General features: G+C 46.0%; 5 protein-coding genes across 9 annotated transcripts; 2 read left to right on the top strand and 3 right to left on the bottom strand.

The window, feature by feature from the left end:
* Window positions 1-3,476: 3,476 nt before the first annotated feature.
* Window positions 3,477-45,832, top strand: PPP2CB (protein phosphatase 2 catalytic subunit beta). Its single transcript, XM_051963752.1, has 7 exons — window positions 3,477-3,605; window positions 22,634-22,843; window positions 36,506-36,679; window positions 38,578-38,667; window positions 39,837-39,998; window positions 43,298-43,416; window positions 45,138-45,832. The coding sequence occupies exons 1-7, from the start codon at window positions 3,504-3,506 to the stop codon at window positions 45,208-45,210; spliced, it is 930 nt and encodes a 309-aa protein (XP_051819712.1). The 5' UTR covers window positions 3,477-3,503; the 3' UTR covers window positions 45,211-45,832.
* A 10,505-nt stretch (window positions 45,833-56,337) lies between these two features.
* On the bottom strand, window positions 56,338-85,979 carry UBXN8 (UBX domain protein 8). Its single transcript, XM_051965135.1, has 8 exons — window positions 85,838-85,979; window positions 80,554-80,676; window positions 75,061-75,131; window positions 73,950-74,072; window positions 72,011-72,148; window positions 58,910-58,951; window positions 57,620-57,694; window positions 56,338-56,662 (listed from the first exon to the last, which is right to left on the bottom strand). Exons 1-8 carry the CDS (start codon window positions 85,923-85,925, stop codon window positions 56,489-56,491), a joined length of 834 nt encoding a protein of 277 aa, XP_051821095.1. The 5' UTR covers window positions 85,926-85,979; the 3' UTR covers window positions 56,338-56,488.
* Window positions 59,468-65,231, bottom strand: LOC127540437 (uncharacterized). 4 transcript variants are annotated; one of them, XM_051965132.1, is made up of 2 exons: window positions 64,434-64,911; window positions 59,468-60,183 (listed from the first exon to the last, which is right to left on the bottom strand). In XM_051965132.1, the coding sequence occupies exons 1-2, from the start codon at window positions 64,678-64,680 to the stop codon at window positions 59,468-59,470; spliced, it is 963 nt and encodes a 320-aa protein (XP_051821092.1). In that variant the 5' UTR covers window positions 64,681-64,911. The 4 variants fall into 4 exon arrangements, 1 of the variants encoding a protein (XP_051821092.1); XR_007948145.1 differs by lacking the exon at window positions 64,434-64,911 and adding an exon at window positions 65,086-65,231 and having other exon boundaries at window positions 59,757-60,183; XR_007948144.1 differs by lacking the exons at window positions 59,468-60,183; window positions 64,434-64,911 and adding exons at window positions 63,719-63,817; window positions 65,086-65,231.
* Window positions 60,731-62,476, bottom strand: LOC127540441 (uncharacterized). Of its 2 annotated transcripts, none has more exons than XR_007948146.1 (2): window positions 62,326-62,476; window positions 60,731-60,851 (listed from the first exon to the last, which is right to left on the bottom strand). XR_007948146.1 is itself a non-coding variant. In XM_051965136.1 (2 exons), the coding sequence occupies exons 1-2, from the start codon at window positions 61,886-61,888 to the stop codon at window positions 60,751-60,753; spliced, it is 660 nt and encodes a 219-aa protein (XP_051821096.1). In that variant the 5' UTR covers window positions 61,889-62,237. The 2 variants fall into 2 exon arrangements, 1 of the variants encoding a protein (XP_051821096.1); XM_051965136.1 differs by lacking the exon at window positions 62,326-62,476 and adding an exon at window positions 61,330-62,237 and having other exon boundaries at window positions 60,751-60,851.
* Window positions 85,980-89,512: 3,533 nt separating the features above from the next.
* Window positions 89,513-118,609, top strand: GSR (glutathione-disulfide reductase). The gene is made up of 13 exons (XM_051965131.1): window positions 89,513-89,901; window positions 96,033-96,059; window positions 98,242-98,330; window positions 99,162-99,231; window positions 102,045-102,192; window positions 104,521-104,575; window positions 107,830-107,929; window positions 109,308-109,394; window positions 112,352-112,510; window positions 113,791-113,902; window positions 116,516-116,647; window positions 116,862-116,995; window positions 118,323-118,609. Exons 1-13 carry the CDS (start codon window positions 89,743-89,745, stop codon window positions 118,470-118,472), a joined length of 1,422 nt encoding a protein of 473 aa, XP_051821091.1. The 5' UTR covers window positions 89,513-89,742; the 3' UTR covers window positions 118,473-118,609.
* Window positions 118,610-118,909: the final 300 nt, after the last annotated feature.

A 118,909-nucleotide genomic window follows, 5' to 3' on the forward strand; every position in this document is an offset into this window, starting at 1 on the left:
GTATACGTATATATATATATATTTATATTTATATATAAATTTTTATTATTTTAGTATTTATATATATATATAAATAAAGAGTAACTTTGGGATGAGACACTAACACCTGTTCTCAAAAGTACAAGGAAGGATTCCTATGGTAGCCCCTGAGATGTGCTTTGAAATAGACTCAAAATTCTATATGAGAAATGTCAGAATAATTAGAATAATCGCTGTGTAAAGACATGGAGGGAAGACATTGGATGGTGTGTAGAGGAAACAAAAAACATCACAATTTGACTTGAGCAGAGTTTGTATGATAGAATAATAGATGATCAGTCTAGAAAGAAAGCATATACAGTTTTCAGAAAAAAAGAAATTCAAGTTATCTATACCCATGTGAAAAAAAGGTCTAAATTGCTAATAACTAATGAAATACAAATTAAAACAACTCTTAAGGTCCTACCTTAGGTAAGAACTTTTCAGATTGACAAAAATTGATCCAAAAAGGGAAAATAGATGCTGGAGGAACTGTAGAAAAATAGGTATATTGATGCATTTCTGGTGGAGCTGTCCTACTATGGAGAAATCATTTCTGGAAAATCATTTGGAATTATAGTTCCCAAATTACTAAACTATGTTTACTACTCTAAGAAGAACCAACACTATTAGGATTGTACGCCAAAGAGATTGTAGAAATAGGAAAAGGACTCATAGTATACATAAATTTATAGCACCTCTTTTTTTGGTGACAAAGAACTGGATACTTAAGACACTCCCTATCAATTGGGGAATGATTGAACAAATTATGATATATGTAAATATAATGGAATATCTTTTTTTGCTCTAAGAAATAATGAAAGACCTATTCAGAGGCACATGGGAAATCTTATGGTCTTAACTGAACAGATATATAGAGAAATGAGTAGAACAAGGAGAAAAAGGTACATAACTTGGAAAACCTCTGTTGAACATAGTGACTAACTCTCACTCCAAAGGCTCATGGGTGGCAGGATTAGTTGCCAACTCAGATCTATTTTAGCCCCCTTATTTCTTTTCCTTCTTTGTGGAGATAAGTAACTGGAGGGAGGGGCAGGCAAGGTCCAGGACTGTTGAGGCTGAGCCATAGGGGTCCACTGACGATGTTGGGGCAATGTTTCCTCCAGATTCCTTGAAGGAGACTGGGCTAGGCTTATTTAAAATATCTACTGCCACTCTTCAAATATTTCTGACTTAAGAGTACGATAAGGTCAAAATGAAAACTGCTTCCTGATTACTCTCCAGAGAAAAGTAGCCCCTAACTTTCCTTCACCCCTTAGTTTTCCCTGTAACCAACTCCTGGTTACACAAAAGATTGTCATGAATAATGAATAGTAGCTACATCAATAAGCCCATATATTTAAGCAAAACAGTTAACCTAGGATTCTTAAACTTTTTTGTGCATCCAGTATCCCTCTGTCAGTTTGGTTAAACTTGGAGGCTGCTAGGTGGGGTAGTGACAGTCTGGATCTTGGAATCAGGAAAAGCTAGTTCAAATCTAGCCATAGACACTAAACAGACACTCTACCCTGAAAAATAATCTCTTTCTGCCTCAGTTTCCTCATTGGTAAAATGGGGATAACAGCTTGTATCTGCAGGGTTGTTGTAAGGATCAAGCGAGATAATCTACATTTAATGTGATTTGTAGATTTCAAAGTGCTATATAAAGTTAGGTATTAGTTTTTATTCAGCACAAATTTGGTGTTTTAAAATCACTAAACATTCTGAGTGTAGGTGTATGCAAATGTAAGCACTTGGTCATATCACTATTGCACCACTTGAAAGGTGTTTTTGAGTGCTAAATTGCTATATTGCTGACTTCTCTGGAACTTATTTTAAGAAACTTTTCATTTTTACTTCATGTTTTGAATTGTCCAGCAGAAAATACACCAGTTCTTCTTAATTACTACTAATTCATCAGTTATGACAAATTCTCTTGATGTTTTTATTTTTCGTTTGTTTTTTTCTAAAAGCACTAAGCAGGAACATTTGCTAGGATGAGGAAAAACTGACCTATTAACTCATTTCACTGACATCTAGCTGCAATTAAACGTTTTCTTTTATTGCGAGTATGAACAACATGCAGAATTCTGAGATGTTCCCAATCTGGGCAGGGGACATAAGAAACGTCAGAGTATATAACGAGCACTGATTGACTGGTTTACTTTGTGTAAGAAGAAAGGGAGAGCTTGCCCTCCGGGAGCTTCCACCCTAAAGAGGCGGCGGGGGAAAGACGAGGGAGGTTTTGGGAGAGGGTTCTTGAGCAACTTGGACGTAGCTAAGAGCGTCTCAGGTCCCGCAAGGGCCGGGTTTGGCGGGGGATGGTGGCTGTCTGTGCAGCCCCCCCTCTCGGCTCCCACGGGCCTGGTGCGCCGCGAAACGGCCGCATGCAATTACGAGTTCGCCCAGAGCTCATCCCGCGGGCCAAATGGTCAGCCTTCCCACCTCCAGCAGCAGATAGCTGTGACCTATGTTTATTGGGAGAGAGGCACAGAGAGAAGGATGGGGTGCTTGGGCCTTTGGATAAAACCATAAGCGGCTGACTCCATTCTTTTTCACGAGACAAAGAGGATCACCTACACAACTGAAGAGAGGGGCTCGGGCAAAGCCAGCACCTCCTCCGGGGTAGATGGCGGCGTTGTGATGCCCGGGTCGGGGGTGGGGGGCGGGGGAAACGGCTCTTCCCACCGAGCGTTACTCGCAAGGACATGTGAGGGCATCGTTGCGGAGAAAGGGGAGGGTCACACAGTGACGTAAAGGGTCAGAACTGCGGAGCCAGGGAGGGGCGGGGCTCTACCACCGCCACTGCCGCCATCTCCTACCCCACCTCCCCCCCATCACTCCCGCCCCGACCTCCACGGCCGCGCGGTGATACTGTGGCACGGCGGCGCGCCTCGTGCCCTTCCTCCTCCTCCCCTGGTCCGCGCGCCGGCCTCCCCCCGCTCCTTCCGGCGGAAGTGCCCCGCGGTGACGGGCCCCGACGGGCAGAGAGCGTGAGGAGGGCTACGGGCGAGGGCGGAGTCGGCCTGGGCGGGCAGCAGAGAGACAGGCAGGCAGGCCGGCGGCGCGGCAGCCCCACTCCATCTCGGCCGCCGCCGCCGCCCTCAGCCCCGCCCAAAGGCCCCTGGGAGCGGCTGTGCGCGCCGCGGAGGGGGCGGGGCGACGCGCGCGCGCAGGAGGGGTTGGCGGCCAGCGGGCGCGTCCCCGCAGGCCCGAGCGCGGCCCCGTCGCCGCATCTCCCTCCCGGGCACGTCTGTGCGCCCGCGCAGTCCCGGCTCGCGCCCCGCTGAGGGCGGGGCGGGGGCGGGGCTTGCGTGGCGTGGCGGGGCTCGACGGCGGGCGGGACCGGCGCCGGGGCGGGGCGGGGGCGGGGCCAGGGCCCGGGCCCGGCGGGTCCAGCACGAGCCCCCTCGGCCGCCGCCGCCGCCGCCGCCGCTGCCGCCGCCGCCGCTGCTGCTGCTGCAGCTGCTGCCGCCGCCGCCATCATGGAGGACAAGATGTTCACGAAGGAGCTGGACCAGTGGGTGGAGCAGCTAAACGAGTGCAAGCAGCTGAACGAAAATCAAGTGCGCACGCTCTGCGAGAAGGTGCGGCCCGGGGCAGGGAGAGGGTGGGGGAGGGGGCACGCTCTGCGGGAAAGTGCGGCCGGGAGGAAACTGAGGCACGGGCGCTTCTCCCCTCCCCCGCGGCCCAGTGTGGGTGGGACAAGCCCGTCCTCCTGTTCCGGATCCCCCAGGCCCAGAGAGTGACCGTCACGGGGACGGGACTATACATTTCGCCCCCGCTTGAAACCCCCTTTCCTGATCTCCAGCCGTGTAGCCCATCCCCCGACTCCCGAACCTGTGGTTCACAAACTGCCCTCCTTAGCGGCCTGGGCCCTCCCAGGGTTCTTTTCCCCGACTGAATGGAAGCTCCTTGAGGGCAGGCGCTGTTTTGCTTAGCACCTACCTCATACCCCAGCATCGAGCATACCAGCTGCTTCATAAATACTTTTTAAACCGAGCCACATACATAGAAGCCCAAGACTTTACCTATGTCTGCTTCAGTTTGCTTATCAAGGGGGGGGGGAGGGCGAGAGGTCGTAACAGCCCCTCCCACCCAAGGCCTTCCTGAGCATGGAATGAGAAGATCTTAATTTACAAAGGTTGATTTACAAATCACTTTGCAAATCTTCAACTCTCTAGAAATACTTGCTTTTATTGTTGCCTGAGTCTTTCCAACTTGCTTCACTTCTGAGTAGGAGTTATATTCTCCTTTGTATTTTTATCTCTGGTGCCTTGTCCCAGTAGTTGCTTAACAAATGCTTATCGATTGACTAAAGGGACATTTACTCCTATCCCCACTCCACTTCTCCCCTCCCCCAGTTCTGACACAAACCCATGAGATCTGTTGGCATTCGGGAACACAAGACTGACTGGATTTGTGATTTCATTAGGATAGAAACTCCCCCAGTGGGTTGAGTAGGCAAAGGAGTGGGGCACCTTTTCTGCAGTAGTAATGGCCTGAAAGAATTGTCTGTGAGTACTGAGGACTGCTCAGGGTCACACTGAAACCAGTCATCCTGAGGTCAAAAGCAACTTTTTTTGGATGTCAATCAACAGTCTCTTTAGGCACTGATTTTTATTTTTTACTTATTTTTGTACCAGTCCAAAGAAAAACACTTAAGAAACATCAGAAGCATTGAACAGGAGAGTACCAATGAAATGATAATTCTTGATCTTTGAGGTACCACATCCTGTCAGGATTCTGATCCAAGACCAGAGTAGGTTTTGTATTAACCAGCTTTTAAAGCTAGTTCATGAGCTTCTCCTAACCTCCTCCTTGTACTTAGCACAGTCAGTAGTCAGCCAGATGATTTCTCTAGTGCACAGGTGTGACTGTCATCTTTTATTCCCCTTCAGTAGCTCCCAACAAAGTCTTGTGTTTAGCATTCTTTAAAACCCATGGTACTTTTCTAGTCTTCTGTTTCTTTCTATTCAGTTCTAAAATTTAACTGCACAGATCTATTTGCTGTTCTTTGAAGACTTATATCGATGTACTAGATATGGTAATGAAGAGAGTTTTGGGTCTGGAGTCAGAAAGACCCAAGTGCAGACACTCCGATACTTACTTACTAGCTGTGTGACCCTGGTGGGCCATTTAACCTGTCAGCCTCATCTGTAAAATGGTATTGATCTTAATATCTACCTCACAGAGTTGTTGTGAAGAAAAAATAAGATAACATTTTTAAAGTGCTTAGCAGACCTTAAAGTGCTCTCTAAATGCTGTGTGGTGGTGGTGATGACAAGGACAGTGGTTTTGCCTGTCTGGATCCATGCTCTGGATGCTCTTTCTTCCCACCTCCGACTCAGAAGCCCATTGTCTTTGGAGCTCAACTCAAGTACTACGTTCTGTAGGTTTTTCCTCTCAGTTTACTCTCCATCTTCTCTCTATGTGTCTATGTCTCTCTATGTGTCAATAGGATCTCCCTATTATTGACATGTTTTCTTCCCCAATAGAATGTCAGCTCCTTGAGGGCAAGGACTGGTGGTACCCTTCATAACCCCACATTTTAGCGCAGGGCCTGACTCACAGGAAAAGCTTGGTAAGTTCTTGACAATTGTTTGGTTCCAGTAGAACAAATCAGAGTGAGTTTTAAGGCAAAGTGATCATTTTGTTTTTTAATATGTTTTTGTTGATGTCTTCTTTAAACATTAAACATTACCAAAGTTTCCACTAGCATCTCTCTCCTTCACAGAAAGACAAGAAAAAAGAAGAGAAAAAAAAATCAGCTATACAGATCAATCCATACAGATCAATCGATGAAAAGAATGGGGTGGGGGTGACTTCTCATAATTTCTTCTTTGGGGGTAGGCAATTTGTAATTGTGTAGCATTCACTTTTGATTCTTTTTGGTGGTATATAGCCCAAGAAAAATCTGATTCCTTAAAACATTCCTCCAAGTACCAACTTCTGCTGTTGAAGAATGAGTATTCAGTCACTTGAATGTGTCTGAACAATTCTTATGCAGACTGCAACCGGTGGTACTGTTTCCAGGAGCTAGAGTTGAACACAGTTCTGCTCTTGTGGCTTCTGTTCTCCTGGAGGGGGTGGCCCCAAATACATGTGTGCAAATGGCTGAAGAAAGGAAGATGAAACAGGTATAAGGAGAGGTTCTTTTCCAAGGTGCCCAGTACAAATAAGGAAGTTTGAAGCAGAAGGAAGCTTCCCAGAACAGCTTCTGCTTAAAATTAGGCCATGAAAAGAAGGACTTTAACAGGTATAGAAGCGACTGGTGGGAGGCCATTCTGGGTATGGGCTAAAATAGGAGCAAAGGTCAGGTGTAGTAAGGGTCTTTGAGAAGATAAATGAAAGTCTAGCTTGGCTAGAACAAGGAACGTATGAAAGGAAATAATTTGATATCAGGCTGGAAAGGTTTGTTGGAGCTTCCTAGAATGCTCTCCCTCTTCCTTTCTGACGACTGACCTCCCTGGCTTTTTGTAAATCCCAGCTAATATCCCACCTTTCCCAGCCCCTTTTCATTCCAGTGCTTCTTCTCTGTTCATTATTTCCTATTTACCCTGTATATAGCTTGTTTTGTATCTGTTGTTTGTATGTTGTCTATCTCCATTAGCCACATGTTCCTTGAGGGCAGACAAGAAGTTGTCTTTCTTCTCTTTTTGTATCCCCAGGACTTAGCACAGTACTTGGCACCTAGTAGGCATTTAATAAATGTTTATTGAATGAAAGAATGAAGTATCTTCAATACTGCAATCAGGTGTTTACATACTTGGAGAACCTCTGAAGGTTTTGATTAACCTGAGGACACAATTAAAGAGCTATTTGAGAAAGATTTCTTTTGTAGCCCCTATCAGCATTTGGTGTCTCTGGAGAATGGTGGGGTTATTCATTAATCTTGGGAAGCCCCAATGTTGGAGGAGGCACCTGACCCAGGGGATCATACTCATGGTAAGGAAAGGGCACAGATCTTAGATGAGAACCGGGAGATGAAAATGAGTTTGATTTTGGACATGTTGATGACATGCCAGGCTTGCTCTGCTCTCCAGTGGCAAACTTTAAGAAAAAAGTGATTATCTGGCTAATTATGTTTTTGCCACTGGTTAGTGGCCAGAGAAACTGCCCAGGAATTTGGACAGGCTGGGGTCATTTCTCATTTTTGCTTCTTGCTGACTCAGGGATCTTCACCTCTCTTGGCCTCAGGGAACTCTCTTTATAATAAGTTAGGAACAGGGGCTGACCTGTATTAACTGAGCTAGTTTTTCCTCTATACCACTAAAATGCCAGGTCTCATTCTACTGCCATACACATTTAATTATCAGTCCTCGATTATGTGTTGGGAAAGGGTGGGACCTTTGATTTTGTGGGGAGAGGAAACTTCAGGTAGAGAAAGTGAATACTAGACTTTGTGACTCCCAACCCCTTTGTTTTTCCTGGAGGAAATTGTAGCTTTCAGAAAAAGGTACTTGTAATGGTAGACTAGCAGGTGTACTTTTAGGCTCTCAGGGAGTCATCTTCACTTGGAGCTTACTTTGTTGGCACCTTTAATCAGAACCTGTTTGAAGGATGTTTGTTGAAAGGCAGATATATCTGTAATAGATCAGCATTTTGGGTCAGAGGCAAATACTACATTATTGGCTCAGTCAGACCTCACCTGAAATTCAGGGAAAGATTTTATAATATGATCAACTGGTAACTGCCCACCTCACACTACTTCTTTATGTTTTTTTTTTCCCCCTCCTCTAAATTTTATAATTAGATTGAGCCTAGCATTTTATTGTTTTTTTAATAATAGTTTTTATTTTCAAAATACATGCAAAAATAGTTTTCAACATTCATCTTTGCAAAATCTTGTGTTCTCAATTTTTCTCCCTCCATTCCCCATCCCCCTTCATTAGACTACAAGCAATCCAATATGTATTAAACATGTGCGATTCTTCTATACATATTTTCACATTTATCATGATGCACAAGAAAAGTCATATCAAAAAGGGGAAAAAATAAGCAAACAACAACTACAATATATGGTAGACTGAATACCCCCATAGTTCTCTCTCTAAATGCACATGGCTCTCCATTCCAAGTCTATTGGATTTGGCCTGAATCACCTCATTGTATAAAAGAGCCACATTTATCAGAGTTGATCATCACGCAATTTTGTTGCTGTGTACGATGGTTTTTTTTTTTGCTTCTACTCATTTCAGTTAGCATCAGTTTTTCCAGAACTTTCTGAAATCATCCCGTTGTTTCTTAATAGAAAAACAATATTCCATAACATTCATATACCATAACTTATTTAGCCATTCTCCAACTGATGGGCATCCACTCAGTTTCCAGTTTCTTGCCACTACAAAAAGGGCTACTACAAACATTTTTGTACATGTAAGTTCTTTTCCCTTCCTTAAGATCTCTTTGGGATACAGGCCCAATGGATACACTGCTGGGTCAAAGGGTATGCAGTTTGATAGCCATAACTATCATATAGCTCATTGATAGGCATAGTTCCAAACTATTGGGAACTCCACTAACAATGTATCAGTGTCCCAGTTTTCCCACCTCCCCTCCAACATTTATCATTATTTTTTCCTGTCATCTTAGCCAATCTGAGAGGTGTGTAGTGGTATCTTAGAGTATCTTAATTAAGAAATTAAAATCTTAATTTGCATTTTTCTAATAAAGAGAAATCTATAAATTATAATGATTTAGAACATTTTGCCATTTGACTAGAAATAGTTTTAATTTCTTCATCTAAAAATTGTTCATATCCTTTGACCATTTATCATTTGGAGAGTCAGCCTAGCATTTTAACTATTTTAGATCTTTTTGTATTCTGTTATTAAGACATCATGTTGATGTTCTCTCTCTCAGCTTTGATACCAGATTTTGATATGGTATGATAACTTTTCCTTCTGTGCTTTCACTCATATTAGTGATGTTAAATGTTGAGAGTTTGGGGTTTTGTTTTCTTTTTCATTGAATCATATTTTAATGATTTCAAAATTCTGTGACCAATTTTTGGAAGTTTTTGCCATTTGAAATTACTTATATAAAAACCAAGACCATCATATAAAAGTTTGTGTGCACAAGATTTTCTTCCTCCTAAAGCTTTTACAAAATACTGTAATGATTAACCAGTTTTTTTTACCCTTAAGTATAAACAGTCAATTGAGACAAACAGCTCTGAAACCATTCGGCCACTGATTGAGATTTGAAGGGTGGCAGGCAGTACAGAATATTTGTTGAGCTTTTTGGGTAGTGTGACATTGACTTCTCTAGTAGCCTTCTAAGTCCTCTTCCTTGATGATGCCAGCAGCAGGCGGGCTCTCATACCAGGGACAGCACAGTCACCCAGAGGACTATAATCCGAGAAGCTCTCCGCTCCACGGCTTGCCTGGGACCATGCCAACAGTGGTAGCATCACCAGCTCTCAGGAGGTTAGGGCTGGGCCAGGTTCCAGCTACTCACCAGAATAAAAGTTATTCTGCCCTTCAGGCCAGCAAACCTGGGAGCAGTGAGGCCATCCTGAACAGATGGGCAGCCAGGTAGTCAACCCCCATTTGGCCTGGATGGTTCCAGATGATGACTTGTGGGTGAACTAGAGGTGGCCCATTCATTGACATGTCACTCATTCTTTCTGTCACCAGCCACATTACCATGGGGTGGACATCCTTGACAAGATGATCTGACATCTCTAATTTGACAGAATTATTTTGAGGCCTGCTTGCTCTGAACTTCTAGTGCATTTCCCCAGGCTTTGTTCAGCTGTGATAGAACCTGGAGCAGACATCATTTTTCCCACCAGCCCTTCTAGTTTTAGAACACTAGTAGTATATTACTATTTGGCAGTGTGCCACTTCCACCAATCTTGTGTCAGACATCTTGGAGAAGTCAACCAGGTGTTTGTATAATGGATAAGCTGATGTCAAAATGAAGTCCAAAAGCAGAGACAGTCCTCTAGCATCGCTTTCCTTCAGGATGACATCTCCTTTGAATTAGGCTATTTGAGCTTGAGTCAAGCTTCTTGTCCCTGTTCCAAACTGAAAAACTTCTAGGCCTGGATGGTGACCAATCACTTAAGTACCAACTTCCTTGACAATTTCTTCCTGTAGATTCTCATCCATTTTGTTGACAGCAGTAGTCTCTTGTTCATCCAAGATATAGACCAGAAAGGCGTGCTCAGGAGTCTGCCTCTTCTTTGAGACAAAACTTAAGATCCACTAATACCCGTAGCACAGTCAGGATATCACAGTCAGCAGACATGGGCTGTTATCATGGTCTTGATAATTATAGCATTATAGGGCATTGATGGGAGTCTTCTTGCCAATTTTGTTTAATTTTAGTGATGGTTTTCACTCTGTATTTTGTCCACAAATCCATTGTTAAATGTCAAGTAGAAGTTGCTAAATTGCATGCCCTTTGACTTATCAATAAGACTTCTGGGCCCATCTATAACAAAAAAAAAAAAAAAAAAAAAAATCAAAGCAGAAAAAGGGCCACATGTACACAATGTATATGTATCTATGTCCTTCTACTGTATGTGTAGATAGAAAGATAGAAAGCAAGCCTTCTTGCTATAGCAAAGAACTGGAAACCAAGGGGATGATCATCAACTGGGAATACATGAGTGGAAAAGAAATTTGTATTATAGGGAATGATGCAAAAGACTGCTCAGAAAAACTTGGGAAGACTTGGAAGGCTCATTCAAATTGAAGTGAGCAAAAACAGGAGAGCATTTTATATAATAGCACCTACCTTGTGAAAATAGACCACTGTAGAAAGATTTAAGAATTTAAGAATTTCTATGTATGCAGTGACTAATTCCAGAGAAGTGATGACAAAGCATGTGACTTACCACCTGATGGAGGTGATGGTCTCATGATTCACAGTAAGATGTACAATTTTGGACATAGGTGTTGTGGGAATTTCTGCTTTTGACCCCTTTCCCCCTTTTTAAAAATAAAATTTATTTTTTTCAATCAGCAAAAATTCATTCTCCTTCCCACCAAGAACAAAAGAAAAATAAAACCTCTGTTATAAATGTGTGAAGTCAAGCAAAGCAAATTTCCATATTGGCCATGTTTTTTAAAAATGTGTGTCATTCTGCACTCTAATAGTCTTTACCTTTCTACTGGGACATGGTGACCTACATCATTATTAACCCTCTGGAATTGTGGTTGAACATTATAGTGATAAGTCTTTTACACTTATATTTACCATATTGTTTTTGTATAAATTATTTTCTCCTGATTCTGTTCATATGTTTTCCTAGATCTCTCTGAAATTGTTCACTTCATTTTTTTAAAGCATGATAGTATTCCAAAACAATTTTATACCACACCCTATTGAAAAATTCCATAGTTGATGGGCATCTCAGATTCCCAATCATAAAGAGCTGCCATAAATATTTTTGTACCTCTTCAGTTAGAATTTATTTTGTTTGGGACTAATCATTTTCTTTATCTGGCCTCCCTTTAATTCCCCTTTTCTTTTCCCATTTGTTTACCTTTTGAATGGCATGCATTTCTGTACTAAATTGTGTGTAGAAGGCAGGGTATCCTTTTATACCCTCTGATTAGTTATGAGTGGGGGATTGTTGTCAGCTGTTCCTCCTATCCCCTCCTTAACTTGTACAATACAATTATGTAAGATAATTTTCTCCAACCTTCCTTTTCCTTTCCCCCATTTTATATTCCCCTCTTTCCATTCTATTTTTAAGATCATCAAGACATAACTGAGCTATGTTCAGGTGTCTAATCTAATTAAATGGCCTCTGACAATGATAGGGCTCAGAGGGAACCCATGTTTCATCTCATGCTCAGTTTTAAGCAGTTTATCCTTATTTATCCCTCAGAATTGTTTGTGTTTACCATTTTATGTTTCTCTTCACTCCTATTTTAACTTCAGAGCTTCAGTGCACTGTCTTTTTTTATCAGTAATGCTTACAAGATCTTTCATTTAAGGTTCATTTTTCCCCTTGTAGGATTATAATCGGTTTTCTTATTCTGTAAGTTATTCTTAGTTGAGAGCCTATATTCCTTTCTTTCTGGGATGTCATATCCCATGCTCCCTGCTCCTTTATTGTGGTAGTTGCTAAGTTGTATGTCATTGATTATGACTCCTTAGTACTTAAAAATTAATTTTTTTTTTTAGTTACTTAAGAGTATTTTAAAATTTTAAAAAATTATTTCAAATTAAATACAAAATAAGAAAAAACAAATAGAAAAAGAAAGACAGAAAAGGGGGAGGGGGGAAATTATCATTTTCCCAGCAGAACATCAGAGAGGATTCAAAATACATAGCAATAAATTTCAATTTTAAGAAAACATGTATAATAATAGAAGACATTATATTCTTGACTGTCCTTTTTTTTTTTTTTTAAAGTTTAAAGTTTAAGTTATTCTTTTGTTTAGAGTAATTTTATTTGATGTAGAATCTCTGGATTCTGGCTGTAAAGTTCCTGGAATTTTTCTTTTTGTGGTTTTTTTCAGAAGGTGACATTTTTCCTTTTTTTCATTGTGGAAAGAGAGATCTGGGCAGTTTTCTTTTTTTCCCCCCTTTAAATATATATTTTTAAACAGCAAAAATTAACCTTTTCTCTCTCTTCCCATGGAGAATGAAACAAAACCAAAACTTGTGTAAAGACTTTGCAATTTTATCTCTACCATATTATTTTGTTAGAATGACCATACCCCATCATCTGTGCCCACAGACCTCCCTCTCCCTCTCTTCCCCCTCTCCCTTTTCCCTTCTCCCTCTCTTTCTCCCTTTCTCCCTTGACCAGTTTGGGCTGAAAAAATGATTGATTCATTGTGACTTATTTTTCGCATTTCTGCAATAGGATTCAATCCAGTATGGTTTTTAGATGTGTTTGGAGTGACCAAATTTTAGGTGTGTGTTGGAATTAATGAGGAGAGTTTGATATGTACTTCCTGCCACTTCACTATCTCTGGGCTCTGCTGAATATCCAGACTTTTTTTTTTTTTTTTCCCAAGGATTTTCTTTTTTTCTTAAATGAGGGAGAGGAGATGGTGGGAGTGTTAGGACTGTATGGAAGAGGATGCCCCTCCCTCCCTCAAAAAAAAAAAAAAAAGAAAGGATCACTGAAGAATTTTTAAAATGAATAGAAGATAACACAAGTCATATGCTACAATGAGAACTCTAATAATCAAGATGTCTATGAAAGATACCTGTGTAATTTATTATATATTTTAAAAGAGAATTAAGTTATGCTTTGTAGAGAGTCATAGTTTCAAGTAGTCCTCTTTATGTGTATATACTACTTTTAAACTGCCCATTTTATTTAGTGTTTGTTACATTCAGAATTTTACAAAACATACACATTTTTAAAAACAAGTCAAATAGTCTTGGACAAAGGACAAGTCGATAGGACATTTTACTAAGGTCCTTTGAAATTGACATTGATCTTTAATGGCTCCTTTGGGGATTTGATCATTATAACATAACTATTGTCACCTAGCCCACATCGCTTCATCACCTTATCTTCAAAATTAGTTTGAAAGAATTTTATTAAATGCTCTACAGGAACCCAAGTGAGCTTCATTTGAACTGATCATTTATTTATCTGTCAAATAATAGGGATAGGTTAAGTTTGGTATAACCTACTTATGCTTCCTCTTAGTCATCATTCTTTATTTTTCTAGGTGTTCAGAAATTATTCCTTTAAAAACACATGCTTAAATTTTTCCAGAAATGGTACACAGTAACAAAATTATACAATTGTATAATTGTGTTCAGTAGTCATGAGCATAGAGAACAAATGATTGGATAATATGTTAGGTGACTACTGGATCTGGATGTCCAGCCCAGACTTTTCATTGAAAACCTGAAGCTATACTTTTTAATTATATAAAAACTAAGGTGGACGGCAAGTCTGTAAAGATTAGGGTGCCATACTGAAACAAACTGACTGAGCCCAAGAGGACTCAATCTGACTGGCAAGTAGCATAGGAGTGTCTAAGAGCCCCTTGTCTTTCCCCTCTTTTGGTCAGAATTGTGCCTAATGATTAATTAATCTTTGACCTTTGTTAAGCCAGTTGTCTCAATTCTAAGGACTAATTTCTGATGGCAGCACTGTCATGGAAGAACACTTTCAGCAAACCCTATTGAAATTAAACTAATGGTTAACCTCATCTTTACGGAATGGGGAGTTCTTTTCTGAAATTTTAGATGAAGTTGGGGTGGAAGTAGTGTTGTTTTGATTAATACTTTGATTAATACTGGTGCCACTCTGAAAGAGAATTAAAGTTTTCCAATGCTGCTTCTGAAACAAATATAGAAACTACTTATTAATGAGCCAGTGACTCACCCCGTGTACCTATTGTCAGATCTTGTCATTTTCTGCCTTCATAACATGCCATGTATGCTTCCTTCTCTCCATTTACAACATAGCCACCTCCTTACTATTATTCCTTACAGCTTTTCCCCTTGATTGCTACTCTATTCTTCTCCTGGACCTGCCCATCTCACATCCCTCCTCACTTCAATGTTGACATTCCAGTTTAGCTCCAGAGTGATTTTCCAAAGCACAGGTGTCTCCCTGTGTCACTGTGGTTCCCTCTTACCACCAGGAACAAATGAAAATCTTGTTTTGACTTTTTAAATTTTTTTTTCTGAGGTTAAGTGACTTGTCCCAGATCACAGAGCTAGGAAATGTTAAGTGTCTGAGAGCAGATTTGAACTCAGGTACTCCTACATTCAGGGCTGGTGCTGTATCTACTGCACCATGCAGCTGCCCCACTCTGTTTGACTTATAAAGCCCTTCATTTTGCCTGCTACTTCCTTCAATGGGCTTTGTGACCAGCTTTGATTACCAGAGTGCTATTTATTCTTAACATACAACATTCTCTCTCCTGATCCAGAGCCTGAAATGGTCTTTCTTCCTCCTCCCCAGTTTCCCTGATTTTCTTCAAGAATCAGCTCATGCCTTCTTTTTATTGAAAGATCTTGCTATAGCCTTCCCTGCTCAAATCGCTTCCCATTTGTATTGTCTTATATGTACATAATTATTTGTTTGTATCATCCATTCGAATGTGAGCTCCTTTCTTGGGCACAGCACCGAGTAAGTGCCTAATAGATGTTTATTCACTGACTGACTAGATTTGTTACTGAGCTTTCTTTTGTATGTCTTTCATTCCCTTTCCCTTTCCTCATTTCTTGGAGTTATTGGTGAAGATTAGCAGAAACAACTGCTCTTGGAGAAGGATTGGGAATCCATATCAGATTTGATTTATTTTGGTGGTAATTGTTTCTAATCATTTTTGTGGGAAATGCACCACAAAAATGATCAGAAATGAGCAAAACAAATGTAAGGTAGGTAGTGTAGTAGTGGTAGATATTTGTGTTTCTGTTGCTTAAACAGGAAATATGAAGATCACCAACATTTTTAAGTTTTTTTAATTGGGGGAAAAAAGCCTATTATGTGGTAGCTGCTGAGGATACAAAGTTTTAAAAAACAAAACAAAACCCAAAATTAGTTTCTGCCTTCATGGATCCTCTATTCTAGTGTGGAATGGGAAAATTGGAGAGAGAAAGCACACTACTAGAGTTGGAGGGTGGAGAAGGGGAGGGGGATTGGAGGAGCTGGAACTTGAACTGATTTCTGGAGAAAAGCTGGGATGCTGAGAGGAAGAGGGAAGAAACTCTCATTCTATGAGGATATACACAGTGACCAATGAGAATATACACAGGGCACCAAGAACAACTCAGCCCCATTGGACTGGAAGGTCAAGTCTGTGAAAGGGAAGAGAATAAAATAAGATTTGACTTGTAGATGGGAAGTAGCCAGATCATGGAGGCTCTAGAATGCCTGGCTAAAGAGTTTGTGCTATCTTCTGGAGGCATTGGTGAGCCAGTGCAGATAGTTGAGCAAAGGATTGTCATGTTTTGCTGCCTTAGACTGTTTTTGCATCTATGGACTAAAGATTGAAGAAGAGAGAGATGATCAGCAGGCCCAGGTTAGTATGATGGAGAATAGAGGTGAGGGCAATCTGAGTTTGGGTAGCTGGAGGTCTGTGAGAGGAGGAGGAGGATCTGGAGGTGAGTAATATGGTAGGGGTGTAATCAAGAGGATTCGGGGTCTCTGTGTCAGCAAGGATTACATGTTTTTAATGGAATTTGGCAAGTCTTTCCAGTGCTGGAATTCTCATTTTCAGGAATAATTAGAAAGGATTTATTATCATTACATAGTCAGACATTACATAAAGTAATATTCATTACATAGAAGAAAAATCATGCTAAAAGCAAAAATCTGCAGGCTGCTCTTTGTTGTGATCCATTCATAAGCATTTAGTAAGCACTTACTATGCCAAAATAATATGGTATCAGTGGTTGATTAAGTGAAATAAAATACATTAGTATTTACTGAAAATATTTATTGGATGCCACTGTGTTGACTCGGGTCAATCTTTTTCTCCACACAAAATAAAATTGTCGTTTTGCTATAGGATCAGAGTCTGGTTGGTAGCATATCAGCTGATCTTTGATTTTAGTAATATCTTTTTATGTTAACTCGAGTGAGTGTTTTGAAAACATTTCAGTTTGGGAGGAAAGTAATATTTTTTAAAGAATTACCCATGTGTAAAAGTTGAAAATTTCCTGTTTTTGTGTTGTAAAATAATGAAACTTTTAAAACTGCAAAGGGAGCCATGAAATCTTATATTCATTCTTCCCACTACAATCACCATTTTACAGAAGAAGAAACTGGCACTCAGAGAAAAGGAGTGATCTGTCAGGCCCCTCAGATCTAGAATTCTGTATTTAGTCATCTTCCCATAGCCACAGTGGTGGAATCCAGGTTGCTTGACCCCCTTTTCCCTATGCTACCACCACTCTCCCTTTTCCATTTGTCTTTACAGTAATGCTTTTGGGGAAGACCTTTTGTTCATACTCACCCAAGCTATGTGATAGAGGGGAAAGAAGAATGGTGTCACAATGTCAGGGCATTCTCTTCCAATGGCTTAGGATAGATTTATAATTCATCTTTCCCCAAAAGGGTGAGGATGAAGAAGAAGCACCTGGCCACTTTTTTGGGAGCCAAGGGACTTTCTCCACCACTTTCCTTTTCTCCTAGAAAGGTGGCCTTGGACTTGAAGTTGTTGAAGTTGTTCCATGATGAGTCTAGCTACAGGTTTGCTTATGGCACAGTCTTCACTGAGGTCAGCAGCCCTGCAGGCTGGCTTCCTGGAATGTCCTCCTTGATTTGAACTTCTTGCTTTAAGCTTTCAATCTCCATTCTGCAAAATAGCTATTGAAAACTTATTTCCAAGTTTCTCTTAAATAGCCTTCCTTTGGGGAAGTTGATAGGCAGCTTCCTTTAGGGACAGGGAAAAATGTGCTGGATTCAGAATCCCAGGATCTAATTTCCTTTCTGCCCTCATTTCACTTCTGGGCTGAAGAATGAGGGTATTGAACTAGATGACTGACCAAGTCTTTTCCACTTTTAAGTCATTGATTCTGGGATTCTTGGGATAAGGCCTCTTCTCACTCTGAATCTCTTCTCTAAGATCAGGGCTCCCCTCAAGAGAAACCCTTAGCTGGCATTCAGATTATATTCAGCATAGAATAAACCAAGATAGTGACTGAAATAATGACAGCAAAGAACTTGGAACTGGCCCTATAGATGTGTGGGTTAATCCCAACAATTCCCATGGTCACCACCTTTGTCTTGTTTATTACTTGTAGAAGAGTCCCTGGCTTCCATGCTTTCAGTCTCCCTTCTTCTCTGTCCCAGTCCAAAGACTTGAGTAAATACTGTGACTTTCAAGGCCTGTAGTTTCTTCATTTTTAAAAGAAGGATGAAACTTGATTTTGAAGACCCCTTCCAACTCAAACTCTATAGTAATGTACTGCATCTTCTGTGTGCTTCAGCAAGTGTAGATCAAAGATCCTGTTGAGAGAAATGTGTGGTTTGGAGCTGGAAAGAGTCAGTCCCCTCATTTCCTAAATGAGAAAGCTGAGATTCAGAAGCAAGTTGATTCCCCAGTATCTCACAGCTAGTAGATGCAAAGGTGGAAACTAGTGTTCTGCCTTTCACCTTATCCCAGCCTGCTTCTCTGGATAAAGCACAGGGCATTGCTAGATCTGTTCATGAAAGAAGGAGCTGGCAGATTACAGAGAAGTAAGAAAATTTCAACAGTTTAATATTGGACCTTCATGAGAATAACTTTAGCACTCACATGCCCATCATTGTCCTCAAGAAGCTTCCATTTTTTCAAGGGAAAGAGGTTTAATAAACACACAAATCACTACATACAAAATAGATACAATATATGTTTAAAATCATTTCTGAATGAGAACATGAATAATCAGGAGAACCAGGAAAGACCTTGTGCTGAGAGGGAGTTGGAAGAATTTCTGTGGAGCCCAGATTGGGTCTTATATTAAATCTAGATCCTGATGTTTCTTAGGGTAATTTTTGTTTACATCAATACATCTTGTTCTCTTGATAAGCTGCTTTCTGCATCCTAAGATTGTGTTTTAAAAGAAAAATAAGGAAAAGAAAAAAACAGTCCAGGCTGTTAGGTTCTCTGGTGACTTTAGGTTGAGTTCCCTAACCTTTTCAGCCTCAGTTTTCTCTTCAGCAAAATGGGCTGGGAGAAGGAGAAGGGTTAATTAGATTTTCGATTTGTCCTAGACCTAGGGTTTCACTGTGTATGATTGTCCCCGGTGAGGAAACAAAATTGTTTTGCAATTTTTAGACTCTGGGTGAGGCCTGGGGTATTGAGACAAGTAAACTCAAACACCTAAGAACGTTAGAATTAGAAGGAACCTCAGCAGACTTATCTTGGGAAAAGAATCCCAGCTATAACACACCTGACCTAGATAGTCATTTAGCTTGGATATCTCCCATAAAGAAGTCAGCCTCTTTCATTCTGGGACAGCTCTGTCCTATCCAGCCTGTATTCACCTCTTTCCAGCCCTTCTGATACTTGAATGCAGCTGTCTTGTTCCCTGCACTTCTCCAGGCTAAATATATTTAGTTTCTTCAGCTGACCCTCATGGCATTGGCTCCAAGCCCTTGGCTTTCTCTCTAATTAATCAGTGCCTTTTCCAGGACACTCCTCCCTTCTCAGAGTGTGACCATGACAGAGGCCACGGATTCTTCCCATTCTCTTCTGGTCTCTTTTCTTCCACTCTGAACTAGCGGTGAGCAAGGTACTCTTGTTTTATCCTGCTCATCCACTCCATCTTGTACTGACCAAGTCTAAAAAAAAACCTGTATATTTATCCCTACTGAATTTCATCTGACCAGATTCAACCCAATTTTTCATTTCATATGGCTTCATGATAACTTTCAGGTTGTTTCAGCTTGTCATCTATTCCTTGGTCCCCACAGCCATTGTTGAATGGTACATGGGACAGCCTAAGAGCAGGTCTCTGGGACCCACCACTGGTGGCTTCTTGACCAGCCGACATTGGCCTTGAGTCCATTCTAAGGTTACAAAGCCAGTATGTGGTAAGACCTAAACCCAGGTTTTCCTGGTTCTAGGCTCATCTTGCTCTTCATCAGGCCACTCTGGCTAAATGTTCAAGTTTGCAGAACACTTGTTAAGACATTATTTCATTTGTTCCTCAGAAACAACCATTGTATAAACTCAGTTGTATTGGAGTTATTAACTACATGGTACAGGCATGAGACAAGTGGGTGGAAAGCCTGTTTGCTGCTGAGCTAATTTAGAGATTATCTGGAGAAACTGGCTGACACTCCATGGAAAAAGTGTTTTTGATGCTGTTTGTTTTTGCTATTGCTGTGTCCTCTCCTCCCCAATAGAGCCCTTTCTTGTTACAAGAAAATCAATTAAATGAAGCAAAAGGAATTGCCAGTATCTGCAACCTTTTGTACCTGACGCTTACCACCTACCTGTCTACCAAGACAGGAGCATCTTTCTCCTTCCTGCATTTTATGAAATGCCTGCTGGGAGAAAGGTATTGGGGCTAAAGGGGAAAGGGGTGGTAGTGGAAACAAATCCTTTGTCCTCAGGAAGTTTACTTTCTTTCAGGAGAAGGAGGTTAAATAAACACACAAAACCCTACATACAAAATAGATACAATGTAAGTATAAAATCATTTCTGAGTAGGAACATGGATAACCAGGACAACCAGGAAAGACCCTGTGCTTAGAGGAGCCTAGATTGGATCTTACATTAAATCTGAATCCTGATGTTTCTTAAGATAGTTGTATTTGCATCGATGCATCTTGTTCTTTGGGTAAGCTTCCTTCCACATTCTGAGATTACTTTTTAAAAGAAAAATAAGGGGGAAAAAAAAAAGCTTCCCTGGCAACATTCTGTGTAGCTTTCCTGAATGTTATCGAGATCATGTGATAGTTACATTGGCAGATTTCCTGAGTTCAGGAAATAAGAGAAATACATTTTAATTTCTCCAGACATATTGTTTTATTTTTGGTTTGTAAGTGATGTGGGTTGACTTAGTTTGAAATAGAAATGCAAATGTATAGAGTTGCTTATTTGTCAATTTTGTGTGTTAGAAACTAGATCTTAAAATGAATAAAAATAAGTTGTAGAAAAGTATTTTTAATGAACTTGTCTGAGTTTTATAAACAAAAACCTTAGATATATAGAACTTTTGAGGTCAACTAGTCCTGAAGGTTCTTACTGGAAGACCTAAAAACTTTATTTTTAAAAAAAGATTTGGATGCATTTAGCATATATTGGATTACTTGCTGTCTAGTGGAGAGGGTGGGGGGAAGGAAGGGAGAAAAATTTGGAACACAAGGTCTGCAAGGATGAATGTTGTATATATTTTGAAAATAAGCTATTTTAAAAAGTTGAAAACTGAATTTTAGTTTCCTTTGTAATCCTTTGTATTTCATTTTTCTGCTTTTAAACATTCTGAGAAGAGGTTCATAGGCTTCATAACATTTCTAGAACTCCATGACACAGAAACTGGTTAAAAACCCCTGATCTAATCCAAGCCCCTCAATTTTTAGAGAGGGCAATGAGCACCTCTATTCATTGACTTTTCTCGGTAGCAAGTGATAGAGCTAGAATTAAATCCCAGGTCCTCTCATTCCAAATTTAGTTCATAATCTTTTCATTATTCAAAACAGGGAGTGAGGTTTTTCTGGATAATTCAGAGCTTTTTCATAGAAATTAGGCTTTTTCATAAAAAATTTATTCAATGAGTTTTTGATAGAAATCTTCAAAATTCTGTTACATTAATTGTGTATTTGTGTGTGTGTGTGTGTGTTCTGTTGTTTCAGTTGTTGACCCTTTGTGACCCCATTTGGGATTTTCTTGTCAAAAGATGCTGGAGTGTTTTGTTATTTTCTTCTCTAGCTCATTTTATAGATGAGGAAACTGATGCCAATAGGGTTAAAGACTTATCCAGTGTCACACAACTGTCAAGTGCCTGAGGCCAGATATTACTCAAAAAGATGACTCTTCCTGACTTCAGGAAGGGCATTACATTGGCTGTACCACTTGGCTACTCCTTATATAAATAAGTGTTAATTAAATAAAACTATTTAAAGTAAACAATTATCACGTGTATATCTTTAATAAAAAAACCTTATTGGATAGTATTTTTTAAATTAACTCAGGGTCATTGTCATGAACATTAATCGTTGAAAGATGACAGAAAATGCAGAATGAAATATAAAATTTTGGATTTGACCAATGTGATCATTTTTTGCTTGATTATTTCTGTTGCAAGAGTTTTTTCTTTTTTTTTCAGTGGGGAGGCAAGGGAACATAGGGAGGAAAGAGGAAGAATTCTATTGTATTATCTGACGTTTTGAGTTGGGGTTTCCTTATATGGTGTTTCTTTCAGCAACTTTTTCAAGTGAGATTGTGAGGGTAAAAAGAATACCGGACTTCAGATTTGGGAACTTGAGTTCCCAAGGAACTGGCCTCAGTTCCTTCATTTTTTAAATATAGGAGTTGGATAAGTTACCTCCTCTATCAGATTCTATGTTGTAACTGACTGTTATTTTGTCCTCCCCTTAGTAGGGCTGCCAGCTTCTTATCTCACTTCACTTTTTCCAGTTTTTGGTCTTGGTCTTTTGTTATTGAAACCTGATAAATTCTTGTGACCTTCTGCATAAAAGTAGACCTATAGAGTTCTAGGTTATGGGCCTGCTGAGGGGCTATGGCTTTTGTTGGCTTGGGGGGCTATATTATTTCACTAGGGATATGTTAACTAATTAGACAAGACTTTGAATTTGTGAAACAGTTACAAAAATTCTTTGGGTCAAAAATGAAAGCCAAGTTAAGACAGGAAATAAAATGGTAACTGGAATGACGGGGTGCAAAATGGCTTCTTTGAAGAAATTTGCAAATGTGTGTATGTGGGAAAGTGACAAAGCTGGAATTAGCAAGCATTTAAGTGCTTACTCAGTGCCTTGTACTGTACTGAGTACCTGGGGTGCAAAGAAAAGCAACCTCTTTTCTGCCCAGTTTTGCTGTGTTTTTGGTATACTCTTTTCCCATTGCCCTTCCCTCCCTTCTCTATACTATACAGTATTTAGAAAATCCCCAAATTGCATTTTGATGGGAGCAGGTCCCTACTCTTTAAATGAGCTTGCCACTTCTTGCTCTGAAGATTTTCTCTTGAATGATGTTTTGCATTTTTCTAACAGGCTAAGGAAATACTCACAAAAGAATCCAACGTTCAAGAGGTTCGTTGTCCTGTCACTGTCTGCGGTGATGTCCATGGCCAATTTCATGATCTGATGGAACTCTTTAGAATTGGAGGAAAATCGCCGGACACAAACTATCTTTTTATGGGTGATTATGTGGACAGAGGCTATTACTCAGTGGAGACTGTGACTCTTCTTGTATCATTAAAGGTATAGTTTTTTTTTTTTTACTCTAACTAATGAAAAGGCATTGCATTTTAATTGTTAAATCAAGGAAAATGTTGAGTGTTCATTGTTAAGTTCAGGATGGTGTTATATTTTATGGTCCTCTTAGGCAAACCTGAATTCTTGGTGTTAGTTTGACCTGTCCGTTTTATTTATAACCCTGCTTTCCCCAAATTCTTCTCTGCTTTTTTTGAAATGTCTTAGAGTCCAGGTCCTCCTGATGGCCCCTGAATTACTTCTCTGTCTCCTTAGTGAATTTCCTTTCTTGTCGATTACTTCCCTTCTCTGATCCTTCTTTCCCACAGTTCCCATGGTTCATCATGGGATCCTCCATGGTTCATCATGGGATCTCCCATGATCCCTTCTTACTGTAGTGATTCTAAAGTGGACATTGTACATTTTGTATTGAGGGTTTCAGGAAAGCTCTGCCTTTGGCCTGAAATAATTGTAGCCAAAGAGAGTACTTCCTATTCCTTATCCAGCTCAACAAATTTTATCATGTTCCCTTAGAACAAATTACTGAAGAATGACAAAAACTGGCTATGATATTGGCCTGTTGACTGACAGTGCTGGCTGCTTGGTGGGCTCCTTTCCCGAAGGACCTGCATTGCTTCTCCTCTCCTTTGGTTTCTGGAGCTTGCATCTTTGCAGTGAAGCTGTTCAACCAGCTTTCTTTCTAAATATGCTCATCATCTCACCCTCTTCGGGGCACACTAACATTACTGTATTTCTCTGTTCTCCTCATACTGCCTGTGGCTCAAGGCAGTTAGTTTTGGTCTCTCCTTTTCCCACATATTCTGTATTTCTTGCTCATTCATTATTATTTTTTGTTCATTCAACTGATGGTATGTCATATCTACATATATAGCCCATGGGTTCCAAATATGGTTGCTTCTTTGCAAGATCCCACATGGCTGGTATTGAATACCAATGTCTCTGCTTCATTGCCTTGCTTTGCTACAGAGTCAGCAGAGGTGACACTGTCTTAATTTCCAGGCACAGCTTCCCTTTTTGCCACATAAGTCATTGTCCCAATTTGACTTCTTGCTCAAGAACCTGTGATTTCCCAGGGCCTTCTCATCTTCCTTTCTTTTAGATGTTCAGATATGACAGCTGGAACTAACCGTACTCTGGCAGTTTGTTAAACATATAAATTCAGTGCCATGATTCAGACTGAGTCATGTGGGCAAACAAAATCTCCTCCCCCCCCCAAAAAAAAAAATTTAAAAAGAACTATTTATTGCCTTTACCCCAAGATCCTTTCTCAAGAAAACGTCTTTTTCTAAGACATTTCCTTAGTTTTCCAGAGTTAAATGGGGAAAACAACAGAGAGTAAAAGAGGATAAAAAAGGTAAATTGGACAGGTGCCCTTGGCCTCTCTGTTCTTGGAAGCTGCTCTGATTTCCAAACTTTATCTCTTCTAAGCAGCAGCCAAACAACTTTGAAAAACTCTGAGTGAAGATCAGCTTTGTTAGCTGGTGGATTGGAATGAACTGATAGTTTTAACATCTTCCAATGAGAATTCATGCCCTAAACTTAGTTTTGCAACACAGATAAGACAAGGCAATAAAATAACCTTGTTCTTGGGCTGAGTCCACAGAAGAGGGAGACCCACTGAAGACACACATATGTGAATGAGTTCCTATTACAAAGGAGCCAATGGAAGTTAGTATGGAATTTGAAGGAATTCCTGCACCCCCCTCTATATTCAATCCAGGGATTTAATCATTTTACATTATCATTTTAACAACCTATAGTGATATATATCCAGAGAAACTGGACCCTGAAAGTCCAGGCTTAATGGTGCTCCTATTACCAAGTAAATTGTTGCTGGTGGTAGTGGTTTTTTGTTTGTTTTGAGAAAGTCTTTTTTCTGCTGCTTTTGTCTTTTTGTTCTTGTTTTACATTTTTTCCAATTACATGTAAATATAGTTTTCAGCATTTACTTTTGTAAGATTTTGAGTTCCAAATTTTTTTTCTTTTACCTCCCCAAGACAGCAAGCAATCTGATATAGTTATACATACACAGTCATTGAAAACCTATTTCTATATTAGCCATGTTGTGAAAGAAAAAAACAAAAGGGAAAAAGCATGATAAAGAATCTGCATTCAGATTCTATAGTTCTTACTCTGGATGGGGTTGTCTGTTGGACATGTGTTTTGGATTACCACATTGCTAAGAAGAGCTAAGTCTGTCATTGTTGATCATCACACCATCTTGCTGTTACTGTGTACAGTGTTCTCCTGGTTCTGCTTACTTCATTCAGCATTGATTCATGTATTTCCAGAATTTTCTCAAACAGCCCTACTTATCGTTTCTTATAAGAACAATAGTACTCCATTACATTCAAATACCACAACTTATTAGCCATTTTCTAATTGGTGTGCATCCATTCAAATTCCAATTCTTTGCTACCACAAAAAGAGTTGCTACAAATATTTTTGCACATATGGGTCCTCTTCCCTCTTTTATGATCTCTTTGGAATGCAGACCTAGTGTAGCACTGATGGATCAAAGGGTACACACAGTTTGATAATCCTTTGGACATATTTCCAAATTGTTCTCCAGAATGGCTGAATTAGTTCTGTTGTTCTTTTTGCCACCTGGGTGACATGACAGAAAGGAAAAGGGGGTAAGGAGAAATGGAAGGGGAGGAAAGAATTTATGAAGTGCCCTTAAATACAAAAACTTGGATGTGCCTGGTGTTTTGGTAGAAAAGTCAGATGTCTTTCTCTCTCCAGGAGCTTGCTTTTTTTGAGTTATTAATTTATTTTTTCCAATTACATGTAAAGATAATTTTTAGCATTCATTTAAAAAAAACTTTTTGAGTTCCAAATTTCCTCCCTCCCTCCCTCCCTCTCCAAAATAGTAAGAATTTTAAATAGGGTATATAAATACAGTCATGTAAAACATATTCAGGGACTCACTTTCTAATGGGGGAAGCAAGAAAGAAGAAAAAATTTCAGCTGCAGATCAGCTTCCCGAAGGTAATTTGGGGAAGTTACTTTATTGAAACAAACAAAACAAAATCCTGTTTCTTTATAAACTTCTCATAATCTTGTCAGGGGCTATTCTTCCCTTCTCACTGAACAAATCTAATACCACAGAAGTAGATTAGCACAAAAGAGATCAAAAAGAAAGAATACCCAAGCCAATGTGTTGGCTCCTCCTCATAGTCAGAACCAGACCACCTATAGTAACTCTGTCCTTTGTAACAAAGAAAACTCCAGCTTGAGACCAAAGATTTCTTCTCCTAGAGGGAAGAACCACTAATGGGATCACAGAATCCTAGTCAAGACTCAGAATGGACCTTAGATTCCAGCCAGAATTCAGAGGAAAAAAGGCGGTTCAGCCAGTGGCAAAGGATTATTTCAAGATCACACAGATGGTAAACCTAAGAGCTAGGATTTGAACTCACATTTTCTGACATCAGAGCTGTTGTGTCATGTCGCCTCCCCTACAGTTAGAATTTTTCTTATGTTGTAATATTTTGGATTTTTTATTCACTTAGTTTACAAACATTTATTAAGTACCTACTATGTCTGCCAGACACTGTGTTAAGTGAAGAAGCCACAAAAAGAGGCAAAAGATAATCCTTGTTCTCTTTGAGTTTACATTCCGCATGCAAACAAATATGTACATATAGGTTATGTATAGGATATCTGTGATTAGAGGAAATGATTGGAAAGGGGATCCAACAAAAGAGATAAAGAAGGAACTGTTTGATAGGTAAAAGGAGAGGGGGAGAGAGAAGGGACTATCTTAAGAGGAGTGATTAAAAATGTTGATGGCTGCAGAGAGGTCAAACAGAATAGAGTGAGAAAAAAATCACTGGATTTAGTAACCAAAAGATCATTGGCAAATTTGAAAAGAATGGATTCAGTGGAATGATAAGGTCAGAAGCCAGATTATCAGGGATTAAAAAGAGAGTGGAAACACCAATTGTAGAAGGCCTTTTTGAGGAATTTAGTGACAAAGAGCAGGAGAGATAGATGATAGTGGAGATGGAAGGGTCAACTGAAGGTTTTTTCAGATTAAGAGAAATGAGGGTATGTTTATAGGGATTAGGGAAGGAGCAGTAGACAGGGAGAGATTGAAAATAAGGGAGGGATAGAGATGACAGAGGGGATGATGTGTTGGGGGAGACTACTGAACAGACCAGGCTCACTTGTACTTGTAGAGGGATTGGCCTTGGCACGAAGAGCCATGTCTTCATAAAAGACAAAGTGAAACATGGACCTCCTGCAGCGTCAGTCCTTTCTAGGACTAATTGTACTTGAACATAAAACAAGTTCATATACAGTAACAAACCACCAACAACATTGGGTGATGGAGAATATCAGGTTTGTTACTGAGGAGCCCTGGACAGAGGCCACATGACCCATGGAATTCTTTTGAAGAACTATTTGTTACTGTTTGGGACCACTAGTCTCATGCCTGATCGGCACCCCGTAGCATGGACATATGCAAAGTTTTTAAATTCCATTATTGGGTCATCTCTCCAGAGGGTTCATGGATAGCCTGAGGCAGCTAAAAGTAACTTAGTCCTAGACTAAATTGACTTTTTAAAAAAGTCTGAGAAAATTTATTTATTATGGTGGCTTGGTACCCAGAGAAGAACTCAAACCCTTGGAGGTTTCAGTGTCCCACACATGGATGAATCCAGGCAAGTTCACACATATCCATACCTGCACCAGAAGAACCCCTTCACTTTGTCTGACAGACCTGCTTTTATGTGGTCACTTAGAAGGAGCCCCAACAGCCAACCCTCTCTAGAGATTCCAAAGATTTCTTGCCTTTGGCTGGTCCTTATAATCAGCAACACCTCCCATAAAATGAATTTCCAGTGTTACTGTCTGTATGGATTTATATGTTTCTACTTATAGTCATGTTCCCCCTCTCCTTTTTCTCTCCCAAATGTAGCTTCTGAGGGCACCATTGCTTTTTTGATTTCTATAGATAATCTCAAGTCTACCTTTTTTCTCATGGGCTGCCTCCTTTTAAAGTGATCTAGGTCTCTTTCCAATTCTAATCATATACTGAAAGGATACTGTATATTATGGGCCATTTTGGGGATTTTTAGGAGTAATTTTAGCTTGAGAGATTTGTCTCCCAATAGGTTTAAATAGAGCTCTTTAAACAGTTGGAAAGAAATCTTTAAGAGCTACTGAGGTCCAAAATTTCCATGTTCTGCTTGTTGCCCAGCATTCCTAATTGGAGCTTGGTTGATTCCTGATTTCCATCTCAAAGCTGGAAAAGTTGCTATTTAGTAATGCTTGCTAGAGTCTGGCCTCTGCTGGGCACAGCATTTTACATGCAAACCCTATAACATCACCAGGAATAGAGGTCATTGGAGGCAGAAAGATCATTGCACACAGTCCCTGCCCTGGATGACTTATATTCTCCTTGTCAGGGAAGAGCTGTACAGATTGCTCAGTTGTATCGGACAACATTCAGAAGAAGTGAATCCTTGAGGAAGCAGTTTTCCTCCTTTGTTTTGTGCCTGCACACATATGCAACAATTGAGGGTAGCTTTTGTATGTGTATTTATTTTAAAAAGTGCCTCTTTTGGACTGGCACCCTTTCCAAATGTGGTGTGCTTAGAAACTGCCTTTCTGTAGAACTGCTCAAGGATGTCCTTTGGGAAGTTTTTCATAACTGATTCTGCCCATATTCAGACATGCATCTCTCCCTGTGCCATTCACTGGCTTTAGGTACTGTCTCAGTTGTAATATAACACTATACAAAGTCTAGGCTAATTCAGTGGACATTCTTAGCTGCCTAGAATAAATGCAGTATAAATACTGCTCTCCAAGAACTCATTCTCACTCAGGCATGGGGAAAAGGGCATGAACAAACTCTAGAAAGGAGAATACTGAGGCTAGCCAGAACCTCAAGGAAAACTCTTCTTGAAAGTAGAAGAAGCTGGAAGAACAGCACAGGACACTGAGAAGTCATGTGAGTCAAAGGAAACCAGAACATTGTTGTCACAGAAGCCAAGGAGATGTGGCTTTCCAGAAGGACACAGAGCCCTCCAGTCAGATTCCTCAATGTGATTGGGGGAAGGAGGCCAAGAAACAAGATATTGGGGTTAGCCAGAAGGAGCCTTGGGAACCTTGAGAGTCTAGAGCTGTTTTATTAGAGTGTGAGAACCAAAAGAAGCTTGGGATTCGAGAATGAAAATGAGTGGAGGCTACATTTTGTAGATGTGACTCTTGCAGAAGACACAAGAATAAAATGACGACGTAGGCTAGGGGGACAACAGCAACAAAGTTGTATTCTTTTAGAATGATATGACTGAACATACTTTTAGGCTGGGCAAAAAAGAGTCAGTAGAGATGGAGGGAAAACATTAGTGTCAGAAAACTGGTGGGAACAGGAAAATTAGCAAGTAGACAAAAGGAGAGCCAGGGTCCAGAGGGTGAAGAATTCCCCTGGAGAGAAGAGTAAGAGCCAGATTTATGCTGGCTGGTATCACTGTTAACAAAGTAGGAAATAAGGTCATCTAAGAAGGATGATGGACAGGTGCCATCAACCTGACAATCAGTGTGTCCCTCAGGTTGTCATTTTTTCTTAACTTCTTTGTTTATTAGGGTGGAAAGGACATGATTGGAAAAGTACAGAAATTTGTAAAGCATCAATTTAATTTGCTTAAAGAAGAAATTTAGAACTGCTACTGAGGATGGGAGGGAATCCACAACTGAGGATTAAAAAGGTGGTTGATAGTCATAAAGGCATAATATGGGATTGTTGTCCTTTCAATCAGGTCAACTTGTGATTAACTTGAGCAAAGGAGGAGGAGAGCAGGGTGCTTACCTATCTCATACGGTTTATCCCAATTGCCAGTACATAATGAGAGCTCAGAGATATGGGTTGAATTGGACTGAAATGCACATTTGCCAATTGATGCTATTTGTTTGTGTTTGGTTTTTTGTTTCTTTAGGCTAAATATGTGCAATCCTTTTAAACACATTTCCATATTTGTCATGTTGTGCAAGAAAAATCAGACCAAAAGAGAAAAAAAACACAAGAAACAAACAAAAAAGGGGGAAAATATTATTCTTTGATCCATATTCAGTTTCTATAGTTCTCTCTCTGGATGGGGATGGCATTTTCCATCCCAAGTCTATTGGAATTGTTTTGAATCGTTGCATTATTGAGAAGAGCCAAGTCTATCACAGTTGATCATCACATAATCTTTTGTTACTGTGTAGTGTTCTCTTGGTTCTGCTCACTTCACTTAGCATCAGTTCATGTAAGTCTTTCCAGACTTTTCTGAAATCAGCCTGCTCACCATTTCTTATAGGACAATAATATTCCATGGCGTTCATATACCGTAACTTATTTAGCCATTCCCCAATTTATGGGCCTCCACTAAATTTTCAGTTCCTTGCCACTACAAAAAGGCACAAACATTGTGGCACATATGAATCCATTTCCCTCTTTTATGATCTCTTTGGTAGTGGTAACTGCTGGATCAAAAGATATGTGCAGTGGTGGTGTTGGTTGTTTTGATTAAAGCTTTTTATTTTCAGAACACATGCATAGATAATTTTCAACATTCACCTTTGCAAAACCTTGTGTTCCAAATTTTTTTCCTTCCCTTCCCCCCATCCTCTCCCCTAGACAGCAATTGATCCAATATGTTAAGCATGTTCAATTCTTCTATACATATTTCCACAATTATCATGCTGCATAAGAAAAATCAGATCAAAAAGGAAAAAAATAAGAAAGAAAGCAAAATGCAAGCAAACAACAATAAAAAAGGTGAAAATGCTATGTTGTGATTCACACTCAGTCCCCACAGTCCTCTCTGATATCCTCTCTGATCATCATATCCATCAGAATTGATCATCATATAATCTTATTGTTGCTATGTACAAGGTGCTCCTGATTTTACTCACTTTACTTAGCATCATCAGTTCATGTAAGTCTCTCCAGACCTCTCTAAAATCTGCTGAAACTTTTAGAATAATAACATTCTTATAGAACAATAGAACATTCATATAACATAACTTATTCAGCCATTCTTCAACTGATGGGCATCCACTCAGTTTCTAATTTCTTCCCACTACAAAAAGGCCTGCCACAAACATTTTTACACACATAAGTCCTTTTCCCTTTTTTATCATCTCTTTGGGATCCAGGCCCAGTAAAGACACTGCTGGATCAAAGGTACATATAGTTTTATAGCCATTTGGACATAGTTCCAATTGTTCTCCAGAATGGTTGGATCAGTTCACAGCTCTACCAACAATGTATTAATGTCCCAGTTTTCCCACATCTCCTCCAATGTTCATCATTTTTTTCTTCTAAAATCTTAGTCAATCTGAGAAGTGTGTCATGGTACCTCAGAATTGTCTTAATTTGCATTTCCCTGATAATCAATAATGATTTAAAGCACTTTTTTTTTAAAAAAATAACTTTTTATTGATAGAATTCATGCCAGGGTAATTTTTTACATTAACCCTTGCATTCACTTCTGTTCCGATTTTTCCCCTCCCTCCCTCCACCCCCTCCCCCAGATGGCAAGCAGTCCTTTACATGTTGAATAGGTTACAGTATATCCTGGATACAATATATGTGTGCAGAACCAAACAGTTTTCTTGTTGCACAGGGAGAATCGAATTCAGAAGGTATAAATAACCTGGGAAGAAAAACAAAAATACAAGCAGTTTATATTCATCTCCCAGTGTTCTTTCTTTGGGTGTAGCTGCTTCTGCTCATCTTTGATCAACTGAAACTGAATTAGCTCTCTTTCTCAAAGAGATCCACTTCCATCAGAATACATCCTCAAACAGTATCATTGTTGAGGTATATAATGATCTCCTGGTTCTGCTCATTTCACTTAGCATCAGTTCATGTAAGTCTCGCCAAGCCTCTCTGTATTCATCCTGCTGGTCATTCCTTACAGAACAATAATATTCCATAACGTTCATATACCACATTTTACTCAACCATTCTCCAATTGATGGGCATCCATTCATTTTCCAGCTTCTAGCCACCACAAACAGGGCTGCCACAAACATTTTGGCACATACAGGTCCCTTTCCCTTCTTTAGTATCTCTTTGGGGTATAAGCCCAGTAGAAACACTGCTGGATCAAAGGGTATGCACAGTTTGATATCTTTTTGAGCATAATTCCAAATTGCTCTCCAGAATGGCTGGCTGTGTTCACAATTCCACCAACAATGTATCAGTGTTCCTGTTTTCCCACATCCCCTCCAACATTCCACATTATTAAAGCACTTTTTCATATGACTAAGAATGGTTTTAGTTTCTTCATCAGAACATTGTTCATATCCTTTGACCATTTCTCAGTTGGAGAATGACTTGTATTCTCATAAATTTGATACAATTCTTTATATATATGTTAGAAATGAGGTCTTTGTCGGAAGTACTGGCAATAAAAATTGTTTTCTAGCTTTCTGCTTCCATTCTAATCTTGGCTGTATTGGTATTGTTTGTACAAAACCTTGTTAATTTAATGTAATAAAAATTATCCATTTTACATTTCATAATGTTTCAAGTTCTTTTTTGGCCATAAATTCTTTCCTTCTCCAAAGGTTTGACAAGTAGACTGTCTCTTATTCTCCTAATTTGCTTTTAGTATCACCCTTTGTGTCTAAATCATGAACCCATTTTGACTATATCTTAGTATTGCATGTTAGATATTGTTATCGCAGTAATTTTTGTCAAATAGTGAGTTCTTATCCTAGAAGCTGGAGTCTTTGGGTTTATCAAACACTAAATTACTAGTCATTGATTATTGTGTCTTATGAACCTATGAACCTAACCTATTCCAATGATCCATTACTCTCTTAGCCAATACCAAATGGTTTTGATGACCAGTGCTTTATAATAGTTTTAGGTGTGGTACAGCTAGGCCATCTTCCTCTGCATTTTTTTTTCATTATTTCCCTTGAAATTCTAGACCTTTTCTTCTTTACTTTTTCTAGTCAAATTAACCAAAGGATTATCTATTTTGTTGGTTTTTTCATAACATCATAACCTAAACTTATTTTCAGTTTTATTAATCTCTCCTTTGATTTTCAGAATGTCTAATCTGGTATTTAATTGGGGGGGGTTAATTTGTTGTTTTTCTGATTTTTTAGTTGCATGCCCAATTCATTAATCTTCCCTTTCTCTATTTTATTCATTTAAGAATCTAGAGATATAAAAGTTATCTCCTAAGAACTGCCTTGGCTCCACACCTGAAGTTTTGCTTTCTTGTCTCATTATTGTCATTTTCTTGGATGAAATTATTGTTTCTGTGATTTATTGTTTGACTCATTTGTTATTTAGGATGAGATTATTTACTTTCCAATTAATTTTTAATTTCTCATTCATTGCTCTTTATTACATGTAATTTTTATTGCATCATGATCTGAAAAAGATGCACTTAATAATATTTCTGTCTTTCTATATTTGATTATGAGATTTTTATGCCCTAATATATGGTTAGTTTTTGTGTAGGTGCCATGTACCATTGAGAAAAAGGTGTATTCTTTTCTGTCTTTCTCCAGATTGATTCAGTTTTCTCCAGAACTCTTTATCATACCTAATTTTTCTAAAATTCTATTTACTGCCTTAATTTCTTTCTTGTTTATTTTGTGGTTAGATATATCTAATTCTAAGAGAAGGCTGTTGAGATCTCCAACTAGTATAGTTTTGCTTTATATTTCTTCTTGTAATTCAACTTCTCTAAGAATTTGGATGCTATACCACTTGATGCATGTATATATATTTAGTGCTGTTATTTATATATTTAGTGTTGTTATTACTTTATTATCTAGGGTACAAGATGTAGTTTCCTTCCTTATCTCTTTTAACTAGATCTATTTTTGCTTTTGCTTGGTTGGAGATCAGGATTACTATCCCTACTTTTTACTTCAGCTGAAGCATAATCGATTCTGTTCCAACCTTTTACCTTTACTCTGTATGTGTCTCTCTTCTTCAGATGTGTTTCTTGCAAACAATATATTGTAAGATTCTGACTTTTAATCTATTTTGCGCTCCACTTCCATTTTATGGAAGAGTTCATTCCATTCACATTTACAGTTAAGATTACTAAATCTATATTTCCCACCCTCCTATTTTTCACATTTTATAATTTTCTCTCTCCTTTCATCCTTTCCTGCCTCACTACTATTTTGCTTCTGATCTTCACCTTCCTCAATCTGTCCTCTTTTTTATTAGCCTCCCCATTTCTTATTCCTTTCCCCTTCCACTTTTATTAGCCTCTCCTTTCTCTTTGCCCTTTCCCCTCCTATTTCCCTAGAGAGTGACTCAAATTTCTGTATTAAACTAAGAGTGTGTGTGTTATAATTCCCTCTCTGAACCAAATCTGATGAGATTAAGATTCAAACAATGCTTACCTCTCCTTCTTTCTCTCTATTGTAATAGGTTATTTCCCTAATAGGTTATTTGGTTATTTCCTATTTCCTCTTCTCCCAGTGTAATACTTTTTTCCACCCTTCAGTTTCTTTTTTATATCATTACATTGAAGTCAGTTTATGCCCATTCCCTCTAAGTTTATCCCTTCCAACTGCTCTGATAAAGATATTCTCAGGAGTTACAAGTATCGTCTTTCATATAGGAATGTAAACATTTTAATCTTTAAAAATCAGTGTTGTTTTTTTTTTTTTTCCCTATTTACCCTTTTATATTTCTCTTGTGTTTTGTACTTGAAGATTAAATTTTCTGCATAGTTCTGGCTTTTTTATCAGAAAAATTGAAAATCCCCTATTTCATTGAATGTCCATCTTCTGAAAGTTAATGCTCAGTTTTGCTGAGTAGTTGATTCTTGGTTGTAGTCCAAATTCTTTTACCTTCCAGAATATCATATTCCAGGCCCTCCATTCCTTTATTGTGGAATACCTCATTATATTTTCTTCTATTCTTTCACATTTAAAAAATACTGTTTGACTGATTCTTGATATCCCATTGAGTTATTTACTTCCATTTATTCAATTCCATTTTTTAAGAATGATTTTCTTTGATTAGCTTTTTTTTTAACTTTGTTTTGCATTTTGTATTTTTAAAGGAGTTGTTTAGTTCAGTGTATTTTTTTTCTCCATTTCATCAATTCTGTTTTTTAAGGAATTGTTTAATTCAGTATATTTTTTCCATTTTGCCAAATTTATTTTTTTAAGGAGTTGTTTTCTTCAATCAGTTTATATGCTTTCTTTTCTAAGCTGTTGGCTCCTCCCCCCAAAAAAAAGTTCATAATTTTCCTTCATAGTTTTCATTTTTCTCCATTTTTTCTTTTAAGATCCTTTTTTAGCTCTTCCAAGAGAGCCTTTTGAACTCCTTTTCAACTCCTTTGAGGCTTCACCTGTAGGCATTTTGTCATTGCTGTTCTCTTCTGTGTTTGGTCTCTGCTCTTCCCTGTCATCATACTAGCTTTCTGTGGACAGGGGTCTTTTTGCTTTTTTGTTCATTTTTAAAAGTTGGGCCCTGCTCCTAAGGCACAGAGGAGGTAGTTCCAACTTTTTTTTTTTTAAATTTTTATTTTTTTAGTGGGATAAGGACCTCTTAGTGATTTTCTGTTGTATTGGAGCCAGTGGTGCTGTAGGCTTTTCCACTGCTCTGACTTGGCTTGGCCAATTACTGTCTGTTATGTGGGATCCCAGTGCTTATAATTTACATTCTGTGGTTGTGTTGGCCCGCTGGCCTGCTGATCCACTCACTTCTGAACCAGGCCAGAGTATCCATTGCTGCTGTACTTTGACTAAGAGCCTCCCATTAGATTCCCCCCTGCTGTGTCTGCACTCAGACACATTCTCCCCTGCACAAATGAGACAGACCTTTCCTGAATTCCTTCCAAGATATCTTAAGCTGGAAAATTATTATGCCCTGAATGTTTGTGAGTTCACTTCAAAATCTGTGAAGAGGTTTGATCTAAATGTTCTCTACCATCTTGGTTCCGCCTTCTGTTTTTGTTTTTAAATCAAATCATAGATTTGATCCGTTTCTTTGTGTTTCTGTTCTTATATCTTAGATTCATTAAACGGTAAAGTGCTTCCCAATTATGAGTATTTCTCATAAGAAACATAAAAATGATAGTATCATCTAGGTTTTCCACTGATCAATCCACTGCCCTTTGTCAAGTTGGTGTTCTGATGGTTATAAGTCTTCAACAAGTATTTATTGAATACTTACTACTTGCCCATATCTTGTTGGGGAGCAAGAAAGAGAATTCACGACAAAGTGGAATTTTGAATAAGAAGATTAAAAACTGGGACCTTGATCCTTTTGGGTTTGGGGGGCAAAATGACTGAAGTGGTGTTTTAGAAAGATGGAGGAGACTAGTGGCTTTATGCACAGTAGATTGGTTGGAGACAAGATCTAGAAATGGTCTTTTTGTAGCCATTGAGTAATGGGGTGAATAGAACTATGAACCAGGGCTATAGTAGTGCTATGGGAAGAGAAAACCCAAACCCAAGAGATATTTGGAAGTTAGAATTGACTAGGATTTTAAAAAGAAAAAAAATTGTATATAGGAAATGAGAGGTTTTCTTGATTCTTATAAAATAATTTGCTGTCATTTCATCTGAAGAGAAAAATTAATTAAAGAATTGGGCTAAAAGTTAATCTGTGTAATAATTTTCAACAGGCTGCTATATTCATTTTCCCTTTTCTAGGTGCGATATCCAGAGCGGATCACAATACTGAGGGGAAACCATGAGAGCCGACAAATTACACAAGTGTATGGCTTTTATGATGAATGCCTGAGGAAGTATGGCAATGCCAATGTTTGGAAATACTTTACTGATCTGTTTGATTATCTCCCACTCACAGCTTTAGTAGATGGACAGGTATGTATTTACTGTAATTAAAGTAGCGTCTATGTGTTTGTTAATGGAGTTCTGTCAGATCTATCATTCTGCAAAGTTGGTACCTGTAACAATAAGGGAGAGACTGAGCATTTCTATAGGACTTACTATGTGCCTAGCACTGTACTAATAGCTTTCCAAATAATACCTCATTTGATGTTTACCACAACCCTGGGAGGCAGATGTTATTATCCCTATTTTGCAAAAGAGGAAACTTGGGCCCAGAGTTCAGTGACTTGTCACTTAGCTATGAAGTGTCTGAGACTGGTTTTCCCGGCTCCAAGGCACTCAGTTCACTGTACCATCTAGCTGCCTCAGGAGCTATAAAGCACTTATTATTCACTTTTATAATAGTAACTGGTAATTAAAGGGAAAGGATAAGGGAAAAGTGACTGGCTCAGGGTCATTGGCAGGATTTGAACCTTGATCTCTCCTAGTCTCGAGGTCAGCTCTCTATCTGCTGCTCTTTGCCACCTCTCTCCTTTTTTTAATTTAATATTTAATTTCTGGACATGACAAGATACTCTGCATGTATCATCCACCATCTTGGGATAGTCCTGCAAGTTAGGGAGCATCATCCCCATTTCAGAGATTAGGAAACTGAAGCTCATGATTTGATTTGCTCAGGATCTTACAACTAGTAAGGGTCAGACAAGATTAAGGTACCAACACTGTGGTAGCCGTGAACATGTACTTCATAAGCACTTGCTTGTGAGCAAGCGCTTTGTGATTGATGCTTTGCCCGAAGATAGAGCAGAATTGGCCCCTGCCTTCAGGCATCTTCTGTCTTTTGGTTCCAGAAAGAGGAAGGCAAATTGATGAGAAGTACCCAGCTGTCCCCATGTGTGCATATCTGCCTTTGCTAGGTCCTTCACTACTCTGGGAGCCCTGAGCTCCCAAAATGGCTGGGGGAGGGAGAAGCTAAAGGAGGAGCTCATCATTTGGCAGAAAAGCATCGTCATATTGGAGGGGAAAGATGGGATGTCTCTCCAGGGGTCACTTTCTCACCCCTTACCTGCCTTCTGTAGACATGGATCATTAACAGAGGGAGAAGCCTGAAGGCAGTACTGACCTGCCCTATTTTTTAATTATTGGGATTATGGGTAGAGTCATGTGAATTCTTTACCACCATGGATGTGTTCTTTGCAAGCAGTTCTCTGGAGAGCCCACATTCTAGATGTCTTACAAAAAGTAATTTGGTTTTTTATTTCTCCCATGGTTTTTCCCTTTTGCTTTGAATGTTCTCTCCCAACATGATAATAAAGTAATGTGTATTAAAAGTAAATACATTTATTAGGGGGAAAAAAAGTAGTCTGATAAAGCAATAGAAATAATAGCCAGCATATCTATAGTAGAGTGCTTCTCATAGATCAAGAACCTATGAGGTAGGTGCTTCATTTCCATTTTGAGATAAAGTAACTGAGACACAGAGAGATTGAGAATTCTAGAGTCACATTGCTAGGGGCTGTTTTAGGCAAGATTTGAAGTCAGTTCATCCTGATTCCCAAGTTCTGATTCAATATATTTTGCTACCTGGCTGCATAGTGATTGAAGGTTTGTTAGCCTTTATGTAAATGGGAATTTTAAAAGTTAGTGATACAAGTTTACCACAGAACTATAAGAAAATTATATTTGGACAAAAATAATCCCTGGAATGAAGTAATTTAATTGTACTTACTTATTAGAAAATTTATTTTCTTATAGGTAAGATTTTTGGAAATCATAAAATTTTGGATTTAAATTTAAAAGGTGAAAAATTATGATAAGATATGCATGATGTAAATTATTTTAGGTACTTTTCATGAGATTTGGGCAAGAAGTGAGCTAAAAAAAATTGTGCGCCCACTCCCCACCCCACCCCCCCCTTTTTTTTTTTAAAGATATTTTGCCTCCATGGTGGCCTTTCTCCATCCATCGATACACTGGATCATATCCGAGCCCTAGATCGTCTGCAAGAAGTTCCACATGAGGTAAAGTTAAGAGGTTTTTGGGGGGTGTCATTCTACCCATGTTAGGTACTGTGCCATAAAAAGAGGTAAGTTCTCTTTCTCTAGACCAATATGTATTCCATTAACCCCAAGAACCGAATTTGTTAGGGAACTGGCCTATCCTATCTGAAGGCTCTGCTATGAGATGGGAATTTCTTGGGCCTCACTTTTCAAGGTCGTCAGGAACAAAGTCCTTTGTTAGCCTCAAAATACTGAAAATACTTCTCTTTCCTCTTTACCTCTATCTTGGACTTCAGTCCAGACAAAATCTCTAAAGGGGATTGAGCTTAGCAGGCTGATGGCAAAAGAGCCAAGGACTGACCTGAAGATATTGTCTTTGTGGAGGTGTATTTAGGAGAGAAACCCTGTTAAATTGTTTTCCTTGTACATGAGGGAGTGGGCCAGAGGAACAGTGTGAAATTAAGTCAGAAAGCTTGCAGTTACTTTCAAGTAATCTCACACATTGACAGAAACCACCAAGGGAGGTTAGTAACAGCTCTCCATTTCAGAAACCCCTAAGAAGAGAACATGGATTGTGAAGATCAGAAAGCAGGTGGCCACAGTCAGTCTCAGGAGGCCCCTTCCTCTATTGCTTCCACCATCATCTATCATTAACCACTGGTGGAGTGGTCAGATTTAGTTGTTCTTGGCTGCCCTGATTGGTTACAAGGGGGGCACTTTGGGGGAGATGGAAAACCTTGGAAGTGACAGAGACTTTTAAAAAAGGAACAGAAAAGTTGACACTAAACAGGTTAGTAATAGAATAAAAGTTTTGTCTTGGGAGAGAAGGATTGTAGGAGAGCTCTGCAGCTCCAAGGAAAGGGCTGAGTGCTCCCCACCAGCTCCCATCCAGACTCCTGGAATCCTCAAGGATAACTGCAGAAGAACTTGGAACACTCAGTGAGTATTTCTGGTAGCTGAATAGAGTAATTTGTAATAGTAATTTGTTAATTTACTATATCGTCAGAAAGAGCCAAATGGTGTTCTGGGGAAATGTTTCAGGTGAGGGAAATTCTAGTACTATGACTTCCTTCACTGCTAGACTCTTCACTCTTTGCTGACACCTGTGTAATGCAAGGCTTGCCCTTTCAGCTACATCAGTGGTAGTCTGATCCCCTCATGCATTTTGACATCGTTGTTTTTCTCGGTAGGGCCCAATGTGTGACCTGTTATGGTCTGATCCCGATGATCGTGGTGGATGGGGCATTTCTCCACGAGGGGCTGGCTACACATTTGGACAGGACATTTCTGAAACATTTAACCATGCCAATGGCCTCACACTGGTTTCCCGTGCTCACCAACTTGTGATGGAGGTAGGCCTATTTGTGTGCAGGACGTTTTCTTCCACCGTCGGTGGGTATTAGATTCTGGTCCTCTGTGTTAACTGAAGGGGGAAAATTATCGTTCCTCATTTTAGGGAGCTACTAATATGCCTTGGTAAAGTGGATTACATTGAAAGAGGTGTTCCTTCAAAATGCTTTATTCCAATATATTTATTGGAATTAATAAAAGATTTGATATATCTGCTAATAAGTAAGAAAGAAACAGCAGCTTATAAAACCATGTATCTGATTCAACTCTCCCTTGGGTGAAGGAAAAACTTGCTGGTTCTGAGAGGTAAATATGTCAAAGTTTGCAGAACTATTACTCTCTTTTATTAGAACTTCCTTTTAATTTATTTTTTGCTTTTTTTTTAAAGTGAAATGTCATTGATGTCTTTCTTTTTTTTTTTTAATATCCTGTCTTTCCCCCTGTAACCCTCCCAGAAACCATCCCATGCCACAAACAGTATTTTTTAAACTCAAAAAAAAAAAAAAGAAAGAAAGAAAGAAAAAGAGGGTGAAAAATCAGCACAACTGACTCATATGTTGTGAAAACCTCATACCTTGGGCATGTGTCTCCCCCTCCTCCAGTTGGAGGAATAGGGGAGAGGGAGATATGGAGGATTAGACTGTTCATTTCTCTTCATTTGAGTCCTAATGAATGAATCCTACCTTACCACTTTGTTACAGTACCTTTGGATCTTTGGGTTGTGGCCCTGCTTTCCATTTTCATTGTAATTGCTGTGTATTGTTTTCTTAGCTCTGTTGACGGTACTTTTAAATTTTCTTCTATTTTTCAATCTTTTGATTCTTTTAATCTTTTAATATTTCTTATTGCTTCATGGAGTCACTGGCTTCTATTTGGTCCACTTTAATTTCCAGGTAGTTTGATGCTTGGACAGCTTTTGTACTCCTTTTGTTGAGTTCTCAGTTTCTTTTTTTTCTAGTCAGTGTTGTTCTGGACCTAAAAGCTTCCCTTTTCAGAAATCTCTGCCTGTCCCAGCATCCTTGTTTTGTTCAAGAATTAGCCCCAGGGAAACTTCCTTGACCCACCTCCTCCCCCTCTCATGTTACTTTGTGTGAACAAGAAGCAGGTATCGTTACAGACTGTGCTGGACTTTTGTGTCAAAATTACTTGGGTCTGACTTCTGTCTGTAACACTGGGCACAGCTGTTTGCATGTGACTTAGCTTCAGTTTCTCCATCTATAAAAAAGACATGATAGTTGCCCTCGTAGTAGTTCCTATGGCCCTTGTAAGACTCAAGATCACATATATGACACTACTCACAGGCCTTAAAGGGTCATTGACACTATTGTTGTTGTATACTTGTCCAGTAGAATGTCAGCCCCTTGAGGTCACAGTAACCAGTAAATGTCATCTGCAGGAATTGATATCTTACTGAGCATGGGACCTGTATCATGTGACGAGTCTCGTCTCTTTCCCCTGTCAGTCCAGGATGCCATTGCATCCTTCTGGCTATCATGTCATCTCTGTCTGACCAATCCATTGATTCCCTCCATGCTGCCTGTTTTGTTCTTAGGAGTTCCTCATTGGTTGCCACATCCTTTCCCTTGTAGTCAGTGCCTAGAACAGCCCACGTGGAGCTTATGGAAGTTTAAGATGCCTGTGGGCATCTTTCAGGGGCTACCCACTTGGAGCTCCTGTTCCTGTTGAATTTGGGTCCTGCTCATTTTCTGTCTGCATCATGTGTCCATAGACACAGGTATGGACAAACACTAAGGGAGTTCCGTGTCCTCAGATTTTATAATAATGGATGTTCACCATCCCCTCAGGCTTGTCAGTGTTGGAGTTGAGTTTGGAGGGTCAGGCCTCTCATAGTGAGCTGGCTTCTGAGCTTGGCTTTGTGCCATTGCTGATTTTTTTTTTTTTTGTGAAAGTCTGTTTCCACAAGGATTCTTGGTTTACAGCCATAACTCTTAAGACTTTTGTAGATAGGAAAGTAGCTTTGTATTTAATTGTTGATTTTTTTTTTTCCTCTCACTTTTTGCATTAAAAAAACCAAAAAAACAAAAACCAGGGATTTTTTTCCACACCTTTGATATCTTCCCCTCCTTCAGGTAGGCCAGGCCTTCCAACACCTCCTGAGTTGCTTATCACTGAGCATGGAGCTCTAGGTAGACTGCATCCAATCTAGGTGCTTCTCCCGTCTTTGGTAATATTTGAGTGTGAATTCTGCTCCTCCTATAAGCATGTCCAGAATTTCTGGCTATGGTTGATTAGAATGGATCATCTGTGGTAGAAGCAAGTTGTAAGAGTCTTTGTGGATTGATTCTGTTTTCTCTTCTGTTTGTTGTCCTTCCAGCTTTGTTTGTTGTTAAATGAACTTAGGATGATTTGGCTTCATGGAGTCTTTGTGGGGTTTTTTAAAGGCTGGTTTTACCTCTGCCTTATAAGACAGCTGCCTTCCTTCTCTTCCTCTTCATCCTGCTCCTCCTCCTCTTTCTCTTCATACGTCATCCTTCCCAACAGTTAACAAATGACTTCATAGATTAAACAATTGCATTATCCTTGTCACCTTTTCTCTGTGCCTCATAAATATAGCAAGTATTAGCTGATTGCTGCATTTTGGAAACTTCTGTAGTCTTCCTATGGCAGTTGACTTTGATTATATGGTACCACTTCTGACAAGTCTTCCTATGGCAGTTGACCTTGGTTATATGATACCACTTCTGACATCCATTTCTCATTTTTTATTATTAATTATTTGATTAAGTAATTCAGCATTTAATTGTTCCCTTTTTATGCTATAGCTTTTACATTATACTTTCTGCTAGCTTTTTACTCATTCTGACCTTATTCTGACAAATAGTCAGCTAAGTTGTAATAACTTGTACATTGACAGTGAGCCTTTTCTTGAATGTTAAAATATAACTATTTGCCTTCGCCATGGATATGTTAAGTATGTTCGTTCCAGAAAACTGCCTGGTATATCCATAGAGCACTATTTTTTTTATGAATTAAAAGTAGATATCTTATTAAAGACTTAGACAAGTTAATTTGGTTTTGCATACGATTTCAACAATTTGTAGATCTTTACACTTTGAAATAGAGCTGCCTCATTTAGAACTTTTTCTGTGAGCCTTCTTTCATTAATTGTGGACTTTGGTCTAGCTCGTTCAGGCTCCATGCTGAGGGTTATATTTGTAGGTGTCATTAGTGGCTCCCAGCACCACTATTCTGATTCTGCTCCCCTGCTCATTTTTCCTTTGTGATGTTCAGCCTTTAAAAAAACAACAATAATTCATATGCTGTTTTTTGAATGTTTCAGGGATACAATTGGTGTCATGATCGGAACGTGGTTACTATTTTCAGTGCACCCAATTACTGCTACCGTTGTGGGAACCAGGCTGCTATTATGGAACTAGATGACACTTTAAAATATTCTTTGTAAGTATCACATGTTTTAGAAAGAAAATAGAGATAGAAATAGTAGAATTAAGAGTCATACATTAAAAGTTAACATTTTCACATTTTTTCATATGTGAAAGGAAAATTAAAAATAAGGGGGGGGAGAAAATTGCAATTATTTTTAAAATCAGTTTGATAAACATTTATTGAATTGATGCAATTGAATATAATTTTTGACCAATATAGTTGCTTTGTAAGATTCCAGAGAATATAATAAGTGACCAGACTTTTTGCTGAGGCAATAGGGTTAAGTGATTTGCCCAGGATCACACAGCTAGGAAGTGTAAGTGTCTGAGGCTGGATTTGAACTCAAGTCTTCTTGACTTCAGGACTAGTGCTCTATCCACTATGCCACTGAGCTGCCCTGACCAGGTGTTAATCTTGATTTTCAAAAGAGGAAAAAGAATAGAAACTACAGGTCAATGAGCTTAATTTACTTCCAGGAAAATCCTAGATTCCCTCCTTAAACAAATGTTTTGTTATCTAACAAATGGAACTGTGATTTCAAAGAGCTAGTCTAATCTCATCCAGATTAGGGCATATAAAATTAACCTATCGTTAGTGGAATCTCTGATTGTTCACTTAAGGAAGTGCTATAGAAAGATTTCAGCTATAAGTTATCTGGGGTTACTAAACCATACTTTTGTTTCATTTGCAAAAATGTTTTAGTTTTAGTGCCCTAGAAGAGCTCACAGTGAGTCAGTGCTAATGTAGTCCTAGGCTTTATTAAGTAAGAAAAGACTTTCTTGAACAAAGAGGTGTAGTTCTGTGTCTCTATCCCCCTTGCTAGATCCACATTTTGGGAAGGACATTGTTAATTTAGAGACCCACCAGATCAGGGTTGCCACCATGAGGAAGGGCTTCAAGCTCGTGAGTTCTGTGGGATGTACAAAAGAGAAAACTTGGTGGGAGATGCTCTTTATTTGGTGGGCTATCATGTGAAAGAGGTCCCAGAGGATAGAAGGAGGAGCAATGGGGAAAGGTTACAGAGGAGCTAATTTAAGCAAACTTCCTCACTATTAGAGATGTCCAATTAAGTTAAAATAAATAGTTGAAAATATGATGCAAGGACCCTTCTGGATCTTGGAGAAATGGTGAAAAGGATCAAGCACAATGTAGCTGTGGGATGTCCCTGAGACTCTCCTTCATAAGTCCTTATAGGCTAGAGTAAGCCCAGAGATCCCATGTTACATGTCTAAGTAGACTAATAATATTGCCTATCAATGAAAAGATTGTAGTGTACGCACTCTGTACTGTTCAGACCAAAGGGAAACTTCCAGCATGCCCAGATGAGAACATGCAAGAAGAGGCCCTATTAGTTAGTGGTGCTCCTTAATTAATTCTTGCCTCCTTTGTAGTCAAGGGATTGTAAAGTTGTGAAAACATACTTAAATATTCTTCCCAATCTCCATCAAAGCCCAAGAATGTATCCAAAGAAACCAGGAAAGTACCCAACCTGACCTTGGGACCTGTTGTTTCACATTGAGGCTCAGAGACCCATTGGCCTGGCTGGTGGCTGTTGACTTGTCCCCGTGTCTTTGTCATCTTGTCCACTCCTTCGGTCTATAAGGAGCTGGGGGCAAGGAGACTCAATTAGTCCTTTGTTTTCTTTAGATTGGGTTTCTTATAGTAATAGTGATAGTTGAAAGAAGCCTTAAAGGACCATCTCCTGAATTATTTTTGTATTTTTCTTTGTATAGCCTGCAGTTTGATCCTGCACCCCGTCGTGGAGAGCCCCATGTAACACGACGCACCCCAGACTACTTCCTATAAACAGCTTTGGGGAAAACCTATGAAAAATACCTGGAAGTATACCTGGCATCTTTTTTACAAAGCGATGAGAATAGACATGTTTATGTAACAAATTGGGATCTGTATCTGCATCAGTGCCCATCATGGACCAAACTGTGCCGTAGTGCGCTCAGCACTGAGCAAGCCCACTGAGGCTGAAACCCACCCCCCCAACCCTGTCTTAGGTCGGTCAGTCAGTCAGCCTGCCTGCTGTATTTGGAGTCCCTGTTTTCTTCTGGACTGTTCAAACAGAAAAGGTAACTAATACCTCCATCTCCTTTTGCGCTTATTAATATGTAAATTTTAGTTTTAGTGTTTAACTGGCATGGATTATAGAATTTGGAGTTTATTTTTAAAGAAAATGCACAAACTAACTTTAACATAAGTCATCACCCTTTATTTTATTAAAATGTATGATTAACTTAACTGGAGAAAGGCGAAGATTCCCCTTGGGAGTACGTTGTCATAACATTTAGAGAGATTTCCCTTCATTTAAGCTAAATGACTGTTCTGTGTTGGTCTCCCTTTTTTTCTGTATATTTGTCACAGAAGTACTTGCATCTTCTTGGGTGTATTGGAACAATAAACTTTGAGTTGTAAACCAGACTGTCCTGAATTGCCGTGGTGTGCATGGGTAGGAAATTTCTTGTGGGGAATACCTGCTGCTGGGTCAGTATTTTTCCCAGACTGAAGATGGAAATGAACTCATTTAAAATGATGACTTCTTTTATTCGATCTATTATGTAGCAAATATAAGAAGAGGCACTTGCTAACAGTCAGCAAGAATGTAGCCATTCATGGTTTTGATTTCCATAGGTGATCTGTGTTAATAATATAATAGAGAATACTTGCATTTAATGTGCAATTTTTAAAAGTTAGGTAGGTTGTAAGCCAATATAGAGGGTGAATAAATGAATTCTGAAGAACTGCAATAATGTGTAGTGAAGACACAATTTTTAAAAAAAAAAATACATCCAGGAATGGATATATAATGTCCATCTCAGCTTTAGAAAGAGGTCTGAGTAAAGAGACTGGGTTTATTTGATTTTTCTAGTCCCGTAATTACATAGCATTCATGGGAGAATGTTGAACTAATAATTCCTTCATGGAAGTGTGACTCAGACATTTGGAATGGAGAAGACAACACTGTTGAATTAATGTGGCAGATAAACCATAAGTATGTTTTTGAACTGCTACCTACATAAAATGGAATCAAGGTCAGTTTGAAGCCCTCACTTGCTCAGGCTTCTGCTTCCCCTGACTCTTCTGCCATCCTCCAGAAGCAGTTGCTCCCTCTTGGAAATCCTGAAGCCAGAGCTTCATCTCTCATCCTTTCAACTCCTGCAGCCTCTCCTCCATCCAAGCTTGTTTTCATCGTGTCTCCAGTCTCTCCCTATTCCTCCAGTCCTCTCTTGCCTTTCTCTTCCTTCTTCCAAGACTTCATTCTATGGCAGCCCCTTCTCCAGTGTCCTCTTACCTCATCTTTGGGTAATTTGCCCCACTTTGTTCTCTGCTTCTTTTCGTTCATCTTCAACTTTTGTCTTTCTCTGTATCCCCAGGCCTTAGCACAAGCTCAGGCATATGGTAGGTGCTTAGTAAAAGGTTATTGCTTGACTGCTCCCTCCATCCCCACCATACTACAGTGGGGTGCAAATAAGCTGAGAAATGGACTGCCTTATCTAATAAAGATTCCAGCTTTTCACTTTTAAAAATGGTCTTTGTTGCAGTAACTTGTCCTCCTTGATTTACCACTAAAATCACAAGATTTTAACTCTTTTTAACTCTTCTTTGCAACCACTCCCATGTCCTATTGGATGGTAAGCATGCCTTTGATGATCAATCCATTTTTCCAAGTCTGTCCTTGATTATAGCAAGTCTTGCATTAAAGCATATTTATCTCCTATCTTGTGGAACAACATCTTAATGTTTCAGGAGATGTGGGATGGTGCAAGATTATATTGCAATATTTTACCTTCATTTGGAAACGTGTGTCCTTCCAGAACAATTGTGCTCCTCGGGATATCAGTACATTGATCAGAGTTCATCGTTCCCTCAATGGGGACAAAGCTTCCAGGTTCACTGGAAGTGAAAAGGAATCTCCAAAATATCTTTGCCTAAACCTTCCCCTTCTCTTGCCTTCTGTGTTATTGTTGAGGGCAGCCCCACCCCAATACCATAGGCTCCCACTCTAGGAGTCATCCCTGTTCCTCACATCCAAGATGGTGCCTTGGTTTCAGTAACCTCCAGTCTCTCCTCCAGCCTTGCCCCCAGCCTGGTGCAGACCCATAAGTTGGCCTGCCTCAAGTCTCCCTCCCCTCCAGTCAGCCACCAAATCATCTCCCTATTTAATAAACCTCCCTGTCACCTTTAGGATCAAATACAAAATGCTTTGTTTGGCATTCATACCTCTCCAGCACCCCTTTCCAGTCTCCTTAGCCCACACTCCCTGATATGTCTTCTTCAACCCAGTGACACCGGCCTGCTGGCTATTCCTCCCACAGACCCTCCCATCTTTAAGCTCTGGCTATCCCCCGTGCCTGGATTGCTCTCCTTTCTCTGCTCTGACTCCTGACCTCCCTGGCTTTCCCCCTGCTACAGGAAGCTTCCCAACCCCTCCTAATTCTAGTACCTTCTCTCATTTTGTCCTTTCTGTAACCTGTTTTGTGCATACTTGTTTACCTGTTCTCCTATTAGACTGAGCACCTTGAGGACAGGGATTGTGTTCTACAACTCTCTTTGTGTCCCCAATACTTCACTTAGTGCCAGCCACATAAGAGGATCTTAATAAATGTTTTCTGACTAAATGTTTTAGTCTGATGAGGATGCCCAGATTTTACAGGCTCACTTGGGTTTGACAGTGGTTTTTGATAATAGCTTTGAATATAAAAATTTCATTAGTAAAAACTATTTCCCCCGCAATCTTTAGTATTCCAGTCTTTGTGTTGTCTTGCCCACGACAAATATTTTTCCTTCATATAGCAATTGGTGAGTGTCCTGTTTAATGGTCATAGAAGAATCAAGGTGCCAAGGCCGCCTGAAACTCTTTGTTTTTGGAGGATTAATTAGGCTCTTTTGCAGCAATAGGTTGTTAATTTTTGTATTTTTTTGTTTGTTTCCATCTTTCTTTCCTTTACACTTGGTATGACTGAGCCTGTCTCATTGTGAGCTTGAATGATGCCTTAACATGCTTGATTTTCCACCCAGCAGCTCCTTCAAGGACTGACAGGTTATCCAAGGCAGGCGTGCCCCGAAAGCTACAACCCGGGTTTCCTTAGAGCAGAGCTTCTTTATTTGTTTTGTTCCAGTCAGTCTGGTAAAACCAGTGAACCTTTTCTCAGAATGATGTTTTTAGATGCAAAAAAATAAAAGGCACTGAATTTCAAAGTACGCCAAAGGTTAGTGAAAGTAAAGAGATAGTTTTTCGTCCAGTCCAAGTTCACAGAGTTCTTGAATGCCTGTAGACCCCAGGTTGAAAACCCTTTATTGCTGATATTCATTTTTAAAAACCACAGAATTAATGAGAGAATCGGGTATGGCATACAAGGGGAGGCTCCATCCCTGGGTTCTCTGAATCAGCTACATTGGAGTCACATGGGGCATAGATGCCTGACTATTGCATGCTCTCACAGAATGAGACCATATTCCAATATCATTTGTCTAAAGTCACCACTACTTTATGTCCCGCTCTGCAGGGGAAATTCAAGCTGTCCTCTGGGATCATTCAACTCTCTGTCTCTGTCTCTTGTCTGTCTGTCTCTCTGTCTTTGTCTGTCTGTCTCTCTTCCTCTCCACTAGCACTGCCTGTACTTTCTCTTCCTGTTAGTCTCCAAAGGAGATGTGCATGGAGCATCTGCTTTCTCTGATCCTCCGCCATCCTTCCCACTCTTCTCCACGGCCTTCCTTTGCCATACCCCCATTCCTCCCATAGAGATTCCTCAAAAACAGAAACTGACTCAGTGTTGATCCCGCCAGCCTTGCAGCTGACTTCTCTTCCCTCCCTTTCATGGCCAGGCTTCTAGAAATAGCAGCTTCAGCCCCTCCCCCTGCACCCCCCCTCACCCCCCAGCTCAGCCAAGACATTGCACTCAGTGTTAAGCATCTCTCTGCGGTGCTTGTGTCTCTCATCTTTAAAGGCAAGCAGGCCCCTCCTCCCCCTGCTCTCCCTGAGGTTCTCTTCTGAGCCCGCTTCTCTGCCCTCTGGTGATCATGGCCAGCCTGGTGTTTTCTACCCTCGCCTTTCTGCAGATGATTTCAGGCCCCTGTGTTCTCCAGCCTTGATTCAATTTGCCCCCAAAGAATCCCTCTTTCCCCTCAAACCTGCCCTTCCTCCGAATTTTCACTGCTTTTGGTGGCAGTATTACCATTCTTTCTGTTTCTAGATTTTTCTAACTGTAAGCCTTACTTTTGCCCTTAGTCCTTCACCTCAGTATTAGATCAGGTATCCCAGGCCCAGCTGAGTCTCTGTCAGCATTAGCTCTTCCATCTTGCCCCTGTCTGCCAGGCTCTGATACGGGGCTGAATGTGGCGTCAGAAAGGACTCAGGTTCACATCCTGCCTCACACCCTTATTAGCTACCAAGTTTTCCTTGGCAAGTCAGTGGGCCACTCTGTGCCTCAGTTTCTTCATCATTAAAATGAGGGACCTGGACTCAGTCTTCTGCCTTCAGACTATTTCCCTCTCTTTTTCCTGCCGTTGCCTGCACCCCTTTTCTCTTGTCACTCCTCTCGGAACTCTCTAGAGGTTCCCTGCCCTGGCTTTCAAGGCCTTCTCCATGGTGTCTGCAATCTGTCTTTCCAGAGTTGTCTTCCCCCTTTTTGTTCTAGCCTCATTCTCCAACCCATTCCTGTCCTGTATGTTTCTGTAACCATGCCTTTGCTCATCATTTCATTTCCCTCCACAAACACCCTCCCCCACCCTCATGATCCCCTGCTGACTCTGACTGTGAGCAACAGTTGTGATCCAGGAGGGTGATAGGGAGTCTGGGATTATCACAAACTTGCCCAGTTTGTGCTGGGGCATCTTCTGTTAATCACTCTTCCTAGACCCCATTTCCTCATCTTCCCAATAAGGGGCTGATCTGTTCTCTAAGGACCCAAGGGATTGTCTCCTCTCTAAGGCAGCTTGAATCACATCTTCCACAGAAGGAGAAAACGATCCCCCTCTATGTTTCTCATTGCTTTTTGCCTGGACTTCTCCTTTGCACAAGTGGAAGTTTCTTTTGCATCTCTAGTACTAGTGTGAGCGGTTGTCTTTCTCTCCTCACCACTCTGTCCCTGAATTAGGTTTTAAACTCTTTGAGGGTGGGACCTTGTTGTATCCAGCTTTGTCTCAATATCCTCTGATTGCATTGAATCAAATGGACCAGAGCCCTGAGGGGACTGGATTAATTTACTTTGATGTTGTGCCTTTAGATTGTGCAAAGAATGAGGCCTAAATTTTCATCTTTTCAAAATGTGCCAGGTGGACTAAAAGTGCTCCTTAGGTGTTTATCAGGCACCCATTTTACTTTTTAAAAACTAATTGAATGCCATCCATATAATTGCCTTTTGTAGCAGTCACTTTCTAATCTTACTCTTCCACCACCTGTCCACTGAAACTTTTTGATACATCCACTCCAAGTCACTGCCCATCCTCACCCGATCTCCCTCCCCCAAGCTTAGGCACATTAGGTACATTAGTACCTTTCCACCCCTTCTCTATCAAGAGGAATGAAATGTTTCAGCAGTAGTCTTTTGGAACCAAGAATCTTTTTAATGGAAAGGATTAAAATTACTCCTCAAATCTCCAAGTACATGAAGGTTTATTGTTCTCCCTCCATTAGGTAAAGTCAGGCTCTTGGGACTCTCAGGCCATTACAACACAACTAGATAATCCATTCACTGGCCAAATTGCTTAAAATAATTGCATTCTTCTGCTGGGCTAGCCTTATTTCTGTCATCTACAATTATAAATTATTTCCTCAACTTTCTCCTTCATTATAATTAAACTTCTTTGTTCAATTGTGTAGACAGGGAATCTAAAGGGAAAAAAGAAATCCCCTTGGCCTACCTGCAGTTTGTAGGTGTAAGGTTTATCCAGCATAAATTAATTATATTGTGTCATTGACAGCCACCTAAAGGTACAGGATTTAATTAAAATTTTTTAACTTAAACAGTATTATAATAAATAAAGTACCAGAACTTTGGTCACCTGAGGTAGAAAGCATGATGAGCAGTTAAGAACAAAAGCAAATGGATCGAGGTGTTTTTAAAGGTGTTGTGATACTTCTGGCTGTTTATACAAACCCTATTTCCCAGACCTCCCTTCCTTCATGGAGCCTGCCACATAGCACTCAAGAGGATGTATTCTTCTGCTCATTGACTCTGTGGTTGTCATCGTTTGCACTGGTGCCTCTCAGGGGCACAAGCTGATATGTCCTCCCAGTAGTAGTCAACAATATTCATGCCAGTATGGTCAAATATCAGTTGGTTGATGGGCACAGAACAACAGGACTAAGCTACAGCTCTTCCAATGGTGTATTTATTAGTGTTCCTGTCTTCCAGTGGCCCCTTCAACACTTTGAAAATTTTGATCCTAATCTCTTTGATTATTTCTCTTAGAAATAACCTCAGATCCTTTCATAGCCATCAGGAAATGGCTCATCTTAAATATTTGTGCCAGTTTTCTATATATCTTAGATGTTTTACCAGAAATGGGGATGAAAATATTTTTCCCATTCTGCAATTTCTCTTCATATCCTAGCGTCATTGATTTTGATTGGGCACAAGCTTTGTCTTTGATTAGTATTTTGTTTTTTTGCTAGTGAGGGCACTAGAATGTAATGGGTAGAAAACGGTACTTGGAGACAGGCGGGTAGCCACCTGTTTGCAAAATGTAAAGCCAGGGTAACATGCCTCATAGTATTGATGCACAGGAAGCACAGCGTAGACCTTTCTGGGCTAGAGCCTTCATTTCTTAGGTTGCTGGAATCTTCCTTTACGGACTAGAGCTGGTTTTGCCCTTCCTTCCCCTTACTCTGTTCTCCTACTGAGGAGAGAGGCAAGGGAGGTGCTCAGGCCCGGACTCCTTGCCAGGGCCCTTCCTCTGCTGCCGACCTTCTGGTGACCTGAACAGGCCTGAAGGCAGATGCCTTGTAGGGCCAGTGACCATCAAGAAGTTTTCAGAGGCAGCTACTCCCAAAGCTCCTATCACAGCCTCTAGAGAATGGTGGTGGTCTGGCCATTGCCATTTCAAATGGGATGAATTCTCCGCAGGCTGAAGGTCTCAGCTCTCCTGCTCTGTCACTGTGGCCTCAGGAGCACGCCGTGCCAGGAAAGGGGGATACGGGATGTCTGTGAGCAGACCCCGCAAAGAACGAGATCAGTGTTGTGAAGAGCTCAGAGCTGTGGAGGGGAATCAGCACCAAGAGGATGGAATTCAGGGAGACAAAATTCCAGACTTGGTGGGTCAAGGATACACGGTTGAGAGAAGAGAGGGTACCTCGTTGGCAGTCAGTACCAAGCAGAGTTTACCCACGAGGGAGCAGGCAGGGAGCAAAGGGACTGAGCCACAGGATCTCACCTGCTGTTGGGAATCAGGCATGGGGGGGGGGGGGGCAGACAAAAAGGGCAGGGAAAAACCCAGCAATAAATCCACCAGTAACTCACAAATAACTTGGAAAGAGGTGGACTTGAGAAGGTGGATGAGCTGTTTGGGGCAAGTCCAAGACACACTTCATTGGAAATGTCTAGGAGGCCCTTGGTGCTGGAGTGGAGTCTGCCGGCGATCTGGTCTGCGGGGCCTTCTCAGGAAGTCATGCAGCTTGTATTTAAGTACGTAGCAGGCACTGTCCTGGGCCTGGGGGGCTGTCCCCAAGGAGCTGCCTTCTCACAGGGAGACAGCACTTGTAAAAATAAGAATAAAGGAAGGAGGGCCTCCTAGTAGGAACAGCTTTTCGGGGGAGAACCTCGTGGTCCCCATCTGAGAGTTGGGGGAAGGGAGGCAGACAAGCGAAGTGACAGGCTGAGGCTCATGTGGCTATTAAATGTGCGAGGCTGGGTTTGAACTGAGCCTCCAGCTGCCTTGAGGTAATTTGGGGAGACACTGGGCATGGGGGGGTGTAGTCAGCTGCGGGCTTCATGGTAGAAGGCAAAAGAAACTCCTGATGGAGGAGCAGCTTGAGAAGGCAAGCATGGGGTGGGAGAAGCCAGCCAGGAAGGTGAGGGGTGGGCCCCAGCTGCCCACTCTTGTGGCTGGAGCAGGCTGGGGAGGGCTTCCTGTCCCTGAGAGAGGGAGCAGCTCTATCTGCACCTGAGGCACTCGAGTTTTCTGGAGGACAAGAGGGTTGTGGTCAAATGGGCCCTTTAGGGAAATCGTTTTTGTAGCAGGGTAGAGGTTGTGGCAGCCATGAGGACCAGTGGGAGTGTGTGGGGTGGTGATGAGGGGAACGGCCAGGCGGGACAGGGTAACAGGTGAGCAAGCGGAGGCCACGTGAGTTGTCAGCTTTTTCAAGGTGTCGGGAGTCCCGTGATTAGATGGCCGAACCTGTGGTTCGAGCCCAGAGTCACAGGGTGGGAACCTATTCTGAGCCAACAGAGATGAGAGGAAAAGCAGGAGAGAGCAGCGAGTAAACATTTTGTGCCGATTCTGTAATGATCTGAGGAGGTTACACCCTACGGTAATCTGAGAAAAATACAGGATAGGCTCAGGGCTCCCTTAGAAAAAACCCATGGGACTGCCAGGGAACAGCACTATGTTCCCCTCCAAGGTCCCTCACCTGAGAGGCTGCAACATCCGGGCCAGTCTGTCATTTACTCTGAAAAGCTAACCTATAAGCAGAAATAGCCCCCGGGGTGTGTTAGCTTCAGTCCATAAATAACTCAAGATTTTGAGGGTTTCAGCTGTAAAATTTAAAAGAATGGGGGCTGTGAAAGCTCCACGTGGGGTAAGAACCAGAGACCAAGGAGAATTTGTCTTTAAACACAGGTGGCACTCGCCTCATCAGGACCCTCTGCCCCTTGGATTAGAGAGAGCAAGCCCGGGACTCCCAAACCTTCCCTGAAGGGAGCTGGGCCATCTCCTTACCCAGCCCGTGGCACTCCCTTTGCCTGCTTTGACTCCTCCATCGCATGCCCCCAGGGGGATGAGAGCTCCCCCTCCCACCCATTTCTAGCTAGCTTTCTTTTCTTTGTTTTGTGTTGTCTTCCCTCCTCAGTGGATCCTGGTAAGATCCAGGAGAACATATTTGTATCCCCAGCACAATTAAGGATGTAATAGAATTTTACTGACCTACTTTATACAACCTAGTGCTTTCACTTATGATAAGCTTGCTTTAAAGTTTGCAACTTGACCATCTTATTTGATCCCTTCATGGGAAATTGGTGCTATTATTATTATTGTTATTATTATTCCCACTCAGATAAGGGAACCTAAACAGAAAGATTAATGGATATCACGGTCTAGAAAGTGTTGGAGGTTGGATTTGACTCTAGGTACGACCTCTATCGCTGAGCCACTTAGTTGATAACAAGCTATTATTATAAGAGCTAAGAATTGGTAATGGTCTAGAGGCCCACCAGTTGGGGAGCGGCCTAAGAAACTGGGGCGCGTGAACGTGATAGTCCCACAGTGTTGGGAGAAGTGGGACAAGTGCCGAGCGGGGTGGGAAGATCCGCGGGAACTGAGGCAGTGAAGTCACAGAGTGAAAACAAGGGGCGCAGTCACAGTGGCAGTGATGGGAGGGGCGGGGCAGCCGCTGTAACAGTTACAGACGTCCCGCAGTGCCCGCCTGGGGGACATGAGAAGGCGCCGCGCTGTGCCCCTTTGTGCAGGCGTGGGGTACGGGGAGTTCACCTGGCACCTTTTCAGAAGTAGATGTGCCAATCAGTGGGTGTTTTTTTTTTTTTCTTGCTCTCTAAAAACTACTGTTTGTCAAGTGGGATGGCTCTTGGGGAGGGGAATATGGAAGAATCTGAGATACCTTGGTGACATGAAACAAAGTATCAATAAGAATGTATTATAAAATACCAGATTGGAAAAGTAGGAGCCCCCCAAGGATGAGCAGTTTTAACAAATGTTGGAGTCCAGCCCCATATTTCTCCACCACCGCAGAGCTCTTCGATGTCCCCTCTGTCAGCATCCTGACGGTTGTCCGACCTCTGCCAGAGACCTCCAGCTCACCCCCTCTCTGGGCCTCTGGCTGCCCTTTGGGTCGCTCTCTCACACACACCGCCTGAATTTGCCTCAGAAAGCTCCCTGAGCTGGCCCCCTCCTCAGAAAAGGCCTTAAAAGTCCCAACACGGCTGGTGCGTCCTGCCCTCCTCCTCCCTCCCCCCCCACACACACACCCCATGCTCCCTCACTAGCCATGTTCCCTCACTGACCATCCCCAGCTCCTTCTGTCCCCATCCAACAGCCAGAGCCCTTCCACATCCCAGAGGGGTCTTCAGGAGGTCCTCCAGCTTATCAGCACTCCCTCCCTTGGACAATATCTTAGATCTTCCACATTGGCCCCCAACAGGGGACTGAAATAGGAGCTGAAGCTTGAAGTGGGAGGGGCAGATATTACTGTGAATACCCCTACAATTAGAGCTGCCTTGGACAGCGGTGTTCCCTGGGTTTATAGGGGCGCCTTAATGAGCTTTCTTGGGGAAAAGAGGATGTGGCCTCCCTCAGCAAGGCCATCACTGGCGCCCTGACGGGGAGCTAGTGACCCCACAACTCTGGGCTGCTTGGCAGTTCCACAAGCACCAACGAGCGAGATTCCCCAAATGGCACTGGGGGTTACCCCAAGAAGGGAGACGCAGCAGGCAGCCCAGAGGTGTCCCGCACTGCCTGCAGTCCATAAGCCATCTCGCATGTACTAGGCTCCCCACCCACCATTTAGAATGAGCCCCCGGGGGGGGGGGGGAGGGCTGCATCTGTAGCTGGCTCTGTTACCACAGAACGTGGCCGAGACGAGCGGGCACTGGCCTGCGGAGGAGGTAGGTCCCTGCAGGTGCCAGGTTTGGGCCCCTGGCTTTGGCGCCCAAGGAGCAGGCCCTTGGGGGAGGGGAGATGGGCTCTGTGAGCACAGGATCTGTCTCCTGGATGACCACCGATCACCAGAAGTAGTAATTCCAGAGGTCCCACTTTGCCAGCATATCCGTTTATTACCAGAGGACATCGCCCCAGGTGGGGGTGTTTGCCTGCAAAGGGCCCGTTTCCTGCTCAGCTTGGTCACTGCAGGAAGCCCCTCTTGGGGCTCGCAGCCAGGGCCGGGGTGGCCATCCCCGGGCCCCATTCACAGGGAGGGACAGGGCTCTCTCTCCTCCACGTTCAGCACCGTGTCCATCATCAGGCCAGCATCTTCTAGGGTTTGGTCTTCTCCCACTTCCAGAGGTCTTCGTGGGTAGGAAGTGGAGAGGGTGTAGATGGACTTGTGATAGCCCACCTTCATCATCCAGTCCAGCAACACCTAAAAGACAGAGACTGGTGACCCAGGTATTAACGCAGCCCTCCGGGTCTCTGGGGCTGGTCCCGAGTCCTCGGCAAAACCTGGTGGGCTTCCAGAAGGGGAAATGGCAGAGACGGGGCGGGCCAGAGGCAACTGAGAGAACCCCTAGGCTGGGAACTCAACCTGGGGCCCACACTCCAGTAACTTTCAATAGAAGGATTTTCTCTGTAACCCTAAGTATTTTGTCTGAATACACCATAAATCTAAAAAGGGGTCCTTAGGCTTCTTCACCAGACTGCTTACAGGGACCGTGGCACAAAATGGTGTGCACAGAAGCCCTGATGATGTCCCCGTCCCTCCTGCAGAGGAGAAAGGGGAAGGGCTAAAGCCTATCTGAATCCATCCTGTAAGCCACCATGCAAGCTGAGAGCAAAGAAACGATTTTAAACTGACAGTTTTTATTTTGGGGCTGACTTGGGGATCAATGGTTCCTAATATGATGGAAATTTATGAAAGCCCCTTAAAGACAAGTTAAAGATGAAACACGGCCCACCCATTAGGGGGTGGGGGTGGGAGAGAGGGGGACAGGGCTCGCTGGCCCTTAGGAGCCCTTAAATCTTCACGACCAAACGGTGATGGAGAGAAAGGATGGAAAGACCACAGCAAGGCAGGCAGAAGCAACGGTTCCACGACTAGAGAGGGACAAGTTAATTCTCTGAGACCCCGTCTCCTCGTCTTTAACATGCAAACAGTGATGTTGCTTGTGCTCACTTCACAAAACGATCTGTAGGGAGAGCTTTGCGCTCGTCTGGGTCTCACAGATGTCGATTGGGGGGCTGCGCTTCCCAGACTGGGCAGAGCTAGGTGGGGACAGGGCGTAGGGGGCTCAGCCGGGCGGAAAACCCCCACTGCGGTCAAAGCACATGCACAGGACCTGGGTCCTCGCCCACCTGCCCCGAAAAGCCTGCTTTAACTCACCTGTGAACTCCACGTCTTGCAGAACCTCCGTCGGATCACTCGTCCATCAGGACAGCGGAGAGCGATTGCAACCACCTGAAACCAGAAGAGGGTCACTCAGCAGCCGGGCCAGCCGGGCCTTTTGGCCCTTTCTCCGCAACTCCCGGCCTGCAGGACCCCCCTTCTCTCCTCCACCTCTTAGCCCGGCTTTGCCTCCTAGAGCAAGCTTTTCCCAATCTCCCCAGTGCCCAGAACTTCTGCTGAGCGACGGGCTCCCCAGTCCCAAATAGAAGGAATGGGAAGCTCCCTGAGGGCAAAGAAGGGGCTATTTTTGCTCGGCCTCCAGCGCCCAGCAAATGCTTGGCCAGCAGAGGCCGGGCTCAGTAAGAGCTGAAGAGTTTCTGGCAGTAAGAACTAAGAGGGCCGTGGGCTTGTGGGGCAGGCAGGGATGCTGGGGTTCCCGGACACTCCTCCGTGGCCCCCCATTCTGTCATTCTCACAGTCCCTCTTTTCTCCTATTGGGCCCTGGCTCCCCCAGCCGGAGCATCTTCTCTCCTGTTCCCCACACACTCATCTTGGGGGAGAGGAAGTACATGGCTGGGAGGGGTTCCCCCATTCCCGCCAGCCTTCCTCTGGCCCCATCACTCAGCCACCTCCGGTCCTCAGCAGGGGTCCCTCGCAGGCCCACCCTGCCGACTCTGGGAGCAGGGAGCCCAAGCCCAAGGTCACCCTCCTTTCCTGGGGTCAGGGCGGGCCCCACTGGGGCTACAGAGAAACGGCCCTTGCGCCCAGAGCTCCGTGTGCAGGGACGCCTGCAAGGATGGGAGGCCGGCCAGTGAGAGGGGAGGGGGCTCGGGGGGGAGACAGACGTGGCTAACTATACAAATACACAGTGACGTGGGAGGAAGGAGGAAAGGGGCGAAATGCTCCAGGAGCCACGGAGCTCCCCCTGCTTCCTGGCTTGACCACCGTCTCCCCTCAGATCCAGAGGCCTGGATCCAAGCGCCACAAGAACAGCCGGGCTTCCCGCCCGGTGTCCGGGGCCGCCTCCTGGGGAGAGGCAGCCCGGCCCTGGCCCTCGGGGGGCGGCGGCCACTGCTCCTGGAGAGCTGGGGCCGCCCGAGGCCCCCCGGCACCCGCGGAGAACGGGCAGTAAGAGGCGGGCACGGCCGCTGGTCTCGGAAGGGGCCTCGCCATCTGGCTTCCAAGCAAAACGGGCTCTCCTGTGGCCTCCCCCCATTAAGAGGGGCTCGCGGGGAGCTCGGACTTTGGAACACTGAGCAGTGCTCCTTCTGCAGGGAGAAAGCTTACTTCTTCAGCCGTCTCGGGAGGCTCTTCGGGGATCACAAGGCCCTGAGGGAGAGGAAAAGGCAACGGTTACAAGGAGAACAGGGTGGGCTCGGGCCCTCATCCTCAGTCACGGGGCCCAGGCAGGGCCCCCACTCGGGTGCGGAGGAAAGGAGTCGTCACGGGAGGAGCCGCAGCTGTCCCGGGACCAAGTCACCCAGCCGATGGCCCTGCGGAGGCTGGGGACATCCCAGGCACCCACACCTTTAATCCTGGGGCTCAGCACCCTTGAAGGAAGAGGAAGCAGCAGGTGGGAGGCACAGAACCACTGCGGGGTCCACAAGCGGCTCGGAACGGTTCCTGCCCTCTTCCCCTCTGTGACCATAGCAAGAGCTGGCCATCTCTGAGTGGTCCCTGCACCAAAGGGGGTCCACCACCAAACAAAGGGGGTCCCGCACCATACAAGGGGGGGTCCCTGCATGAAACAATGCGGGTCCCGCACCAAACAGGGGGGTCCCTACACCAAACAAAGGGGGTCCCACACCAAACAAAGGGGGGTCCCCCACCAAACAAGGGGGGGTCCTACACCAAAGGGGGTCCTGCACCAAACAAGGGTGGTCCCTGCACCAAAGAGGGTCCCGCACCAAACAAGGGTGGTCCCTGCACCAAACAAGGGGGTCCCTGCACCAAAGGGGGTCCTGCACCACACAAGGGGGGGTCTCTGCACCAAACAAGGGGGGTCCCGCACCAAAGAGGGTCCCGCACCAAACAAGGGTGGTCCCTGCACCAAACAAGGGGGTCCCTGCACCAAAGGGGGTCCTGCACCACACAAGGGGGGGTCTCTGCACCAAACAAGGGGGGTCCCGCACCAAAGAGGGAGGTCCCTACACCAAAGGGGGTCCTGCACCAAACAAGGGGGGTCCTACACCAAACAAGGGGGGTTCTGCACCAAATGGGGGTCCCGCACCACACAAGGGTGGTCCCGCACCAAAGGGGGTCCTGCACCAAACAAGGGTGGTCCCTGCACCAAAGGGGGTCCTGCACCAAACAAGGGTGGTCCCTGCACCAAACAAGGGGGTCCCTGCACCAAAGGGGGTCCTGCACCACACAAGGGGGGGTCTCTGCACCAAACAAGGGGGGTCCCGCACCAAAGAGGGAGGTCCCTACACCAAAGGGGGTCCTGCACCAAACAAGGGGGGTCCTACACCAAACAAGGGGGGTTCTGCACCAAATGGGGGTCCCGCACCACACAAGGGTGGTCCCGCACCAAAGGGGGTCCTGCACCAAACAGGGGATCCCTACCTACACCAAAGGGGGTCCTGCACCAAACAATGGGGGTCCCGCACCAAACAAGGGTGGTCCCTGCACCAAAGAGGGTCCTGCACCAAACAAGGGGGTCCTGCACCAAAGGGGGTCCCGCACCACACAAGGGGGGGTCTCTGCACCAGACAAGGGGGGTCCCGCACCAAACAGGGAGGTCCCTACACCAAAGGGGGTCCTGCACCAAACAAAGGGGGTCCCGCACCATACAAGGGGGGTCCCTGCATGAAACAATGCGGGTCCCGCACCAAACAGGGGGTCCCTACACCAAACAAGGGGGTCCCGCACCAAACAAGGGGGGTCCCCCACCAAACAAGGGGGGGTCCTACACCAAAGGGGGTCCTGCACCAAACAAGGGTGGTCCCTGCACCAAAGAGGGTCCCGCACCAAACAAGGGTGGTCCCTGCACCAAACAAGGGGGTCCTGCACCAAAGGGGGTCCCGCACCACACAAGGGGGGGTCTCTGCACCAAACAAGGGGGGGTCCCGCACCAAAGAGGGAGGTCCCTACACCAAAGGGGGTCCTGCACCAAACAAGGGGGGGTCCTACACCAAACAAGGGGGGTTCTGCACCAAATGGGGGTCCCGCACCACACAAGGGTGGTCCCGCACCAAAGGGGGTCCTGCACCAAACAGGGGATCCCTACCTACACCAAAGGGGGTCCTGCACCAAACAATGGGGGTCCCGCACCAAACAAGGGTGGTCCCTGCACCAAAGAGGGTCCTGCACCAAACAAGGGGGGTCCTGCACCAAAGGGGGTCCCGCACCACACAAGGGGGGGTCTCTGCACCAAACAAGGGGGGGTCCCGCACCAAACAGGGAGGTCCCTACACCAAAGGGGGTCCTGCACCAAACAAGGGGGGGTCCTACACCAAACAAGGGGGTCCCTGCACCAAAGAGGGTCCTGCACCAAACAAGGAGGTCCCTGCACCAAAGGGGGTCCCGCACCACACAAGGGGGGGTCTCTGCATGAAACAAGGGGGGTTCTGCACCAAACGGGGGTCCCTACACCAAAGGGGGTCCTGCACCAAACAAGGGTGGTCCCTGCACCAAATGGGGGTCCCGCACCACACAAGGGTGGTCCTGCACCAAAGGGGGTCCTGCACCAAACAGGGGATCCCTACACCAAAGGGGGTCCTGCACCAAACAATGGGGGTCCCGCACCAAACAAGGGTGGTCCTGCACCAAAGAGGGTCCTGCACCAAACAAGGAGGTCCCTGCACCAAAGGGGGTCCCGCACCACACAAGGGGGGGTCTCTGCATGAAACAAGGGGGGTTCTGCACCAAACGGGGGTCCCTACACCAAAGGGGGTCCTGCACCAAACAAGGGTGGTCCCTGCACCAAAGGGGGTCCCGCACCACACAAGGGGGGGTCCTGCACCAAAGGGGGTCCTGCACCAAACAAGGGGGGGTCCCTGCATGAAACAAGGGGGGGCTTGCACCAAACAGGGGGTCCCTACACCAAAGGGGGTCCTGCACCAAACAAGGGTGGTCCCGCACCAAACAATGGGGGGTCCCTGCACCAAAGGGGGTCCTGCACCAAACAATGGGGGGTCCCTGCATGAAACAATGGGGGGCTTGCACCAAACAGGGGGTCCCTACACCAAAGGGGGTCCCACACCACACAAGGGTGGTCCCTGCACCAAAGGGGGTCCTGCACCAAACAAGGGGGGGTCCCTGCATGAAACAAGGGGGGTCCCGTACCAAACAGGGAGGTCCCTACACCAAAGGGGATTCTGCACCAAACAAGGGTGGTCCCTGCACCAAAGGGGGTCCTGCACCAAACAAGGGTGGTCCCGCACCAAACAATGGGGGGTCCCTGCACCAAACAAAGGGGGTCCCGCACCAAACAAAGGGGGGTCCCCCACCAAACAAGGGGGGGTCCTACACCAAAGGGGGTCCTGCACCAAACAAGGGGGGTCCCGCACCAAAGAGGGTCCCGCACCAAACAAGGGTGGTCCCTGCACCAAACAAGGGGGTCCCTGCACCAAAGGGGGTCCTGCACCAAACAAGGGGGGTCCTACACCAAACAAGGGGGGTTCTGCACCAAATGGGGGTCCCGCACCACACAAGGGTGGTCCTGCACCAAGGGGGTCCTGCACCAAACAGGGGATCCCTACACCAAAGGGGGTCCTGCACCAAACAATGGGGGTCCCGCACCAAACAAGGGTGGTCCCTGCACCAAAGAGGGTCCTGCACCAAACAAGGAGGTCCCTGCACCAAAGGGGGTCCCGCACCACACAAGGGGGGGTCTCTGCATGAAACAAGGGGGGTTCTGCACCAAACGGGGGTCCCTACACCAAAGGGGGGTCCTGCACCAAACAAGGGTGGTCCCTGCACCAAAGGGGGTCCCGCACCACACAAGGGGGGGTCCTGCACCAAAGGGGGGTCCTGCACCAAACAAGGGGGGGTCCCTGCATGAAACAAGGGGGGGCTTGCACCAAACAGGGGGTCCCTACACCAAAGGGAGTCCTGCACCAAACAAGGGTGGTCCCGCACCAAACAATGGGGGGTCCTGCACCAAAGGGGGGTCCTGCACCAAACAATGGGGGTCCCTGCATGAAACAATGGGGGGCTTGCACCAAACAGGGGGTCCCTACACCAAAGGGGGGTCCACCACCAAACAAAGGGGGGTCCTGCACCAAAGGGGGGTCCTGCACCAAACAAGGGGGGGTCCCTGCATGAAACAAGGGGGGGTCCCGTACCAAACAGGGAGGTCCCTACACCAAAGGGGATTCTGCACCAAACAAGGGTGGTCCCTGCACCAAAGGGGGGTCCTGCACCAAACAAGGGTGGTCCCGCACCAAACAATGGGGGGTCCTGCACCAAACAAAGGGGGTCCCGCACCAAACAAAGGGGGGTCCCCCACCAAACAAGGGGGGGTCCTACACCAAAGGGGGGTCCTGCACCAAACAAGGGTGGTCCCTGCACCAAGGGGGTCCTGCACCAAACAAGGGTGGTCCCTGCACCAAACAAGGGGGGTCCTGCACCAAAGGGGGGTCCTGCACCACACAAGGGGGGGTCTCTGCACCAAACAAGGGGGGGTCCCGCACCAAAGAGGGTCCCGCACCAAACAAGGGTGGTCCCTGCACCAAACAAGGGGGGTCCTGCACCAAAGGGGGGTCCTGCACCACACAAGGGGGGGTCTCTGCACCAAACAAGGGGGGGTCCCGCACCAAAGAGGGAGGTCCCTACACCAAAGGGGGGTCCTGCACCAAACAAGGGGGGGTCCTACACCAAACAAGGGGGGTTCTGCACCAAATGGGGGTCCCGCACCACACAAGGGTGGTCCCGCACCAAAGGGGGGTCCTGCACCAAACAAGGGTGGTCCCTGCACCAAAGAGGGTCCCGCACCAAACAAGGGTGGTCCCTGCACCAAACAAGGGGGGTCCTGCACCAAAGGGGGGTCCTGCACCACACAAGGGGGGGTCTCTGCACCAAACAAGGGGGGGTCCCGCACCAAAGAGGGAGGTCCCTACACCAAAGGGGGGTCCTGCATCAAACAAGGGGGGGTCCTACACCAAACAAGGGGGGTTCTGCACCAAATGGGGGTCCCGCACCACACAAGGGTGGTCCCGCACCAAAGGGGGTCCTGCACCAAACAGGGGATCCCTACCTACACCAAAGGGGGTCCTGCACCAAACAATGGGGGTCCCGCACCAAACAAGGGTGGTCCCTGCACCAAACAAGGGGGTCCCTGCACCAAAGGGGGTCCCGCACCACACAAGGGGGGGGTCCCGCACCAAACAGGGAGGTCCCTACACCAAAGGGGGTCCTGCACCAAACAAAGGGGGTCCCGCACCATACAAGGGGGGGTCCCTGCATGAAACAATGCGGGTCCCGCACCAAACAGGGGGGTCCCTACACCAAACAAAGGGGGTCCCGCACCAAACAAAGGGGGGTCCCCCACCAAACAAGGGGGGGTCCTACACCAAAGGGGGTCCTGCACCAAACAAGGGTGGTCCCTGCACCAAAGAGGGTCCCGCACCAAACAAGGGTGGTCCCTGCACCAAACAAGGGGGTCCCTGCACCAAAGGGGGTCCCGCACCACACAAGGGGGGGTCTCTGCACCAAACAAGGGGGGTCCCGCACCAAAGAGGGAGGTCCCTACACCAAAGGGGGTCCTGCACCAAACAAGGGGGGTCCTACACCAAACAAGGGGGGTTCTGCACCACACAAGGGTGGTCCCGCACCAAAGGGGGTCCTGCACCAAACAGGGGATCCCTACCTACACCAAAGGGGGTCCTGCACCAAACAATGGGGGTCCCGCACCAAACAAGGGTGGTCCCTGCACCAAAGAGGGTCCTGCACCAAACAAGGGGGTCCCTGCACCAAAGGGGGTCCCGCACCACACAAGGGGGGGTCTCTGCACCAAACAAGGGGGGTCCCGCACCAAACAGGGAGGTCCCTACACCAAAGGGGGTCCTGCACCAAACAAAGGGGGTCCCGCACCATACAAGGGGGGGTCCCTGCATGAAACAATGCGGGTCCCGCACCAAACAGGGGGGTCCCTACACCAAACAAAGGGGGTCCCGCACCAAACAAAGGGGGGTCCCCCACCAAACAAGGGGGGGTCCTACACCAAAGGGGGTCCTGCACCAAACAAGGGTGGTCCCTGCACCAAAGAGGGTCCCGCACCAAACAAGGGTGGTCCCTGCACCAAACAAGGGGGTCCCTGCACCAAAGGGGGTCCCGCACCACACAAGGGGGGGTCTCTGCACCAAACAAGGGGGGGTCCCGCACCAAAGAGGGAGGTCCCTACACCAAAGGGGGTCCTGCACCAAACAAGGGGGGGTCCTACACCAAACAAAGGGGGTCCTGCACCACACAAGGGTGGTCCCGCACCAAAGGGGGTCCTGCACCAAACAGGGGATCCCTACCTACACCAAAGGGGGTCCTGCACCAAACAATGGGGGTCCCGCACCAAACAAGGGTGGTCCCTGCACCAAAGAGGGTCCTGCACCAAACAAGGGGGTCCCTGCACCAAAGGGGGTCCCGCACCACACAAGGGGGGGTCTCTGCACCAAACAAGGGGGGGTCCCGCACCAAACAGGGAGGTCCCTACACCAAAGGGGGTCCTGCACCAAACAAGGGGGGGTCCTACACCAAACAAGGGGGGTTCTGCACCAAATGGGGGTCCCGCACCACACAAGGGTGGTCCTGCACCAAAGGGGGTCCTGCACCAAACAGGGGATCCCTACACCAAAGGGGGTCCTGCACCAAACAATGGGGGTCCCGCACCAAACAAGGGTGGTCCCTGCACCAAAGAGGGTCCTGCACCAAACAAGGGGGGTCCCTGCACCAAAGGGGGTCCCGCACCACACAAGGGGGGGGTCTCTGCACCAAACAAGGGGGGTCCCGCACCAAACAGGGAGGTCCCTACACCAAAGGGGGTCCTGCACCAAACAAGGGGGGGTCCTACACCAAACAAGGGGGGTTCTGCACCAAATGGGGGTCCCGCACCACACAAGGGTGGTCCTGCACCAAAGGGGGTCCTGCACCAAACAGGGGATCCCTACACCAAAGGGGGTCCTGCACCAAACAATGGGGGTCCCGCACCAAACAAGGGTGGTCCCTGCACCAAAGAGGGTCCTGCACCAAACAAGGAGGTCCCTGCACCAAAGGGGGTCCCGCACCACACAAGGGGGGGGTCTCTGCATGAAACAAGGGGGGTTCTGCACCAAACAGGGAGGTCCCTACACCAAAGGGGGTCCTGCACCAAACAAGGGTGGTCCCTGCACCAAAGGGGGTCCCGCACCACACAAGGGGGGGTCCTGCACCAAAGGGGGTCCTGCACCAAACAAGGGGGGGTCCCTGCATGAAACAAGGGGGGGCTTGCACCAAACAGGGGGTCCCTACACCAAAGGGAGTCCTGCACCAAACAAGGGTGGTCCCGCACCAAACAATGGGGGGTCCCTGCACCAAAGGGGGTCCTGCACCAAACAATGGGGGTCCCTGCATGAAACAATGGGGGGCTTGCACCAAACAGGGGGTCCCTACACCAAAGGGGGGTCCCCCACCAAACAAGGGTGGTCCCTGCACCAAAGGGGGTCCTGCACCAAACAAGGGGGGGTCCCTGCATGAAACAAGGGGGGTCCCGTACCAAACAGGGAGGTCCCTACACCAAAGGGGATTCTGCACCAAACAAGGGTGGTCCCTGCACCAAAGGGGGTCCTGCACCAAACAAGGGTGGTCCCGCACCAAACAATGGGGGGTCCCTGCACCAAAGGGGGTCCTGCACCAAACAATGGGGGTCCCTGCATGAAACAATGGGGGGCTTGCACCAAACAGGGGGTCCCTACACCAAAGGGGGTCCCACACCACACAAGGGTGGTCCCTGCACCAAAGGGGGTCCTGCACCAAACAAGGGGGGGTCCCTGCATGAAACAAGGGGGGGCTTGCACCAAACAGGGGGTCCCTACACCAAAGGGAGTCCTGCACCAAACAAGGGTGGTCCCGCACCAAACAATGGGGGGTCCCTGCACCAAAGGGGGTCCCGCACCACACAAGGGGGGGTCCCACACCAAACAATGGGGGGTCCCTGCATGAAACAATGGGGGTCCCGTACCAAACAGGGAGGTCCCTACACCAAAGGGGGTCCTGCACCAAACAAGGGGGGGTCCCTGCATGAAACAATGGGGGTCCCGTACCAAACAGGGAGGTCCCTACACCAAAGGGGATTCTGCACCAAACAAGGGTGGTCCCTGCACCAAAGGGGGTCCTGCACCAAACAAGGGTGGTCCCTGCACCAAAGGGGTCCTGCACCAAACAAGGGGGGGGTCCCTGCATGAAACAAGGGGGGTCCCGTACCAAACAGGGAGGTCCCTACACCAAAGGGGGTCCCGCACCAAACAAAGGGGGTCCCGCACCAAACAAGGGGGGGGGGTCCTACACCAAACAAGGGTAGTCCCGCACCAAACAATGGAAGGTCCCTGCACCAAAGGGGGTCCCGCACCATACAAGGGGGGTCCCCCACCAAACAAGGGGGGGGTCCTACACCAAAGGGGGTCCTGCACCAAACAAGGGGGGTCCTGCACCAAACAAGGGTGGTCCCTGCACCAAAGGGGGTCCCACACCACACAAGGGGGGGTCCCTGCATGAAACAATGGGGGTCCCGCACCAAACAGGGGGTCCCTATACCAAAGGAGGTCCTGCACCAAACAAGGGAGGATTCTGCACCAAACAGGGGATCCCTACACCAAAGGGGGTCCTGTACCAAACAAGGGGGGTCCTGCACCAAACAGCGGGTCCCGACACCAAAGGGGGTCCTGCACCAAACAAGGATGGTCCCGCACCAAACAATGGGGGTCCCGCACCAAACAAGGGTGGTCCCTGCACCAAAGAGGGTCCTGCACCAAACAAGGGGGTCCCTGCACCAAAGGGGGTCCCGCACCACACAAGGGGGGGTCTCTGCATGAAACAATGGGGGTCCCACACCAAACGGGGGTCCCTACACCAAGGGGGTCCTGCACCAAACAAGGGTGGTCCCGCACCAAACAATGGGGGGGTCCCTGCACCAAAGGGGGTCCTGCACCACACAAGGGGGGTTCTGCACCAAATGGGGGTCCCTACACCAAAGGGGGTCCTGTACCAAACAAGGGGGGGTCCCTGCATGAAACAAGGGGGGGTCCTGCACCAAACAGGAAGTCCCTACACCAAAGGGGATTCTGCACCAAACAAGGGGGGTCCCGCACCAAACAGGGAGGTCCCTACACCAAAGGGGGTCCTGCACCAAACAAGGGGGGGTCCTACACCAAACAAGGGGGGTTCTGCACCAAATGGGGGTCCCGCACCACACAAGGGTGGTCCCGCACCAAAGGGGGTCCTGTACCAAACAGGGGATCCCTACACCAAAGGGGGTCCCGCACCACACAAGGGGGGGGTCTCTGCATGAAACAAGGGGGGTTCTGCACCAAACGGGGGTCCCTACACCAAAGGGGGTCCTGCACCAAACAAGGGTGGTCCCTGCACCAAAGGGGGTCCCGCACCACACAAGGGGGGTCCTGCACCAAAGGGGGTCCTGCACCAAACAAGGGAGGGTCCCTGCATGAAACAAGGGGGGGCTTGCACCAAACAGGGGGTCCCTACACCAAAGGGAGTCCTGCACCAAACAAGGGTGGTCCCGCACCAAACAATGGGGGGTCCCTGCACCAAAGGGGGTCCTGCACCAAACAATGGGGGTCCCTGCACCAAAGGGGATCCCGCACCACACAAGGGGGGTCCCGCACCAAACAATGGGGGTCCCACACCAAACAGGGGGGTCCCTACACCAAGGGGGTCCTGCACCAAACAAGGGGGGGGTCCCTGCATGAAACAATGGGGGTCCCGTACCAAACAGGGAGGTCCCTACACCAAAGGGGATTCTGCACCAAACAAGGGTGGTCCCTGCACCAAAGGGGGTCCTGCACCAAACAAGGATAGTCCCGCACCAAACAAGGGTGGTCCCTGCACCAAAGGGGTCCTGCACCAAACAAGGGGGGGTCCCTGCATGAAACAAGGGGGGGTCCCGTACCAAACAGGGAGGTCCCTACACCAAAGGGGGTCCTGCACCAAACAAGGGTGGTCCCGCACCAAACAATGGGGGGTCCCTGCACCAAAGGGGGTCCCGCACCACACAAGGGGGGTCCTACACCAAAGGGGGTCCTGCACCAAACAAGGGGGGGTCCCTGCATGAAACAAGGGGGGGCTTGCACCAAACAGGGGCTCCCTACACCAAAGGGAGTCCTGCACCAAACAAGGGTGGTCCCGCACCAAACAATGGGGGGTCCCTGCACCAAAGGGGGTCCCGCACCACACAAGGGGGGTCCCTGCATGAAACAATGGGGGGGCTTGCACCAAACAGGGGGTCCCTACACCAAAGGGGGTCCCGCACCAAACAAGGGTGGTCCCTGCACCAAAGGGGGTCCTGCACCAAACAAGGGGGGGTCCCTGCATGAAACAAGGGGGGGCTTGCACCAAACAGGGGCTCCCTACACCAAAGGGAGTCCTGCACCAAACAAGGGTGGTCCCGCACCAAACAATGGGGGGTCCCTGCACCAAAGGGGGTCCCGCACCAACAAGGGGGGTCCCGCACCAAACAATGGGGAGTCCCTGCATGAAACAATGGGGGTCCCGTACCAAACAGGGAGGTCCCTACACCAAAGGGGGTCCTGCACCAAACAAGGGGGGGGTCCCTGCATGAAACAATGGGGGTCCCGTACCAAACAGGGAGGTCCCTACACCAAAGGGGATTCTGCACCAAACAAGGGTGGTCCCTGCACCAAAGGGGGTCCTGCACCAAACAAGGGTGGTCCCGTACCAAACAGGGAGGTCCCTACACCAAAGGGGGTCCTGCACCAAACAAGGGGGGGTCCCTGCATGAAACAAGGGGGGTCCCGTACCAAACAGGGAGGTCCCTACACCAAAGGGGGTCCTGCACCAAACAAGGGTGGTCCCGCACCAAACAATGGGGGGTCCCTGCACCAAAGGGGGTCCCGCACCACACAAGGGGGGTCCCTGCATGAAACAATGGGGGGGCTTGCACCAAACAGGGGGGTCCCTACACCAAAGGGGGTCCCGCACCAAACAAGGGTGGTCCCTGCACCAAAGGGGGTCCTGCACCAAACAAGGGGGGGTCCCTGCATGAAACAAGGGGGGGCTTGCACCAAACAGGGGCTCCCTACACCAAAGGGAGTCCTGCACCAAACAAGGGTGGTCCTGCACCAAACAATGGAGGGTCCCTGCACCAAAGGGGGTCCCGCACCACACAAGGGGGGTCCCGCACCAAACAATGGGGGTCCCTGCATGAAACAATGGGGGGGCTTGCACCAAACAGGGGGTCCCTACACCAAAGGGGGTCCCGCACCAAACAAGGGTGGTCCCTGCACCAAAGGGGGTCCTGCACCAAACAAGGGGGGTCCCTGCATGAAACAAGGGGGGGCTTGCACCAAACAGGGGGGTCCCTACACCAAAGGGAGTCCTGCACCAAACAAGGGTGGTCCCGCACCAAACAATGGGGGGTCCCTGCACCAAAGGGGGTCCCGCACCAACAAGGGGGGTCCCGCACCAAACAATGGGGGTCCCTGCATGAAACAATGGGGGGGCTTGCACCAAACAGGGGGGTCCCTGCACCAAAGGGGGTCCTGCACCAAACAAGGGTGGTCCCGCAGCAAACAATGGGGGGTCCCTGCACCAAAGGGGGTCCTGCACCAACAAGGGGGGTCCCGCACCAAACAATGGGGGTCCCTGCATGAAACAATGGGGGGGCTTGCACCAAACAGGGGGGTCCCTGCACCAAAGGGGGTCCTGCACCAAACAAGGGTGGTCCCGCACCAAACAATGGGGGGTCCCTGCACCAAAGGGGGTCCCGCACCACACAAGGGGGGTCCCTGCATGAAACAATGGGGGTCCCACACCAAACAGGGGGGTCCCTGCATCAAAGGGGGTCCTGCACCAAACAAGGGGGGGTCCCTGCATGAAACAAGGATGGTCCTGCACCAAACAGGGGGTCCCTACACCAAAGGGGATCCTGCACCACAAGGGGGGTCCCTGCATGAAACAATGGGGGTCCCGCACCAAACAGGGGGGTCCCTGCACCAAAGGGGGTCCCGCACCAAACAGGGGGGTCCCTGCACCAAAGGGGGTCCTGCACCAAACAATGGGGGGTCCAGGCAGGAGCTCTTCTTTGTCATTAGACAACAAGGGTCAAGAGACTTATTAGGAAGGTACAGCTGGAAAGTAAAGGGCTTGGGGGGAGGGGGTGGCAGGGCTCCGTGAGGGTGAGGTCTTAGATGAGAGGAGTAGTGGGAGTGAATACTTGGGAGACATGGGAGCAAAGGGAGAAGGGGCGTGAGAAGTGGACAGCAGCTTCCTCCCTCCACAACGGCCCCGCCATCCTGCTTGCTTTCCCTCAAACGGCAATGGGACAAACGGAAAACCAGCCTGGGCGCTCCTTTCTCCGGACGCCCTGAGCAGCTACGGGCCGCCGACCCCCGAGGCTCCCTTTGGGAGAGACCTCCCTCTCCATCCTGAAACCAGCGGAGCCACCACAAGGGGGACCCAAACGAGCCCTGGCTCAGAGGCATTCGCCGAAGGGAAAGGCCCCATCCACAATGGGAAGGAAGGGCCCGGGCCCCGGCCCCGGGAAGGAGCCCCAGGCAGACCCTCAGCGGGGCGAGGGCCCCTGGGAAGGAAGGGGAAGCCCAGTGTCCAGGGCTCTGGGCAGAAGCAGCCCACTGCCGGCGGGGGGCACCCACGGAGAGAGCCAGGGCTCTCCAGAAGTACTGAGACGACCCGTAGCTCAGGGGTTCTAAGGACCTGCTCCCCCGGGGGTGATGGCCGGTCCCTTTCTTGATACGATACAGTGAGTCTGGGAGGTTAGCCCCGAGGGGCCTGGCCGGCTGCCCCTCACAGGCAGGGCCGCGCAGCTTGGGCTCGGGGACCTGAGAGAGTCACATTCTGCGAAGAATCCATAAGATTCTGATAAACGCACTTAAATCGATGGGTTATTTCTGCCCCTTGAGACTTGGCCAGAGTCTGGGCAAAGCCTGGCCCAAGCCCCCCAGCTGCCTTGCTGGGGCCCAAGGAGCCGTCTGCCTTAGCCACGAAGCCCTCCCCCTCCTCGGCTGCAGTCTCTGTCCACGCTCCCGGCCTCCCTGGGGCCCGGGCAGCTCTGCTGCTCGGTGGGGGGCCGGGCCGTGGGGGGAAGGAGGCTGCCCCGGCAGGTTCCCCGGGCACTTCGCTGAGGCTGAGCCCGGCACGCCAAGAGCTCGATGCCCCCAGCCCTGGCCGCCCTCTGCCTCCGGGAGGCAGCCCCGGTGACGCTACCTTCTTTGCTCTGGGCTGCTCGGGGGATGCTGGGACACGGCTCCCGTGCTCAGGCAGCTTCCGTCTCCTGGAGGCTTCTCGGTTTGGGGTATCGTCGGGTGCCCCATTTTCACTGGCAAGACTTGGTTCTTCGGGGCCCTGGCTCAGGAAACAGAATGGAAGAGATCTCTATTCCCCAGCCAGAGAGCGCTCCTCCGTTTCCATCCAAGGAGCCCCAACCAAAGGGGCGGGAGGAACAAGGAAGCGCGCTTTGGGCTCCCTTGCCCCCCACTCCCACCCCAGCGCAGGCGACGCTCGAGGTGACCCGTGACTAAAAGGTGACTTGGGCGCCTCAGCAGCTGCGCCTCAGGGCTGAGATCGGGCGTCGCCCCCCAGCATTTCCCCAGTTTACCTCCTGGCTGCTCAACCCGACAGTCACTTTAAAAAGCAGGACCTGTTAGAGAAGAGCCGCAGGCCCTGCTTCTCGGCCTTGTTAGGGGGCTGATCAGAAAGCGCAGGAACAAGCATTAAGCAGAGGCACCTTTCTTCCCCCGGGCTGCGGGCACCTCCCGCTAGCCCCCCGGGGTGAAGGGCGGGCACGGAGACCTGGGTGCGGGCCTGAGACCCTCAGCTGCGCCTGCGCCTGCCACCGCTTGGGTGGGACCTTGCTGGGAGGGACCTGCAGTTTCCCCAGATGTAGAACCGGGCCTGGGACCTCCCGGATCACCCGGTCCCCCTGCTCCCACTCCGAGCTCTCGGGCCAGTCTCGATGAAGCTCCCGGGACGACGGACCTGGCTTCCAGACGCTTGTCCCCGGCCCGCAGGGCCCAAGCAGCCTGGCCTGGCCTTGTTGCCCAGGGAAGACTTGGCAGGCAGAGCGGCCAGGCTATGTCTGCAGCTGGGCCAAGGGAATGGATTTTGCGATTCTGACGGTGAGTTTTACTTAGCAATCAAGGCCCTGATTTGAGGGCTAGCCAGGCAGCGTGACCTTGAGTTTGGAGGCCGGCTCAGGCGGGAGAGGGAGCATTCAAGCTTCTCTCCCCCGAACCCTAGACTCCTCTGGTAAGGTGACCCATGCAGGTCATTTCAGAAGTAGCCAGAGCAAGAAGTGACCCGAAATGCGCCAGGGGAATCACCTGACCCACGGAGGAGCGCATTTAGACTGGCCACCCAGGGGCCCCCTGACGGGCACCGGTTCTCCCTGAATGATCCCAGGGCTTTCTAATCTGCTGATAGGCCGACATGAATGCAAAGTCTCCCTTTTCACTCACTTCCTGAATCCCACCTGAGTGTTCCTCCCGCCACTTTTTCTCCCCCAAAAGAACACAAACATTCACTAGATAAAGAGAGAACAAGGTTAAAACAAAACAGTGCTGGGCTCCGAGAGGGTCTTAAGCCAGCAGCGGGGCTCGGGTTTCCTCCTCAATCTGACCCATCCTCTGGCATCTTCTTTGCCTGAGCCTTGGATGTGGAAAGAGTTTGGCTTTCCCAGGCCAGGGGCCCCACCCACGCTGGCTCTTGGGGGACCTTCACCTCACCCCCAAGGAGTCAGATTCTGAGGATCCCCCACCCTGCCACGGACACCAAGGCTCCTTCTGGTTTCCGAGCCACCATCTTGTAACTACGTGCACACCACACTCTCACAGCCGTTAGGTGGTGCTTGAGGGAGGGCCCTTTGTAGATGAGGTCCCCTAGTGTGAGGGCAGGAGCTGAGGAGGAGAAGCTCGGCGAGTCAGGGACCCGACTCACTGAGGAAGCAAAGGGGGTGACCGGGGCTGGAGCAACAGGGCTGCCTGGGCAACAGCAAAGAGGGTCTGACTGGGGCGAGGGAGGAATAACTAAACCTGAGGCAGGAGGGGCTGGGGGGTGGGGGCGGCCCCAGCAGCCGTCACTAGCAAGGAGTCTCTCTGAAAGAGATGGACTTTCTGGGCGCCCTGGGCAAAGGAGAGCACTGTCTTACCCCAAGCTTGTAGCCCTCAAGCGACTTCCAGGTTTCGCCCATCATTTGATAGAAGCTTTCTTCCTGTTTTCTTAGTTTCGTTTCCTGGCGAGGTTTCAAGACATTCTTCAAGTATCCACTGCTCTGCTCATAGAAAGCAATGACTCCTGGTGAATCTAGCCTGGTGCTCCCCATCCCCGGGCCCTGCGGGGGGTCTCCCCACCCCCCTCGGGCCGTCGCTTTGGTGCTATGGAGGCTACTAGGCCCTCTCAGCCCCCTCCCCGTTCCTCATTGTCCGACACCGACTCCGCCCGGCCCTCCGCACTGGTCCTTCCCGGTGCCCTGCTTAGTCCGGGAGCCCCAGGGCAGGAGGTTCAGAGGTGGAGGAAGACACGGGGCAGAATGACCTCGGCTTACAGTTGTCTCAGGTTTAGAGTGACACGGTTAGATGTGCATCCCTGGGGCTCATTAGAAATGTCATTCTGTTCATTTCTGAAACATCCGCCTCCTCCCCGCAGGCCCATGGACCAGTGACATGGGGATCAAGGACAAAGCAGACTCTGGGAGGACAGGCAGGGTCCCACCGTTAAGGAAGAGAACCAGCATGTACTAGGCCCTGGGAAAGGCACAGTGCTGGGTGATGGGGATACAAATAGAGAGAGAAAACCAGACCGGCCCTTGAAGCAGTTGCATTCTAATGTGGGGACACGGCACACACAAGGGAGCGAGAGCAGGAGTGGGGGTAGGGGGCCGTGAAGTCTGGAAGCCAGGAACAGGGCAGAGGGGAGCCAAGGTCCCGGGAACAACAGAAGCCGGGCCCAGAGGACACTCGGTGTAAGAGGGTTTTCAGCAAAGAACAAAGGAGAGATGTTAAATCTACTTTAGCCCACTTTCTCCTCTCTTTCAAAATGGAAAGAAGTCCAGAGAATGTCCAAAACATGGAGGGCCCCTTGGGGTCCTCACAGACGGCCTTGGGGAGGCTCCTTGGCCGATAGCCGTCTGAGGGCCCATTGGGCCTGAGCTTGGGCTCCCGGAGGGGACTCTGCCTGCCCTCAGCCCCAGCTGCAGATGCCCTCTGCACCCCCAAAGCACCGCAGAGGCCTCTGGGAAGCCCCGGGGAAGAAGAGCTCACCTTGGTGCTCAGGGTCTCCTGCTGCTTTTCTCTTACACGTTTTTGCCTTCTTTTGTTCTCATCTTCGGTTACTAGGACAACAAAACACAGGAGTGCTTTTTTATTCCCTAATTACCTAGCAAATTACCCGCCCAGCTCAGAAGAGACGTGCTCAGAATTTACAGTAGAGGAAGCCTTCCAGCCTCCCTCCATCAGGGACCCGGGCGTAGGAGGCAGCCTTCTCTGCCCGGGCACAAAGACCAGCAGGGAACCAAAAGTTCTGTCCTGGAACCCGGGCTGTGAGGACCCGAGGACTGCGGCAGCTGGAACAGCGCGCACGAGAGCACTGGGCCTGAGGCCACGAGACCCGAGTTCAAATCCAGTCTTAGGCGCTCACTAGCTGGGACCCTGGACAAGTCACCCACCTCTGTCTGCCAGTTTCCTCCTCTGTAAAACAAGACTCTCCCAAGGCTGCTGGGATGTGATATTTGTAAGACGTTTTGCACCTCTGAAAGCACTCTAGCAACGCTAGTTCTCATCCTAGAGAGAGCCGCGCTGGCTGGCTGACTGAATGGGAGGCGGCTGGCAGGCCGCCCGGCCTGGGAGAGAATCTCTGTCAGACGGCTAGAGTCATGTGGTCTGACCCCACGTTTTCAAGGAGGAAACGGAGGAAGACCTGGCTCTGGCTCGGGGCTTCTCAGGGGCCGGGAGGGATGGGACTTGAAGGCCAGTGACCTGAGCCGCCCTGCCCTTCTACAAGGCTGCAGGACTTCCCCAGACGGGCGGGAGGGAACGCCAAAGCCTCCCAACCATGCCAGTGACGGCCAGCCTGGGGCGCGCTCACAGCCCAGGGGCTCTGAAAAGGGCGGTGGGGGGGCCTGAATGGGAACCTCCATTTCCTGGCTTCCTCCCAGGCCCAGCTAGAGTCCCACCCCCTGCCGGAGGCTCTTCTTGTGCCTTCTCTCTGGTGAGTGTCTCATTTGTCCCGCGTCCATCCCGTAGGAGCTTAATACGCACTAGCTGACACAAGGCATTTCAATATAATCGTTTTCCTTTGGGAGACTAAGAATTTTTTTTATGCATTTAAAAACATTCTTCTAAGAAGGGGTCTGGGGGCATCACCCAGGCTGTCCAAGGGGCCATGACCCCAAAGAGTCAAGAACCGTGATATTAAACCAAGCAAGGACTATTTTTAGGCATACATTTTAAGATCTTCAAGGGAACCAAACAAACCAGTAGGACGACCAAAAAGCTTTGGGATCAGGAGGGGAAGGAGTTGAGGGGGACGCAGCCGTGTATCTACAGCAACCGAGGGCGATGGGGCCACAGGAGGGGGCTGCCCGGAGGCTCGGCCTTCTTGCTTCCCTGCCATCTGCTCCTCTCACAGCCCTCACCCACCACTCTGGTTTCCCCAGAGGGCTTCTCTCCTAGGAAGAGGCAGAACATTCCCGGCATACCCAGACAGACAACAGCTCCTGGGCGGGTGTCCTAGAGTCCCTTCCCCTCCCCACTGAGTCTGCTAGAGCTCGGGCCCGAGACTCGGCACCTCGGCGCCCGAGTCTGCTAGACCTGCAGCTCCTAAAACAACTGGGCAGTAGGAGGCCACAGCTTGCCTCATGGGATGGAGATGAAGGCTGAGGAAAGCCGAGTCCTGAGTTCTAATCTGCCCCTACTTATAGTTGTCTGAGTCAGAATCAATAGCAAGCCAGCCTTTCTCTTCCTCTTTCTTTCTTTCTAGCTTTTTATTTTCAAAACATATGTGCTAAATTTCAACATTCATCCTCGCAAAACCTTGAGTTCCAAATTTTTTTCTCCTTCCCTTCCCTCCACCCTTTCCCCTAGATGGCAAATAATCTACTATAGGTTAACCACGTGCAATTCTTCTATATATATATATGTTCAAAGTTATCTTGTGACACAAGAAAAATCAGATCAAAAAGGGAAGAAAATGAGAAAGAAAACAAAATGCAAACACACAAACAACAAAAAGTGAGACTGCGATGTTGTGGACGGCACTCAGTGCCTGCAGTCCTCTCTCTGGGTGGGAAGCCACTTCTCCATCACAAGAGCATTGGAACGAAGGCACTTTATTGCTCTAGTTTCACTCCTTCTCTGCAAAGTGGGTGGGATGGGAAGGGCCCTCTCAGGGACGGGGAAGCTTCTGCTGCCTAGCTGTGGTTACAGGGAGGAAGAACCCCGATGCCCAACTCAGGGAAATAATCCAGGAAGTGAGCACCCTGGAACGCCTTCCAGGCCCCAAGCTAAACCGGGCGGGGGGACAGTGTGGCTTGCTTTGATTTTCTCTCTTTAAATTTCTCTGTTTTTATTCTGAACCTGATGGTTTTTTCATCCACCATTCAGAAGAGCGCCAGAAGACTGTACGAGAAACGGTGACTCCCTGCTGGGTGTGAGCAGCCCGCAACATCTCAATCCCCTATTCCTGGCCACCAAAGTGGCAAGGCTGGTTCTGAGAGCCGGGCGGGCTTGGCGCCCTTCCGCGGGGCCCCGAGGCCGACGTCAGGCTGGGACCGGTTAGCTGCCAGCGGCACGGCTCGGAGTCGCCGTCAGGACTGGGCTGAAGGGCCTGGTGCAGGGAATCCTGCCAGACCTGGAGGCCCCGGGTCCCGAGTTTCAGACCTCTCCCCGCCAGGGGAAGCACTGAAGGAAGCAGCGGAATGAAGGAAGGAGGGCGACCATGGCGTGAGGCTTTGTGTGGCTAGCCCAGAGAATGGCTGCCCGAGGAAGGGGAGGCTAAAGCCACGTTCCCATCTCCCACTGGGGGGGGGGGGTGTCACAGGCGCCCTCACCCACGGCGTCCCCGGACCCTGACGCAGCTGTCCAGCGGGTGCGCTGCCCTTCCCAGAAGCCAAGGACAGAGCCCTGGAGCGCTCTCCCACCGTGCTGCCCTGAGACAGCCCTGAACCTAGCCATTCCAGCCCCTCCTCCCTCGTTCCCTGGTCCGCATCCCGGGCTCGTCCGCAAGGACACAACGAGAAGCTTCACCAGGAGCCCAGGCGGGCACGAGAGCTCGGAGGGGCCGAGCGACCCGGTCAGAGTGAAGGGAGCGAGCTACAGTGGGGAGACCCGCTCCTCTTTGTAGTTCTCCTAGTCACGGGGCGAAGTTTACTGAAGTGAGGAGACGCCCTTACCAAGCGGATGGCATCGTAAGGGAATTCAGTAAAGAAACTGAAGCAAGGGTTCCCACCCAGGCAGCTTTCAATCGCAGCCCGGGGAAGGCTAGGAAGTAACCTCCGGGGGAATTAAGGGCAGACCTCTCTTTCCATGTACGATTCTCGGCTTGTTTTATTGACCTGGAAATGCCGATTTTATTAAGGGTTTGAGTGCCAAATAAAGTCATTCAAATAAGTAACTGGAGGCCAACTTTGTCCATAACATTCTTTACACGTCCTACATTAGTGAGCTGGAAATACCGTGACTCTGGCGTTGAACTTCCCCAGATGGTGACTAACTGCACTGAAGGAAGCACTCTCCAGTTTTCCAGGAACGAAAACCCAGCTTATTTGCCGACTCTGTTCCCCGTTTTAATAACTGGCCCGACGCGGTCTTTTCTCCGCGGTAATGGCTTTGTTTCCCTGGCCTGTCCAATGTCCCGGCCAGTGGTGCCATTCTATCTGCCCACTCATTCAGGGGGGAGGGAGGCCACTGCTGAGCCAGGGCCGGGCACCCCCACGTCCAGATGCGGGCGATCTGACTATCCCCCTCCCACCTCCTGCATGTTTGTTTTCCAAAGGCCGTCCTCTGGCCAGGAAAACGGAAGGGAAATCAGGATGGACCCTCCCTGCCCCCTCCCTGAGCGGGCACCTCTCTCGGCTCACACAGTCTCCACCTCCCCGATCACGGGCGGGCTCTCTGAGAGTCATCATCTGTACCTTCCCCCACCTCAAGCTTCTCTTTCCTTTTTCAATCTAAGCTAGACAGGCAGGAATCAGCATCTGGGGGGGTCTTAGGGTGACTTTTTTCTTGCGAAGTTAACATCAACCTTCTCAAACATTTCTATGTGCAAACAACAAAGAAAAAGAGGTTTTTTAAAAGTCTGGCAACTAAGTGGCACACCAAATAGAGGGCAAGGCTTAGAATCTCAAAGAGCTGAGTTCAAATCCCACCTCAGAGCCTAATAAGTAACCCTGGACAAGCCACTTCACCCCTGTTTGCCTCAGATGGGGACCATAACAGCATCTCCCTCTCAGGATTGTTGTGAAGATCAAATATGAGACAGTATTTGAAAAGTACTTTGAAAAGTGCTCTGGAAAAGCTGAACGCTGACAGGAGCTCCTGCACTTCTACTATTAAGGGCACATTAAATTTAACAAGAGCGCCAACATGCCAACGTGCCCGGCTTCTCCGTGTCCCTTTCTGGACTCTCTTCTGGTTTTGTTTTTTTCAAGCTTCATTGATGGTATCTTTTTCACATCCTTGTCATTGCCCCCTGACTCCGTCCCCAAAGCTTTCCTCTGCCACCAACAGAGAAAGGACCGCTCACTCCCTCCTTGGAGAGGGGGAGACAGAGAGAGACAGAGACAGGCAGAGACAAGGAGATAGAAGGGGGAGAGAGAGAGCTGGAGAGGAGAGGAGAGACAAGGGAGCAGGCTCCAGCAGAGATCGGGATAGCTGGAGTTTCTCTGCACACCACGCTGTGAATCTGACTCGGGCCCAGCCTGTCTCCCCACCTCGCCCTTCCCCTTTCTGGCCGCAGTCCTGGCCAGTGTTGACATGGTTCCTGTTTCTTCACGCCCCGCTCTGGGCCCCGCGCCTCCCAGCACGAGCAGTCCCCGTCCTTCCCGGGCCCCTGCTCAGTCCTTCTGGCCCTGGCCCAGACACCAGCCTCAACATTCTGGCTTCTCCTGACACCCCTTTCTCCTCCTTGCTTTCCAGCTTCTTTGGGGGGATCAACATATGTCCTGCCTCTTGATAAATGTGGGGGACCCCAAGGACCTGCTCTCGTGGGCCTCAGACACTGCCTAGGCATGTGACCTGAGTATGTCACTTCACCTCTTTGCCTCAGTTTCCTCACCTGTGAAAGGGGAGCATAGTGCACCTCCCTCCCAGGGCAATTCTGAAGATGATACAGGGTAATAACTGTAAATGGCTCCGCACAGTACCTAGCACATGGGAAGCCTTCTATCCATGGATTGTCACCACCATCAGTCCGTGTCCCAGCCGCCGCTCACACGCCCGGTGCACAATGGGCGCCGAGAGGCGGGAGGGCCACAGGTGTGTCACACAGCCAGCTCAGAAGGGAGCTCATCATCCTTCCTCCCCCTCTTTTGGGGGTCCTGATCCTCTCAGGAGCCCCACCCTCCTTCCACTCCCCAATTCTAAACCTCGGCATCAGCTTCAGCCCCTTCTCCACCCACACATCTTTCACAATGAAGAAATGGTGACCCAGAGAGCTTCAGCAAATGACCACCTGCAGTCACAGAGTAACAAAGAAACCGCACACACCAGGAAAAGACAGAGAATCAGACATCTGGATTATCCCCAGCATTAGCTTACCTGTCAAACACACTTCGGGCGGCGCTTGAGGTGTAAGCCACGGGGTAGTCACCAAGATAATTAAAGTCAGGATAGCAAGAAACAGCAAACCCCGGCCACCCAGCAAAAAGATATCCTTCCATCCTAATGAGAGAAAAAAAACGGGGGGTGAGAATGGAGAAAGGCCATGGATCTAGCCATGAAGACATCACTGATAACCTTGGAAAAAGTGGTTTCCATTGGGTGGTGTTGTCAAAGCCAGACTGCAGGATAGACAGGTTATTCTTTTTTTTTTTTTTAAATAACTTTTTATTGATAGAACCCATGTCAGGGTAATTTTTTACAGCATTATTCCTTGCACTCACTTCTGTTCCGATTTTTCCCCTCCTTCCCTCGACCCCCTCCCCCAGATGGCAAGCAGTCCTTTACATGTTAAATAGGTTACAGTATATCCTAGATACAATATATGTTTGCAGAACCGAACAGTTCTCTTGTTGCACAGGGAGAATTGGATTCAGAAGGTAAAAATAATCCAGGAAGAAAAACAAAAATGCAAATAGTTTACATTCATTTCCCAGTGTTCTTTCTTTGGGTGTAGCTGCTTCTTCCATCATTGATCAATTGAAACTGAGTTAGTAGACAGGTTATTCTTGCTTGTAATCCTAAAACCTTCATTTCTAGAATGTCATATTTTAAGCCCTCTGTTTTTGTTTTTGTTTTTTTTTAACATGGAAACAGGTAGATTTTGTATGATCTTGATCACACAATTTGTGTGAAGAGGATTATGTTGGGAGAGAAAAATCTGAGCAAACAGGAAAAATCACAGAAGAGAAAAAAAAAACAGAAAAAAGAAGTGAACATAGCATGTGTTGATTTACATTCAGTCTATTGGGATTGCTTTGGATCAGTGAACTACTAAAGAACCAAGCCTTTCATACTTGATCACGCACATTCCTGCTGTTATTTTATACAATGTATTCCTGGTTCTGCTTCTTTCACCAGCATCAGTTCATGTCAATCTTTTCAGGCCCTCTATAATCAGATTGTTTATCATTTTTTACAGAACAATAATATTTCATTATCTTCATATACTAAACTTGCTCAGCCACTCTCCAGTTGATAGGTATCCACTCCTTTTCTAATTCTTTGCTACTACAAAAAGAGCTGCTATAAACATTGTGGCTCATTTAGGTCCTTTTCCCAATTTTATGATTTCTTTGGGATACAGATCCAGTAATGGCACTGCTGGGTCAAAGGGTATGCACAGTTTGACAGACAATGGGCATCATTCCAGATTGTTTGGATCTACAGAATGGTTGGATCATTTCACAACTCCACAACAATGTATCAGTGTCCCAGTTTTCTCCCATCCCCTCCAACATTTGTCATTATACTTTCCTGTCATCTTAGATAATCTGAAAGATATGAGGTGGTAGCTCAGAGTTGTTTTAATTTTCATATCTCAAATCAATAGTGATTTAGAGTATTTTTCCATATAACTACAAATGGCTTTAATTTCATTATCTGAAAATTGTCTTTTCATATCCTTTGACCATTTATCAATTACAGAATGATGTGTATTCTTATACATTTGACACAGTTCTTTATATATTTTAGAAATGAGACCTTTACCAGTAATACTGGTTGTTAAGAGTCTTCCTCAGCTTTATACTTCCCTTCTAATCTTGTTTCTGTTGGTTTTGTTTGTACAAAAACTTGAATTTAATGTAATCAAAGTTGTCCATTTTGTGATGTTCATAATGCCTTCTTTGGTCATCAATTCCTACCTTCTCCAAAGATTCATGTAACCATTTTGCCCTTATTTTGGTATGGAGTGTGAGATGTAGGTCTATAGATCTATACCGAGTTTCTGACATATTATTTTCCAGTTTTCCCAGCAATTTTTGTCAAATAATGAGTTCTTATTCCAGAAATTGGAGTTTGGGGTTTTATCAAATACTAGATTGATTTAGGCCTTGCTTATTGTGTCACATGTATCTACTCTGTTCCACTGATCCACTACTCTATTTCTTAGCCAGTACCAAATGGTATTGATGACTGCTGCTTTATAATATAGTTTTAGATTTGATATGAAGCCACCATCCTTTGTATTTTTTCATTAATTTGCTTGATATTCTTGACTTTTTGTTCATCTGGATGAATTTTGTTATTATTTTTTCTAGTTCTATAAAATAATGTTCTGGCAGTTTGATTGGTATAATACTGAAAAAGCAGACCAAATTAAGCAGAATTGTAATTTTTATTCTATTAGCTTGACCTATCCATGAACAACTGATATTTTTCCAATTGTTTAGATCTGATTTTATTTGCGAAGTATTTTGTAATTGTGTTCATACAGTTCTTGGGTTTGTCTTGGCAAGTAGAGCCCTCCTCTCAAGTATTTTGTTTTGTCTACAGTAATTTTAAATGAAGTTTTTCTCTCTCTTGCTAATGGGCTTTGTCAATAGTATATAGAAATGCTGGTGTCCTGATGACCTGTTTATTTTATATCCTGCAACTCTGCTAAGCTGTGAATTGTTTCCAGTAGATTTTTGGATGATTTTCTAGGATTCTCTAAGTATATCATCATATCATCCGCAAAGAGTGATAGCTTTATTTTCTCATTGCCTATTCTATCCTTTAATTTTTTTCTTTTCTTATTGCTAAAGCCAATATTTCTAGTACAATGTTGAATAACAGTGATAATAATAGGCATCTTTGTTTCACCCCTGATGAATTGTTTCTTTCAAGTGGCTTGCAAACTCTCCTTGATGTGTGAGGTCTGCAATTTTTCTATAATAATCCTGAGATCTCTTTAAGAATGTGAGCAATGGATTCCTTCAATTTCTATTTTGTTTTGTGGATCTAAGATATCAGGGCAGGGTGATGTCAAAGCCAGACTGCAGAAAATGAGGATGAGGTGATAAAATTGTTAAAACGAGGGTAGACAGTTTTTTCTTAGGAGCTTGGATATGGAAAAATGAGAATTTACAGAGGATAAATAAAGGAGATGGTCTTAACACTGTTTTTGAGTCATATCTGGCTAGGAAAAGTCCTGTATACAAAATAGGAAAGATCTAACTTTATGCCTTTGCTTTAACAATACCACCCAGATCTGTTGACTCCAGTGTGATTTCTCTTTATAAGCAAGGCCAAATCCTACTGTGATGACTCCTTACTTAGTGGCAATGGCCCTGGGACATTCATGACAACATCCTAGAAATGATCAAGCTACAAACACCCAAAGGACAGAGCTTAGTGCGTGACTTGTCCAATGACTAGCAGTGCCAAGTTTTTGCTGGAGACCACAAGATGAACACTATTTGAACACCAGCCACTTTCACAGACTGACTACTAAATGAAAGATGAATAGTAATCTCTGTGAGGGGAAGCTCCCTTTCAATGGGATGACAGTTCCATGGATCCGGCTTAGCTCTCCAGTTCCATGAGGGGGCAGACATGGTGCTGGGAGAAGTTTGGGGGATTCTTCCTGGAGATAGGATTCTTACTTTCCTAAAGTGATTCTCAAAAATGCAGCAATGGCTTCTACAAGTCCTTCATGTCAAGAAAGGGGGAAAAAAAGCAATCTTCTACCAAAGTCACTAATCCCCATCTCTTCAAGGCTGATCCAGACAAAGTGACAAGGGGAGTGATTGAAAGGAACCAGTCATCAGTGGCAAATGATGGTGGATTCCAGTATTTGAATGAGGTGGCCCTTCCAAATGTTAAGCCAAACAGATGAATCCAAAACTACTCAGTGCAAAATAAACAGCCAATACATTAGGTTTCGAAAAAACAGAAAATATGAAATATTTCTACCTTGGACATAAAAAAGCAGATTTTTTTTCTTTACCTGAGAAGGGGTAACTGTAGATCAGAGCTTTGGTTTTCACTTTGGCTACCTGTACCTCAATGATCATGAGATGTTTGGATTACATGAAGCTCTGACACAGCTCTTTAGATATTGTAGAAACTGTCAGGGTTTCATAGTAAACCTTCTCTGTGCTTCAGTAGGACTAATTTACAGCTTACTAAGATCCAAACCAGTTTTAGATCATTAAGTCATCACTGCTCTCCCCAGATCTATATTGTTTCCTCTGGGCTTTAGAGCTGACATGTCATTTAATCTGATGTTTCATATGCAAAGCATTTCCTGATTTCATTACTACTTTTTCCCTCCAATAGCTTCTCTTCTAATAATTTATTTACCATTTTGGAATATTTTTATTGTTTATTAATGTTCTCCACTGACCTTTGTTCTGTTTCTACTCATTTCCCTTATTGGCTTTTTACCTTTGCCAGGTATTTGTTGCAGTTTTTAAAACCAATGAAGGGAAGAAGTCTCCCCTCCTCTGTTCTACATGGGGCAGTCAGAGGGTCACTTTTCCCCCCTCCTCATCAATGTCAATCGTAACCTTTAATTATGGAAATACACGATAATCGTCATTAGCACTCATCAGCATAGGTCACACCAGGCAGGAGACTAATTCAGACGTGAGAAGTGCCTAACTTGGAGTTTGTCAACTTGATGTAATATTTTGATAAATGTATTTCAATACAATTGCTTTCCTCTGTATATACTTTATTTTACAGACTTCAAAAAAAAGCTTCAGCAGAATGTCAAGTAGGTTCAGGTCCCCAAAATGATGAAAAACCCCGGTCGAGACCAGAAGTGGCAAATTTATGGAAAGTAAAGTCGAAACAGATTAAAGTCTTATTAGAAAACCACATGAAAGTATCCAAATCATTAAGAAATGCAAATCAAAACAACGTAACGGTTTCACTTCACAGTAGGAAGGATGGCAAATGGGAGGAGACATGCGGATACGCTGTTGGTGAAGTTGTGGCGAGAGACCACCATTTTGGAAACCATACTCCCCCAGGAAGCCATCATCGATAAGAACACAGTGCCATAGTCTCCAAAATATTTGCAGGAGCCCTTTTTGTGCCACAAAGGATCGTAAACAACATAGATGCCCACCAACTGGCTAACCAATTGTGGCGCGGGAATGTCACTGCGGAAAAACGTGGGGGGTGTGAAGAGTAAAGAGAAGCACGCAGGGATCTGCGCGAACAAAGCGACTCCGGAGCGTGGGGTGAAGACTCACTTCCCGCCAGCCGCAAATTGTTTTTCCGCCAAAAAAAGGTGTCCAGGAGTGACCCCGCCCCCTTCCCAGTATGCCTTGCCACGCGAGCAGACGTGCACGGAATGCTGGGGACTGTAGTTCCCACGAGGCTAGCAGTCCACAGGGCCCGGGAGGGAAAAGGTGGAGGAACTCTAAAGGAGAAAGGGAAAGGGCCTTACCTGGGTTGAGGCCCGCGCTCCGTAGCTGCAGGCAGAGCAGGGGCACGGCCGGGATGGCCAACAGCAGCCACGCAGTGCGGGCCGCCATGGCGCCTCAGGCCGCGCCCGGAGCGCAAGCGCGGCTCCGTCCCCAGCGCCTCTGTCTCCTACGCACCTCCCGCTTCAACTCCGCCCGCTGCCGCAGGTTGATACCATCTGGAGTAAGGGGGTGAATCCCCGCAGAGGAGGTGCCCGAGGATAACAAATCTTAAAGCCACAATGCTGAGGAACGTGTAGAAATGAGTTCACGTTTATGTTTGAAGGCTCTGTTACCTTGGGATTTAAATCTCTGAAAAGTTCAGTTATTCCCAACGTGTTTATAGCGTCCCAAGGGGGAAAGGCTCGAGGACGGGAGGAGAAATAAGAGAGAGGGGAGGAGGGGGGAGGTGGAGAGATGGGATCTCTTGGCGCTCTGGCTTTGAGTAGCCAGTCTCTTCTTTGTCCCAACCTCGGTGCAGGCGAGCCAGAGGCCGGTCTCTGGGTCTAGGATAAGCTGCCGATTTCACAGCCCTCCAGAGTAGCGCTTCAGGCCAGGTTTATTTCTCCCTGCACCCCGTTATTCTCTAGAAGTTCCCACCCCCACATTTGGCATGCTGTCCCTAGTATCCAGCCAAGCAGAGAGACCATTTGATTTTTATCTTCCTATAATGCTTTGTACACAGTCATAAACGATTTTAAATTAACGACTGGGGGGGATGTGCCATGTGTTGCCAATGGTGACATCCATGCAATAAAAAACCCTTCATTCTGGACAGGGATGGACGCAAAAAGGGGTGGACCATCTGGTGTACCTAGACCATGAAAAACAAGTCGTTTGATCAAGTACCGCAAAGAATCAGAAGGGTCCCAGGATGTTGAGTACATCCAGCTATCCGGAAGGGGGTGAGATTTGGAATCAAGACAGCAGGAGACTTAATTCTGGGGTTATAAGGACTTTTTAAACCTTAAAGCTTTGTTGGAATGGAAGTTGCAGCTGTTGTAATTGTTATTAATAGGGATATATAATATAGCTCAGGAGGCTTGGACGGATTGTGGTCCATCTTGGCAGAGTGCCCAGACAAAACCAAGCTATCCAGGTATGGGAGTATGGATAGGTGACAGGTATGGCTCTTGGAAGTCCTGAGGAATCTCATCCCAACTCCAACACTAGGGGATGAGTCTCAGACCCTGGACCAAGACTGTATTTCTCCTCTCAGGTTAGTGTCTGGGTCACAATCTATTTTTCAATTCCATCAGCTCAAGTCCCCACCTCTGTGCTTCCCACCAAAATTATCAAGTGAGAATCATTTTAGTCAGTCATCCTTAAAAGCTTTGAGAAAAGGATTTTTAACCATAGTGGTGCAGTATGAGCAGCTGGTAAAAGACATCCCTCTAAATGTCTATGAAGCCCAATTTCAGATAAAGTCCAGGGAAAAACTGCATCTCCTTTGATCCAGTAGTGCCACTACTGGGCCAGTATCCCAAAGAGATCATAGAAGAGAGAAAAGGACACATGTGCAAAAAATGTTTATAGCAGTGCTTTTTGTGGTGGCAAAGAATTGGAAAACGAGTAGATGTTCATCAATTGAGAAATGGCTCAATACACTGGTTGAATAAGTTATGGTAGATGAATGTAATGGAATAGTTTTTCTATAAGGATGAACAGGTTGATTTCAGAAAAGCCTGGAAAGACTCACAATGAGCTGATGCTGAGTGAAGGGAACAGAACCAGGAAAACATTGCATGCAGCATGTGCCAAAATGTTTGTGGCAGCCCTGTGTGTAGTGGCTAGAAACTGGAAAATGAATGGATGCCCATCAATTGGAGAATGGCTGGGTAAATTGTGGTTTATGAATGTTATGGAATATTATTGTTCTGTAAGGAATGACCAGCAGGATGAATACAGAGAGGCTTGGAGAGACCTACATGAACTGATGCTAAGTGAAATGAGCAGAACCAGGAGATCATTATACACTTTGACAACGATATTGTATGAGGATGTATTCTGATGGAAGTTGATTTCTATGACAAAGAGACCTAACTGAGTTTCAATGGATAAATGATGGACAGAAACAGCTACACCCAAAGAAAGAACACTGGGAAACGAATGTGAACTATCTGCATCTTTGTTTTTCATTCCGGGTTATTTTTACCTTCTGAATCCAATTCTCCCTGTGCAACAAGAGAACTGTTCGGTTCTGCAAACGTATATTGTATCTAGGATATACTGCAACATATCTAACATATAAAGGACTGCTTGCCATCTAGGGGAGGGGGTGGAGGGAGGGAGGGGAAAAATCGAAACAGAAGCTAGTGCAAGGGATAATGTTGTAAAAAATTACCCTGGCATGGATTCTGTCAATATAAAGTTATTATTAAATAAAATAAAATTTAAAAAAACAAACAAACCAAAAAAAAAAAAAAAAACATTGCATACAGCAACAGCAAGACTGTGATCAACTATGACAGATTTAGTTCTTTCCTACAATTCAGTGAACCAAGGCAATTCCAAAAAAGTTTGGATTGTTAATGTATCCATATACCAAAAGCTAAATAAGCTGAATACAGATTGAAGAATACTATTTTCACCTTTTTTGTCTTTCTGGTGTGTGTGTGTGTTTTTTTTCTTTTGTTTTTTTCTTCCCCAACATGACTCATAAGAAAATATGTAAAAAATGAATGTATATGTGTATATATATATATATATATATGTATATATATATATATATATATCCCCAAAAAATTAAAATTAAAATTTAAAAGGCCCGGGGAAAGTGGGCTCAAGATTAAAGGTAATGAAATTATTTGCTCAGATCCTTTTAAGGTTTAAAGCTTGAGCCCCACTTCAATGAAGTCTGAATAGGGTTTTAGTATAAATATTAAGCAAGATTGAGAGTTTACAACGTAGGAGGCACAGAACAGGGCTTAGAGATATCAAGAAAAAAGTGCCTGCCCTCGAGGAGCAACGGAGAGACAAGAAGCAAACAAAGGTAACCAGAGCGGGTTAGGAACAAGACTAGTGTCCTTTCAGGTCCCTTTTTCATCTTTATGTGCAGGAAAACGGGATAACGTCTGGTTGGGCAGACTTTAATGGCAATAAAGTTCCCTAAAGGAGGCTAGATCGAAGGACCACCATCGGTTGCTCGGCTGCCTTTTGACCATGGTACCGAGAATCAATCTCTACCCGTTTTCGAGCCTCAGTTTCCTTTTAGGTGAGTAAAACCAGGGATTGGGAGGATGCTGCAGGACCCAGAGCTGGACCATCTGGCCCAAGCCTCTTCTTGGAAACTGCAAGTGCATTCGCCGTGATCTGCGCTGTCCTTGAATGGGACGGGGCATTGAGGGTTCCATTCTCGGGGTCCCTGAAACCCGCAGGAAGTTACTTCCTAAGTGCGTGTCCCTGGACTAGTGGCTTCCCCCAGGCCTGCCTCAATTTCCCCACTTTGCCTGGCGGCTGGGCTCGGCTGCCCGCTGCCCGGGACAGTCCAGCGGCGGGGGTGGCGCGAGCCGCGGGCCACCTACAGAGGCCAGAATGGCACCTCCACGCCCCGAGGCGCTCCCTGGAGCACCGGCCTCAGTTTCCCCCCGGCTGCAGAGGAGGGGGAGTAGAGGGAGGCGCCGGGGTCCGGGCGCTTGCTGAGTCACGCTGAGGCTGCAGCGCCCCGCGGGGACTTTGCCCACTTCCGCGTCCCGGCCCCGCCCCGGCCCAACCCGCCACTATCCCCTCGGCCTCCCGGGAGCAGCAGCGGCGGCGGCGGGAGGCCAGCGGCAAGCGGAACGGCGGCACTGGCGTGGGCCTCGGCGTGGCGGCGGGCGTGGTGCGGCGCGGGCCCCGGCTGCTGCTAGCTGCCCTGGTGTCCGGGCGCCACTGGCGCGCGGCTGGGGTCATGGAGTTCTCGTTTAGCCTCGGCTCCAGCTCTGAAGTCGGTACCTATGACTTCCTGGTCATCGGCGGCGGCTCGGGCGGCCTGGCCAGCGCCCGGCGTGCGGCCGAGTTGGGAGCCCGCGCTGCCGTGGTGGAGGGCCACAAGCTGGGCGGCACCTGCGTAAGTACGCCGCGGGGGGGTCCCGACGCCCCCAGCCCTGCTCCTCGGCGCCCCCGCAGGGAGGAGGAGCCCTGTGCCCCGGGCCCTCGCTTGCGCAGCTCCCGTGTTCAGCTCCCCCTCCTCCCAGCCTTTGCCTGCGCAGCCCGGAGCCGATCTTACCTGGGGAGACCTTTCTGTGCCCGGAAAGTCCCCCATTCTCTAAACCTCCACGCTAGCCCCGCCCTTCTGAGCGCTGGAGCCTCCCGTCTGCGGACTTGGACCGTTGGTTTCTGGGTGAAATTCCTCGGAGGCCGTCCTGGGGAGGGGGCTGCCCCTCTCCCCCAGCCCCGGCGTGTGCCTCGGTCCTTCCTGGGCGGGAGGCAGAGTCGCTTCTGGTCTCCGAGCATCCTTAGCCCTCGTCCCCTTGTCATACACAGGGCCGGAGTTTGGGGGGACAGAAGGGGGGAAGGGCCCCTGCCCTCCCGGTCTGGGTTGGCACACAAGGGTAAGAGGGGAGGAGGAAGAGTCTTTAACACTAAGAGGTGAATCTTTTACATCCTTTAAGAAGCGGAAACTGAGGCCCTGGGGAGGGTGTAGAACAGCCAAAGAGAGGCCGGGGGGCATCCTGCAGCTAAGGCTGGGTGGGCCTCGGAGGGGGAAACTGAGGGAGGGAGGCGGCTTGCTCTCGCTAACACAGGGACTAGGGTCACGGGCAGGACCGCCCGGTCTGCATCTTTGCTTCTCCCTGGAAGGAAGGCGCCCTACCTCAAATGAACCCCTATTTTGCGGAGGAGTAAACTAAGGCAGCGCCATGAAGGGACATGCTCATGGTTCTGAGTGGGGGGGTCACAGAATTGCAGTGACCAAAGATTTTAAGGCAGGAAGGGAAGGGATCATCTCTAGTGCTTCTTCCCACCCAGATCAAAGTTTGACTCCCTATTGTCTCCAGAGTAGATACAGAAGTGCTCTGGTTGGCACTCAAAGCCCTTCACACCTGTCCCCTCCTCCCCTTCCAGGCCACCTGGGGACCTCAGCCTCCCCCTGCATGTCCCTCTCTCTCTAGTCTAGATCAGCCTTTTCTTGCTCACTCCTTTGCCCTAATGACTGATCTCCCTGGTTTCTCCACTAGAATTCCACCTTTCACCAGACGCCTTCCCCAACTCCTCCTAACTCGCGAGCCTTTCCTCTGTAAGTTTTGTTGTTGAATCATGTCAGACTCTTGTGACCCCATTTGGGGTTTTCTTGGCAAAGATACTGGAGTGGTTTGCTGCTCTAGCGGAGGAAATTGGGGCAAACAGGGTGAAGGGACTTGCCTAGGGTCACCCAGCTAGGAAGTGTCTGAGGTCGGATTTGAATTCAGGGCTTCCTGACTCTAAGCCCAGTGCTCTAAATCACTGTGCCTCTGAGCTGCTCTGTTAGCTAGCTCTCATTTACCCAGTCTGTAACTTGTTTGTGTGTTTGCTTGATGTCTCTCTATAGCACGTAGCAAGTGCTTAATAAGTGTTTATTGACTGTCTTGAACTTGGGCCTAATGTCACTAAATCCAGACCTGTTTCTACCACATGACTCTATGCCCTATTCTTTTTTTTTTTTTCATTAAATCTTATATGTTTTTTAATTCACAAAAACTATTTTCTCTCCTTCCCACTTCCTTTCCTGGGAGGCATGGGAGAGGAAGGACAGCTAACTTTTTGTAACAAATATTCATCTCCTATCAAAGTGAACTTCCACAGGTCAAGGCCCAACTCCTTAATGACTGCTGGCCAGAGTTGTTGGGTTTTTCTGCCCCATGGGTACTCTTTGTGCTTGCCCTATGAGCTTGAGATGCAGGCTTATTCCTTTTCTGTTAGACTGATGGCGCCTCTCGTTGGATTGTCTGCATTTGGCACCCTGCCTGGCACACAATGGGGTCCTTAATAGATGCTTAATCAAAGTCAGCAGACTGCTGGTGAAGTTTTGTTATTATTCCCTAAAGCTTCAGCCTTGTTTTTAAAACATCCCCTGGGGTTGCCTTGTGCACAAAACCAAAAACCCAGGCCCCTTGAGTTACAACACTGAACCACAGCTCAACAACTGCCATCTTGTTTCACTCTTCCCCTTCCATGTTCAGTGGACCCAGCCCCATCTGGCAAGTGAGACGGAATCATCTTGGGATATATCTCTCCTTCCTTTGAATGGGATTGAATGAACCTCAAAGATAACCCAGAAAGGCATCATGTGTAGTTGTTCAGTCACTTTTTAATCACATTCAGCTCTCCATGAGATGGATTTTCTTGGCAAGGATGTTGGCCATGTGCTTCTCCAGCTCATTTTACAGATGAGCAAACTGAGACCTGAAGGGGTGGTGTAGACTGTGGATTGTGATGTTCAGTGGAAAGAGTGATGAAATTCTAGGTTTGCCTCAGCTCTACTGTTTGCCCCAGTATGTGCTTACACAAGTCCCCTGATTCTTCCCTGTTTCCTCTTTTGTAAAATGAGAGAGGTCAGACAAGATAACCTCCAAGGTCCCTTCCAACTCTAACTAGATATATGTGTGATTTTGGGCAAAGCAATCACCTCCCTAGTGGGATGGTTCCTGCAGAGATTCAGGTTCCTGTTAGTCAGGAGTTAGAAGAAAGCACTGGTGTGGAAATTCTGGCAAACCCGGAAATCTGGGCTAGGAGGTGGGCAGCTTAGGTTGAAGCCACATTGTTGGAAAGAAGGACATAGAATGAGAATAGGGAAATCATAGGAAAGATGGGCATGTGGCAGACAGAAGCTTGTGCCATCTTGGGATGGGTTAAGAGAAAGCCAGTTTCCAAGAAGAGGGAGGTGGTGACCCTTCTGTACTCTGCACTGACCTGCAGTATAGTGCCCATTATGGGCTCCCTGATTTGAGAAGGGCATTGACCAGCTGGAGAATTTCCAGAAGGAGAGCAATCAGCATGGTGAAGGGACTGGAGTCTATTATATCAAAGAAGGTTGAAGGAAGTAGGGATGTGGATTGTGGAAAAGGGAAGTCTCAAGAGCAACATGAGAGCTTTCTTCACATACCTGAATGGCTGTTGTGTGAAGGAGGGATCAGCTTTTGTCTCCTTGGCCCGAGCAAGCAGAATCAGGAGCAGTCATAGAATGAAGTTTGATAGATATCAGGAAACACCTTATTCTCTTAGTTCTGCCCATTGACTCTGTCTCTGTTTGCACAAATCTCCTTAGGTTTCTTTTAAACCATTCCTATGTCATTTCTTAATAGTACTTTTTTCTTTTCCAAGACAATTTTTCGCATTCATTATCTATAAACTTTTGAATTCCAAATTTTCTCCCTCCCTTTTTTGCCTTTCCCCCCTCTCTAAGATGGAAAGTGATCTGATATGGCTATATATGTGCAGTCATGTAAAACCTATTTCATATTAATCATGTTATGAAAGAAGAAACAATTCCTGTATCATATCTTCCATCACCATTATATTTCATTACAGCTCTTTCAGCTAATTTGCAATTGATGGCATCCTCTCAGTATTCTTTGCTACCACAAAAAGAACTGTTATCAATATTTTTGCTCATGTGGATCCTTTGTCTCTTTCTTTGCTCTCTGTTTCCCTTTCCTCAAGGATCTGACTCAAGGGGCTAACCATGGTTTGGCTCTCATTGTCTGCCCCTGACTGGCCTTCTCCACACACTAAAGCCTCATCTTATTCGCTGTTGCAAGCTTGCTGTGGCCCCGTTAGCTTTGCGTTTGGGGCCTTGGAAGTGGGAGAAGGCTTCCCTCAATTCATAGTCTTACACTCTCAGGAGAAGCAAGACCAGCACCCCATGGGAGGGCCTTCCCTATAGTTATAGACCCTATCTATTAGAGATCACCTGACACCAAATAACAGTTATGGTAGAAGAGGTGGGGAAAGATGCATGAAAAGATGTGAAGATAAAACTGACAAAACTGCTTGTGTGTGGAGGAAGGACGAGTGAGGAGCTGAACAGAATATAGCTTGGAGCCTGGGTCAAGGGAGGCTGATGATGCTTTCACCAGAAATAAGGAAGTTCAAAAGAGGGTTTTGAGGGTAAGGTAATGTTATGAGGTGCAGGAGAAAGATAAAAGCCCTTCCTTGTTTGCCTATCCTGTGTGACTCAACCATCCCACCCACGATGAAAAATGAGGATGTGAAACCGTACAGGTGATCTGGGAGGGATGAGGTGGCCATCCAGGGGAGTAGACTTTTCCTAGCAGCAGCCACATAGCTATTGCCTTGGATGCCAGAGTTAGGGTCAGGTGGGGATGGGGGCTTGGGTTGGGAGAGTGCTTGATGGAGGCACGACCATCTTCCCAGATGGACGAAGGACAAACATGATGGGAGAGCTCACGCATCCAGTGGAATATTTTATGGCTTCAAGGATCCTGTCTGCTGGGGGCCCATTGCCCCAAATTCGATCACTTGCCTGGAGAGGCACTTATTACTTATGCTTTCCCTTCCTTCTTCCCCAATCTCTTCTCTTCCTCTCCTGGATGATCATTATTACCCCTGGGCCAGCTATCCCCAATGCTGTGTTCCTTGTCCACTTGGACTCCTAGGGCAACCTTGTCCAAGCCTTTGTGAATAGCACCCCCATGGAATATATTGGCTATGCCTTTACCTCTGGAATGTGTGCTTCTTCCTTATCTCATGTTTCTATATTTAAGTATAAGAACATATACAAGATAGTTACTAAAAGAATGAGACAAAGATGGCATGAATAGTATTTTAAAGTGAGTCCAGTTGTGGAGCTCTGAGCTAAGTGCTAGGGGGTACAGAGTCAAAAAAATGAACAATCCCTGCCTTCTGAGAACTTCTATACCTGGAGCCTATTGGTGTGGCCAGCTTACCTATCATCCATCTGGGCAAATGCTTGTGTTATGACAGTGTAGGTGACATTGGAGAGGGGCATGATGAGGGTGAGGATGTTGGCAGCCCCTTTACAAGGTTGGGGAAGCAGGGGTTGTATCCTGTGAGCCTGGCCTAGGGTGAAGGCAGGGAAAAATGGAAAAGGCAAGTCTTTAAGCACTTATTAAACATCTGCTGTATGCCAGGCACAGGACTGAGGTCTGGGGACTATAAGGCGACAGTTCCTCCTATGTGTTAGGCGTGGTGCTGAATGCTGGGGATACAAGGGAAAAAGACAGTTCCTCCTATGTGCTAGGCAGGACTGAGCACTGGGGCTACAAGACAGGGGAAAGACAGTTTCTACGCTCCAGGAGCCCACTCTCTAGTGGAGGAGACATGTACCAACTAGGTTAGGAACATCTCTAAACGGGATACATTGATTACAGAGGGAAGGCACTGGAATTAAGAGGGTAGGTACCTTAGCTAATACTTGAAGAAAGCCAGGAGGCTGAGATAAGGGGGGAAAGTGTCCCCACCCTGGGAGTGGATGCTGAGATGAGAGGGGATAGTCAGAACTCATACCCAGAGTCTGTCAAGTGAAATTGTAACCTTGGGGCCAGATCGGATTCTAGTCAGCAGTTTGGGTTATTTAGTTTTCTAATTAAAGGGGGCAGGAAAAGAATGGAGGGTCTTGACGTATACAGCCTGAACCCCTGTGAGCAGGCAGTCAAGCGTTTAATCTGCAGCTCCAGTGAATGGATTATTCTCTTAGGGCAGATGAAGCCATTTCAATCTCAACACAGAGGACCTGGATGCAAATTCTGGCTCTTGCCCTTCCTGGCAATGTCCCATTGGTCATATCACCTTTCATAGTTGGACCTTGGTTTCCCTATCTGTAAAGTGAGGGGTTCAGTGATCTCTAAGGTTCCTTCCATCTGTAAGTCTGGAGGAGTTTCCTTCTTTGAACCCTAAAACTAGGAGAAATGAAAGAAAACTTTAAGAGACCTTGGAAAGGGAGTGATAATATTCCCAGATCACTGAAGTCCCCTGTGTTATATGATGAGAAACATTTAATATTTGATTTAATAAATTAATCATCCTGGGTGATCCAGAACCTTCTAATGGGAAAGTTAAAACATTTTCCCAGAACTTTGCCTAAGCCAGATTATTGCCCTCCTTTTTTTTTAAACACTCTGGGAGAGGAACGCAGAAAACAGCTACTAGATGGTCCTGGGGTACAGAGACTCTCCCTGGGAGGGAGTGCTGGGGAACTGGGCATGGTTTCTTGACCTGAAACTGTTCATTTTCCTTTTTCAGGTGAATGTTGGATGCGTGCCCAAAAAGGTATTCTTTCTTAATTCCTTCCTTTGTCTGTAAATGGCTGGGGGTTGGGGCAGGTTGTTTGTCTTGGGGAGGGCTGCTGTCCTTAGAAACATGTTGACACTAAAGCCTGGATCATGCAGAGGTAATACGGTACAGTGTAAGTCCAAGTCCAAGTAAGGCTTGAGAGACCCTAGGTAAGTCACAGTGCCTCCCTGGGCCTCGGCTGCCCATCTGTCAGATGAGGAGGGTGTCCCTCAGAGGCCCCTTCCAGCTCTGCAGCTAGGTTCCTAGGTGTGACCTTAAGCTAGTCACTTCCTCCGCATGGGTCTGTTTCCTTCCTGTCCAGTGTCCTCATTCTTCCACTAGATCTCAGATGCTAGGACTCCTGGGCCAGTTCCGATGCCTCTGTGGGTCTGAAGGAGTTTCTTTTTGCCCCCCTCCCCACCCAGTGAAAAGCTTGCTTTCCCTCTCAGTTTTCCCCAGCAGTGGCTGTCCCCGGGGTCAGCACATCTGCTTTGCCCAACCTCCTGGTTTGTGGTGGCCCTGGCTCGGCCTTCAGGTTGGCATTGGAGCCACTTGGTTTCTTGAGCAGCCATCAGCTCTGCTGAGCTGGCATCAACCTCAGCTCTGCCAACTCGAATTCAGACTGGACTTAACCGAGCAGGTGAAGGGGGTAGCGCGCAGACCTGTCCTCTGGGGCCTTCCTCCGGCTCACCCACTTGGCTGACCGGCCCTGGAGATCGTCTGGCATGAACATCTAGGGTTTTCTGGGCTTACTCCTTGATTGTGGGAGCTCGCAGGCCGCATGGTGTGGCTGAGAGGGCCTTGGAGCAGAAAGACCTGTCTTCCAGGCTTACGACTGGGCAGGCCCCTCTGTGCCTTGGGCAGCTTTCTAAGACTATAATTTGCATAGGAGATGTCGAGTCAGGGCGCACCCCTTTTCCTTGGATGGGTCTAGAAGTGCCCCATCGGGGAACAGAATGTTCCCATTCCAGACATAGCAGGAAGCACCCCATGCCCTCTTCTCTCTCAGATTGAAAGCATTGGTGTGGGGTTCTTGCCTTGCCCTTTTTTCTGTTCATAGGGACAGCCCTTCTGGATGGGTGCCATGCGGGCAGCCCAGCCCAGCTTTCACTTGAGGACAACCTGGGGAGTTGGCAGTTTCCTGGTATTAGGCTGTCATGGGATGGGTAATCTGCCCAGGGACTTTTCAAGGGTCCTTGAAAAAAATCCTTGAAAGGATTTTTCCTTGAACAGTTAATCCTATTCTTGAGGTGTGGATTGAAAAAACAAACTGAAAACCCTCCAGTGAGAGGGAGTGGCATGCCTTTATCCTGATTTACCCCTTCATTTTATAGAAGGGTAAAGTGAGTTCAGGAGAGGGGAAGGGACTTACTAAGGTCACATAGGATCCCTGATTCTAAGTCCAGGATACCCTGTGGTTTGAGCTTGGGGGACCACTGATTATATTACCTATTGAGTGTTCTGGGAGAAAAAAAAAAGACACAAATTGGGCAAATCTTTTTTTTTTTTTTCTGAAGCAATTGGGGTTAAGTGACTTCAGTTAAGAGTGTTAAGCTCTGAGACCAGATTTAAGCTCGGGTCCTCTTGACTCCAGGGCTGGTGCTCTATCCACTTTGCCACCAAATGCCCCTAGGCAAATCTTGTAAGGGCTGTACTCAAAGTCTGGATCCCTGGAGCTTCATGAGGGCAATTGCCTTCTCATCTTATAAATGAGGAAACTGAGACACTGAATAGGTAAGGGGTTTGCCCGAGATCACACTTTCAGAGGCAGGGCCTCATCCATTTGCTGTACCAAAGTCCCACTCATGGCATTCTTGTACTGCTAACAAATGCCAGGACCATATATTTGAATTAAATTAGGACCTCATGCTAATTGGAATCTTGCCACATGTCATTCCTGAGACTCTGCTTCTTCCCTACCTTGAGTGTAATTTTGGTTCTCTTGCTGGAACAATGAGAAGGTTGCACAGGATGGTGTCTTTTGGTCCCTTCTAGCTCCTGAGTGATAGTTTTTGGGGTCCTTGACCCTCGGACTTCTCTGAGCGTTTGGCAGACATTCACCATGGAGCTGAAGCAAGACTTCGCTTCTGCCCCAAAGAGCTGATGATGTCCTGGTTTGTCCATGAAGCAGATTCCCTCCCACTGACTTCCCACTGGTCTTCTGGTACTTCTCTTCCAGATCATGTGGAACACAGCAGTCCACTCAGAGTATATTCATGACCAAGAGGATTATGGTTTCCAGAACTGTGATGTTAAGTTCAATTGGCGGTAAGTATGGTGATACATAGGGTGCGGTCTGAAAGTCAGCATAGATAGAACAGAGGGCTGGACCATCACCACTCTAAGAAATGTTTAGAAGAGAAGCAGGTAGCATGAGACACGGCAAGTTCTTCTGGCATTGATTCAGTCCTGAGACACATGAGCTCCTAAGCTTTGTGCAGGAGAAGCAAGGTAAAAGACCATGTAGACTCTGACCTCCAGCAGTGAATACCTAAGGCTAAAGTAATGCATAGATATTAGCAATTCTGCTACCAGAGCAGATGGGATGTGGCCAGAGCCAAACTGGAGTAGGAGAGGTGGCTTCCAGTGATATTAAAAATATAGTAGACGATGGTTAGAGAGTCATGTCTTATAAGTGTGGATCACAACATAATATTTTTACTTTTTTTGGTGTTTGCTTGCATTTTTTTCTTTCTCATTTTTTTCCTTTTTGATCTGATTTGTGCAGCATGATAATTGTGGAAATGCGTATAGAAGAATTACACATATTTAACATATTGGATTACTTGCCATCTAGAGAAGAAAGTGGGGAAAAGGGAGGGAGAAAAAAATTTGGAAGGTGAGGTTTTGCAGGATGAATGTTGAAAATTATCTATGCATGTTTTAAAAATAAAAAGGTTTATAAAAAATTTAAATAGTTTAAAAAAAAGTCACTTTATGGAGGAAGGGTACTGACAAGAAAGTTAGGGTTGTCTTCTCCCCTTTTAGCTCTTAAGGCTTCTCCTTGCCTAGATGAATGGGGAGAGCTGTTTTCCCTGCACATGCTGAGACATGGGGCCATTTTGATTGTTGACTGAAGTGATTCCAATCTCATTGCAGGGTTATCAAGGAGAAGCGGGATGCCTATGTAAACCGGCTGAACGTCATCTATCAAAATAACCTCGTCAAGGTCTGTCTCCTGCATTTTCTAGCCATTGGGGTTCAGAGTTTTTCTTTTAAAATTTATATATTCATTTTTTTTAAGACTAGGTCTCCCTCTCATCCCACCAAGAAGTATATTTAAGGCTACTCATGGATCCAGTGTGAGATCTTTGTCCTGCTCTGCTTTTGACTTGGCAACTTGGTGTCCTGGCCTGTCTACAAGTACATGTACCTACAAGCACAGTACCACATAATATTGTGATTTTAGGACAGACACCCCAGCTAGCCTAACTTACTGCAGTTCAAGCTAAAGAGTTCCATCAGCATCAGTTGCTGGGATTATAAGAATGCACATACCCAGCAGGTTTAAGGTTCTAACTGTGAAGGTTACTCCCCCTCAGCCAGCCTTGCTACATTATCTATCAACTTAGTGTACACTCAGCCCTGTGTTCCATCCTATGCTGGCCTTTTTATGCATGGATACAGATAGGCCTGTATATAATTTCTGTTTCTACCAATATATAATATTCCTAACTTCTTTTTCCTTGACTTTCTCATCTTATAAGCATCAGTTGCTCAGCCCACATTCCCTCTCTGTTTTTCAACTGGTTTTCAGCTGGAGGCAATCAAACTCCAACCAGAAAATCATCTTTGTTGCTGATATGTTGGAGTTTGACAATCATATTCTTTATTTAAAGGAATCTAGGATTTATTCTGTTGGCATTCTATAAATTTTGATAGTCTGTACATTATTGCTTGATTTCAGCAAGAGGGGAATTTTCTTGTGTGATTTTTTTTTGAAATAAATAGCATTGAGATTCTCCTTTTACTTTAAAATGTCTTCCCAGGTTATTCCTCTCAGCTCTATCCTCAGTTATGAACTTCCCAAAGTTACTTTGAATTGTGTTGATTTCTGATTTTTTTTTTTGAAGCTTCTTCTATTTTGCTCTCTCTCAGAATGATTTTGTTGCTTAGTGTCTCTTTCACTCAGAAAGTTTCTCCATCAGTTGTTCCAAGCTAGAGTGTCTCAATATTGTTTTTTGGTTCCTCCATTACAGGCTTCAGTTTCGTTTTTTTGGTTATGTGCCAGCTGGCCAGTTTTTATGGAGTTTATGGCCTAGTGAATTTAGTTTCATTACTGGAGCCTGAGGCAGAGTTATTTCGTTATTTTCCATTCAGATGGTTCTCTTATTTTGTTCTTTATTGCTTATTTATTACATTGAAGAGTATTTTGGGTTTTTTTGGTTTATTCATTTCTCTGACTTTTTCTCTTTTTCTGCAGGGCAATGTTTCTTATAATGATGTTATTTTTCTCTACTTAGTGGATTTGTGGCCATTCCTGTAGGGGGAGAGGGAGAGGGAGAGGGACTAGGCTTCTTTAGAGTCAGCCAGCTTGCAAAATCAGATCCAGTATATATTTACTATTCACATTGTTAGATGTCAGCTATTAAGACATTCAGCAGTGAATGAATGAGCATTTGCTAAGTGAAGCCCTCTTTCTCTTCTTCAGCTCCCATGTTCTGCAGGTCCCCTTGGTCTGGTGACTTCAGATACCTTACCGGGACCAACTACCTAGATTGGCAATTTTGGATTGTGATAGTTTGCTGGAGAGGATAGATGTTTTCCACTTTGAAAGTGACTGCCACAGACAGCCTTACTTTCTGGGGGCAGGCCCACTGTAGGTTAGGTTGCTAGCTTTACTTATCCCTGCCCAGAGCCAGAGGTATAACTGGAGGTAGCTAGCTCTCTGTACTAGCACACTCCCACTGGCTCCGTCCATCTCTCCCTAACTCTCAATCTTCTGTATGCATTTCCTGCCATCCCTGCCCCTTTTGCCACCTTTCCCCTTCCTCTCTAACCCAGGGATTATATCACCATTCTTCTCATTGACTGTTCATGTTTATCTGTGATGGCCCTGGCCAGCTGGCTAACTCACTGGCTGAATTGGAAGCTAGTGGTGCCAGAAGCTTCATAATCCCCTGCCACAGTCCTGGGACTGAGAGAAGTAAAAGGAGGGACATGATGCTCTTTTATTACTGGCAGACACCATTGGCTCGTCACCTTTCAGTCAATGATTTTTGCATTCCACAGGTCTCTGATCTCAACAGTGGGTGATGTGGGGAAACTCTTAGTGGCATACGTTGCCCCTCATCTCTGCCTTCTCGTCTGCTGGGGAAAATAGAAGTAAATCTGGAAGAGAGTGAAAGGTCTTTGAGTCATCCCTTATTTCACAGATGGGGAAACTGAGATCCAGAGAGATCTCACTCTTATGTTCCATATACCTCCTTTGTTCTATCCTCCCTTCCTGAGACAAAGGCTTCCAAACCCGTTCTCTTTCTAATGAGAGCTGGGCATTGCTTTTGCCTTAGTCCTCTTCTTTCTTGGGAGAAGCATCCTCATGCAGCACCCTGGGCACTGGATCTCCCCACCCAAGAGTTATCATTGAATGCCAGCTTTTAGCCTTACTAGCTGTGGCAAGTCCCTCCCTTAAAACCGAGATGGGGATACCTGTTCTCTTTCTTACATGTTTGCACATAGGCGTGCAATAAATGTGAGATAAAAGGTGCTTAATAAATGCTTACTAAATGATTGCTGAGAGGGTCAAATGAGACAATGAATGAATGAAATAGCATTTATTAAGTACTGTGGATACATTCTAATGGGAGGGACAGCCCATGGAGGGAGCGGTAGCCTGGGCTGTCCTAGAAATGGTAAGTGGAGACAGTGCCTGGGAAGTACTTTGTCATGCTTGGAACACTACAGGCTGTGAACTGTTCATTGAATGATGTCAGCCATCACAGACCAAGTATATCCCTGCCTTTCCTCTTCTCTTTTTTTCAGTCCCAAATAGACATTATTCGGGGCCATGCAACCTTCACAAATGACGCTGAGCCCACTGTGGAGGTGAATGGGAAGAAGTACAAAGCTCCCCACATCCTGATCGCCACAGGGGGCTTCCCAACCATTCCTAGTGATGACCAAATCTCTGGTGAGTGAATGGAGGCTGTGATGCTCTGGGCTGGCTCAGCCTTATGAGTTCTGCTCCTATTCATTGAATGGCAGTGGTTTCCTTAGTCACCTTCTGTGGGTCACTATTGAGTTAAATTTTGGGCTTCCCCTGTCTTTACAAGGGGACTGAAAGAGGGGCCCCTCTGGTAGTCCTGAATACCAGACATGCAGGCATGGTCCTGGGAAGGGAAAGAAAACCATGGGAAATTTGCTTCATTTGTGACCACTGTCTGGTACAAATGGGCAGGTGGGAAGGAGGCTGGCCTTGGGAGTCAGAAGACCTGGATGTGAATTCCCACTCTGACTCCAGCAAGGCCCAAATGGCAAGTCAGATTTCTGCTCTTCCCATCACAGTTTCCTTATCTATAAAAAGGGAATGATAAGAAGTTTAGTTGTTGCGGGGAACACTCTGGGCTCCCAGAAAGTGGAGCTGCTGGGTACTCTTTACAAGACTGATAAGATAGCCAGAATTTTATTTTAGCAAACAAAATTCCTATTAGAACTATGCAATTGTACCTTATAATTTGGCACTCTGGTACATTGGTACCCAGGGCTGTTAATGTAAAATCACAGCCTGTAAACAAGTCCTTTGAGGTCATCAAGTGTTGTCCTGTCATTATCACAAAGAAACAATTCTGATGAGAAGGAAAGGGGATGGGGCCGAAGTGTTTTAGATTGATGTGACACACAGGGAAATCTTAGACCAGCTTAGATTTTAAAGAGATGTGTTTAGCTGTTGGAATTAAGGATGGGTGAAGGAGGATAAATATGTTAACATGAGACAGTCTATAAGAGGGCTGGGTAGAACCAAGTGACTTGTTAAAGCAACCTCAGGAGAAAAATGGAAGGTTCAGACTCACCGCCCAGTCTGCACAGGGTAATGACGGCACCACTCAGGCAGAGCAGCTCAGCTTGCCTTAGGTTGCTTTAAAGTTCTATACCATGGGCAGTGTGCTCAAGGGCCTGGAAAGGAAAGCAAGGATTGCTTAAACAAACATCCTGCTGCCTGTGGTGAGCTCAGGTAATCGGGCCCAGACATGCTCTGTCCCAGGGCATGGGATAAACTGAATGGTGCTGAGAAAGATTTCCAGGAGTAAAGCGCTCAGAGCTTAAAATCAGGAGATACCTTTGTTTCTAATTCCACTTCTGATACTTGTCAGTTTGTGACAAGAAACAAATTAGCACTTGCAAACCTGAAAGTGGTATAAATAGCTTATTAGTTGCTAGTGTTATTCTAAATAACAATAGCAGCAAAAGTTAAATGTGGCCTCAGGTAATTGTTTGATTATATGACTGCCAAACTGCTGCCAGAAATGGCTCAGAGATCATGGAAAAGATGCGACTGGGAGGGACTGGAGAAGGACTGCATCCTGAATTCCTCCAGATCAAACAATCAGTCAGTCTGTGAGCAATCTGCAAATTGTAGATGGTTGAATGTTCTTCACAGAGAACTCTCTCAAAGGAGAGTAGTCTGCTCTGGGATGGAATGCTGTGCCCCTCACTGGGAAATGGTAACCACTCATCAGGGATGGAACAGTAGGAATTTATCTGCAGCCCCTGGCTTGTCTAGATGCTATTGAAAGCCCTTCCAGCTTTGAGATGTTGTGGCACCTTCAATATGGCAGCTCATGTTTCTGTTGGGCCGCGTGTTCTATAAAGTGCTAATCTGCATGGCTAGTAGAATGATGATGATGATGATGACATATAGCTTTCAAGGGTTATAATTATACAGCTCCTTCTCATCAGCTCTGAAGTAGATCCTGCAGGCATTTTTGTCCCCATTTCATAGATGAAGAAATTAAAGCTCAGAGAAATGTGACAAATTCCTATGCTCACACAGTTCCTAAGGAACAGATTCATAGGCTCCCTATGAAAGGGCCTTTACTGTTGCGTTATCCAACTCCCTCATAGACAGAAGAGGAACAGAGTCCTAGAGAGAAGTAACTTGACTTAGGTTACATGGAGATGAAGTGATTGATGCTTCATTTTCTGTGCAACCTCTCATCACACTAGAGTTATTTTGGCTTTTTTTTCCTCCCTAAACCCCTCTCCCCCAAAGGTGGATTATTTTAAGGCGAATAAAATTTTACAAATTCTCTAATAAAAGCGTGTCTTAAAGAAATATTATTGATGTTTCCTACTGTTTATTAGTCACTTCCCAATGTGCCTACCCTCTCCCACCTCAGGCCCTACCATTGCATTTTGGCAAGGTCCATACCTATTTTTCATTCCTCAAGTGTGGATATTAGAAACCTTGAGCTTTGCCTCTTGCCTGTGGAGTCATGATAATTTATTCTTTACTTCCCAGGTGCCAGCTTGGGAATAACCAGTGATGGCTTTTTTGAGCTGGAAGATTTACCCAGGTAACCTCAAATGAGGCTCCCATCCAGGGTGGGTGCAGATATTGTCTTACCCACATTCCTCAGGAGCTAGGGATTCTGGCCCCAGCTAGCTGAGAATGATCTTGCTTCCACCTATAGGACTTCAGGGTTTATAAAAACAATAGGGCCCCCACCCCATTTCACAGCTGAAGAAACTGAGGCCCAGAGAGGTCATAGATCCTAGATCTGAGATGGAAAGGATCTGAGAATCTAATCCCTTCATTTTCCAAAAGAAAAAGAGGAAAGGTAGGGACTTTTCGGTACTCATAGCTGGGCTAAGAGTCAGAAATCGGCTTGAATGGAGGTCCATTTTGTTAATTGTCTTGAATTGAGAAAGTCATAGAGATGTTAATTAAGACTAAACTTAAAAGTATTTCATGGGTACATTTGGTTTCTGGAGAACTTGGCTATTAAACACTTAGTAGCTATGTTTGCATAGTACATATCTTGACACTGCCCCATGACTGATTCAGGAAACTAAGACAGATCATGCAAATGATCTTGGTGAAAACCATGGTGAGGGTGAGGGTGAGGCCACCAGGCTCCTTTAGTTGTGACAGAGCGGGCCATTGATGGCCTGGAGGCCGATGACCTTTCTGTGACAATCTGAGTAGAGAGGATCAGAGCAGCTTGATTCCTTTAGTTCTGTGACTTTCTCTATTGGAGTTGCCCAGGGACCCATGGGGCCTTTTGTTCTTCCTTCACTGAGACAATAAGCAGTTCCTCTCTGTTCCTTCTCAGATGTCACTTGTCCCTTAGTGTAATTTGGTAAGGAGAACAAAGAGGGCTTTTGGTAATTTACAGTCATAATGATAATAATAATAGCTCCTTATAATTTACCAAATGTTTTCTTCTCAGCACCTTATGAAATTGGTAGCTTAATGGGAATTTTATTTTATAATGAAAGAAACCGAGGATCAGTAGTAATCCCTTACCCGGAGTCGCATGGGTAGCATATAAGCTCTGAAATTCTGATTAACTCTCAGAATAGTCATAACAAAGCTAAGGAGCAGAAAAGGGTATTTTGTTTTATATTTTTTTTCTGATTTTAGTTGTATTAGGGAAAAGAGGAACATCACAGAACTGGTCAGATTGGTATGGGAGGTGGAAGGTCGAGGATAACTGAGGATAGAGAAGATACTCTTTAAAAAATTTTTTAGTTAAAACAATTTTAATAGCTTTTTATTTTTCCAAATACAGGCAAAGATAGTTTTCAACATTCACCTTTGCAAAACCTTGTGTTCCAGATTTTTCTCCCTCCCTTTCCTCTTCCTCCCTCTCCTAAACGCTAGCATTGTCCACTGTAAGGTAAACATGCAGTTCTTCTAACCATATTTCCATATTCATCATGCTGTGCAAGTCTTTGGCTTCCTTGGCCCTGCCAAAGTAAGTGATCTTTGGACCAAAAAGAATGTCTTAGAGGAAATAGAAACCTGAGATAAGTGGGGCGATTATAAGAGAGTTACTCTGGCCCTGCAGGGCTACATTCCGTGGTTCCAAAAGAATGGGTTGGTCAGGCAGCATTAATACTATTGTAAAGATGGTGGAGTCATAGAAAAGTGCTATGGACCTGAAGATATGCAAATATTGTCCTGCTTTTCAAAAAAAGGGAAGAGGCTGAGTCTGGAAATGATAAGGCCAGAGAACTCCACTTTGACTCTTGGGAAGATGATGTAATGAAATGTGGAAGAAGGTTAGTGAATGTTTAGAAAAGGTAGGAGTGACCACCAAGAGCCAGCCAGCCTGGTGTCATCAAGCACAGGTTCAGCCAGACTCATCTCCGTTTCTCTTCTGTTAAGGTTCCTAGTCTGGTAGGTTAGGGGATTAGCATAGGATGAAACTGTGTCCTGTTCTTGCAGTTTGCTGGATTTAGAATGGTCTGAGCTCCTTGTAAGGGAGATAGGAGGGGGCACCACCTGCTTGAAGAGACCCAAGTTTGGAATCAGGGGCTTGTGTTCCCAGGCAAACTTAAGAAAGGCAAGACAGAATCAATCAGGAGATAAATAAAGGCCTTTCTTTTCAACCATGTGTGTTTAAAGAGTTTACCAACAGCATATTTAGTGTAGGAGTAAGCCCAGGTAAGATTGAGCAGAGTAGGGAAGGAAAAGGGAATATGCATTTATATGGTGTTGACTATGTAAACACAGAGCTTCAAATCAGCAAAGTTCATGTTAATGAGTTCAAATCTGGGCTCAAACACTTACTAGCTGTGTGACCCTGGATAAGTCACTTCACCTTGTTTGCCTTAGTTACCTCTCCTGTATAATGAGCTACAGAAGGAAATGGCCAAGCAACCGCTCTAGTATCTTTGCCAAGAAAACCCCAAATGGAGGCACAAAGAATCAGACATGACTGGACAACACTCTGAGATATGAAATTGACCCTGCCTGAGTGGCTGAGATGGTGTACACAGGAGGTGTCATAGGCATGGAGGAAAGTGATAAACTGAGAAATGGGTGGATTCGCCCCAGTCTGGTGACCCAGCACAACGCTATGTCAGGATCCATCTGACCACTCTGCTCCCACTCCCTGTACTGTTAAGATGATGAAATGGCCCCTTTGCCTTGATCCAGCTGTGCCCACTGCTTCCAGGCCCCAGCATCTGGGGTTATGCGGCAGCTAGTCAGGCTCACTGGTGAGGGGTACTCCCTGACACAGAAGAGGGCAGGGACTGCCAGTCTCTGAAGCTCCTGAGGAAAGTGGAAGATCCTGGGTCCCCCAGAGTGTTTGCCATCGGCAGCATGAGAATCAGTGATCTGTAGCCGTGAACGTTAGTGTGACAGAGGCTCCCCAGGGACGAGGTGGGGGGGAGCGATGTCTGGGCTCCCGCTGGCCCTGGGTGGTGAGAGAAAAGGCCTAGAGGAAAAAGTTAGATAGGTGAGCTGTTTTCCAGAGGTGGCCCAGGTTTCCTGTGTCCTTGTGGAAGCAGAAAAGAGAGGGCGGCCACGGAATGGAGGGGCCAATAATGGCTGGAGTTCCGTTGAGTTGAGAGGGCAAAGAGGGGCTGGGCTGAGCTGGAATCTGCCTAATGAAAGCACAAGGAGAGGAGCCAGAGGGACAAGAGCCCCTCAAGAGAAGGGCTTTGTTTTTGAATGGCAGCACCAAGGCGAGAAGGAGACAGGGACTGGGAACCATGAGGCAGGGGAGCAGAACCCATCTCTCTTGAGAATTGCTGATTATGTCCGAGAGCAGCCTTGTTTTGTTTTGCTAAAATGAACCCAGTGCTTCTTCTTTAGGCGCAGTGTGATTGTGGGCGCTGGGTACATTGCTGTGGAGCTGGCAGGCATCCTCACGGCCCTCGGCTCTCAGACGACAATGGTGATAAGGCATGAGAAGGTGAGGAATGATGCTAATAAAACAGTAATAACAATAGATACATCCTGGCTTACAAAGGGCTGTGTTACTTTTGTGCCAGCTCATCTGGAATTCGCTCTGCCCTTATTTGGGAGGCTGGTATCAGAGTGGGGGCTTCCTGGGTGGAAGTGAGCATCTCATTTAGGAAGGTTCAGGCACTTGGCTGTGTGACTGTTGATGGCAGTGACAGAGAAGGGCTGTCGAAGACTGTTGAGTCTCTGCCACACACGGTTCTGGGCCAGTTTCATCCTCACTGCTTCTGGCAGGTGGTATGTCCTCTGGTCCCTCTCTGAACCATAGACAGGACACCTGGGTTCTTGACCCTTTGGGTGGCATGCACCCCTTTCAGAATCATGTTGTTAAATATAAGACAATACTGAGGATTACAAAGTGGACCCATTCTATTGAAATGCAGTGATCAAATAATTTTTACATTATTGAATTATTAAAAAGGGGGGGGGGCAGCTAAGTGGCACAGTGGATAGAGCACCAGCCCTGAAGTCAGGAGGACTTGAGTTCAAATCTGGCTTCAGACACTTAACACTTCCTAGCTGTGTGACCTTGGGCAAGTCACTTAGTCCCAATTGCCTCTGAGGTAAAAAAAAAGAGAGCATCCATGAAATCCAGGTGAAGAATCTGCTGCTCCTGTGTTAGGCTCAGTAACTGGTGTTACACTAGTTTTAGATGTGGACATATTGAGGGCTAAAGAATCCTAGCCACTTTCACTGTGGAAAGTGGGCACCCATTCTGCCTGCACTGTTAAGATGGGCTTCTTGACTTTAGGATGAGCCCTGAACCATGCATCCCCCAGAGAGCAGTGTGAACTTTCAATTCACACAATTCAATTCAAAATTCAAGGATTCTTCTCAGTGTCTTAGAATAAATGAAGGATTCCTTACATATGGATGCTGTGAATCTTGGAATTGTGATTTCTGCTTCTTGCTCCAGCCTCCTCTCTGGAAAGGGAAGCCCGGGCTTCCCTCAACCAAGGAGAATGCTCCCCTGGGACTTGTGGGTTGGGACCATTTACTCTAGCTCCCTCATTTTACAGATGAGATAACTGAAGGCCAAAGTCACATAGATATTCAGTGGACAATGTGGTACCTGGCACTGGATTCGAAATCAAAAGGTCTGGGTTCAAATCCTGTTCTGTAACAGGTAACAAGGTGGGGATTGGAGCAGATGCCCTCTGAAGTCTCTCCTAGTTCTAGATCTGAGATCCTTACTGGTAAATCCTCAGTTCCAGAGGATTTTAGATTTAGATCCAGCTTTTAGATTCTCAGTCTGACATGGGATGGGATAAATATTATCCTCTTAAACTTTACTAATTATTATTTTCCCTCTTTGTTCCTCCTACTAGGTGCTTCGGCATTTTGATAAGTTAATTAGTTCCAACTGCACTGAAGAACTATTGAATACTGGTGTTGAGATCCTAAAGTACTCCCAGGTATGGATGGGCTGAGTGCTGTCTGGCCTGGGCTCACTCTCCCCCATCATGCCTTGCTCCTTTCCCTCTGATCCCCCAGGCTCAGCTTCTCCTCATGGTGGATAGATTTGGGAGGGGGCAGATAGAGACAAGGGTGAAATGGGAGAAACGGGGCTGCTGTGGAATGGGGATTCAAGGCCCCCTGGGTCACTTTCATGCAAAGACTTCTTTAATAGTGGGTAGTTTCAGGATAAACAAGTGTGTAGCTTCTCTCACCAGGGACCTTTCTGCTTGCACTGAGAGGGTGGGCCTTCTCAGGGCCTCCCCCCAAGAGCAGTCTGAAGGTAGGGCAGCTTCTCTTGAGAAGGGAAGGAGCCCCATGTTTGCCTTAACCATGTTTGGGTTATATGGACCTGTGCTCCTGTGGCCGGCTTTCATGACCCATCCAGGCCAGCTTAGGCTTCTCAATTAACTTACATTGCTTTAGTGTTGCTATGGCATCCATAGTGCAGTCTCTGAGGAGTCAGTTCCACAGGGGTGCCTAAGCCCCTCTGGGGGACTTCTGGAGGGAGGGATTTCACAGACCATGGAGAGTGGACAGAGAGGAGAGGCAAGCACTGAGCAGTACAGTGGATCAATGCCTGAGCTCAGAGGTGATCATTTAGCCTCTGTAACATGAGACTGGATTTGAGGGACTCTTGAGATCTCTCTGGCCCCAGGACCAGGATCCCAGGATGGCATGTGACTTCTCAGGCCCCTGGGAACGTGTCAAAGCTAAAATGACTCAATGATTACCATCCTATCCTGGCCCCTTTCTAGGAGCTCCCTGTACTGGTAAGCTGCTCTGTGCATAGACCCAAACTGAGCTTCTCCAAGAGTTTGTATTCTGATAGAAGATGTGAAATCTCTACAGGGCAATAAATCCATGGTGGTTTAAGAAGGAAGAGAAGGGAATCACTCCAGAGGGCTGGAGAGAGGGAAAATCAGTGAAGGCTTCGTGAAGAGGTGGTATCTTAGTTGAGAAAAACTTAAGATGGTGAGCAGTGGAGAGGAGGAGGGAGTGTTCCAGTTATAGAGGCAGCCAGGAGGCTTTCATTAGGGGCACTGAGGCACAGGAAGGCTTAAAAGGGAAGGCTGGAGCTGCTCCTTGGTATAGGTTTAATCTAGGTTCAGAATTCACATTCAGCAGGCATAGTCTTAAAAGAGGGTGGGTACAAGTTTATTAGTGCTCAGTACCTTGATTTAAACACGAGATAAGAGGAAACTTATAGCATAAAAGTAATGTGCAATTAACAAACACGGTGATCACCACGACAGTATAAGAAACAGACAGCCAACATGCATCATCATCACTATGAGGAAGCACCAACATTTGAATTCCACAGCTGGGAGAACCCAGTCACATGTCTCCAGTGGGAGCCTTTGTTAGGCAAGGGGAACCAAACTTACTGAGTTCTCAAAAGTGCCTTTCTACTGAGGGGTTTTTATAGTCTGAGAACAAAGAAGGCATTACACTAAATATTCTCATATGATCCTTGAGACATCAGGCACCCTCAGGTACAAGGATGCTCTATTGCAAGAGTTCCGTCAAAGAGAATGTTTATTTCTTTAGTAGGATTATGTTTACTCTAAGAACTGGCCAGATTTCTAAAATTCACATAGGCCTGCCATAAATATTCATTAAGAAAGACATCAGGAGGGTGCCCAATTCTTCTAATGCTTCCTGAGATTTATCAGATAGCTAAGAGTGCATTTCACAGTTCTAGGCAAACGAATTTATACAAAGGCATGCCCAAGATTCACTGGGATTCCTTATTAGGATTCCCTTCATCTTTAGGCTTAAGAGGCAGCTCCTATGTAGGTGGCTCCTACAGTTACTGAGTGAGGGAGATGGTGTTAAATCAGTGCTGAAGGAACGTCACTGAGCAGTTGTGTGAAGGGGAAGCTTAAGCCAGAAGACCAATTAAATATCATCTTGTCTGGGCAGTGAGGGCCTGAACTAGGAGGATGGCTGTGGAAACAAAGAAAAAGGTAGAGATATCAGGGATGCTGTGGATGCAGAACAGACAAGACTCAGGGCTCATATGCGAGGGAGGCTCCCCTGTTCAACAGAGTGTGGGCCTCTGCAGGAGGGAGGAAGTTGGAAGGAAGAAAGGGCTCAGGGGAAACGAGTGACATTCTGTCTTGGACAACTGGAGTCTGAAGTATCTGTGGCATATCCAGATAGACACACCCAGCAGGCAGGGGGAGATGGCAACTCACAAGACAGGGGAAAGCTGCGCATAAAGGTCTGAGCGTCATCTGCAGAGGGATAATGACATTTGAACCTGTGGGAGCTGGCAAGCTTCATCTCCAGGGGAGTATTGAGGGAGATGGAGAGAAAAGACCCTGGGGACATCTGAAGCTAGGGAGGAGTTTTAGATAATGTGGATGGTGATCCAGCCAAAAAGATATCAAGCAGATAGAAAAATCAGCAGGGAGAGTAAGAACAATGATAGTTTAGGAAAGGCTCTCTACGAGCAGGGGAAGTTGCCCAGGAAGTTTCAATCAGTTGGTAGGTTCAGAAGAGAGAATCTAGGTAGCAAGTATAAGTGATTCATTTTAGGATGCTGGAGAGCTGGTTGTTAATTGAGCATTCACACCTCAGAAATTGGTAAACACCACAAATCAGGGTTTGATTTACGGTTTTATTGATCATCTAGATTTAGGAAGGAGATGGGGAAAATATTGGTAAAGGAGATTAGATTGAAAATGTGTAGATAGATGGTTGTATAGATAGATTAATCAGCTGTTAAACATTTACCAGCACATCCTTGAATGTAAGATAAGTGACTTACATAATGACCTCTTGAAAAAGGTTGTCAGGAGGAATAATAAAGTTCTGAACCTCTGAAAAATTCAATGAATCAACCCTGCCTTCACTGATCTCTTCTCATCCCTCCACCCGGCTCCATCTTTGCCTTTCTCTTTGTGGCCAGATCAAGGAAGTGAAGAAGACTTCCACCGGCTTGGAGGTGAAAGTGATGACGGCTGAGCCCAACAAAAAATTAACTGTCATCGTGATCCCCAATGTGGACTGCTTGCTCTGGGCCATTGGGCGCACCCCAAACATCAAAGGCTTGAACCTGAGCAGAGTGGTGAGACTTGCTGTTAGGCAGGCTGGAGGGGGATGCTGGTGGACATCTTCCCTTTGCTGAGAGTACTGCTGGTGGCCCCCACCCCCCACCCTACATTTCTGCTTCACTCCTTCCCTTTATTCACATACAGCCAGTCACTGAGACCTTATCAATCACTGTTAGTGCACTCTGGGCACTGAACCTGGGGCCAAAAAGGCACTGAGTTTAGAGAAGATCCAGTTGCTGCCTCCTTGCAGCTTACAGTCTAGTCAGTATCTCTACTGTGAGACAGTACACGTTTGTACAACCAGCGGACATGTTGTCTGGCCCACAGAGCTGCAAAGTAAATGATTCTTCCCTTCCCTTCCTCTGCTCATTTCCCATTGTACCCAGAGATGCCAAGGCTGATGGAAGCCTCAGCATAATTGAATTAAGAGTGCTTAGTCTCCACTCTGCCTTTTCCTCCCTTGGAAAAGTTCTTAAAACAACCTTGCTTTCCAACTTGAATGGGGAGTTTGATATTTGCCCATTATATCCACCAACATTCTACCCACTTTTTGACTTTGTGGAAGTTTTGAATGGAATGTTTTGCCTTGAAAGGCAGTGTTGCCTAGTGGGTTGGGGGGTAACCTTGGAGTCAGGAAGCCCTGCATTCAAAGCCTGGTTCTTAGATTAAACTACCAGGGAGACACCCTGGGTGAGAGTGAGGCTACCACTTTCTAAGGCACTCTCTTAAGATTGTGTAGGGACAAGTTGTGGGTCTATATCAGAGAGGGGGAATTCTAGGCCTACTCTGCTCTGGGCCCAAAAAGATAAAAACGGGGTTTGCCAAGAGCAGCCTCAGGGAAGGGGTACATACAGAACAAGACTTATCAGAGCAGAAAATGCCCAAAGGCCTGAGCATTTCAGTGAAGAACTAGGCAAAAATAATCACTAGCATTTCTAGAGTGCTTTAAATACTAGAGAACACTTCACAAAGGTTATCTCAGTCTTCCTGGGAGGGAGGGCTCCTTTTACAGATAAGGAAACTGAGGCAAACAGAAGTCACTTTCCTAGGATCTTGTAAGGGTCCGAGGCAGGATTTGAACTCTCAGCTTCCTGATTCCAAGTCCAGGCTCCACCCACCATGGCATACAGCTGCTGCTGCTAAATGCAGTTTTTTTTTTTTTTTTTTTTTTTTTGATGAATTGCAGTGGGCAGGCTTCCACTTTGGGAAATGGTCCCTTAATTTGGGGGTTTAATGGGCCATTTGTTTTTGCTGAGGATGCTTAAGTTTTTAATCACACATTTTGCCATTGCAGGGTGTTCGGACCGATGACAAAGGGTACATCCTGGTCGATGAATTCCAGAACACCAACCGAAAGGGCATCTATGCTGTTGGAGATGTGTGTGGAAAAGCTCTTCTTACTCCAGGTAGACTTCCTTTTAAACCCTACTTCCTCCTCCCCCCCTGCTTTTCTCTTATATCTCATCTTCTCCCTATTCTTCCAATCTCCCCCCGCCTTCCTCCTCTTCTCTCCTCTAATTCCTTCTCCTCCTCTATTTTCTCCTCTTTCTCTCCCTCCTTCTCCTCCTCCTCTCCTCTTTTATCCACCTGGGCAGGTTACCCTTTTGTGCAGCCCAGTGGCTCCCTGTTTCCAGGGCTTTGCCTTTCTGCTGCCAGGCCTCCTGGGAAGCAAAGCTTTAGCCAGCCTGTGGCTCAACACTTCTAAGCTGCAGCCATTCCCCAGCCTCCCTGGTATCAGGGACAAAGAGCCTCCTTAGGACTACTATTGGATGACAGCAGATAATGTGCTGACTTATGAGAGACCCTGTTTGCTGGGCTAGCTCCTTCAGTTCTGGGTTTTCCTTAGTCTATCTGGGCATCTTTCTTCTCGGTAAAAGCAGAGGTTGGACTTAATGTTGTCCTAGATCCTTTTGGGCCCTAAACCCGAGATCCTCTGCTTAGTCACCAGCCCAGATGTGGCCAGCGTTGCAGCTTGGGAGTGGTGCTGCTTGGGGGCCGTGCCACCCTTGGGAGCATGAGTTTTGCTTGTTGGGGCACATTTCCTACAAATGTTCTGTTTTTCTTTCTTTTCTCTTTGGCAAGAGATGGGGAGAACTGGGAGATGGAGGTCATGGGCAGGGATGCTTAAGCAAAGGAAAAGGAAAAAAGATGTTGAAGCATTTTTTCCAAAAGCCCAGAAGAGAGTGATTTGTCACCTTGATTATAAGCTGTGCCCACTAGAGTGTCACCCTCAGGGAACAGTATCCTTTTGCAAAAGTGCTTGGTTTATAAGGGTCCTACATACAGAATAAAGACAGTCACAAACAAGGAATGGCTGTTGCAAGAGCCATGCCTCCCTTGTACTCACTGTGGGCTACCCCGACGCCCTTTCCTCATGCCCTCAGCCTCCATGGGGAGAAAAGTGGAAATCTAATCATGACTGTGATAGCTAGCACGTTTAGAGCACTTTATGATTTCCAAATGGCTTTGCAAAGAGTATCCTGTTTAATCCTCACATTCATCTTGGGATGGGAGGGACGGAGAGAAGAAAGAAGGAGTTACTCATCTCACTTCACAAATGAGCAGCCTTAGCCGGATGGTTACTTGGTTAGGGTCACTCAGCTACAAAGTCTGAGATTGGATTTGAACTCGGCTTCCTGATTCCAGGCTGGGTGCTCTGTGTGCTATGCTGCTGATGGTGAGGAGTGAAAATCATGTCACACCTTTAAGGAAAGCATTTAAAATCCACTCCTGAGGTCTTTGCTTATGTCTGAAAGGTGGGCACCCAGACTACAGTGATATGGTCAAGTTTTTGTGGCTTTATTCGGAATATACTTACGTTTATACCATTTATTCACACAGTTGAGAAGATGACCTGATATTTTCTTAGTAAGGAAGACTTGGTTTTCAGATTGTGGCTTTGGGGATGAGTAGTATTAAATGAATTATTTGATTGATGATGTATTTCTTTTGTCATTAAACTGGTTAATAGAAAATACATTGGAGGGCTTCCCAAAATGCCTGGCAGTTGATGATGGGAGTATTTGCCCTGAAACCATACCCCAGTGAGCCTGGGAAAGCTGAGAGGTGAGGGAGGATCTGAGTGGTGGAATGCAGGAACTGGCATATTTAATGCCAATCACCTCAGGAGAGGGTGCAAAGGACTTGATGGGATCAGACATGGAGACAAATAGGGTCTCTTAAGGCAGTTCTGGATAAGGAGCAAGAACTAGAGGCAGAGAAGCAGAAGGAAGAAGGATCCTGAGATGTCAGAACAGGGCTGGTATCCATATGTTCTTGTAACCAGTGATCCCATTCCATGCCAGGAGATGGAGCTGCCCAGTTAAATTCTTTGGTGCCATAGCTGGACCAATGGGAAATGGACAGCAAATTCAGATCCTTGAAGCCAGATTGGAGCTCTTCAGGCTTATAAGATGGCTAATTTTCTAATATAATGAATTTGGAGGGGGTGTGTAAATTTTGAGATTTTTCTAATTATTCCTTGGTCTTCTGGCCTTAGAACTGCCTTGAGATGGGGTGACCTGTCTTCTGTACTTTATCTCCTGTCTTATAGTCAGACTCCCATCTTTTCTCCTCATCCAGGCATGCTTTGTTTTCAAGCCCATCTACTGCCCTTTCCTGGAGGTTCTGGGTTCAGCTTTGAAACTAAAAAGTCCCTGGTTCCTGTGAAGAACCTTTGCTATGTTTGAGCAAAGATTTTTAAGATACCAGCACAAGAGTTTGGAAAGCTTGCCAGTTAAGATTGTCTAAGATGATGGCATGGGCTGGAACAGTGGGTTGATCACTGAATCATATGATTGGATGGGACTGCCCAATTTCATAGCATTTACCTCAGCATATGGAGCTGCCATGATGATTATGTGGTAGGCTCATGAAGAAACACCATCCCAGCAGCGTCTTCCCTACCTGTATGTCTATGATATTAAGCACAGATTTCCCCACTGGCCAGGGAACAAGTGAACTGAGAAAATTAAATCTCAAGAACAAGGTCTGTTCTAATGCCCATCTTGTATTTCCAGTTGCAATTGCCGCTGGAAGGAAACTTGCCCACAGACTGTTTGAATGCAAACTGGACTCCAAGCTTGACTATGAAAACATCCCAACTGTTGTCTTCAGCCACCCGCCGATTGGAACAGTGGGACTCACAGAGGGTAGGAACCCGTGTTTCCTCTTGTATTGTGGGCCTTCTTCCCTTGTCTCTCGGGGTACAAGGAGTGGTGTCCAGACCAATGAAGACAAGTCTTGCCTTCAGGCTGTGTTTCAGTCTCATCTCTCTCTTCCCTTCTGCTTTGGGGGACTCAGCCTCACTGGAAGCTCAGGGTCCCAAGTTTCTTGATGGGAAACTTTTGTTCATTTGCCTTTTAGATGAAGCCATTGCTAAATATGGAAACGAAAATGTGAAAACTTATGTGACTGTCTTTACCCCTATGTACTTTGCGGTGACTAAAAGGAAAACCAAGTGTGTGATGAAGATGGTGTGCATCTACCAGGAAAAAAAGGTAGAGGATCAAGCCTTTCCTGTGGGAAAGAGTTGGGAATATTGGGTGACCTTCTGGGGTTTTGTTTAGGGTGAGAGGGAATAGAAGAGGTTTCATAAGGAAAAAAGTAGTGACTAATTGCCATTTAGTCTCTTTAGATATTTTATTTCTTGTTATTTTTTAGTTTTATCTTTCCTGAGACTATTACTTGCACATAATAATAACTAGCATTTATACAACACTTTTAAGGTTTGCAAAGCACTGTATAAATGTTATCTCCCATCAGTAGAGATCATGCTATGAAATTTTTTTTTCTTGTTAGTAAACATTTCTATTCTTTGTCCTCTGACTCTGGGGAGTGGGGAAGAAAACCTCTGTAACAAATTAGTTCCCGTTTTGATCATGTCCAAAAATGTGTGTGTCATTTGGCCTGGGAGAGCTCCTTTCCCTTATTGTACTTGTAGAAGTATGGACAAGTATGATTGCACCTTAAGTGACTCTTGGTGCTGGTAAGGGGTGTCTGGGCATAAGCAGCATGTGGGAAGATCAGGATTCAGGGTCAAAAGACTTCCCTGTCCTCACCCATGAGGTGTGGCAAGTTCATTTCCTTCCCTACCTTCTCTGCAAAGTTTCCCTTTCTTTCTTCATCTTGTAAAAGTGTTGGGTAGATCTCTGAGGTGCCTTCAGGTTCTAGTGTCTTACTGGAATAAATATGGCATGTGTTTTGGGGGAAAGTTCTCTTCTATGGCTAAATTTTTATACTGTCTCAAAATCTGTTATTTAACAAGTTATATCACCACCAGCAAGTCACATTTGAAAGTCATAGAATAGGTGACACATCAAAGCTGTCTTGTACCTGAATGAGAACCCTACCTCCTCAAAGTTCTCCCAAAATGGGGTTACTCAGCTGTTGCTTGAGATCTTTTAAGGACAGAAATCCCTGTTTCCCAATATAGCCCATTTTTTCCCCTTAGAGGAGCTAGAACTCTGTGGAAATGGGCTGTTTTCTCATGCTTAAATCTGCATCTTTAATCTTCCCCCTTGTTCATCTCCTGAGCCTCAGTTCCACCATCATTTGATTAAAAAACTTTTTTAAGTCTTAAAATCTCATGGAAATACAATTGTATTAGCTCACTTTTCATAACGAGAATGAAAAGAGTAATCCTGAAAGTTCTTATTGAAGGGACTTTGGAACCAATGCTTTCCTTAATTTTTAGAACATTTCTTAGGTATACTAATATGCGACAGGAGCCATTCCTGATCAGCAGTATAGACTCACTGTGCAGAGTCTTATGGGAGAAGATGCCCACATGGCTGCTGGTTAAGGTCTAATTTCTGCCTTCTCCAGGTGGTGGGGATCCACATGCAAGGAATTGGATGTGATGAGATGCTGCAAGGCTTTGCAGTGGCTGTGAAGATGGGGGCCAGAAAGGCTGACTTTGACAATACGGTGGCCATCCATCCGACTTCTTCTGAAGAGTTGGTCACGATCCGCTGAAAAAGGGATAATCTTGGGGACCACTGCCAGTTGCCAGATGCCTTTTTTCTTGTTCCTACTTTGTAGACTGTAAATTTCAGTCAATTTCCCTTATGGTCAAAAAGATTTTCAATAAATAGTAGACATGATTTCTGTAACTGGATGGATGTTTTTGTTCTTCAGTCCTCTCTCACTGGCTGTCCCAATTTTTCAGGATTAGATACTGATGGAATTAGCATAGTAAGTGGTTTATTGTGGGACTTGAGTGACCCACCCTCAGTTCATTTTGTGACTCAATTCTGGAGCTAGCTCAACTCCTTTTCAGTTATGAGGCTACTTCAATTTCTGTCTTGTCTGGAAACTTTATTCAACTGTGGGAATTGAGAGAAAACCTTATTGCATTGTTTGAACTTAGTTCTTCGTTGGCTGGGAAGCTGGACCATCTTTCCCTACTGATT

The sequence above is a fragment of the Antechinus flavipes genome, chromosome 6 (genome assembly GCF_016432865.1).
Source record: "Antechinus flavipes isolate AdamAnt ecotype Samford, QLD, Australia chromosome 6, AdamAnt_v2, whole genome shotgun sequence".
NCBI classification, from domain to species: Eukaryota; Metazoa; Chordata; class Mammalia; order Dasyuromorphia; family Dasyuridae; genus Antechinus; species Antechinus flavipes.

Excerpts from the sequence above, each read along its gene's own strand:
- PPP2CB (XM_051963752.1), top strand. The coding sequence starts at position 3,504 with ATGGAGGACAAGATGTTCACGAAGGAGCTGGACCAGTGGGTGGAGCAG. Across the intron at positions 22,844-36,505 it reads CTCTTCTTGTATCATTAAAG|GTGCGATATCCAGAGCGGAT; the intron begins GTATAGTTTTTT and ends TCCCTTTTCTAG. Across the intron at positions 39,999-43,297 it reads CTCACCAACTTGTGATGGAG|GGATACAATTGGTGTCATGA; the intron begins GTAGGCCTATTT and ends TGAATGTTTCAG.
- LOC127540441 (XM_051965136.1), bottom strand. The coding sequence starts at position 61,888 with ATGCAGGGACCCCCCCTTGTTTGGTGCAGGACCCCCTTTGGTGCAGGG. Across the intron at positions 60,852-61,329 it reads GGTGCAGGACCCCCTTTGGT|GTAGGGATCCCCTGTTTGGT; the intron begins GTAGGGATCCCC and ends CCTTTGGTGTAG.
- LOC127540437 (XM_051965132.1), bottom strand. The coding sequence starts at position 64,680 with ATGCAGGGACCCCCCCTTGTATGGTGCGGGACCCCCTTTGTTTGGTGC. Across the intron at positions 60,184-64,433 it reads CAGGACCCCCTTTGGTGTAG|GGATCCCCTGTTTGGTGCAG; the intron begins GTAGGGATCCCC and ends TGGTGTAGGTAG.
- UBXN8 (XM_051965135.1), bottom strand. The coding sequence starts at position 85,925 with ATGGCGGCCCGCACTGCGTGGCTGCTGTTGGCCATCCCGGCCGTGCCC. Across the intron at positions 58,952-72,010 it reads AGCAGCCCAGAGCAAAGAAG|GGCCTTGTGATCCCCGAAGA; the intron begins GTAGCGTCACCG and ends CCTCTCCCTCAG. Across the intron at positions 56,663-57,619 it reads GCAAGACGTGGAGTTCACAG|GTGTTGCTGGACTGGATGAT; the intron begins GTGAGTTAAAGC and ends TCTGTCTTTTAG.
- GSR (XM_051965131.1), top strand. The coding sequence starts at position 89,743 with ATGGAGTTCTCGTTTAGCCTCGGCTCCAGCTCTGAAGTCGGTACCTAT. Across the intron at positions 104,576-107,829 it reads GAGCTGGAAGATTTACCCAG|GCGCAGTGTGATTGTGGGCG; the intron begins GTAACCTCAAAT and ends CTTCTTCTTTAG. Across the intron at positions 112,511-113,790 it reads GCTTGAACCTGAGCAGAGTG|GGTGTTCGGACCGATGACAA; the intron begins GTGAGACTTGCT and ends TTGCCATTGCAG.